Below are 116652 nucleotides of genomic sequence, written 5' to 3'. Positions count from 1 at the left end.
ATAGTTTTCACATATTTTCATCTTGTTTGATCCGTGCACACCATTGACACTTTTTACTATCCCTATATTTCTTTAAAGCATTACTCATACAAACATACATGTATATGAATAATAATATAATAATAGTAGGGGCCAAGCCTGAAGGGGAAGGCCCCTGTTGTTTTTCTAAAAAAAAATCTTCATCTGACACTATTTTTGCAGTTCTGGCAGTTCTGTGCTGTCGTTTTCCACGTAATTCGGCAAGGGTCATGGGAAACGAACAAGAACTGAAGCTCACAGTCACAGCCAATTATATGATTGTATGAATTCTATGATCCACTCTATCCACTCCTGGGATTTTCGTAGCCTGGTTAACCACTTCCTGGACCTTGCTAATGCATGGTTGGCTTCTGGAGTACAGCGTCAGCGACAACCCCTTCATCCAATCAGCGTAACAAAGAAAGTGACATCATCTCCAGTCTCCAACTTTATGGCTTGGCACTATATATGTATTATCGCTGCTTGCATCGCTGCTTGTTGATATTATGTCAATAACATATTTGAAATAACAATATCTGTTAGTGGTCTCTCTTTGCACTCCTCGTTAGATGGCCAGTATATCCACTTAAACCCCAGCATCTGCATTCTGAGGCGAAAACTCTTGCTGAAAATAGCAGATTGACAAGCTCACAGTGGCTCACAAGGCTATTTTCTGCTGAGATAATTTAATGTACAGGGTCAAAACAGAATTAAAATACACTGGAGTAGGGCCCTGGGGGACTCCGCTCAACAACGTATATGAGGTTTAAGTGGTTAAGGTGTCATTTTTGTTGTGCAATGGTTGATGTTGCATGGGGTTGTGGGTGGGTGGGTTGGCGTGGGAGAGGCTGAATGTATTTAATTGTGTACTTGTACTGTGTGTATGAAGTATGATTTGTAAAATTGTATCTGAGTCTATGGGACCCTCTTGGAAGAGAGATATATGCTACATCTCAAGGGAGCCTTATCAGCCTTTCAATCAATTTAAGTGATGCGCAAACCCATCTTTGATGTTTTCAAATTCAACATGTAGGCCTAGGCCTGTAATTTGACCCAGCTAATAACAATAACAATGGCATAAATGAGTGCATGCATTCCAGCCAGCCTGGGGTATCTCCCTCCTCTTTGCTACCAGTGTTGCCAGAGTTTGTAAGAGATAAGCAACCAGGTCGAGGAAAACAAGCCCAAAAGAAGTGATTAGCCCGGTGGTTCTCAAACATTTTTGGCTCGGGTCACCCCTGTAAATAACCTTTTCATCCATGGCACCCCGGAATTACATTGTTACTTTATTGCACCTTATTGTCATATTAACGGTACTTATTTTGTAAATCTTTACATTTAATCTCCCCCAAAGAAGATATGTCACGTCACGAGGAAAACTAGAGATTTGTTTCCATTAGGACTGACTGAAATTTCACACTATTCACAAACAAAAACGTCACAACGTGATGCGTTGTGAGCTTGTAGATCTGATATTTTTGGTGAAGAGACTTGGTGTACTGTAGGCTGGAAAATAATCCAGGGCGTTCCACATTTTGGCTGGCATAGGAGCAAAATTAATTTAGTCCCTTGTTTGTGCCGAATCTGGGTTGTACATGCATGGTTTGTTGAACTCCTTCTGGTGTAGAGGGGGAGAAATGGAATAGGTAGGGGTTTTTTGTATTTAATTTGTAAATGCTACAGATTAAATGTGCACAACACTCTTGAAAACAAAATATTGCATTGTGGATTTGAGCTGAACAGACCCTTGTTGAGGTCAATCAATCAAATTCACTTGCGTCAAGGCATCCTAGGCCGCCACTATACTAGTCTATACTGTAATGTATACAATTGAAAATAGCTGATCTATTAAAAATCTTATTATTTTCTAATAATAATAAAAACTTTCAACCCGCAACTACCAATCTGGGTGGGAACCATCCCACCCATCTTTTTTCTTCTTTGAATTTGCAGTTGCTTGATCGCTAGATTGATTGATTGATTTATTAACAGTTTACAGAATTACAGTACATTTCAAGTACAACTCAATACAAATCATCATAGGAGGTAAAAAGTGGGGGGGGGAAAGCGATTTTACGGGGGTCAGTTTCGAATTGCAGCCGTCCATAGGTGCCCTTTGAGAGCAGTTTTGAAGAATTAATAGCAGTATAAGTCAAGAAGCCCTTATGTCGCTTATAATAAGCGAACATGGCAACACTGTTTACCACCACAGGTGAGCTCTGTTACCACAGTAACGTTTGCAAGCCTTTCTCGCGAGACTCCCGTGCAGACACACACACACACACACACACACACACACACTGAGAGCGAGAGAGGGAGGGTGGCTGACATGATCTCATCCCTACAGCAGCAACTGCATAGCGCACCGAGGCAAAGCCCTCCAAGTCCAACTTTCTATCAAACTTCTTAAGTTGCCGTCCCTTTCCCTCCATGGACGAAGCAGCCACGCCGGCGGGGGGAAACGTAACACGAATAGATGTTTACCCGGGGAGCGAGTACCTTTTATTCCGCCAAGGATAGGAGCGGAGAGCGCTGCTAGGAGGAGCAGGTCGCGATTTGGACTTAAAGGACCTTCTTCTTCCACGAGTTAAACAAAAGGGAGAAAAACGTGTGTGTGTGTGTGTGTGTGTGTGTGAGAGAGAGAGAGAGAGAGAGGAGAGAGGAGAGAGAGAAGAGAGAGAGAGAGAGAGAGAGAGATTTTGTGTGTGTGTGTGTGTGTGTGTGTGTGTGTGTGCTGTGTATGAGAGAGAGAGTGTGTGTGTGTGTGTGTGTGTGTGTGTGTGTGTGTGTGTGCGAGGGGGGAGAGAGAGGGAGAGACATCCAGCGGTTCATGCAGAAACGAGAGAAGGTGAGTCGGATGATCAAACAACGCCAGTGCGATTGAAGCTGTGTTAATAATAGCCATGCATCATACGACTATCATAGACGGATAATGGATTTGATCGATTCTGTGACATTTGCATATGAGATACGAAAGTAAAAGTCAAGACTCGATCAAATACATCTATAGCCTTATGATTCTGATTCCTAGGCTAAGGCTGTGTACTGCTGTGTGATGTTATTATTACAATGCATTATTTTGTTACAAGGTGCCCAAAAATAACATGTGTCCACCGCTGCTGCTGCTGTGTGTGAGAGAGAAGAAGAACGCTGCTATGTATGTGTCATCTCTACACTGTTAGGATCATTCAGTGCACCGCAACGAATGCTAATGATGTTTGAATGAGTGCCGAGGACTGAGGAAGGAATTGTGGTGGTGGTGGGTAAGGGGGAAAATGGATTCAGAAGAAAATCGTTTTGGATGAGCGTGAATGGGGCTGTCATGAAGAAGTGTAGCCCATGCGTGATGTGTACTGTTCTTCGAATCGTTGTGGTTTTTATTTATTTATCACAGAACAGTCAAGGGCAAGGAAGGCATCGTCTTCCTTCTGAGAGTCTTGCCTTTTTAGGGGTGAGGGGGGGGGGGGGGGGGGGGGGGGGGGCACAGGTGGCATCGAACCCAGCAGATCAACCATAGTCTTCTTGAATATCGTTGCTGTAGTGTGGACCTGTAGACAGTCACAGTGTGGACTGGACACCCATCCATGCACGCAGAGCGATGTATGCATGTACAGTATGCCTGCTGTATGAGGGAGGAATAGTCCTTCTGCCTGGTCATAGCATGATGTGTGCTTTGTTTACAGCCCTGATATGTTGCCTGTCTGGAGTGAGTGGAATCATTCTGGTCAAATATACCATTAGGCCAGGATTTGGATCTCATCAATCTAGTGCTCAACCTACTGTAATAAATTCTACGCTAGAGAGAGCACATTATTTGTTGTCTGTGGTGTATGATTTGTTGTTGGTTTTTGGGAGGCCAGCATTTGACAAGTGTCTGTCCCCCCCCCATCATCAGCAGACAGTGACTACTAATCTACCACGATGGACATTGGACACTAACCTTATCCTTTTAGGGCAATATATTGACAGATACAGACATACAGATATAGCTTGGGCCTGTATTGATCCCCATGGAGAAATGTTGGTTTTGGGAAAATTGGCTAGTTTGATGATAGCCCTATGTGAGCAGCAGAATATAAAATACAATAGATCAGTGGTTCTCAAACCCTCTGGGTCTCTTGAGGGACCCTTACAGGTCCTAGAAATGAAAACGTTTGAGAACCACTGTAATATTAGTTTGGGGTTTTTTCACAAAGGAAAGCAAAGTGTGTGCATTGTGATGGAGTGAAGGAAACATGCGTGGGATTGTGAATGCCCAAGACAGTGCAGATTGATAGCAGTTGAACATGATAGTACAGGAACGATTAAGCAACGCAGGGGCCTGCAGTGACAAATCTGCATTCTGTTAGACAGAAAGGTAGGTACTTGTTAGTAGCTCTGGCACCATCTTATAGTTATACAAAATTGTCTCTGCCAGGTGGAAACCTCATATGTCCAAAACACTATACTTTCAGCTACAAAACGGCAAAAGTAGCAGATCTACAAGCTCAAGACTTTCGAGCTTGTGGATATGCAATCTTTGATGCTTCTGTGTGACTGATGCTGTAGTACGATGAAGTTTATGAAAAAACACAACAAGTTTGAATATGGAGATAAGAGGTTTCTGCCCGACATGGACAAAATAGTTGTTCGTTATGAGGCAACCATTCCCACCGGTCGGCTGGCCCATGAGGTTCTTGCAAGTGGGCTGGGCCCCCCAAATAGTTGGCGAAAACCAACATATTATACAGTTCCTTTGATAATATAACATTATCATAGGAACTTAAAGTATACTAAATTATTCAGTGGAGTCACGGTAGCTCTTAAGTGGTCAGATGGGTGCGTTGCGAACGCTTTCGAGGTTTTTTAAGTGGCCCCTTATCCAGAAAAGGTTGGGGTACCTCTGTGTGACACGGAAGGTAGATACATACTTGGAAGCTCTCTGGCACCATCTTTATAGTTACAATAGTTTGTTTCTGAGGTGTAAGCCATGACAATGATGGATAACAGCTCAGCTATATGTATATCATGTATGCAGATAAGCAGTTCAGTTGGATGTCCGTGCAAGCGTGCATGCTGTAGTGTCTCCTGGACAAGTATGTGAGGAGATAGGGGGGTAGATCACCTGGCATGAGTCAGGTGAGGAACTGAGGCTTTGGAGCTTAGCTTTGGGCAAGGAAGGATCAAGGACTTTTAGCATTCTTGATTGACTTAGCTGACCTGAGGCAGGCATGAAGGATCATTTAGCCCACACACACACACAGCTATTTTTTTACTATTCCGTTTAATCTCAGCTTTTTAGCCTTTTGATTTCCTCTATTCAGCCTGTTCTGAAGCGTAGCTCCACTGTTCATTTATTGGACTGGTTCCTGTCTCTTCTGATGGGATTTCTCACGCAGAATTAATCTAGTGCAGATGCAGCAGCTTTGTATCACTATTGGGAAAAGCATGCTAGTTCTATTTTAATCTCCCACAATGGGCCATCCAGCCTCTGCTTTGAGCTGCTGACAAAAGAATGACCCACTCGGGACATTACTGTGTGGGTTTCAATCATCTGATTTGGGGACTGGGGACAGGTTTGAAGTCATGTCATCCGTGTTAGACGGTTGGACTTGGACCCACAATCTGCATGTTCTATGTTGTATTTTTGTCATGTTTCCAGGTTCCGGGTTGTGCTTTATTGTATCTTGTGTACATGTACACTACAGTACATAGGAGTCAAACTTATTTTTTGTTCGGCTTCCTTTGATGTAGCAGTAGTGATACGTAACAATGGTAAAGAGAGTCGTTAGTCCAATATTAGTAAGATAATTAAATAGGTTGGTGTAAATGCATGGCATATTATACACCATCAGCATATATATATATATATATATATATATAATGACAGTTGAGTTGAGGTGGGAACAGTTTTCTCCTGTTGTAGTTGCATTTGTAAAACATTTTCTAAAAAAGCCATCCAAATGTAGCAGACTTGCTCATTAAAAGACATGACAGACGAGCTAAGCCAAGTGCCTTGGCTTGACCTTGCACCTAGTACGCCTAATTCGTAAGCTATAAAGTAAAAAGAAAGGGGCATTCCGCCCTCCCTTTTTAAGCTACACTGCAGGATTCCGTTTCTCCACTGTTTTTGCAACTTCTCAGGTGATAACAGTTGTTTCCTCTCTTGATTTGTTGTAGTGTCTTTTCCACTGGTTCTCAAAAGTGTGGGTCCAGGGAGGGAACCTCAGGGTTCTTTGAAGTGGTCCCAAATGGACCCTTACAGGTCTGTAACTCTGGAAGCATACTAATGGAACTAAATGGACCCCTACATGTCTGTAACTCGGAGAGTGTACAAATGGAACCAAATTGACCCACTCTCAGTTATGGGTGTCTTTGAAATAAAACGGTTCAAGAACTACTGGCTTCCGAGAAACATCCCATCATGCCCTGGTCTACAGTGTATATTTTGTTGTTGTTCTTCTTGTGCCATTTAGTTTGTGTTGGTTGTAAGGAATGTGTGTGGGAATTGATGTGTTACATGTCGTCTTCAGTCATGTCATTTCATTTCATCATTTCTGTGGAAATGGGTTGGAGTTTTGTTCGCTGTTTACCACAGTTAAAAGTGTCGCTATCATGAGAGCTTACCATGCAAGCCTTTATTGCAGAAGTTCTCAAAGTGGGGTCTAGGGACCCCCAGGGGTCCTTGAGGGTGTTTCAAGGTGGTTCCATTTTGGACGCTCTCACAGTTATGGGGGTCCTTCCTTGAAAAGAAAGAAAGAAAGAAAAAAGTTAGAGCCACAGGTTTTTTCTAACGTGCCGCCTACATGTTCGCAGAGGGCAAGCTTCCTGTTGCTAAGTTAGGATTATGTGTCTATTGTGTGCTGTGCACTGGTTGGAAGGGAATGGGCTGAGCAGCGGTGCAGTGTACTCAACCCACAGTACTTGAATCAAAGTATATTGTTGCTGTCGTGCAGAAACCGCGTATCACACAGAAGCATCAAGAGTAGCAGAGTAGCAGATCCACAAGCTCGAAACACGGCTCGAAGTGACGCACTTTGAGCTTGTAGATCTGCTACTTTTGCTCCTTTTTGAATTCGACTCCTGAAAAGTAACAGTTTTTCGGTTTCCAACCGACAGAGACGCAAGTGAAAGGTGCCCCTGTCAAATTTATACTTGAGTTAAAGTACTGGAGATACTTTTTTTTTTAAATGGCATGCTTTAAAAAAAAATATATATATACTGCTTTTTCAAAGTATTCAAAATGGCATGCTTTAAAAAAAGTTCAAATTACAAACTACATTTTAAAAGCAAAGCATTGCTCTATAACAATTTTGAAATGATCTCCCCCCTCCCAAAATGCTAAGATTCGTGAGCAAGTAGATGGGTTGCTTAATATGACTGAAGTACTAACAGTACTCAAGTAAATGTACTTACTTACTGTCCACCACTGGTTATTAGGACGATGTGTCTATTGTGTCCTGTGCACTGGTCGGAAGGGAATGGGGTGAGCAAAGATGTCACGCAGCAACAAGAAGAGCATTGTGCTGCGTTCTAATGTGCCCTTCTGGAATGTGTTGGCAGCAATTATGTTAAGTGGCCATCATGAAATACTTAAACTAACAATTTAGTTTATAACTTAAGATTATCCCGAGACACTGTTATCAATGCTCAACTTTTCAGGCTGAAGTAGGCCTATTCATTTATTGATTGAACGTACTTTGACCACTTCAGCCCTAGATTGACTTCGCTGACCGGAGTCTATACTACACCAAGCAGCCTCTTTGCCGATAATAGCCGATCTACAAGCTCGCATGTAGATTGCAGCTGGTACGGGACGTCAGGGTTCATGTGGTTAATGTTTAGGCTATTCAAAACACTCCAGTGTTTACATTCAGTTGAGGAGCAGGGTCATCTGTAGTGTAGGGTGACCGTGTAGTTCCAAACTCCCAAACCGAGACACTTAAATGAATGCACACGTTCATGCACGTACATGCATATGTATGCACTTCTAATGTGTATGTGTACTATACACAGTTTTGCACACCCATGGGGGAGGATTATTTTAGTTTTAACCTATTAAGACCTGAGGCCAATTCGACAATTGTCTTCTAAATCCTAAGAGTTTTCTGAAAAACGTATGTTGCTTTATCAGTGGTGCTCAAACTTTTTTTTAATGTAAAAGACCCCCAAAATGTATTTATTTGGCTGCAGACCCCCCTCTCTAAAATTATTGTGATGCTATGCTAACTACGTTTGCTGGGACCCCGCCACCACCAGCAGCCACCCCTCCCCCCCCCCAATGACCCCTGGAATCAATGCCTTTAAACCACAAGCACAACCTTCGCACTTTCCCTCAACTTCGGGGGGAAGCGGGTAGTGAGAATGTTTTCTCGAAATATTACTTGAAAACTGTTTTTGACCCTCGGGGTCGGGAAATGTTCAGTGCTGTGTGATTGGCAGCCATGGACCCTGGGGCCCGTCTGACTGTGCTGTGAGCCTGTGACTCTCTTGTAGGGGTTGATAGCGAGGAAGACAGACTAAACAGACCCTGAGACGTGTCCCTGGAATAATCCAGTACAACACCACACCACACACACCAACAAGTCTGCTGCCAAGTACCGTAGCGGTGCAACACTTGATAGAACTCATGCATACAAATAATAATAGATAATCAATATCTTTAAATAACTAAACAAAAAATAAAATACCAACAAGCTAAATAGCAGATATGCAAGCTCATGAAGCGTCGCAATGTCTGACACCGTTGCACGACAGCAGGCCTAATTCGCATGGTGTTGTTAACCACTGCAAGGACAAAGCCACTGATAAAGGCCTGAAATAATGTGATAAAAAGGGAAGTTCTTTCAGCTGTGTTGACTGACTGGCTGACGTGACAGAATGACTGGCTGGGCATGGCTTCACTTACTCAGCCTACTGTATAGTCACATCACATGTCAGATGACCTGGTGACAGACAGCATATAGAAAGCCCTATTTAAACCTGTGATTCTGAATACTTTTCATTTCAAGGACTCCCAGTTTCAGATAAATTAGGCCAAATTAACCCTTTCAGCTCCATTTGGTTCCATTTGTACACCCTCAGAGTTACGTACAGTACATTCCCTTAAATCATTTAGCCATTGGAACCTCCTCTAGGACCCCCCCCCGGGGGAGGGCCTCAGGCCCTACATTGAGAACCATTGATGTAAACCAATAGGGGTTGATGAGTTTCACTGTGATGAGGTGTGATTGTGTGTGCTCTGCTTCCTGTAAACTGTTGGAATGCTCGGCTCTTTGTCCAGCCTGTAGGCAGGCCGGGGCGCGAGCCAGGCCAACGGAACAAACTAGACTACAGAGAGAGAGAGAGAGAGAGAGGGCTCCGGAAGCTACAATAGCCATGATGTCATCGTTTTCAGTGCCGCCGCTGTCGCAAAGTAAGCGGCATCTAAACAAAGACAATCATCCCTCTGTATGCCAACCCCACCCACTGCCCCGCGTACCGGGAATTGTGACACACACACAAAAATGCCTGGTAATTCTGACTGTGTGCTTGTGTCAGGGTGGGAGGCCCTCTTGAACAGACAGAAGCGGTTTTGGTGCGCACATTGTGTCGGGTGGGTCGCCCTCCTCCGGATCTCAACCTGAGACTGGTCACAGTGTGTCTGGTGGGTCGCCCTCCTCCGGATCTCAACCTGAGACTGGTCACATTGTGTCGGGTGGGTCGCCCTCCTCCGGATCTCAACCTGAGACTGGTCACAGTGTGTCGGGTGGGTCGCCCTCCTCCGGATCTCAACCTGAGACTGGTCACAGTGTGTCGGGTGGGTCGCCCTCCTCCGGATCTCAACCTGAGACTGGTCACATTGTGTCTGGTGGGTCGCCCTCCTCCACATTGTGTCGGGTGGGTCTCCCTCCTGTTGGGTGGGTCGCTCTCCTCCACATTGTGTCGGGTGGGTCGCCCTCCTCCGGATCACATTGTGTCGGGTGGGTCTCCCTCCTGTTGGGTGGGTCGCCCTCCTCCACATTGTGTCGGGTGGGTCGCCCTCCTCCGGATCACATTGTGTCGGGTGGGTCTCCCTCCTGTTGGGTGGGTCGCTCTCCTCCACATTGTGTCGGGTGGGTCGCCCTCCTCTGGATCTCAACCTGAGACTGGTCGGTGGGCTTCTGCTGAATGAGTCGTCTATCGCAGTGGTTATTTTTTTTTTAAATAATTATTTTATTTTTCCACCCCTCTTCCCTTCCCTCCCTCCTGCCTCCAAGTGGCTCCATCTTCAATGTCTCTGTATAATCCTTGCTTTCTTCAGATGGACTACATATGGCATCAAGTGAACACTTAACAGGGGCAACATCGCTTCAGAGTGTTCGCATTGGTTCTCAAACCTTTTCAAGGAACTCCAAATTGGTTGTATTTTGCTGATCTGCAAGCTCTCAACGTGTCATATGTTACATGACACATTAACACCTTATAGATCAGCTATATTCACTATATTCATTGATATATTTTTATTTCCCCCCTTTTTTCCTTTTCTTAGTTTGCGTGTAGTTCTATCACCGATAGATTTATGAATCGATAATTTTATAAAATGATCGAATCATATATTTATTATTTTCTTCTAATCCAATGAAACGGATCAGTTTCATTTCCTACACCCCAGTGACCCCGCCCCCTTCTGTTTGTGTTTCCTGCCACTGGTCTCTTTGTGAAAGCCCGGCCGGCGTGAACTCAAGTAACCTCTCGGGGGTTGAATGGGACGCCTTTTCTTTCTGGCGTGGCTTCAAACCCTCAACCCTCTCAAAACCCACACAGTCAACCAGCACGGATCATCAGACAGGGTGTAATTCCCCTTCCCGCTCCCCTCAAGTCCCCAACAAGTGCTCAAAATAGTCATAATATGTTGTCGGGGGGCGGGGGGATCGGAAGATGGAGAAGAAAACAAAAACACAAACATCTATTTGACAAACACCCACTTAGATGAGAGAGGGGAAAAGATCCAAGATGGAAAAACAAAAACTTTCCGTAATGAAATGTTGGAGTTGGATGTGGATGTTGAAGCGTTGCTGTAGGCTATCTGCGCCGCTGACATAGCGATGACATGCGCGGTGTTGCCTCGACTTGTCTGTCACTCACATTGCGCCTACACTCTGTCTCTCTGTCTCTCTGTCTCTCTCTCTCTCTCTCTCTCTCTCTTCAGGGGTAGGAAGAAGTAAGAATGATGATCTGATTCTGCATAGTAACTGAAGTTCAACTTTTCATATAATTGTAGTAGAGTAAAAAGTGAAATGATTTTCCTGCTCTGAGACGTAGTGGAGTAGAAGTAGAGAGCAGTGGTTCTCAAAGTGGGGTCCGGGGGCCACCAGGGGGTCGGTCCCCAGCCCAATGTGTTACTGTTAATACAGCATCACAATCATTTGAAGTACTTAATCCATTTATTTGTTGGGCCCTTCAAAAATAGCAGATCTAAAGCTAATGCTTGGAAATTGTTGAATAATGTACTTTTTATTTATTTATACAAATCTTCTCTTCCGGGGGTCCTTGGCACAAACTATTTTCAGATGGGGATTGCCGGCCAAATACATTTACATACATACATCAATTTGGGCGTCTTTGACATGACATTTTTTCAGAACCACCGGTACTGTATATATAGCATAGAAAAATGGAAATACTCCACCGCACCACATTCTCTCTCTCTGGAACAGATTATAAGCAACACTGCTCCCAGACAGTAAAGTGAAAACACCGGGCAGCGCAGCCAGGCAGGGCCCGTCTGCCCCCATGCAGAGGCCTGTGTATATGTGGGCAGTAGTGGAAATATTTCCCCCCAACAAAACCACAGAGGCTTACAGTTTGTCCCCGCTGTGGACAGAAATGTGAGAAGCATGCAGGAATGCGCGAGGGCTTGGCCCGTGGCTTAGCGGAGTGTACGGCTCTGGATGGCTTGCTGCAGCAGGAGACAGGTCTGTTCAGCTCGTCCTCATTCCTAGCGTGCATTTCTGTTATTTCCAGGGAGGTGGGTGAACCCCTGGCTGCAAAACGAGGCACCGTGCGGGCAGGCGGGTGGTGGTGGTTTTCCCTCTTTTTTTTTTTTCTTCTTACTTTTTTCTTTCCAGGCACCTGATACTCAAACACATTAAAGCAAAGCATGCAGAACATTGTTCTGCTGCTACGGTGAAAGTGCTCTTGTCTTTTATTCCGTTTTGCTGCCCGGGCCGCGTTTCCTGCATTCCAGCTCAGAAATCCCTCTTCATATTTGCTCCAAGATTCCACATCCGTGTTTCTTTCTTTTTTTTTTTTAAACATGGGAATATATTTTGTCGCTGTCTGGCAGATACCTCGTATCTCTGTGTTTCAACTTTTTATGTTTTGTTCATGAATGAATGCCCTACTTTGTCATACTAACTACACAAAAAAGTTGCAAAACGTAGCCGATCTCCAAGCTCACAATGCCTTGAGAGGAGATGCATTGTGAGCTTGTAGATCTGCTATTTTTGATTTTGAATAAAATAGGCTGAGGCCTTTTGTGGCGGTTCTGGACAACCGTGAGTCTGACCGACTCGACACTGGGCACTGCACTCCCTGTGGGGGTGTGGAACGCGTGTGTCGAATTTGAAGTCGGTGGGGCGAACGGTTCTCGAGTTACGTGGATTGCAGACGCACACACATACGTATAGAGTATAGACAGAGACGTGGTGCATTTATAGATACGATATTGTTTAATGTTTATTTCATTTGAAAGAGAAATCTCCCTTTAAGTTAAGTTTAAGTCTGCTTGTTGTGCCAAAATTATAACTTCATTGGATCCATAATTGGACCAAAGGCCTGAAAAGTAACAGCTTTTGGGGTTACAAGGTTTCCACCCAACAGTGTATGACTTGGTGACCCTGGTTGTGAGTTCCTGCTCCAGCCCTTGGCAGTGCAGTGCATTGCTGGGAGGCTGGAATGAGACTGCTGGGAACCAAGCGCTTCCTCCTTATCCTGGATACAGATACATACAGCTGACGTTGGTTCTCTCTGAAATACAGGTGGACTGGCAGCTGTTTTATACTGTGTAATGTGTGTATATATTTATATTATACACACACACACACACACACACACACACACACACACACACGCACGCACACGCATGCCCTCATTCCACTCTGAATATTTATGTAATTATTATATAAAAGGCATTTCAGTGGTGCTGTTACCTAGACATTATTTCAGTGGTGCTGTTACCTAGACATTATTTCAGTGGTGCTGTTACCTAGACATTATTTCAGTGGTGCTGTTACCTCGATTCACTGTTAACCACTTGAGTCCCTAGAATGGGATGCTGATGCTTGTAGATCTGCTGTTTTCAATATAGAGTAATAGACCCCTGGGTTGGGGTACCCCTGGGGTACACCAGTCATGTTAGTATAGGGTTTCATTGGTTAGTTGATGAAGGATTGTTTCGTCCATATCGTCTCTAATCGGGTGGAAACCTCATACCTGTGTGTCCAAAGTCGTGTATGTCAGGACTCAAAAAGGGTTAAAAAATAGCAGATCAACAAGCTCAAAACAGTTTTTGATAGCTACTACTATTTTTTATAGTAGCTTTGCACTGTAAGTAGGGCACTCATTTACGAAAAAGGAAGTAAAAAATACCAAAAATGTGGAGATAAGAGGTTTCTGCCCGACAACAACGTTATAGACCGTGCCTCATGAATACAGCAGAGTCTGACCTGTGTGTATATTGGCTGTATGTTGTTTCGGTATTGGTGTCCTTGTTGACTGCCATCGGCAAATAAATAGATATTTATTGCCGACGGCACTAGCCGATGTTTGTCTACTGTTGTGACGCATCAGTTATGCACTGGCTGCACTTGCTGTGTTATCTTGGTTATCTTGCCAAGATAGAAAACCTACCAATTTGCAGATTCTGAACTTATTATTGTTTTATAATGAAGCATTGTTTTCCTGGCACAAAAAGGGGCAACAGATAACAACGACGACAAAAGACAACATCATTTATCGATATCAGTATCGCATTGGTTCTCAAAGTGGGCCTTTCGGGGCTACAAGGTCCCCATAAATGTGTTAATGGTAAATGGTAAATGGTGCATTTATATAGCGCCTTTATCCAAGGCGCTTTACATAGATTGTGCATTACATTCACCCATTCACACACCGATGGCAGCGGAAACCATGCAAGGCACCAACTAGCACATCGGGAGCAATTAGGGGTTCAGTGTCTTGCTCAAGGACACTTCGACAGTAACTCTGGGGGAGCCCGGGTTCGAACTGGCAACCTTGCGGTTCCCATCCAGGCACTCTACCCCTGAGCCACCACCGCCCCTCAATACCCCCCTTAATACAACGTCACAATTATTTTATTTTAACCACTTTCTCCATGTTGTATACTTTGGCTGTTAAAAAATAGCAGATATACAAGCACGTGCCGTGCTTAAAACAAATAATTATACAAATCTTCTCTTCTGGGGGTCCCTGTGGCACGAAACACTTTCTGATCCAATTCATATCATTTTAGGGGTCCTTGGCACAAAATAAATCACACTTGTGTGAAGTGAGGGACGTCCATATGGATATGTGTCCAGAACAGGGACGCGCGCACATAGACATCAAAGCCCCTGCCCTTTTACCCGTCTGTAAAACAACTGCCCTCTACAGACCATGAATGCAGCATTTACTATGTTGAAAGAAATGGAAATGCCACTCCTTTACATGCCCTGCCGGGGAGCAGCATTCAGGAGAATTCCTTTTTTCTCTCCGAAGTCTCCTGAACTCAGCATTTTGCATTGAACAAATGTGTTTAGAAATCCAGGTCGTACAACTAGCTAAAGAGTGCATGGGTTGAGCCTAGTAGTTTTCAAACTGTTTTGTGCCAAGGACCCCCAATTATATTTGGCTGCTGACCCCCCATTTGAAAATGTTTTGTGCCAGGGACCCCCAGAAGAGAAGGTTTGTGTTCTGCTATGTTTAAATTGCCATAGTAACACATTTTGCTGGGGACCCCCTTTGCTGTAACCTCTCCGCGGACCCCACTTTGAGAACTACTGGTGTAGCCCCGTCCCCCCGCGCCGATTGGGGCATCGACGTCAAGGATTGGCCCAGCTTTGCATCACATTTTGTGTGAATATAAGTGGTGGCGTGTATTGTATAATAGAACTCCATTCATGTGTGACCATGCATGTACCGACGGCTACTCTGACAACAGTATTGCATAATCGGTCATCATTCATGATTCCCAATTCACATTGTTACGGACCCGACGAAGTAGGCCAGTGTCTGAATGGCACCAGTCTAGTCATCGGTAAAGATGTATGACGCTATTTCACCAGATGCTAAACACTTGTGCGCGGCAGGCAGCCATATTGGCATCAAATTGGGCAACTTCTTCCTTCCTTCCCAGGTGTAAGGCTTTTACTGTAGCAGAGCCTGTCATCAAGTGAGCCAGCAATGATGCACAATATCAGCAGCACCCTTGCCCGAGTCCTGTTTGACCTGAACGTAACACAGCCTTAATTAGTGTCATTGGTTAAACCTGTGAAGGAAGTAAGACCTTGGAAGTGGCCCATTTCCTTGCCAATATGGCTGCTGTGTGTGCATGCTCGGGACACCCTCTTCCTTGCTGTGGCACATAAGCGCTAACCTTTAATTAACTTCACGAAAACTATGCGTAACCTTAACTCTAGCCCTAACCTCACAAAATATATGCCTAAACCGACGTCACCTCAAAACCATGTCGACCTCGGCGGAACACCGGGAAAATACAGTGTCCGGTGCGTGCATACAGTATGGCCTGTACTAGAGCAGCGGTATCAGATTATGTCATTATCATCATTGTAGAGCAGGGCGGGAACGGGAGGGATGGAGGGAGTCAGGGAGAGGCTTGTTGTGGTGTGTTGTCGGTCATGCTCTGCAGGACCACAAGTGTTTATGGGCTACTTTTCCCTTGACTGTCTTGCATGCTTATTAGAGGGAGGTCTGCTCTGCAGGGACCGTTCGCTGCATGAAAGAGAACACTCTTTCCTGCACCTGTAGTTTACAGCCTGCCCTGCATGGTGGCCTTCTGTTACTCTCCTCTAGCTATGCATGTTAGGGTAACCAGAAGTAACGGTCGGTACAATAACCTAGTCGGGTTGTGGATCTGCTACTTTTGATGCTTTTTTGTGACGCTGTAGTAAAAACACCACAAAAAGTTAGAATATGGAGATAAGAGGTTTCTGCCCAACATTGCTATACCACTGCTTGTCTCTCGACTGTGGTTCACCTGTTCTACTCTACTGTACGCTAATAAGCACTGCTTCATTAGTACCTGACTGTCTTGATTTATTACTTAAACAACTACACTGTTTACATTGACCGGAGGAGAGGAGCACACCAAAACTTCAACGTGTACTTATCTTCCTGTCAACTTATAATAGTACACCCCTAGTGTTTACATTTTGCTGAGTGTGTATTTGCTATTTGTGGAGAAGATGCGTGTGTGTTGTGTGTTTGCTGTGATTACCACACACACACACACACACACACACACACACACACACACACACACACACACACACACACACACACACACACACACTGTTACAGTAGATGCAAATGAAGGGGATCACACAGAGTTCCAGGATAAACTCGGCATGATTTCTCCGCTGTGACTTGTGTTGATGCAAAGCTGGGATTATTGCCAGCCGGGGGGATAAGGAGGCCATGTTAATTGCATTCCGCTTCGCTCTGCATCTCCACCGACCGAGACTAAAACACAAGAATCACTGGAACAACTGTCTGATGCTGTCCAGCTAATAAAATGTATTTTTAATCTGCATGCAGGGCCCTTTACGTTTGCTGTGGTTGACACTGTGAAGTGAATGCTCTCTTCGTTTCTTAACCCATTCTGACCGGGCACCCATTTTGGTGTTAGCGTCATGTTATGCTTTAGCTATTGAAAAATAGCAGATCTACAAGCTCATAGCGCGCCACCGAGTGGCGCGCTACGAGCTTGTAGGTCTGCTATTTTTGAAGAATCGAAGAACGACTGACATTTTTAGAATCTGATCTCAGGTCAGAATGGGTTAATCAGACCAGTGTGTGTCCAGTGGAAACCTCGTATGAATCTGATCTCAGGTCAGAATGGGTTAACCACTTAAACCCTATTATACTTCATCAACTGGGCTCTCCCAGGGTTCTATACAGCTCCCCCCCCCATGCTATCCTAGATCTCTTTGATGAAAATAGCCCATCTACAAGCTCACAAAAATGTGTCGTAACATGACGTAACATGAGCTTATATATAGATGGACGATTTGACTTATTTTCACTCAGTGTTTTTCTTATTGACAAGCTCAGAATAGGGACATTATTGTCCATGGGTGAATTGCAAGCGAAGGCTTACTGGTTTAGATGGGGTGTGAGAAATGGTTTGGGAGCAGGCGTCATCAACGTAACAAATGTGTAGTTTTATTATGTAAGGTTCCGGCCGCTATACTCTGCCCTCTCATATAGAGCTTCAGAAGTTCTGAAGTAGGTCAGTCCCGTATGCACATGAGCACCTTTTGTTTACCAACCCTATAAATAAAGCCAAACGGAAATGTCATTTTTAAAATGTCATAATGCTTTTCATGTTCAATGACCAAAAATAAATCACACCCGTGTGAAGTGAGGGGCAATCGTATCATCGTACAACATCGTACGTCTCATTCCGGTCAATCAGAGTTTGCGTCCTCACCTTCGTCTTCAATGTTTGTGTTACGCAATGTTTGTGTACAACTGTACATACATACACCAAAATGGGATTTAATGTTTGTGTAGGACAAGGTTTGTGCACATACACCAAAAGATCGACATACGAGAGGCTATCGGCCCTCAAAGAACACGGCAATCACAATTATTTGTGTGAAGTAATCATCACAAAATGTCATAATCATGACAGCCCTAAACATGTCACTGTGTGTGTGTGTGTGTGTGTGTGTGTGTGTGTGTGTGTGTGTGTGTGTGTGTGTGTGTGCATGCATGCTTACTAAAGTCTGCAGTGCAGGCTAGCAGAGAGCGAGAGAAGTGCACCATGCAGGCTTTTGGAGGGACTGTGATTTAGCAGCAGACAGGACAGGACAGGACAGGACAGAGGGCTGCCCTGTGTTACGCAACACCAGCTGAAATATGGCTGCCCACATGACTCTGTATGAATTGATTAACTTGGCAGCCCGACTGTTTATAATTGGACTCAAAGTGCAGCAGGCGATACATTGGCCACGTGCCAGAAGAATCGATGGCCCGGGGGTGTGTGTGTGTGTGTGTGTGCTGCTGCGTACCTTCCTTTCCCTACGATGTGCTGGATGCGTCCTGTCCTGCTCTGTGTGTATGTTTTCACTGTGTTCACAGGATTAGACGCAGTATGGCTTTTTGGCTGGCTGGCTGTGTGTGTGTGCACGTGCGCGCATGTATTACTATATTTGTGAGGGCCAAATGTCCCCACACAAGTATAGTAGCATATGATACATACACATTGTGAGGACTGTTTTCCTGGTCCTCACAAGTGAGTATTTTTATTCATTTTTTATAGTTAGGTTTACAATTTGGAAAAGATTCAGGTTAGGATTCAAGCCATTTTAGCGGTTAGATTCTGGGGTTTGAGTTATGCCTTGTTCATACTTGGGTTGCTTACAGTCACAGGTGTGCACCGAAAATAGCTGATCTACAAGCTCACAGAGCGTCACATTGCGAGCTTTTAGTTTGGCTAGTATTTTCCGCTTTAGGCTTAATTGGCAACCGAATTTATTTTTATGTCCTCACATGTATAGTTAATACAAACGTGCGTGCGTGCGTGCGTAAATTCAATTGTGACTTGTAAGCCTGCATGCAGGAGGATAATTTTGGCGGCGTGCCCGAGTGCAGCAGAATAGAATACGGACTGTGTGTCCACCCTGACACACAGGCTGCAGCATACAGAGTGACTGTGTGTCCACCCTGACACACAGGCTGCAGCATACAGAGTGACTGTGTGTCCACCCTGACACACAGGCTGCAGCATACAGAGTGACTGTGTGTCCACCCTGACACACAGGCTGCAGCATACAGAGTGACTGTGTGTCCACCCTGACACACAGGCTGCAGGATACAGAGTGACTGTGTGTCCACCCTGACACACAGGCTGCAGCATACAGAGTGACTGTGTGTCCACCCTGACACACAGGCTGCAGCATACAGAGTGACTGTGTGTCCACCCTGACACACAGGCTGCAGCATACAGAGTGACTGTGTGTCCACCCTGACACACAGGCTGCAGCATACAGAGTGACTGTGTGTCCACCCTGACACACAGGCTGCAGCATACAGAGTGACTGTGTGTCCACCCTGACACACAGGCTGCAGCATACAGAGTGACTGTGTGTCCACCCTGACACACAGGCTGCAGCATACAGAGGGACTGTGTGTCCACCCTGACACACAGGCTGCAGCATACAGAGTGACTGTGTGTCCACCCTGACACACAGGCTGCAGGATACAGAGTGACTGTGTGTCCACCCTGACACACAGGCTGCAGCATACAGAGTGACTGTGTGTCCACCCTGACACACAGGCTGCAGCATACAGAGGGACTGTGTGTCCACCCTGACACACAGGCTGCAGCATACAGAGTGACTGTGTGTCCACCCTGACACACAGGCTGCGGGATACACAGGGACTGTGTGCACCTGTGTTCTGTTCTCCACCGAGTCAGCAGTGAAGGACTCTTCTTCCCCCTCTACCAGGAGGAGGGGGCTCAAATGAAAGCCTAATTGATGCAGAGAATAGCAGAACTGCAAGCCACAACACGTCACACTTGTGAGCTTGCAGGTCGACGATGAAGTATGAATGTCAGAAATATTATATATTCGCCAAATTGCGATTATAATTATTTTTTGGGGGGCCTTTTGCCTATATAGATGACAGTAGATAGACAGGAAATGGGGAGAGAGATGGGGGGGGGGAGACACAGTAAAGTTCGTCGGGATCGGGACTCAAACCCGCGACACACTGTCATGCTGGATTTTCCAGCCATGGTGCCTGGACCGCTAGCCGGCCTAGGCCCTAATCGCAATCATTCGAGATGATTGCATATTCCTTTTGCATAATCGTCATGGACAACACAATTTATATATTTTTCATTTTATTTAACTGAACTACTCATTGTCGATAATTGCCTAATAAAAACAGTATTAAAAAAAACAAATAATAATAATAAAAAATAATATGTTCAATAACGACAAAAACAACAAATTAAATCCTTAATCGCAATTATCTGTGTGATGATAATTAATCGTCGAGGGGGAAAAGTCCCATCATGTCCCCATGGGGATGTCCTGGGCAGGAGAATAGGTCCCCTCCTCCTGTGTTGTCTCTCCCTTTCATCACAGCTCTAGTCTCTCCTGACAACCCACACCCAGCTACCACAGCGTGTACTACCCCAGCGTGTACTACCACAGCGTTTCCCCTGTACTCAGCATAGACTGTAGTACTCAGCACCTAGCAAGCCTCAAGGTTCTCATCCCGCTAAAGAAGTGCTTACCGTGGCTCTTTATCGCTTTTATATTTCTCCTGCGAGGAGTTTCGACACCCCCCGAAAAAAAGATCCACTTCCAAACCAGTGGTGGAAAGTAACAAAGTAACATTTACTCAAGTGCTGTACTGTACTTATAATAGTACTAACTAAATAATATTGTATAATACAATAATACAAGTATTTGACAGCTTCAGTTACTAGTTACTTAGATTGATATATACTTTGCAGATATAGATTGATAATACAAAAGAGGCATTTACCAATTCAGCCCTGTGATATACTTTTACTTGTGTATTTAGAATACAGGCATTGCTACTATACGTCTGAGAGAAAGAATATATGAGTTACTTCTTCCACCATTGCCTCCGACCCCCCTTCCCTGCCCTCTCTCCCCCTCCTCATGAAGGGATTAATTAAACGTGCGTGTCTTTTCCAGAGCACAGCACACATCTTGAGCATCGGGCAAAGCAATTAATGTGTGGCAGCAGCATTGCAGCAGCTATTTGGACACTGTGAGGGAGGGGACATTAATGAAGCTTTCATCTTGACTGTGGACTCACAGGAGCAGTGGGGTAAAGTGACTAAGTACATTTACTCAAGTACTTTACTTAAGTACAATTTTGAGGTATTTCTACTTTACTGGAGTACTTCCAATTTGCAATAATTCTAGTTTCTACCTCTACTACACTAGATCTCAAAGGCAAATATTGTACTTTTACTCTATTTGCTACTACCACTACAGATTTTGCCCAAAACTCACACAAATTGGTACACATTGTCTCCGGGGTCATGATGGACAAGACATACTGTATGCATTTGATTTTCCAGATCCCATTCCAAGTGGCTATACGACCGCCGGTTGCTGAACCCTGGCTCACCAACCGGGTTCTGGTGGAGACCTGTCCTGTGCTCTTTGGAGCACACTTTTCTAGTGGTTATGTTGACAAAAGAAAAGCCTAGAACCACCAGACACAAATATCGGTTTTGTTTTGTTTGGTTGACAGATCGACAAGCGTCGCTTTGAGCTTGCAGATCTGCTACTTTTGATGCTTGTGTTACGCTGTAGTTTTATCAAAAAGTATTAAAATGTGGACATGGCCCCGGCGGTGACTACGATGTTGCTTGATGATGTTGCTTGATACTTATTTTTTGAGTGCCTCCTTTACTGGGCTGGAGCTTTTATCACCAGACCAGCCTCCAGTGATGTCGTGTTCAGACAGCAGCACTATACTCCCACTGGCCCGCTGCTGTTCTGGTCAGAGAGGGTTCCTGTTTCTGACCCTTCCCACATGCGGCTGCTCAGCCTGTCACATCAGCTCCTGTCACCCCACCACCAAGGTGGTGGACATGGGGGACGGAGGCCCACAACATGTTATTGTCCTCCTGTGGGACGCAGGGGTTCACAAACATGGGGTCGGGCCCGCGACCCATTGCTGTCTTCATGGGTCACGCACGACTCAATATCTGTTGTTTTTTTATACCTCCCACGAGTCATTGCCGATATATATTCGCCTCGGTTCGTCCCGTTTGTGCTGCGCCAGGTCGCGGCGCGCCCGTTCGCGTAACTTCTCGTCTTTGCATTGACTGAACGCAGCTTAAGAGTTTGAACTTTGAAGTCGGTTGGTCCCATATATACACATGACCATATATGGCCATATTGGGCTTGTTTATGGTTGTGTGAGTCATAGTGACATTACATGCCTATATATGGTCATCGGGTTTGTTTAATTCAGAGTGACGTGGTCCTATCTGTATTCCATTCTGTGTGTGTGTGTGTGTGTGTGTGTGTGTGCCTTCCTTTCCCTACGTTGTGCTGAATGCGTCCTGTCCTGCTCTGTGTGTATGTTTTCACTGTGTTCACAGGATTAGACGCAGTATGTCTTTTTGGCTGGCTGTGTGTGTGTGTGTGTGTGCATAAACCTCATGGCTCTAAAACCAGACAGGGTAGTGTTTTTCTTTTTAAGTATCCCCCCTTGGCTGCTGTCCATTTCCTCAGTGCAGTCTACGGGAGCCACTGGACATTCCCATGTTTCTTTCATGAGTCACTGCAGTCTGTCAGTGGATCTGCACATTCTGTTGCTGCATCTGTGTTTTGGTTAACACTTGTAACATTTGCTGAGAGGGAGAGGGAGAGAGAGATGGAGGGAGAGAGAGAGATGACATGTTCTGTTCTCCCAGCACTCCCAGCGTGCTAGATGAGCTATTTGTCAGACATTTTATAAAGGTGGTATAAGTGATTTTTGCTATAGAGTGGGAGAGAGTGTACATATTCCAATTTTGTCTGCTCATTTCTTTGTCTTATCACTTACAATATCAATTGTTTATCCTCTATCTTATATGAGTTCGCTCTCCTGATTGGATAAACTTGTTACCTAGGCTACAAGTTGGTGAGCGTTTGGTGGCTATTTTGGGTGAAGAGGTTTGGTGTCAAGAAAAAAAAACAAAAAAACGCAGAGCCGATCCCGATCAACTAAGTATTACCGTAGTTTACTATAGAGCAGTGGTTCTCTGGATCAGGGGCCCACTTGAAAATATCGAAAGGCATGGATGTTTTTATTTGAATCAATCAATCAATCGATTGTGTTGTGGCTTGGATCAATGGACCAATGGGCCAAGGACAAGGACCCCCAAAATGACATGTATTTGGCTGAGGACCCCCGATATCAAAAAAATATTTTGTGCCAGGGCAGGGACCTCCTGCAGAAGCAAAGATTTGAGTTTAAAACATATATTCAAAGATTTGCACAAATGTATATAAAACATGGTTAATATGATTGTGATGCTATATCAGGGTCCCCACTCTGAGCTGCTACAGAGATTAGAGAATCAGAGTTTAAGTGTGTGTGTATGTGTGACTTGTGACAGAGGATGTTAGGGGACAGGCTAAATGGATGACTTCCAAACATTGCGGGGGTGTGCCATGTTGACACCCCCCCCCCCAGCACAGAGAATCTGTCAGGTCACTGTCAACTGACCTTCACTGCTGCTCCCCTTCTGCAGCATATTGTCATCCGTCGGGTGGAAACCTTCTATGTCCGAAAAAACAGAACAACTTCTTAGAAAATGGAAAAAAATTATCTGTGTTTCAATCGATTCAATGTATTACTGTAGTCAGTATTACTGTAATCACAGTATTACTGTGTATTACTCTAGTACATAAGCTCTTGTTAATACTTTTTTCATTGGTTCAAACCCAGACAGAATTAACGACTTTCACATCCCAAATTTGTTTGGAGAACTCGCCGCATCTCACTTCACAATGTGCTGCATCGCGACACTAGTAGATCGACTATTGTCGGTATAGTGTACCACACTGTTGTAGAACAATAATTTTACAAATAAACATATCGTCTCTGTCACGAGGAAACCTCATATGCCCAAAACTGTTACTTTTCACGGTTCAAATTCAAAAATAGCAGATCCAACTCGACTGTCCCAACAGTTTATTTCCCCAAACCATCAGGACACTGAACACTCGCCACATATTGCCCCCAAGGCCAACATCCTGAGAGATGAATAGCACTTTACACACATGCACTTTGAATGCATGAGCACTTTCTCCTGCCAATGTTGTCTGCTCCTTTTACCTTTTTAATGTTTTTTTAAAAGGCTTTGCCTCTTTTTAATGTGTCTATTGTTTTTATATGTGAAGCATCATGAGCCACGGAGAACGGTATTTTGCTCCCCTGTATGCCCAGTGTATATTGTGGAAGTGACAATGAATCTGATTGATTGATTGATTGATTGATTGATTGATTGATGCTGTGGTGTGGTAGTATGATGAAGTAGGCCGTTCATTTTAGAAAAAAACACAAAAAAAAACACAAAAAGTTAAAATATGGAGATAAGAGGTTTCCCGACAGCAACGATAATGAGTTTAAATATGAGAGTACAAGGTTTGTGCCCGACGGCATCCATATACTGTCTCTCCTCTGACTAGTGTGTCTGTTTTGTTTCAACGCCACAATAACTTTTATCTTTTATGTGGAATAATATTGAACCGTCATTGTTCTTTTTTAGGAACAACATGGTCATTGGTCACATCATTGGGTGTGAAGATAGTCAGGGTATGTTTGATTTGTTGTGTGGATGCCTGGAATGGAACGTGTGTGTGTGTGTGTGTGTGTGTGTGTGTGTGTGTGTGTGTGTCGTGGATTTTTAGGAAACATTGAGTGTCCCCATCGTATTTCCATTGCTGTGGGCTGTAGGGACTTAATGGGTGTTTTGGCCTGGGCCCAGCCTTGGACTGGCACTGGGGAAGTGACTCACACACACACACACACACACACACACACACACACACACACACACACACACACACACACACACACACACACACACACACACACACACACACACACACACACACACACACTAAATATAAATGTATAATCCTTCATACAACCTAACCCCAACCTGTATCTTTTCCTTATATTGTATAATAATCCTATAACTCGAACCATCTTCCTCTTGTGAACAAGAGGACCAGGAACACCCAAAATGTCATTTGGTCCCTGACAAGAATAGTAATACAAGTTAAGTGTACACAGTACACACACACACACACACACACACACACACACACATGCGCGCACACACGGAGCATCAGGACACTGAGGCACACGGCAGTGTGGTCACAGTGTTCCCAGCCTCGGGGTGTGTTTCAGCGCAGTGTGTAGCGGTGCATGCTAACGCAGCGACCCGTCTCATCTCCCAAACTCCAAATGTCATGATCTGCAGCAGTGGTTCGGGGACCACCGGTGGTCCTTGGCATGGTTCCATGTGGTCCCCGGCTTAAAGATGGAGTTGGTAACTGAATGGACCCTCGTAGATCTTTTTAACGATCTGAGAGCATAAAATTAACCCAAAATTTGGTTTCATTTTACACTCTCAAAAGTAAAATGTTGTTAAACATATGCATTACTTAATTTACAAGAAGTCTGCACTCTACACAATTAGAGAATGTAAACTAATTGTTATTTCGATCAACGTTTGCCTGTTATTTCTCCTATGGTACCACATTTTGTGGACAAATTCTTCTACGTTTTGAGTATGAGAAGCTAAATCTCGTCAAACGGTGGTCCGTGGCTCAAAGACCGAATAAATAATGAACCTTGGTATGAAAAAGGTTGAAAACCGCTGACATTTTCCCCAATGACCATCAATTAGCGATTGACGATTTAATTGTGGCTGCAGCAGTACTTTAGCCAAACATGCTGTGTTGCTTTTGCTTTATATACTGTGTAATGTATGTGAGGAGTGAGGAAACATTTTTGCACATCACCTGTAAATCTGCCATGCAATTTTGCCTTTTATAGATCTTTTTTTTTATCTTATTTTTTATCCCATGATTTTGTAACCCATTTTTCACCCCTGTGTCAATTATCTAATGTGATCCTGGGCTCTACACACCCTCCGCCAACCTGGGGAGAGCAACGGACTTGAACTCATGCTTCCTTCATGCATGAGTGTCCAAGTTGCTCCTTTACACCTGACAGGGGGGAGTTTCCCTGGTTGTACGTATAGATTGTTAATGGTGGCCATATGGATTTGGCCACTGTGGCGTCCCCGAAGGTGCCGGCTCGGGCGCCCTAGCTAATTCATTGGAGCATGCCCTGGGCTACATCTGTGCAAAATGTGCCGCTTTTAGACGAATTAGCGCAAAATCACCCTTATCTCTCCCTATGCTCCTCCACTACCAGACAACTAAGTACATTTATTCTCTGTAGTACAATTTTGAGATACTTTTACTTTAGTATTTCCATATTACAGTATTTCTTCAAATATTGTACTTTTTACTCTTATTATTATTGACCGCTTGAGTTACTGTAAATAGCAGATGCATCACGACACATTGTGAGCATGTATATGTAGATGGGAATATTTTAGAAAAAGTTTGACTACTTTTACTTCTGAAATGTAGTGGTATTTAGATTTTTGTACTTTTACTGAAGTACAGATTTGAATACAGGCCATTTACTTTAGTAACAGAGTATGCTTCTAGTCTACATTGCGGTATTGCTACTTTTGCTGAAGTAAAACATGGGCGTACTTCTCCCAGCATTGTGCGCTTGTTATTGTTAGCGTGTCTGACTCAGTCTCTTCTCAATCACCTACTCCGCTTCAGTCCATGAATCACAGGCTGTGGGATGACGAGAGACTCTCCCACTTCGCCAGCTTTGCATCTCCCATTTTTCACCTCCGGTGCTATTTCTGCTCTCTCTGAATGTTATTCTGAAACCCAATCACAGTTAACAATGCAGTAAGTGTTCGCAGGCCGTTCCACTAAGGTTTGCCTCGCTGGGTTACTTCCATTAGCGCCAGTGCAAGGAGGAGGAGAGAGGGGGTATTTGTCTTTCTCCTTCCCAGCAGTGTGCTGTGTTAAATGGGGCAACGCAGGACTGGGCACTGGGAGAGGGACATTTCTAGTGACTGTCACCTTTCCTCCATGCTCCCTGAAAAAGGTAAACAATCCCTTCTTAACATCTATCTAAAGGGCTATGAAGCCAGTGGACCCATTTGTTAGCAAACACCCCATCACTGGGTGTGTGTGTGTGTGTGTGTGTGTCAGGTTAGGGTTAGACATTTAAAGGTTAGGGTTGCAGTTATGCCTGAAACGATGTCCTCACAAGCATATCAATACAAATGTGTGTGTGTGTGTGTGTGTGTGTGTGTGTAGCGCCACAAACAGGGTGTAGCAGTTTCCATCAGTGATTAAAATAGAAGGGATAACAGCATAGTAATTAACATGGTGTTGACGCAGGGAGATGAAGAGAGGTTGAATAGTTTCTCTCTCTGTGTGTGTCTCTCTCTGCATCCTATAATTCAGTCTCTCCACATGCCTTGTGGGGGGAGGGGGAGGGGAGGAGGAGCTTGGCCTGAGGGGAGGTTGTATACACACCATGCCTAGTTTGTTGTAGCCCACTATGAGCACCCTCAGATCACTAGTCTAGTGCATGATTGTGTCGCTCCACAAAATATTGCAAAAACCAGCAGTAATGGCAACACAAATAGCAGAACTACGTTGTGAGCCTAGTGTAGATCTGTTGTTCTGCTAGCCGATATTGTATATCGTCTATTTTCAAATAGCCGTTATAGGTTTAAAGTGCTGGTGTGACGGCTGTGGCCTGCCCTATAGTCACTTCTTTTGGGCATGTTTTTCATAGACCTGGTTGCTCATGTCTCTCGCAAAATCTGTCTGACTCAGTCTCTTCTCTACGCTCTGCGTTGGCCCGAGGCCTGCAGCAGCCTTCTCACTTTCAGAGCTTACTCCCCGGGAACGTCACACAACAAACCCTCTTTTTTTACTCCTTTTCACCTTTTTATGAATGGTAGGTTGCAGAGAGGTTAGGTGTGTGTGTGTGTGTGTGTGTGTGTGTGTGTGTGTGTGTGTGTGTGTGTGTGTGTGTGTGTGTGTGTGTGTGTGTGTGCGTGTGTGTGTGTGTTCGCGCGCGCGGTAGTCTGTGTGTGTTTTCTACTACACTACTGGAGATCTGAATAAAGGAGTGTTAATTCTTTTTGCCCTCTTGAAACCTTAGCCTCACTCTTCTTGGGGGTGAACATTAGGAGGAAATAGCTGCTCCTACAAGTTTGCAACATGCTGTGAGCTTGTAGTACTGTAGCTTTTCACCGAAGATATTGAGCATAGAGCAGTAACAAAAAGCAGGGGTCCTAGTATTAGACCCCTGGGGGTCAATGAAGTATAGGGTTCAAGTGGTTAATATCTCCAGGTTCTAGCACAACACAAGGCTAATTGGGCTTTGTATTACGTTGGCAGCTGGAATTGTATACAAACAACACTCTAAATGTGTCTGCCAAGGCCAAGCATTGTGATGGTTCATTTATTGTAGCTCCACCACTAAGTAGCATGTACACCAATGAGACGTATTTCCCTTTCCAAAAACATTTGGGTCATTTTATCCTCTACTCAGGTTTTTGTGAACACCGTGGACAGTTCCAACTCCATTTTAACCATGAACCAGTAAATACCCGTCCTAATACGTGAGAGGGCCATGTTTTTTCTCTTACTGTTTTCATTTATTTAAAAAAAGAAATAAAGAGAAGAGGAGAAGATAAAAAAATAAAATAAAAGTAGCCTAATTGAATAAACTCTCACCAATAGCACAATGTAGGAATACTCTGTTACAAGTAAAAGTATAAGCATGAGGATATCAGTCACCAGAACCAAGAGCGGGTGTTTTCGATGGATCCATCATAGATCGTAGAGCTCAAAATGTGTCGCTAGACTCGCTACGTGTCGCGTTTCGACCATGTGGATCTGCTACTTTTTGCCCGAAGTATGGGCGTTAATTTACGAAAAAGACTGAATATAGAGATGGGTGGCTTCTGCCCGACAGCGACGATATAGTATATACCAGAGATGGAGCAATGGGCTCTATGCACAAACGCCATTTTGGAAAGAACTTGGGCCCCTTCCCTACTTCGTTCACAGGTGTTACCGCTGGTACTAAAGAAGGCTCTGTTCCATTCTGGTCAAACAGAGTCAGGGTGCTGCTATTGTGCATGTTGGCTCACTGGAAACACTCTGCTACACCACTGAAACACCAGTGGGTCTCAAAGTGTTCTTGAGTGAGTTCTAAATGACCCCGTACAGGTGTGTAACTCTGAGAGTGTACAAATTGTTGTTTAAGAACAACTTCACACTAACTGGAACAGAGCCTATAAGTCCACAATTATCCATAATGTATATATGATGGATAAGGGGTCAGGACAACGGCCAAAATAAAGGGCTAAAAATGTAATTTGGACTTAAACTGTTTTTCGTCTGTATAGTACTCAATTAGTATCATCGGTAACACCTTTGAAGGAAGTTGGGAAGCGGCCTGGAAGTAGGAAGTTATTCTGTGTGCATATAGCCCATTATCAAACCAGGGGCATGTGTGTCTCCACCTCATCACCACCATTGTTGTGTGAAAAGGCTCCAGACCGTTCACATTGTGTGCTAGCACAGTTCAGCGAGCAGAGCACAAGAGCAGAGCCAACCACACAGCTCTCTCCAACACAACACACCTCTGGAGTCTGGAGGCACGCCAAGCCACATTCATGGACAGCTCCTCTTCCAAAATATTCTCCCTTCCTCTCTCTCCGAAAGATGCCAAGGTTTTCGTGTTTTGCGTCCCTGGAGAGAGAAAGCCAGATAAAACTGCCACCTGAGATGCTTAAAGTTGTTTAAAAAGAAACAACCTGGTCATGGTAAACATCCCTCTTTTCAGATGACTGTTTTGTGGGTGGGTGGGCTGGTCGTGGGGGTTTTGACATAACTAGTGTCTGCGTCTCACTCCAACACAGCCACTCGACTCCTCTCTACAGAGCTAATTGTGCCGCTCAACAGCTTAGGTGGTCTTCCCTTGTCCATGCTTAGGTGGTCTTCCCTTGTCCATGCTTAGGTGGTCTTCCCTTGTCCAGGGGAAAACCAGACCGCAAGTCACTCTGCAGTGGAAGCTAATAACCAGTGTTGGAAAGTAACTGCTGTACATTTACTCAAGTACTGTACTTAAGTAAGATTTGGAGGTACTACTTTTACTTCACTTGAGTACTTGAGTTTTTCGATACTTTATACTTCTACTCCACTACATGTAAGTCAAGTATTGCACTTGTTACAATTATACTATCTACAAGCTCATGAATATCTTATTTTCGGCTAAGATTCTGACACATTTTAAAACCTTTGAACAAACTTATGAAATTGGAATCTGCATAATGAGTATTTTTCTTTTAGCACTTATATGTACATTTTGATGCCAATGCTTTTGAACACAGGCAGTTTTCTAACAGAGTAGTTCTACATTGTGATATTGCTACCAGAACAAGAACCTAATAGACAGATCTACTCCCTCATAACAAACTTGCAACCGAACCCACTATTGTGTACAGCGTGAGAATTTGCCTCTCGCCGATATGGTCTGCTCAATAATTCCACAACTTTATAAAGTCATGATTCAGTTGACGGCAGGCTTGAGGTGGTTTAGTGCCTTGTATTTTGAAACTTTCTATGTTTATACCCAGCTTGTCTTTTCTGCTGGGCGACTCGAGGCTTGCCCAACGTTTAGAAGCTGCGTGGTATAAAGTGCAGCAGAGAGGAAGAGAACTGCTGCTGGTGCCTGAAGAGAGGAATGTGAAACATTCTAATGAGGTGGCTGCCTGTCTGTAGCGGTCTGGAACGGCGGGTTAAAAGGGAATATGTCTGCCTGTACTTTCTCTCTCTCTCTCTCTCTCTCTCTCCTCGCCGATCACTCAGAAAACTATTTGACACCAAGTTCTTCTTCCCATCCTCTGGAAGTAGCTCTTTAACGCCATTTAAAGACATATTATGTGGTATACCAAATGTACACAACAACAAGGCTTAGTGAAAACGGAAACAAACCCTTTTTTACCCTTTGAGCCCCCCCACCCTTCTTTACATCTGAGACCCCCACAACCACCCTGTTGCTGTATCTGTGTGTGTGTGCGCGCACACACACACACACACACACACACACACACACACACACACACACACACACACACACACACACACTCTCTCACACTCACTTTAAGAACCACTGGTATATAGTATACTATATTGTAGGCTACAGTATCGTCACTAGTTGTATTGTATATTATAAGTACATTGTATGTATCTGCCTGGAACACGGGTACCTTTTCCCATTTCCTGAAAAGTCATAGTTATTTTTGGACATATATATATGCTGCAGTCTACATGTTGCGTTTGCCTCACATTGCGTGTGATCAAGCTGAGCATTTCTCCACCCAATCAGTGTCTATTGTGGTGCGCTTCTTCTTCCAAAGATTCTCATCCCCCTAAACTCACTCTCATGTGGTCGAGAAAACAAAGTCAGTGTTGTGGCGGCGAGGAAGGAAGATTCTTGGGAGGTTTTGTTCTCTTTGGTTTCTCTCAAACAGTCACACACAACAACCTCGCGCTCGCCTCTCCAGAATACGCCTCAACATGCCTTTATTTACTCGCATGTTGCTCAGAGGTTCCTCACATCCTCCGCTGATGAAATTCGTGAAATTCCAGAGTAGAGCCCGGCGCGGCGCACTGGCGGTGGAATGACACTGGCTCTATAGTTTGCCTGCCAGCAGATAATGTCTGTGTCTGACTCTGAAGATGTCAGATCTTCAGGTTTCCGGTCTCTAGTTCCCCATCCCAGCTGTGCAGGCAGGCACGCACGCACGGAAGACAGAGAAGAGGGATAGCGAGTGGTTGAGAGGCAAGTGCTTCTAAGTGTGAGAGATGTTTTGGGCAGTTGGAGTGGTGCTTCCACCATAGCAGTGGACTGGACGTGTTAAGAGAGACCTCACTTCAACCTCTCTCAAGCTCACTCACGTCACGTGCTTGCAATGCACGTAGATCGTCCATTTGCACTATTTTTCAACTGATTAATTCACACGGACGGATGCACGGGTCGGAAACTATTCTGGTGTTTATGCAGAAATAATTACAACAAATAATTGCACTGTATTAATGGAGCCCACAGGTCACAGCACAGAAAGAGGGGTGGTGGTGGTGGTGTAGTTTCCTGCACTTACACAATGTTTCTGCAGAGGTGTAATTCTGTCCCTGACCCGTGCGTGACCCATTGACCCAGCTAGCTCGCTCGCTGCGGGGGCGTTTATTTTACATTTTTGGCTACATACAGTCTGGTTCTTCATTTTAGCTGCTGCTGTTGATGCAAGGTCACCCCCCCCCCCCCCTTCACACACACACACACACACACACACACACACACACACACACACACACACACACACACACACACACAGTTTCCTGTTTCGCGGTGGCAGATCTCATTGTGCGCCAGTTATGTCATATTGCTTACCAGGTGCAGTCTAAGTGTGAGATAGACTGGGGGATTTCACAGCGGTGAGTCAGTGGATTACAACAGCAGTTTCACAACCTGCGGTTGGTCTTTTGCATCGTATCGTCAGATGTCGCGTCGGGTAGACGTGCCCTCGTCTCTGGCCCCAGGTCCAAGAGGCCAGCGGACATTATATCGTTGCTGCAAGGCAGAAACCTCTTATCTCCATATCTTAATGCCCTACTTGATCACGCCACAGCGTCACACAAAAGCAAGAAAGAAGAAATTCTTCAATTCTTATATTGTCTCTGTCGGGTGGAAACCACAGATGGTTACCACCTTGTCCTTGTCCTTGAGGATAATTGCTCAAAATGTACTAGTTGGTCCAGAGCTCAACTGAATCATCACTGGATGGCCGGCAGAGAAGCCTGTGCTGATTCACACGAATGAACACACTTATTCAGGGTGCAGAATATTTCCCCCGTCCTCCTCCTGGGTCAGTTATCACCACAGACAGCTTGATTCAAACTTGGTTACGTGCCTGTGTTGTGCTCAGCAAATAGAAGATCTACAAGCTCGCAAGCTTGTACTTCTGCTATTTACGGCATGCAACACCGGCGTGCGACGGAGAGTATAACTGAGCCTTGGGCCGTCCTTTATATTCTCACCCCATGATCCTCATCATATCACCCCCATTATAGTCCACGAACTCGCTTTCCTCACACTTTTATCTTTCTCTCCGGAGATGTTTTCTCTTTTGCTTTTCCTTCATCTCAATGTCTCCAACCTCCTTCCTCCTCCCTCCTCCCCCCTCCTCCCCCCTCCTCCCTCAGTGTGTCTTTGATTCATTAAGGTTCCTCTTGGCAGGTCTTACATACACAACAGGCCTATATAAGCCAGATTCCCGGGCCTGGGCAATTATCAAAGCCTTCTCTGTGCTACTGCTGCTGCTGCTGCAAAAGGGGGGCCCCAAGTCTTCCCCCGGCCAGGCAAGGCCAGGCCAGGCCAGGCCAGGACAGAGGGGACTTTGTGTCTGCCCTGCAGTGCAGAGTCAGCCCTTTATAGAGGCAGGGAGAGAGATGAGGAGATGGGGAGACCCGCCCGTCGGGACGGGAGAGATGGAATGATGCCTCTTTTTAAAAGCCTCTGAGTGTCTGTCCAAACAGCTCCTCAGCCGCCATTCAGGCCAGCAGTAATTACCAGCTTGTAGGCCCAGTGTCTCGGCTGTCTTTGTCCCGGACTCTGGGAACACTACTTGTCCTCAGCTACTGACAACATTCAGCCCCTCTTCTCCGTTTTGGAAACAAGACAGGGAGGGGGGGGGGGGTCTTTTACCTCAGACCCCTAGTGGACCTCAGCACTGGGAAGTAACTAAGTAGATTTACTCAAGTACTGTATTTGGGTATAGTTTTGAGGTACTTTGACTTTATTTTGTTACTCCGCTACAATTATTTGACAGCTTTAGTTACTACTGTACCTATTTTGGAGATTTAGATTATTATTACAAAACATGCATTAACCAATTAAGAGCTGTTTTTACTTCAGCTATCTACCGGTCTACAAGCGGTCTATGTGAGCTTGTAGATCGGCTATTGTCAGGTACTTTTACTTTGTAATTGATTGAATGGATTGAATGAATACGTTATTAGTCTGAAATGTAAACGGCACACGATACAGTAAGGCATTAAAAGCTAAAAGGATAACACAAAAGGGTCCTGGGGTCTCGTTTATTTTGATGGTAGACTTTTCTCTGAAGTTAAGCCAGTGCAATCATATCTTGAGTTCCCATTTAAATCTAGGTTCCACTTCCAACTTATTTTTAGCTCTTCATCAGTCTGAAAGGTCTTTGCAGGCCCACATTTACAGAGGAAACGAGACAACACCCCTGTGTGTGTCTGCAGACGCGCACACACACACACACACACACACACACACACACACACACACACACACACACACACACATACACATGGAAGAACCCCGAGGCGAGTTTTAGGAACAACCAAGACAGACCTATCAGGGGCAGCGATTCCAAACCTGTGTTGTGAAAGCGTCTGTTACTGAAAATCTTTCACAAGCTCTATAGGGAACCGTCGGATAGTATCGGGCTTGTGTCAAATGTGTCAAATATTTCATCAAGATCCTCTTGATGCAACAAGTAAGATACCATACTCTGGTACCAACAGGATCCACCAAAAAAGACAATTGGATGGATATTATTGGGGAACATTATTTTCATTATTCTCACACCTTCCAACTGACTTCATTGCACTGCCAGTCTGTAGGAATCCGTCGTAGTCTGTTTGGTGGAGGAGAGCTACCTTATATTAAGGCTGGGCCCCCATGGTCACATTCGTAAGCACAACTCATCCATCTTAGACTGAAGTCTGTCATCCACATAGTGGCTTGAATATCAGAGCGTGCTTCCTTCCGTCTGCAGGGTTGCTGGCCAGGCGCCCACAACGTGACTCATTCACCTGTAACACGGTTAGGCAAAACCTAACCATAGAGGAGTGACTGTGTGATACCTCTGGCTGAGCACACAGACTCGTCGTGGTTAAGCCTAATTGCCGCCACACACCACACAATAATGGATATTTTTGTCTGCTCTTGAGTGTGTAACATCACCGGCCCCGCCGGCCGTCTGTGCGGATGTGCCTCTCTTGACAGGCCCTCCGGGGCAGGGGGGTGGGGGGTGGGAGGGGTGCTGATAGACTCATTTTTCAGGAAGTGATTCTGTCTATTAGTCAACGTGCTGGAGCTGCCTCCACATGTCTGACACATACATGTGAAAAGAAGAAGGAAGCATAGAGAGATAAAGAAACACACTCTCCTGTCGGGGTTGGAGGAGTGGCTCACGTTGACCTAATCAAACACCCCCTCCCCCACACACTCCCTAAATTACATTGTTAGCAGATTGGTGTGCCATGAACGCGCACACATCCAGGGACTTCATGCGCCAAACGAGGAATTTAATGGAGACGATAAAAGCCCAGGGTCACCTTGTAAACTTGGATACTAGTTTACCCCATTCAGTGGTAGAAATGCCTCCCTTGGGCAGCTGTTCTTAATTGGAGCAACAGCTGCTTTTGAATAAAATGTGAATAGAATCCTACGTGTGCAAACGAGGGCCATACTTTGGTTAAATAAAAAATCTAACCCTGGTATAACATCTGCGGATAAGGGCGGATCCATTATGAATCCACAACGTGATTTTTACGTATGCTTTATTTTAACTTCATTGCTTCAGCACAAAGTTGTCCTCTTGGTGGGTTCAGTCATGCCATTACGTATTTTGATCTTGTAGATTAGCTATTTTTGTGGGTTAGGTTATTTTTGTGGGAACCCATGGGGGCTGTCGGACCCCCCCTTTTTGAGAACCATTTTCGCTTTTTTTGGTGTGTTTTTTACCCTCCTTTTTCTCCCCAATTTAGTCGTTATGCCAAGTGATTCCTCCCCACACACATTTCTGTGTGTCGTCAGTCACCGCTGTTGTATGCTACCGACTCACCTGCCAGTGAGGAGCCCCCACCGGGAGGACATAGACTCATAGAGCATTCGTCTCCTGCCGACCAGTGGACCTGTGCCGCCGTCCCAGCCTGACTCTCAACGCCCTCTCCCCGGCCAGGCTTCCCTCCCCACAGCACATGCCAGTTGTGTATGTGTAGAGTAGACGCTCGACAAAGCCGTATATGCACCACGGAAAATGAGTTCAGGGCAGTTGGATACACAGTGTAATCGCACATAATACGAATCACAGCAAGCATGTTTTGTTCTGCTTGTCTCACGACAGAGGACACTCAATCTATTGTAAAAGGTACGGAAGCTCAGCCACAACAACTGCAGGAGTACAAGCCTTTGTTCTAGCCTTGTCTGACATCTGCGTGTTAGTGATGTTGTGTGGTCAGTCATGGCACGCGGTACCATGAAGCACTGTATACTTCCTTACTCGTGATGTCTGATGTGGTCGGTCATGGCACGGTACCATGAACTACTATATTATAATGTACCGGGGCTTATGTTTCCTCTCATTCCATCTGTTCACGTCCGTTTGATTTCTCCGCTGGAGCTTGTAATCACTCTTGGCATGTGAAAAAGATTAAAAGCAAAGCTAGGGCTGAGCGTTGTGACTTCAGATGTACGTATCACATCATTATTTCAAACGTTTGATTGTGTAGAAAAAGGCTGACGCACACCTCGAAAGGTGCGTAGGATAATCAAAAGGGAGAACAAAGAAAGAATAGGACCCACACGCTGTCAGGAAAAACATGTTTTGACGTTTGGGTCGTTAGGACTCCTGAAGAAGGTCTAACGACCGAAACATCGAAATAAAGAGCAACATTTTATTTTAAAGTTCCTGACAGTGTGGGTGTCCTATACAGTCCTATTTAGGGTTAATATTCAGAGATACTTTTGATTATAAAACCAAAAAGTGAAAATAGCAGATCACAACGTGGGCGTGTTGTGAGCTTATAGATTGGCTATTTTTGGCACACCACCACTGTGTACAACAAAGTGGTTAATCAAACTACTTCCTTACAAGTAACAGGGCTTATGTTTCCTCTCAAAAAGAGTTAGGATAAAAGGCTCTCTGGTTAACTTAATATAGTTGCTGTTGGGTGGAAAGCTCATATGTCCAGTTTGTTTATTTTCAGCTTGTAGCTCGGCTATTATTGCTACTTTTGTGAGAAACTACTGTATGGTTATGAGGAATAATGGAGATGGAAGGTTTCTGCCCGACAGCAATGACTCAGCGGTGTAGTTTTTTTGCAGGTAAATGAATCTGCCTTCGGTGTGGATGGATGTCTGCTAATCCCCGCTCTGCGTGTGTGTGTGTGTGTGTCTGTCTGTGTGTGTGTGTGTGTGTGTGTGTGTGTGTGTGTGTGAGTGTGTGTGTGAGTGTGAAGCTGTCTAACTGTGCGACTGGTTGGTGGCTGACTGTGTGTGTGACTGTGCTGCCAGGGCTCCGTCACAGCGCTGACAGCCACTGGCTAATGTGATCACAGTCAGCCACGGCCTGGCAACGCTGAGAAAGTAACTAAGTATATTTATTCAAGTGAACGTACTTAGTTGAGTATGGACACTTTTATACATCACAGCCAGGGCCAGAACATGTTGCTTCTTACTCCACCACGCCACACGGTGGATTTAGTATCCCATTTGTAGATTTAGATTTGCAAAACACACATCATGCCCTATTTTTCATAGCAATTCGGAAACTACTTTTACAGTTTATTTTTACTTAACACATATCATTGCTGTCGGGCAGAAACCTCCTATCTCCATAGCTTTTAGTGTTTTTTTGTTGCTTGATAATAATAATGAATTTTATTTATAGTGCACTTATTAATCACACCATTATCAAAGAAACTGAAACATTTAAAACATGATGGCATAAAGCCTAGAGGTAAAAAGGCCAATCGATCAGGTGAGCATGGACGGCCTTCAACAGTTCAGGGGCGACTGAGAAGGCCCGGTCGCTCATGGTATGTAGGTTCTAGGTTGGACCGAGAAGGCCCGGTCGCTCATGGTATGTAGGTTCTAGGTTGGACCGAGAAGGCCCGGTCGCTCATGGTATGTAGGTTCTAGGTTGGACCGAGAAGGCCCGGTCGCTCATGGTATGTAGGTTCTAGGTTGGACCGAGAAGGCCCGGTCGCTCATGGTATGTAGGTTCTAGGTTGGACCGAGAAGGCCCGGTCGCTCATGGTATGTAGGTTCTAGGTTGGACCGAGAAGGCCCGGTCGCTCATGGTATGTAGGTTCTAGGTTGGACCGAGAAGGCCCGGTCGCTCATGGTATGTAGGTTCTAGGTTGGACCGAGAAGGCCCGGTCGCTCATGGTATGTAGGTTCTAGGTTGGACCGAGAAGGCCCGGTCGCTCATGGTATGTAGTAGGTTCTAGGTTGGACCGAGAAGGCCCGGTCGCTCATGGTATGTAGGTTCTAGGTTGGACCGAGAAGGCCCGGTCGCTCATGGTATGTAGGTTCTAGGTTGGACCGAGAAGGCCCGGTCGCTCATGGTATGTAGGTTCTAGGTTGGACCGAGAAGGCCCGGTCGCTCATGGTATGTAGGTTCTAGGTTGGACCGAGAAGGCCCGGTCGCTCATGGTATGTAGGTTCTAGGTTGGACCGAGAAGGCCCGGTCGCTCATGGTATGTTGGTTCTAGGTTGGACCGAGAAGGCCCGGTCGCTCATGGTATGTTGGTTCTAGGTTGGACCGAGAAGGCCCGGTCGCTCATGGTATGTAGGTTCTAGGTTGGACCGAGAAGGCCCGGTCGCTCATGGTATGTAGGTTCTAGGTTGGACCGAGAAGGCCCGGTCGCTCATGGTATGTAGTATAGGTTCTAGGTTGGACCGAGAAGGCCCGGTCGCTCATGGTATGTAGGTTCTAGGTTGGACCGAGAAGGCCCGGTCGCTCATGGTATGTAGGTTCTAGGTTGGACCGAGAAGGCCCGGTCGCTCATGGTATGTAGGTTCTAGGTTGGACCGAGAAGGCCCGGTCGCTCATGGTATGTAGGTTCTAGGTTGGACTTGTTCTTTTTTAGGAGGTTAGTGTTTGAAGAGCGGAGTTTTCGAGTCGAAACCCATCAAAGCTTTACTTCTGCTACTTTGGAATTTGAATCCCTAAAAGTTTTGGACATATAAGGTTTCCACACGACCCAAAATGTTTGTGCTTTCACTCAAGTCAAAGTTTGAATACAGGATTTTTTTTTAATTTTTTTTAACTTTTACGTTTAACAGAGTATTTCTACATTGTGTGGCATTGCTACTTTTACTTAAAAGTTAATGTACCAAAAATCTGAGTAGATCTTCCAGCGCTTGAGCTTTGACAGCCAGTGGCTAATGTGATCACAGCTACAGAGCCAAGGCTGACTGACTGAGAAAGAAGCCTTAATCTCCCACTGTGTCTCCTCTGCCAAATTGGCCCGATCTGCCAGGCAGAGACACATCACCCACTTCTCGGGCAACTTTCAAAGGCCTCCCCGGCTTTTTGATGTCCCCGCTGTCGGGTGGAAACCTTGCATGTCCAAAAACCTATATTTTTCAAATGTGTAAAGAAAAAAAGAAGGAAGGAAAAAAAAGAAACTGTCTTCCAATGGATCCAATATATCGTAGTTGCACAAACAATAAGCTAAAATGCGATGCACACACAGATCCGACACACCCAAGGTCCGACATGCGGAAATCACTTCCGACATTGCGTTGGTCCGACATGCGTGGCGCCGTGCTTGCGGTTAGGGTTAAGTTAGGGTTTCCCATCTACTTTTTTCTACACAAAAAGTAGATGGGAGTTTTCTGCCTGACAAAAACAATATATAAGAATATATGAAATATGAACATACAAGGTTTCAGCAACGATGCACTGTTTGCTCTCGTTCTTTTCCCCTCCCTTTGCTGACGTGCAGCTCGGGACGTTTGATCCAGTAAACCGCATCTTGGTGTTTGGATCCGTCCCTCCCTCCCCCTCGTCAGCGATCCAGTCGCGCGCGAGGCGACGTCTGATGGGTCACAAGCCCAGAGTTAGCTTGGCGATGGCACGAAACCCCAGAGCTCTCTGCCAACGAGAAGAGGACGGAGATTCATTGATAGATCCAAACCTCGTGATTTCCTCTCTTGTCATCCCCATTTGGGCTATTACGTCATGACACAACAAGTCCCCTGAATAGGTTCATTAAATTCACTTCATTCAGCAAAATCCACTTAGCAGATGTTTTGACTCAGTGGGGAATTGGCAGTGATTAGAGGCAAAGGTATCGTTGTTGTGAGGGTTAAGGGGGAAATTAAGTTTAAGCATCATGTTCCCCCTTGATGCTTATGCTGAAATTGGTTTGAAAAGCAGCAGGCAGCCTTATCTGAAATTGATCATGTCAGTGACATTTCACTGAGACGGAGGAAGTCATCAGGGAAAAACACCCACAGCCGTCACAGTTCTGTTCTGCAGGCAGGTTGGTGGGGATCCAGAACAGTGATTCTCAACCCATTTCCTTTCAAGAAACCAACGCACAGTTTGATAATAATTATGCATTAGGCCATGGACCACTTTTTGATAGCATTTTTCTCTGAGATCCCATTTCTACAATTTAGAATCCTCAGTGTTAATTTAACTGAGAGACTGACTACGAATCAAACCCGAGATGAACCAACTTGCCTCGAGTGTACAGACCAGTAAGGGACCCCTGATGGTCCCCTGGACCCAATATTGAGAAGCAGTGCTCAAAAAAGTCCTACTAATATATGTCACGCATATAGTGCAATCCTATATTAATGACTTGCCCAAAATAGGGGTTGATCATTAATACATTTTATGAAATGATTGAATATACAGTATTTATATATATATTTTTTTACAATTGATTAGTTGTATTAACTGTAGCACCCCTAGAGAGCAGACTTGATTGTTTACCTCTGGGAATGAAAGAGAGAGTTGTAAATTAGACTTGTGGAGATAGTAACAGGGCACTTACTTAAGCCTAATGTATACTTTGTTGCACTGTGGTGTTGCGTGCCGTAAATAGCAGACCTACAAGCTCACAATGCTGCCATGTGAGACACTGTGGTGCGACGGAGCATACATTAGGAGGCTGTAAGTGTCAGGTAGCCGGCTTGGAATGACACAAAGGCTTTTTTCTCTCCAACTGCTAGATTATTGAAGACTGTCTGTTTGTTCTGGGTTTACCGTCCGTTTCCACACTTTGTCTTATCTAATCAGGGAAAGTTGAGTACCTGTAGAACAGTGGTTCCCACACTTTCTTATGTCTCCCCCCCCCCCCCCCCCAATCATAGAAACCACAAAATTGTGATAATCACACCAACATTTTGGGGAACACTGCTTTATTTAGAACATTGTTGAGTTTGACTTTTCTAAGTCAAGAGTTTGTCTCTTTTGCTTTTCCAAGGTTTTTATCACGTTTCCACCAAACGTAGCGGCAGCAGCATCATGCAAGCTTGAAGACTGAAGAGGTGGTCTCTCACCGACCGACCGCGGCCCCCTCCTCCTCCTCCTCCGCACCCTGTTTCCCCTGACGGTCCGGCTGCTCATGAAACTCAGGGAACGGCGTCCCACCACCCCGGAGGCGGCCATGCTGCCCGCCTGCTGAGCGCCTGTAGCCGCTGGCAGTGGTGCCCTCCATGACCAGTCTGAAGCACCACCTGCCCATGGAGCGCACGGTCGGCGGGTCGGTCCCCGCCACCGACGAGTTCTACACCAGCCGCCACCTCCGCATCGTCAACGGCGGGGCAGGGGTTCCCGACAATGTCCATCCCTCTGGGACTCCAGGTTAGAGCACTGGGTCCCAAACACTGGGTCGGGACCCGTTTGTGGGTCACGGACACATTGTTATGGGTGCCCTTATTTTTTGTTTCCTAAATTTGGTTTATAATTATACATTTTTCAAAAAGCATTCCCAAAGAAGCTAATGTTTACATGATTTAAACCACAATCCAATGTTTTTTTTTCAGTAACTTCATAAAAGAAAAATCTAAGAAGTTAAGAATTAGAACAAATATTTAAGAAGTATAGTGAAAATAGCCGATCTACAAGCTCACAATGCGGCACGATGTGCAATTATTTTGCATGAACGTCATACTCGTTTACATGTTGAAAAATGCATGTTATAAGCGTGTAGCTCAGCTATTTCTGCTATTTTTGGAAAATATCAAATAAAAGATGTTAAATATGTAGATTTTGTTAAGTTATTTGTCATATATCTGACACACAGGAGTCCCTAAAATGGGGGTGCGGGCACGTGTGGCCGACTGGCCCCCGAGGAAGGACTTTGGAGGGGCCTTGTGGCATCCCAAGCTGGATCCCGAGGCCTCGGCGGGGCCCGCCGTTGGACCGGGCCACGTGAAGCTGGGCAACATGCTCAGTCCCCAGGACTCGTCCATGCTGCGCAACATCCACAACACGCTGAGGAACAGAACCCAGGCCCAGTTCAACAACTACAGCCCCGACAGCCGCTACCTGGCGCCCGGCTGCGGGGACTACCACCGGGGCCCCGCGCACAAGAACCCGCGGCAGCGCCGCATTCGCCAGCGGAGCAACAGCGACATGACCCTCTGCGAGCTGGAGGGCAGCGGCGGGGACAGCGGCGAGGACTGGCCGGGCTCCGCGTCGGGGGGGACCAAGTGGTCCCCGCTGCACCGCGAGTACGGCAGCACGTCCTCCATCGACCAGCACGGCGCCGGCGTGCACGGAGAGAGCTTCTTCGAGATGCTGAAGGGCTACCAGGGGGAGCAGGTGGACCAGAGGAGCCCGGCGCCCGAGAGGCTGGAGGAGCTGCTCAATGTCGCCGGGACCAAACAAGCCACCGTCGATGTGCAGGTACAGTTAGTACATACAGTACATCCATGTGCAGGTACATGTCACAGTTAGTACATACAGTACATCAATGTGCAGGTACATGTCACAGTTAGTACATACAGTACATCGATGTGCAGGTACATGTCACAGTTAGTACATACAGTACATCGATGTGCAGGTACATGTCACAGTTAGTACATACAGTACATCAATGTGCAGGTACATGTCACAGTTAGTACATACAGTACATCGATGTGCAGGTACATGTCACAGTTAGTACATACAGTACATCGATGTGCAGGTACATGTCACATTGTCACAGTTAGTACATACAGTACATCGATGTGCAGGTACATGTCACAGTTAGTACATACAGTACATCGATGTGCAGGTACATGTCACAGTTAGTACATACAGTACATCAATGTGCAGGTACATGTCACAGTTAGTACATACAGTACATGGATGTGCAGGTACATGTCACAGTTAGTACATACAGTACATCGATGTGCAGGTACATGTCACAGATAGTACATACAGTACATCGATGTGCAGGTACATGTCACAGTTAGTACATACAGTACATCGATGTGCAGGTACATGTCACAGTTAGTACATACAGTACATGGATGTGCAGGTACATGTCACAGTTAGTACATACAGTACATCGATGTGCAGGTACATGTCACAGTTAGTACATACAGTACATCGATGTGCAGGTACATGTCACAGTTAGTACATACAGTACATCAATGTGCAGGTACATGTCACAGTTAGTACATACAGTACACCGATGTGCAGGTACAGTTAGTACATACAGTACATCGATGTGCAGGTACCTGTCACAGTTAGTACATACAGTACATCGATGTGCAGGTACATGTCACAGTTAGTACATACAGTACATCAATGTGCAGGTACATGTCACAGTTAGTACATACAGTACATCGATGTGCAGGTACATGTCACAGTTAGTACATACAGTACATCGATGTGCAGGTACATGTCACAGTTAGTACATACAGTACATCGATGTGCAGGTACATGTCACAGTTAGTACATACAATACATCAATGTGCAGGTACATGTCACAGTTAGTACATACAGTACATCGATGTGCAGGTACAGTTAGTACATACAGTACATCGATGTGCAGGTACATGTCACAGTTAGTACATACAGTACATCGATGTGCAGGTACCTGTCACAGTTAGTACATACAGTACATCAATGTGCAGGTACATGTCACAGTTGGTACATACTAAGTACATAAGAAAGGATCCTCTGCCCCCCCCACCTCAACCCCCACCCTCCCTGACTCCTGTTGTTGTGTCTTCAGACTATGGGCCGTGTTCGTTTCCACTGAACCCGCCATGATAACGCAGGACTTTGAGGCAACGTGACCTTGGGGAGATATGCCAGGAACACACTTACACAAACACATGGGAAATTAACTAGCAGCTAGGTATCTTTTTTTCCTCCCCCCCGCGCAGCCCATCCCTTCGATGGCTTGTGTAGGAAGAGAGCTTTTTTTGTGCCTGGCCCAAGCCCCCGCCACCCCCACCCCAGAAACGTGCCGAGTATTATCATCTTGAAATGTGATGTGATGACTTCTTACCCCCCCCCCCCCCCCCCCCCCCCTCTATGTTTTCTTTTTCTTTTTATATATGCCATTAGTAAATTAATGGATCTTTTTTGGCCAGAAATTAGAGTACCTTATTTATTTTGATTATTGTCATTTGCTGAGGTTGTCATTATGTGCAACAGTGCAACAGTTGTCTACAAAGGCTGAAAGTCAAACGTTCAATGCCAAAAAAAGTATTTGTTTATAGCCCAATCATTTGTGGGACAATTTAATCTTCAACAACAAACCAATGTCGCCCTATTTATTGGCAGGAGGACGTACCCGACGGGCAGCCTCCCCCGAAGGCCAAAGAGCGGGAGAAGCCCAAGAGGCGGTCGAAATCGGAGACGGGGGGCGAGTCTATCTTCCGGAAGCTTCGGCACGTCCGCGGCGAGTCGGACTCTCCCAGGGCGGGGTCCGACGCCGAGGACGGCCGCTCGGAGGAGGCGTGCCCCCCGCTCAAGGCCTGGATATGCCAGAAAGGATTCTCGCACTACGACGTGCAGAGCATGGTATTCGACCTCAATGAGGTTGGTTTGTGTTTGTTTGTTTGGTCATACCGTTGCTGTCGTCGGGCAGAAACCTCTTATCTCCATGTCCCATTAAGACCAGTGGGAGTTGGGAAGTAATATTTTGAGTAAATTTTAACTTTTACCTAAATCAGCTCTTCATTACACTTGGCCACCTCTGGTAACATGCTGTTACATATAGGCCATCATTTAAGCAAGGTGAAGGTTTGTGAAATGTTCTAAAAGAATAGTATGGGAGATTTGAGAATTAGCTACAGACTGCCTGGACGCATTTTAGTTAAGCGGCCTAGATTGACCACAGGTATCCTGTGGTGTCTGAACTCGCTGTAATTAACCACAAGTCACACTGCAGATGGAGTGGGAGAAACATTCCATGCAATGTTCCCTGCCTGAAACTGACCCTAAATCGGAGTAAATGTTGTTGTAAAATACAATTGGTATTAAATGTAATTCGGAGTCGCATTTAAAAAGTATATTGTCTATATAAGTCCAAAATCTGTTACTCTTCAAGATTCAAATCCAAAAGCAGCCAAAGTAGCAGATCTACAAGCTCAGCTTGAGCTTGTAGATCTGCTACTTTTGAGGCAAGTAGTAGGATGTTAATTCATGAAAAAAAACACAATAAGTTAACATCGAGATGGGAGGTTTCTGGCCGACTTAACCCATTTAGACCTGAGGACGCGTTATAGCTTTAAGGTGATTAGAGCCGTGCTACGAACTTGTAGGTCTGCTATTTTTTTTTAATCTTGAAAACGTGTCGCACATCTTTAAATATATATTCTTTCAGACGTTAACTCAAATCTTTGCTTCTGGGGGGTCCCTGGAACAATATATTTTCAGATGGGGGTCGACGGCCAAATACAGATAATTTGTCTGGGCATGAAAAACTTGAGAACCACTGACATAGAAACATAGGGTTTTTCAGAAAGGCATTTGTAGAATCGTCCTCAGGTCTAAACCCTGGTTATATCCCATCCTTGCAGGTCATCCAGTCTAAACCCTGGTTATATCCCATCCCTGCAGGTCATCCAGTCTAAACCCTGGTTATATCCCATCCCTGCAGGTCATCCAGTCTAAACCCTGGTTATATCCCATCCCTGCAGGTCATCCAGTCTAAACCCTGGTTATATCCCATCCCTGCAGGTCATCCAGTCTAAACCCTGGTTATATCCCATCCCTGCAGGTCATCCAGTCGCGGCAGACGGCGGCCGGCAGGAAGAAGAACACCATCACGGGGGCGTCTGCCGCTGCCGAGGCCTCGGCCACGTCCACGCTCTCGTCCACCCACAGCCTGCCCTACAGCTCCCCCGGTGGCAGCCAGGAGGAGCTGAACGCCAGGGACAGCCCCGGGCCGGAGGGCGGCGGCGAGGAGCAGAGCAACGAGATCCTGCTCAGCTGCCCCTGCTTCCGCAACGAGATCGGCGCCGACGGCACCACGGGCAGGCAGCGCATCGGGGGAGGCGGGGCCGGGGGGCCCTCCAGGCTGGCGGCCTCTGGCGGTAGGCCCCATAGCCATTAATACGTGATTGGTTTTTTTTGCATGATCGTCAGAATAGTTTTTTTCCTTATGAATACATTATGTAAGATCAGCTTTTCAAAAATCTTACAAGCTCGTAGCTGTTTTTTTGGTATGAATCTTTTAAATGCATGGCCTGTTTTGGCCATAGTAAGAGTGGAAAAGCATTCATGTTAAAAATGTAAAAAGCCAGGTGCAGGGCACACTGGGTCAATGTGGGTCATGCTCCAAAGTCCAAAACATTGCTGCTAGGTGCTTATAAAGGCGGACTCTAGTTTTCACTGTTTTGGTCCTAGTACATTATTTAAGTTGGTTATTATTGGTACAGGTCATTGTCATTGTAAGTCATTTCTTTGTATTATGTTATTTGTCATGTCTGCCCTGTGCAGTTTTTGTTGACAAAGCTTAAATAAATAGAACATTTTTGATTCATTATCTTCCAAAGTTCTATCCTCTCTGTCGGGTGGAAACCTCATATGTCTGAAACTGTTACTTTTCACGATTCAAATTCCAAAGTATCAAAAGTAACAGATCTCGCGTGGCGTTTTGACCTTGTAAATCTGCTACTTTCGACGCTTATTTGTGAGGCTGTAGTATGATCAAGTAGGGCGTTAATTTAGGGAACAAAAAAAAAAAAAACACAAAGGGGCGCCCGCTAGCCTAGCGTTCCAGGCGCTTGCCACATATAGGCCAGCGCGTCGTGTGTTCGAGTCCCGTTCATGACGACCTTTGCTGCATGTCTCTCCCCGTCTCTCTCCGTTCCTCTTTCCTGTCTATCTTCACTTGAACCTATCAATAAAGGCAGAAAAGCCAAAAACAAATCTTAAAAAAAAATGCACAAAATAAACACACACAATCCAATCATTCATTGCGATGAATTTGTACTGCAATTGATTGTCAATACTAAAGTTTCATGACGGCGACTGTCTTGACAACCCTCTCCAGGGAGCGGGAGTTCGGGCAGCCTGAGTTCGATGGAAGGCGGGAGCACGTACGAGTCGACGTCGGCCGGCTCCCACTGCACCAACGCCGGGGTGGCGGTGCTGGAGGGCCCCAAGGAGGGCCCCAGCACGCTCAGCGACAAGGCCAAGCACTACATCGTGGAGCACGTGGACCTGGGGGCCTACTACTACCGCAAGTTCTTCTACCTGAGGGGTAAGAGCACCGTAGGCCTGTCACAATTATGTAGGCATATTGTCTGTATGTCTTGAGTACGCACAGCTGCAATACCGCTGGTTGACCAAAAGGGGCACTGTTGATGCAGTTTATGGCTGCTCCAACAGTAGTGGCAACATTAAAAAAACAAAACAACTGAATGTCAAAATATCTACCGCAGTGGCTGAGACCAGAGCCATATACAGTAGTAATGGTTGAGACAAAGCAGTGAAAGGTCCTGAAAGATACATAACGTCAGTCTTACCCAATACCCAATCTTTCTGTTTTAGGGACACAAGGCTGCTGTACTTTATACCTCATACTAAGCATTAAAGTATGAGGTATGAGCCACTTTTCCATTCACTGTAGTAGAAGGAGGTGTGGGGAAACCGCGAATATGTCGTCTCCGCCTACAGGAAATATGTTGCCTGCGATCATGAGACCCATTTCTGAATCAGTCTATAGGTCTATGTATGTCTGTCATTTCAGGCAGCACACACACGTTTGAGAAGAACCTCTGGCATTTGTGGAATCGACCTCATAGGTCTTTATCTTTAACCCATTGAGACCTGAGACCAGTCGAAAACTGTCATGATTTAGAAGACATTGAATGTCTTCTAATCTAAATCATGACAGTTTTCTGAAAAACCTATGTTTCTATGTCAGTGATTCTACTATTTCATATCAAGGACCCCAAAAATTATATGTAATTGGCCAGGGACACCCCAGAAGCAAACATATGAATTAAAAACGTTTGCTGTGAAATAATATATATTGAAAGATTTGCACATATATAGAAGATATATGAGCTTGTAGATACTGCTATATTTAAACAGCTAAAGTTTAAAATAATGGTTTAGGTGATTAAAAGCTAAAGGCGACACAGACGCGTTCCAGGCCTTAATGGGTTTTGAATGGGTCTTAATGACGTCTCCTCCGTCTCTCCCAGAACACTGGAACTACTTTGGGGTGGACGAGGCTCTGGGTCCGGTGGCGGTCAGCCTCCGCAGGGAGAAGCTGGAGGAGGACAAGGACCACGGACAGCAATACAACTACAGACTCATCTTCAGGACCAGTGAGGTGAGCCCCCCTGATCACCTACTAGTACAGTACCAGATGAACCCCCCTGATCACCTACTAGTACAGTACCAGATGAACCCCCCTGATCACCTACTAGTACAGTACCAGTGAACCCCCCTGATCACCTACTAGTACAGTACCAGATGAACCCCCTGATCACCTACTAGTACAGTACCAGGTGAACCCCCCTGATCACCTACTAGTACAGTACCAGTGAACCCCCCTGATCACCTACTAGTATAGTACCAGATGAACCCCCTGATCACCTACTAGTACAGTACCAGGTGAACCCCCTGATCACCTACTAGTACAGTACCAGGTGAGCCCCCCTGATCACCTACTAGTACAGTACCAGGTGAGCCCCCCTGATCACCTACTAGTACAGTACCAGGTGAACCCCCCTGATCACCTACTAGTACAGTACCAATGAGCCCCCCTGATCACCTACTAGTACAGTACCAGGTGAGCCCCCCTGATCACCTACTAGTACAGTACCAGATGAACCCCCTGATCACCTACTAGTACAGTACCAGGTGAGCCCCCCTGATCACCTACTAGTACAGTACCGTGTGAACCCCCCTGATCACCTAGTACAGTACCCACTACCCAGTGGTGGAAAGTAACTTGCGTACAATTGTGAGGTATTTGTACTTTACTTGAGTATTTTCAGTTTCCAAATACTTTTACGTCTACTCCACTACATCTCAGAGGCAAATATTTTACTTTTACTCCACTATATTTATTTGAGAACTTGAGTTACTAGTTTCGTGGTACATTTTGATGTACAATGCGTCAAAACAAATTTGTGTAAGTTGCTTACTCCATTAATAATTTGCCCTATGTCCGAACACAAATTGGTCTAAGTCACTTAATCCTCTTATGTTACATAAGTGACAGACAGAGTTATTTGTATGTCTATAGTCTTGCTATAAACCATTTCGGTGAAATGATTAAGAAATACCATATTGTTTGTTTTAGTTCTGTCTCCCCTTACGGAGCTATGCATGTGGCTGGGTGGGTGGCTGGGTGGGTGGGTATGAGCACGGAAATAGCATGGTTGTTTTTCACCACCTGTGCGCAACCTACAGTAACACACACACAAACACATAATGCACATATTAACTGTATACATAGTATATGATGATTTTGGGTGTGACAGTACAGTAGAGGGTACAGTAGAGGGACCCCCACACGGTAACTCTGTCATTTCTCAACCGTTTCGGACGTGGGGCGGCTCGCCGGAATCGGCCCGGCCCCCTGGGCGCATTTCTGGGGGTCTGGATGTTCCGGGGACCCCCCCAGGGACCCCCAGATGGTAACTCTCTCATGTATCTACCGTTTCGGATGTGGGGCGGCTCGCCGGAACCAAGCCGGCACCCTGGCTGTGGTCCTGTGGGTCTGGAACTTCCAGGGACCCCCACACGGAGTTGCACCACTCACTTCTGTAAAAAACCAAAAAGAAAGAAATTAAAGTGCTAATACCACAATGTCATGAAACTGAGAAAACAGCCAGCGAACAATAAATGTCCTTTTCACATAGTTTTATTTACTCTCTCCATGGACAGAACATGGTGAACTGTCCGTGGAGAGGTAAATAAAACTATACTAGGACATTTATTGTGTTCTTCTGGCTGTTTTCTCAGTTTCATGATATTGTTGAGCCGTGCACCTTGAGACTTTTATTGAATGTGAGTGTTGCGGGCGTTTTGCTTTGCGGTACTTTCTCTTAGTAATACCATGGTATAAATATACTCTCTGACGAGTAATACTGTAGACCTGTTTTTTTTACATGAGTGAAAGGGGAAAAAAAGCATATAATAGTAAAATATTACTGATGACGATGTGGCAGAGAAAATGATTTGCATACACAGCGCCCCCACCACATCAGGACATTGTGGTACTGCAGCTAAAAGTGGTTTAGAAGCCAGACAGAAATGACATGACTTATATGGACGGAGTGGTGATTTAGGCTCAAACCATTAGAAATATGTTTGAGGGACATAACCGATATAATAAAATCAGACCCGTCTGAAGTGGTACTGTACTGTACTGTACTGTACTGTACTGTACTGTACTGTACTGTACTGTACTGTACTGTACTGTACTGTACTGTACTGTACTGTACTGTACTGTACTGTACTGTACTGTACTGTACTGTACTGTACTGTACTGTACTGTACTGCACTGTACAGACACAGAGACATACACACATTGCTGCGTGTAGGAGTGGTTAGCACCACTCAAAAAAAGCCTAATGATGATGCCGCTGATAGGCGGGCTTCTGAAGTGTCCACAGCCCTCCTATGAGACACAGACCGCGTAGAAAAGAATTGTCCCAGTTTACCATGAGCATTAGTGAGGACCACGTAAATTATGTTGAAAATGGTCGAAGTTGTCCTTTAAGAACAATACTTGAGTAAATGTACTTAGTTACTTCCCACTGCTGTTCCTGCCCACACACACACACACCAGCTACAACAAACCTTCCCTATCCGCCCACAGCCATTTAAACGTGCAGTGGGATTAATTCTCTGCTCACAACCACGTCATTAGTCTGAAGAAGCCTGTGCCAGTGGGCCGATGTGGTGTTCATTATCGTTTCGTTTTGAATACGCGAGGACAGACAGAAATAGTGAGGTATAGCATTTGAGAAGAGATGTCTTATTTTCACTTTCACACCCCAGCATCCTTCCTTATTGTGGCCAGAAATAGCCGATCGTGGTGAGCTTGTAGATCGTCTATTTCTGGCAAAGAGAGAGACATGAGGTCTGTTTCAGTAATAAATAAATAATAGGTTAAAATGTCGTGTACTCTTGGAATACAGTGAATCCGTGGCTATTCTGAGGCAGGTTGTCTGGAGGTGTGTGTGTGTGTGTGTGTGTGTGTGTGTGTGTGTGTGTGTGTGTGTGTGTGTGTGTGTGTGTGCCGCTGAAGTATCATCAGTGATGATAAAAATTAACGTCGTACGTGATGATTCATCACGTACGTTAATTTTACGAACAAAACACCAAAAGAATATGGAGATAGGAGGTTTCTGCCCGCCAGCTGAAGTTATGCAAGCAGCCCCGAGGCTCCTGGGCTGTCTCACCACATCAGCACTGTGTGAATACACTTCATCCCTCAGCCTCCCAGGCAACCGTCACTGACACACACAACCTCACAGCTCACTTCTGCGTCCCTTTGGAAGTAGCTCGTCATCCTGATTCTGTTGCCATTTTGCCATGGCTGTTTATTAGGTCGTCAGGCAGAAACCTCTTATCTCCGTATTTTAACTTTGTGTTGTCACTCAGAAGCCTCAAAAGAAGCTGATCTGTAAGCTCGAAGCGAAGTGACATACGTTTTGAGTTTGCCGATCTGCTACTGTTGATGTTTTTTAATCCTGAAAAGTAACAGTTTTGGTCGTGGACATATGAGGCTTCCACACCGACACAGACGATTTGGTGTAGGTTTTGTGCGTCCTTGAGGTTTGTTTGTTCTAACAAATGTCAACCACATTAACCCCGTCGTCGTTATTTTTGGGCAAGATTTGATCTAGTCTCTAGTATGCTGCACTGAGCCAGTAGAGCTAGTGGAGCTGGCCGTTTGAAGTATTAAACACTGCTCTACTGTAGACCGTAGTGCCCCATATGTGTGCAATTTAGCTTCTCTGGTGTGACTATTGTCATGCCAAACCCCCCTGTGCCAAGTGTGGTGTGGATTGGAGCAACAGTGCGGTGCCTCCACAACGTGTGGCCCCGGGGGGCCCCCTGGCAGCAGTACACTGGGTTACACAATGTGGCCCCCGGTGCGACTATTGTCCTGCCAGACCCCTGAACAGTGTTTGTTCCCAGTTTGGTGTGGATTGAAGCCCCCGCGGCTGCCACGGGGTCTGGATGTTATATTTTGTCTCTTGTCGGGCAAAAAACGTATGTTTTTCCGTAAATTAACGCCAATGCCAGACTACAGCGTCACACAAAAGTATCAAAAGCGGCAGATCTACAAGCTTGAAACGCGACACGAACCGACATGAAGTCGATCTGCTTCTTTTGATGTTTTTGAATTTGAACTCTGCAAAGTAGCAGTTTTGGACATATGAGGTTTCCACCCCCTATACTTATAGAGACGAGTTGTGAAGTCGACACAACGTCAACCCACAATCTATGGAATTTTAATATAGGATACATTATTCTAACCCCGACCCCCAGAAATAGCAGAATTGTAAGTTCACATTCACAACAAGCAACGCATTGTGAGCTTGTAGTTGTAGATGTAGATCAGATATTTTTTGCTCTTTGTCGCTGTATGGCAAATTATACAGGGCTTAAGTGGTTAAGTTGGACTGTGTGTGTGTGTGTGTGTGTGTGTGTGTGTGTGTGTTTGTGTGTGTGTGTTTTAACCTCCGCACTTCAGACCAAAGTCCCCCATCAGCCCCCCAACACACACACACACACACACACACACACACACACACACACACACACACACCCCAGACCTGGAGAACACAGCTCCATTGTCAGAGGCTCGCCCACCCGGGGCCGGCAGGAGAGAAAGTGTGCGTCCGTTCCAGCTGCATATGATAGCCTAGTGATTGAGTTGACTCCCTGAAAGCATGCACAATGCACACCCTGTGTGTGTGTGTGTGTGTGTGTGTGTGTTTGTGTGTGTGTGCGTGTGCAACACCCCCACCTACCCTCAGTGGTGGAAAGTAACTAAGTACATTTACTTCTTTTGAGGTATATTTTCTGTACTTTAGTATTTTATTTTTATATTGTTTATACTTCATCTACTTATCAGAGGCAAATATTGTTCTTTTTACTACGCTACAATTATTAGAGAATTTTCTAAATCTATTAACCTAATAACTTTGCCGATTTAGATTGTAATTTGTTTTACAAAACACATACCTTAACCACTTACTATTAGAGAATAGTGGAGCTTGTAGATCTGCTATGTACGAAACATTGACACATTTTGGAAGGGAAAAAACTGAATGGAAATGGAACATTCTGCACACTGAGTTGTTATTACTTTTGGTCCTAATTTTGATGACAATACTTTTACGATTTTGAATACAAGCTTTTTACTTGCAACAGAGTATTTCTATATTGTGGTATTGCAACAGAGTATTTCTATATTGTGGTATTGCTGCAAAAGTAAAAATCTATATCTCTGCTGTCGGAAAGAAACGTTCCAAGTCCAAAACCTTTTTTCTTTCTGGAAATGAAAAAACAATACATTTTTCAGAAAATGAAGAAAACCTTATTTATTTATTTGTCAGTTTTGTCAGTTACTTGCATGTGTCATTATATTATTATTATTTATTTACATAAATCTTCTCTTCTGGGGGTCCCTGACGCAATACATTTTCAGATGAGTGTCCGGAGCCTAATACATACAGTACAGTATCAATTTGGGGCATCCTTGGCACAAAAAAGTTAGAAGGGTTATTTACTGGGTTGAGGGCAAAAACTAGAAGATGGAATTACTCTTTAAAAAAACCCACTTGTTTTTCTGTTTCTCGTCTAGTCCTGACATGTTTCACCCTCTCTTATCGGCGTGTTTCATCTCCAAGACAGTTCAAAGGCTAGCAGAGATTCCTGAGGCACATTCTTTCTCCTCTCACTTCTTTTTGTTGTTTTGTTGTTTTTTCTTTGTCTCCATGCGTGCAGCTGACCACGCTCCGAGGGTCCGTCCTGGAGGACTGTGTGCCCTCCACGGCTAAGCACGGGACCACCCGGGGACTGCCCGTCAAGGAGGTGTTGGAGTACCTGCTCCCAGAGCTGGATGTGTCCTGTCTCAGACTGGCCCTCAACACGCCCAAGGTCACAGAGCAGCTGATGAAACTGGATGAACAAGGGGTATAGAACATTTCAAATGCATTTCTGTCCAAATAAAATCAACTGTAGATTTAGTCTAAAACCAGACTAACACTAAAACATTTCATATGACTAAAATATGACTCAAACTAAATGAAATGTTATTCAAAAGACTGACTAAAACTAAATCAAAATTTTGCTGTCAAAATCAACACTTCTGTGCGTGTGCGTAGCTGAGCTTCCAGGTGAAGGTGGGGGTGATGTACTGCAGAGCGGGACAGAGCACCGAGGAGGAGATGTACAACAACGAGAATGCGGGCCCCGCCCTGGAGGACTTCCTCCAGCTGCTGGGGGACAAAGTGCGACTAAAGGGTTTCACCAAGTACCGCGCCCAGCTGGACACCAAGAGTAATTAGACACACACACAAACACACACACACACACACACACACACACACACACACACACACACGCACATACTGTATACACATATAGGAGAAGCTTCGTATTGTCAAATCTTTTGTGAAATGATTCCACATTGGAAAGGGGGATACCACTCATTTCCAACATTGAACTATATCATTAATATAACTTAGTTATGTGGAACTTAGTTGTGTGGAAATAATAAAAAAAATACGCGAGGCCCCCCCCCCCTTTCGGTTTAGCCTAGAACTGGAGGTCTAGAACTTGGGGTCATGTGATTATTATTTTTTTTAATTCCCAAGGGAGGACGTCTTAACGCCCGTGGCACCCATTGCAAAGACGTCCATAAGACGTCCCTGGTCCCTGGCACTTAAACAGTTAACTAATTTATCTGGGAATCCAAATGGGGACCCTGGCGACCCAGATTGTTATAATCTTTGCAGAAAATAGCCGATTTATTTTCTGTGAAAGCTTTCCCCACTATACGGATGCTCAGCTTTAAGTGGTTATAGGGTGACTTTACCATGGCACACTAAGAAGACAGTGAAACGTGACAGCCAGCTGAGCCTTTACATGTTACGTCATATTGATGCAGTCGGGCAGAAACCTCTTTTCTCCATATTTAAACTTGTTGTGTTTTCCCAGTAAATTAAAGCCCTATACTTGATCATTCTACAAATCTACAGCGTCACACAAAAGCATTGTAGCCTTAAAATATGACAGCCTTCAAGCTTGTAGATCTGCTACTTTTTTACCGTTTTTGAATTTGAATCCTGAGAAGTAACAGAGGTTTCCACCCGACAGAGAAGATGCATAATTTGCCCTTTACGCTACTTTCCTTAATCCCATAAAGCACTTGACTTAATTTGCAGCATTGGGCCCAGCCTGCCACGTTCACTTGGGCCTTGCAAGATTTCTGTCTAATATTTCCTTTAACCCATTCTGACCGGGAACCCCTTTTGGTGTTAGCATCATGTTATGCTTTAGCTATTGAAAAATAGCAGATCTACAAGCTCGTAGCGCGCCACCGAGTGGCGCGATACGAGCTTGTAGGTCTGCTATTTTTTGAAAAATCGAAGAACGACTGACATTTTTAGAATCTGATCTCAGGTCAGAATGGGTTCATCAGACCAGTGTGTGTGTCCAGTGGAAACCTCGTATGAATCTGATCTCAGGTCAGAATGGGTTAACCTCGTCCTGTATTGCTGCTGTCGGTGTCCAAAAGTGATACTTCTCACAAAATGGAGGGGAAAAAAAATCTATGATCCAATGAATCCAATTTAGGCACAAGCTCTTGTAAATAGTTTTCATTGCTACAATGTTGGCTTATAGAACTAGCCGATGTGCAGTAGCCTACGTCCCATCGTGGTGTGTTGTGAGCTATTTTCACTTCATTCTTTATTTTTTACAATTGTTCTTTAATCATAATCGAGGCAACCCTATGGAATAACTGCGATATTAATTTGAAGGCATGTCGCCCAGCCCTAGAAGCAAATACTTCTGGTTATTTTAGGCTGTGTTGGTTGTCCACACACAAGGTTCAAGGTTCAATGTTAGCTTTATTGTCCCTTGCGGGAAATTGGTTTGCAGCCAGATCATAGTAAAAAATACACACAACAACAACATTCAATACACAAACCCAAATGAAAGCTAACATATCAGTTTGCTTGGATGTTTTGCAAAGCGTGCCGTGGTATATAATTTGCGGTTCATGGTATTGTAGTCCAGCCGCCCGCATGGCCTGGAACTATAAGATGTAAATACTTTGGCTCAGACTAGTGACACAACGGGTTTCCACCCTGCACGGCTGCCATGTGGGCCAAAGGTCTCCGTTTACAGGCTGCGTGATGGAAATCAATGGCGTTGTCGTCGCGTGCGTTACTGCTTTAGCGCCATTTCATAAGGGCTGACATGGATCCACAGCACACTGTCTTTAGTCTTATGGTTGTTTGGGTTAGGAGGAAACTGCATCCTGTACCAAGAAAGATGAGGCGGTCTAATAATAAGCGCGTGGCCTCCCTGTCCAATCTTTAGCTATATGGATAGTAAATTACTATACACAGCGATGTGCAGTCTGCGAATGAAGCTGCACAAATCATAAGTGTTCTATTTCACTTGTCTACGGACATTTATGCGAGTAACATTTTGAGCAGCTCAAAAGCGTCCACGGCCATCTGACCACTTAATTAAGTGGTCAATGCTTGGTCAATGCTACATTTTAATGATCAATCAATTGAGTGTGTTCCGGCTGGGATCAATGTAAGGTAGTAACAGTAACATGGACAGTAACATTATGCCTGTCTGTATATATTGTCAGATACTTGCATGAGAGGGGGAGAGGGTGTGGAGTTGGCTGCTTTAGCAGACCATTTGCGGGTCCAACGGAGTTAGCTGGTTTTGTCAAAAGCACTTTTTAATACAATAATTCAATAGTACACTTGAAATGGCGCATTCTGTATAGTGAGTACGTTCTACTTTTGATACTTTAAGTACATTTTGATACCAAAAATGTACTTTTACTTGTAGCGGAGTAGTTCTGCATTGCAGTATTGGTACTTTTTACTTAAGTGAAACAATGGAGTCCTTTCTCCACCACTGGCGGCTATTCTAACGTTGTGTCGCTATATCTTACCTCCCCTCCCTGCAGCTGATTCGACAGGCACCCACTCCCTGTACACGGCATACAAGGACTACGAGATCATGTTCCACGTGTCCACACTTCTACCCTACACGCCCAACAACAAGCAGCAGGTAACCTGATTAATAGCTCTGTGTGGAATAACCAACATAGATATGTGTGGCATGCCAGGAATTGAAAGACTGATGTGTTTTGTTTTGGTTTCGGCCTGCGGTGTGCCAACAGCAACACGTGACTAAAGATTAAAAGCCTTTTAACCCGTTAAAAGTGGGAAAGCATCTGTGTAGTTTTTAGGTTTGAGCTATATTTATATCTCGTCTGTGTCGGCCAGAAACCTCATATAAACCTCATATATTCAAAGTAGCAAAAGTAGCAGATTGACAAGCTCGATTTCGAGCTTGCGGATCTGCTACTGTTGATGCTTTTGTGTGACGTCGTAGTACAGTATGATCAAGTAACGCATTCATTAACCCATTCTGACCTGAGATCAGATTCATACGAGGTTTCCACTGGGACACACACTGGTCTGATGAACCCATTCTGACCTGAGATCAGATTCTAAAAATGTCAGTCGTTCTTCGATTTTTCAAAAATAGCAGACCTACAAGCTCGTATCGCGCCACTCGGTGGCGCGATATGAGCTTGTAGATCTGCTATTTTTCAATAGGTAAAGCATAACATGATGCTAACACCAAAATGGGTGCCCGGTCAGAATGGGTTATAAAAGTTACAATAAGGAGATAAGAGGTTTCTGCCTAATGACAACATATGGCATGCCAGGAAATGAAATAGCGATGTGTTTGGTTTCGGGTGCCAGCCATGTGCCAACAGCAACACAAGACTATAGATTAAGTCATTTAAAGGAATCTCTGATATGAGATGTGGCCGACGGGGAAAATGTGTGACTGAATGCAACGTTCATGACACGTCATTTTGTGGCTTTAGCTGTCATATTTTATTGTCAGTGGCGTCCATTTGTCAGAACATTGTCAGTGGCGTCCATTTGGGTCCTAAGGGACCAGGGGTCCTAAGGGACGGTTTATGGGTCCGTAACTCTGGGAGTGTACACAATGTTTAACTCTGGGAGTGTACACAATGTTTAACTCTGGGAGTGTACACAATGTTTTGTACTTTCCTTGAGTTAAATCAACCCGTTAAAACCCGGGAAAGCATCTGTGTCATTTTAGATTTCTTTAGCTATTCAAAAATAGCAGATATACAAGCTCACAGCGCGTCACTTTGTGCCCCCGCTATTTCTGAAATGTTTTAGAAATCTTGAAAGTGTGAGAACTACCTATTTAGAAGGCATTTGTAGAATCAGCCTCGGGTCTTAAATCATCAGGGTTAAACCCTATCAAACTGGGGGTCCTTGAAGTGAAGAAGGTTAAGAATGACAACGTTAACACAAGCTTCCATTGCGTTGTCACCCATCCAGCTGCTGAGGAAGCGTCACATTGGGAACGACATCGTGACCATCGTGTTCCAGGAGCCCGGCGCTCACCCCTTCACCCCCAAGACCATCCGCTCCCACTTCCAGCACGTCTTCATCATCGTGCGCGTGCACAACCCCTGCTCCGACACCACGTGCTACAGGTCAGTCAGATAGAGGGAACTATTCATTTCGATGGAAGTTGCTCAGTGGCGTTTTGAAGCACCCGGAAGAACCGTCTACTTCCCCATTTGGACACCAACAGTTGGTGTCCAAATGGAAAGGAAAATGAAGGAAAAAAAACGACTGTACTATAGTATACTGTACTGTACAAGCCCTCCTCCCTGGCCTGTGTGTGTGTGTGTGTGTGTGTGTGTGTGTGTGTGTGTGAAGCTCAACAGCACTACTTTGTCATCTGTTGGTACCCTAAACATACATAGGGACACACATTGCTGTGCATTGGAGTGGCTGCACCACTCAAAAAAAAAAGAAAAAATCATCAAGAGCACCTCTTTTGGGCACGTCATTATAGGCAAAAAGGTGAAAATTTATACAAATAGCCGATCTGCAAGCTCACAACACAACTTCTTTAAATATAAAAAACATGATTGTCGATTATTTGATTAATCAAAAACATAATCGATACACTAATCAATGAGAAAATAATTGATAATTGCAGCACTATTGAGAAGCAGGCAAGTGTTGGAGGAAACAAATAACCAGCATGCTCAGATACACTTTGGGTAACTTTTTAACAAGCCAATGCAAAGAGATTTATCTAATATTTAGTAGTTTGAAAGTGCAAGAGTGACATGGAGGTTAACGTTCGTCTGCCAGTTATGAATACTTAAGAGCACCGTCTGACACCAAGGACACTCATTACAATATAAATGCAAAATGCACTTCAGCTGCTTCTGTGGGTTGCAGAACAATGGGTCTCTTCTTCTAAAGTGTATCTGCCCCGTCGCTGGCATGCTGCTCCGTTCAGCTGGTTCAACCACATGCAGGTAGAAAGCATTAACCACATGAACCCTATTTATAGCGTCCCTGTTCTTGGGCAAAACGAGTTGCTTTGTGACTTGTGGATCGGCAGCTTTTCGCAGAAGAGATTTGGAGTTGATCGAAAAGGTCTACAGTTTATAACATTCGAAGGATCAGACCCTTCTTTACCCGGGAGTATATGCCCAGATCTCTATCCATGTCTCAGTCATCTCAACGTTTGACTGCTGCAGTAACTTTAAAATGTGGTATTGCAGCGCTGGCCCAAACACATGAACGCGCTGGTCCGTTGACTATCATTGCGTACGTTCATGATGACACGCGAACGCTGTTTCATGCGTGAACGCGTGCAATGATAGTCAACAGCCAGCGAGCGTTGATGTGTTTGGGCCAATCAATCCCAGAATGCACTCTGTTCCTACCCGGAAGGAGGAGTGAAATCGCCTCATGCGCTTTAGAGCAACTTAACCCATTTTGGGCGGGAACCCCTTTTGGTGTTAGCATTATGTTATGCTTTAGCTATTGGAAAATAGCAGATCTACAAGCTCATAGCGCACCACCGAGTGGCACGCTACGAGCTTGTAGATCTGCTATTTTTGAAAAATCAAAGAACGACTGACATAGAAACGTAGCTTTTTCAGAAAACTGTCAGGATGTAGAAGACATTTTAAAAAATGGGTTAATGCAAGTGGATGGGAGGAGAAATCCGGTGCCGTCTCTATTAATATATATACTCTAAGCTTCAAACAGCCAATATATTGGTGTCTCCTGTCTTCTCCGCTCCCTTCCTTGGCTCCTGGCGGCTGCCCACACCGAGTACAAAACACTGATGTTGGCAACCAAAGGCATGGCACCACCCCATACCTTCAAGGCCTTATCCAACCCTACAACCACTCCCGTTTCACTCAGATCAGCTCACAGAGGAAAGCTGACTGAACCTAGCCTAATCCACCTCGAACAAGGACTCCATACTCTTCTCCCCCTTTGGCTCCCTGACAGTATAAACTTCCAATTGCAGTCAGAACTGAGCCTCCAGACTCCATCTCACCCGCTAGCTGTTACCTTTTCATGACACCTTTTCTTTCGATTGATGCTAGTAGTCACTAAACCAAGATATTACGGCTACAATGCAGACATGTCTTCGTTCTCGTGTTTTGGTTTCTTGATCTGTTTTCTCAACCACAAATGTTGTGAATTAGACATCATGTTATTTAGATAGATGCTAGGTTCGTTATTTAGTGCCACTGATTGATGAACCCATTTTGGGTGGGAAACCCCTTCTGGTGTTGGCATTATGTTATGCTTTAGCAAAAGAAATAGCAAAAGCTCGAAACGTGTCGCTTGTGGATCTGCTGCTTTGGATGCTTCTGTGTGGCGCTGTAATCTCGTAATATGACCAATTTATGGAAAAAGCTCAAAACGTTAGAATATGAGGATGTTTCTGCCTGACAACAGCGATTATAGTCTATAGATGCCTTGCATTTACTGCAAGGCGTCATGGGTCATTAGACTACATAAGAGCCTATTGAGAGTGTGTGTGTGTGTGTGTGTGTGTGTGTGTGTGTGTGTGTGTGTGTGTGTGTGTGTGTGCATGTGCGCGTGTGTGCACGTTTGAATGTGCATTTGTTTGATTATGGTGGACCAGTAGAGATCAGCCCTGCAGCGGCTGTCTTAACCCATTCTGACCTGATTCATACGAGGTTTCCACTGGACACACACTGGTCTGATGAACCCATTCTGACCTGAGATCAGATTTAAAAAAATGTCAGTCGTTCTTCGATTTTTCAAAAATAGCAGACCTACAAGCTCGTAGCGCGCCACTCGGTGGCGCGATATGAGCTTGTAGATCTGCTATTTTTCAATAGGTAAAGCATAACATGATGCTAACACCAAAATGGGTGCCCGGTCAGAATGGGTTAACTGATAGCAATTCATTGCATTCTAGACCTCACTTACCAACCAACCACACGCATTCGCTTCTAGTCATTTTTACTAGTTGACTAGTTGCCTAGTTTACTAGTCGACTAGTTGTTTAACTACCTATTATGTAAAATAAATATTTGTACATTCAAAAACTGTGTACATTGGTGACTATAACTATAATCTACCTGATCTTGAGGCCTACAAAATCGGCATTAGTTGCTTAATGCCCTACCGTCACACACACACACACACACACACACACGTTTGTATTCCTGTACTTGTCAGGACAGCAACATTTTAAGAAGAGCACATTTATGAATGGCATTTTCTAAAATTCATTGCCTTTCTTTTTTTTGCCCTAACACTTATGAAGCAAATCTACATGCAAATGGTCGTGAGCTTGTAGATGTAGACTGACTATTTTCGGTGTTCTAACCCAGTGGTTCCCAAAGTGGGTTCCGGGGACCCCCAGGGGTCCTTGGGGCAGTTCCAGGGGGTCCCCAGCTAAATGATAGTTTGAAACCAAATGGACCCTTAAGGGTCTATAACTCTGAGAGTGTACAAATGGAACTCTGAGAGTGTACAAATGGAACCAAATTAACCCATTAGGGTCCAGTTAAATTAACATGGATTTTAACATTATAAATTGTGGTCAACAAATGCCATTAAATAGGGGTATATGTAGACTATGTACAATGTACAAAATCTCCTCTTATGGGGGGATTCCTGTTATATCTCTTCAAATGGGAGTCTGTGGGCTAATTAGAGTCAATTTGGGGGTCCTTAACATGAACATGTTTGGGAACCACTGCTCTAACCTGGCATGCACCCGTCTAATCCTAACCCCAAACTGAATCTTTTCCTAATCCTAATCAAACAACCATTTTTCTTGTGAAGACCAGAAACATTGTCCGCACAATGTCCATTTCTCCAATTTCGCTGTTTTTGAGTCCACATTGTAATTGTGGGGACATTTGCTTTGGCACTCACAAGTATAGTAATACACAGACACACACAAACACACAGACACACGTGTCCAAGTGTACACCCACTTGCATGCCATGCGTACCACTTGTCTCTTACACACACATACTTGCTCTATTTTTTCTCTAGCTCTCTCCTTTATCTTCCTGCACAATGACTTTCTCTCTCACACACACGCACAAACATACACGCACATACCTTGCATGTGTACACTAATTCTTTTAAACGCACTCTTGCTTCTCTCACACACACACACACACACACACACTCCATGATACGGACTCCTCCCCCAGTGCCTCTTGCGTGGCCCCGGGGCAGTGAGAGCCGTAGTGGTCTGAAGAAGTTAGAGACATGCACATCAACGGGTTCGCTGCGCTACACCCTGGCCATGTGAGCCAGCCAGCCAGCCAGCAAGCGGGCAGGCAGGCGAGAGAGGCAGCGAGGGGGCAGGACTGGAGAGCAGGAGAGCAGGCGGGCGCCAGAGATCCTAGCATTCTTCCACGGGAGCGGCTGGGTCACAGCGTGCAGGGCTGCAGCTATCGATTATTTCCTTAATGGTTTTTTTCTATTGATTACGTTTTAAATTTTTATTAATTGACACGTTGTTGCGGCTATTTTGAAATATTTGGAAATTTATTTCACCTACAGTCCAAATCAGGAGTCGATTATTAATAAATGATTGTATTCAATTATCACTTATCCAAATTTTTTGTTATCGATTAAATCACTTTTTCCCCCTCCGATTAACTGTTGCACACCTACGCCACACAAAGTTGGACTTCATTCGTATATTTTGCGACCCTCTTCTCCCCAGACCATCTTTTGTGTTCGGCCCTACACTTCAACTTGACTTAATTGCCTGAAAGGGGGGGGGGGGAGGACCACCTTTTCATTCAGAGCCAGCGAATGCTCCTTCTTTAGTTTTAGTTTTTTCAAGGAAAGAATGGAACGGTGAGGAAAAATGAAGAAATGCCGGTTCTCCTGTTTTTTTTTCCTCTGGATGTAATGGAGAACTTACGGGATACAAGAACCATGAGCACGGACTCTGGGAACAACTCCGCCCCGTAGACACTGACACACAACACACACCCACTCACACACACACACACACACACACACACACACACACTTCTCTCAGCCTCTCGCATTGTGTTCAGATCCCGTGGGTCTGGTGGATGTAATTCAGGAGCTCCAGCCAGCGCTGCTGCTCTCGGGAGGTCCCGCTTGTTCTCTGCCCCCTGGATGCTTATTTCATGGACATACGATTGGGACGGACGAGGGGGGAGTCGGACAACTGTGGAAGAGAGGATTGGAAAATGTTTGATAGTTGATGCGGCTTTATTGAGCGAGTGGCGTGTGTCTGTCTGCCGTGTCGTGACTGCTGGCTCCAAACACCACTGAAACACACTCAGCAGGCGAACTGTTTACACTCCCACGAGTACCTCAGATGTTTTGGATATTCAGGGTACCATTTGAACTGTAAGGTGACTCTGTGGTGAAGTCAGCAGGTGGGTTTGTGTATGTGCGTGTGTCTGTCTGTGTGTCTGTCTGTGTGTCTGTGTGTCTGTCTGTCTGTCTGTCTGTCTGTCTGTCTGTCTGTCTGTCTGTCTGTCTGTCTGTCTGTCTGTCTGTCGTTGTGTTGTGTTGTGTTGTGTGTGGCTGGTGTGTGTGTGTGGCCGGTGCTTGTGTAGCTGGTGTGTGTGCATACGCGTGCAATTGGCTGGTTATTGTGTGACCTTTTGAACTGACGTCACTTTAACAATCAATGAATTCCTCGCCACCGGGCATTCAGCTGATGCACTAAGCACACATGGACATGCACAAGTGCACGTACAATCACACTTGCAAGCGGACGTGGAAATGCACATACTGTACCTACAGTCACATATGCAAATTCACATGGACACAATACACACAATGTGCAAATACAGTCACATTATGCTATTGATTGACCACCTAAGTCTAGTGAAAATGTGTGTGAACATTGACTGTTTTCACAATTTATGAGGTTTTCTTTACATATTATTGAAAGGTTTTGGCATAAGGGATCGATTATTTGAATAAATGATCAATTATTGGTATATGTTAAATCGATTGAATCGACACTGTGATTAACTGTCGCAGCCGTACATACATTGCGCAGCCTAATATATCGCTAGCGGGTTGCCTCGTATGCTTCTGAATACCACCAGTAGTGTTTCTTATCAAAGTATACAGTAGGTTATGATCCGTTGAGTCATCCAGTTATTAATAGGTTGTTGTTGCCTGCAGCTGAGAGAGAGGCAGAGAGCTTTTGGAAAATGCCCAGGTCAGATTGAGGCAGACGGGGAGAATTAGATGGCCTGGGGCCAGTCCGAAATAGATGGCCTGGGGCCAGTCAGATGCTAATCTGATCTGCTCTCGACCGGGACCTAAAAGTCACACAGGGTCACGTTGAATAACTAGACTTTTGATCAGCAACATTAGGCTGTTTTATAGCCGGTGGCTCTCAAAGTGTGATCCGAGGACCCCCAGGGGTCCCTGAGGGGGAATCCTTCCCCAATGGTCCCCAGCAACAATGAGTAGCAATGGAATTCATTTCACTATTGGAATTTAGAGAATGCATAAGAATGACGGGTTATGAGCTTGTGGGTCTGTATTTTTTTGTTGTTGAAAGAATTGTTAATCTAACCAAAACAATCTTCTCTTATGGGGGTTTCTTGGCACAAAATGTTTTCAGATGGGGCGTCTGCAGCCTAAAACACCTATTGCCATAACAAGCCATAATACACTTGGAGGTGCTTGACATGAAAATGTCAAGCACCTACCTCTTCCCTGCCATGTGATGTAGCAAAGAGTGCCATCGGGGCTGCAGCAGCGCAGTTGGAGTCAGCTGGTCGGCTGGTCAGCTGGGGTGGTTGGTCGGACATGTACATGTATTCATTCATACATACGCCTGGTTGAACCAGGCATGGGTCACGGTGTCACGGCTGCGTGCTCTAATGGCCCGGACTGGAGGCCTGTCATGGTGATCATCCAGCACGGGCCTGAGCCCTCCGTCTCCTATACATAGATCACTGGTTCACAAACCAATTTCTATGGGTCGCGAGTAAATATTCTCTTATTATTATTTTTTTTCTAATTTCCATAAATTAATCAAAAATGCGTAGCGCAGCGTAGTGAGCTTGTAGATCAGCTATTTTCACTATTTCGGGTCCCGGGTAAACGTCTAATCTCTCTTTTGGGTCTCGACCAAAATGGTTTGGGAACCACTGTTCTAGATGCTCAGGTGGCTGTCAGTGTGGAGGTGTTCCACACTGTTCTAGATGCTCAGGTGGCTGTCAGTGTGGAGGTGTTCCACACTGTTCTAGATGCTCAGGTGGCTGTCAGTGTGGAGGTGTTCCACACTGTTCTAGATGCTCAGGTGGCTGTCAGTGTGGAGGTGTTCCACATTGTTCTAGATGCTCAGGTGGCTGTCAGTGTGGAGGTGTTCCACACTGTTCTAGATGCTCAGGTGGCTGTCAGTGTGGAGGTGTTCCACACTGTTCTAGATGCTCAGGTGGCTGTCAGTGTGGAGGTGTTCCACACTGTTCTAGATGCTCAGGTGGCTGTCAGTGTGGAGGTGTTCCACATTGTTCTAGATGCTCAGGTGGCTGTCAGTGTGGAGGTGTTCCACACTGTTCTAGATGCTCAGGTGGCTGTCAGTGAGGAGGTGTTCCACACTGTTCTAGATGCTCAGGTGGCTGTCAGTGTGGAGGTGTTCCACATTGTTCTAGATGCTCAGGTGGCTGTCAGTGAGGAGGTGTTCCACATCAGCTTCAGCAGCATGAGTGTAGTGAGAATGAATGAATGGCGATCGAGAGAATGAATGTTGACGTTCAAGCCGGTCGGAAGAACAGATTAGAACGCTTTTGATTGCATGGATTAAAGTCGTCAGTCACTACGACGATTTCAGTCATTTGGATTTAATAGAAGTCTTCATTGAAAGCATGCCATGCACCGCACGCCAAGCTTACAGCACGTCGTGCTTCGAAGCATTGTAAGCTTGTAGAAACCGTGGCCTATTTTCGGTTATTTGTCATTTTAAGATTAAAGAGTATTTGAAGTGGTGGTCAACCTGGCAAGCTTCTAGAAAATCCTAATGATCTCAGATGTTTTATAAAAAACAATGGTTAACCTAAGCCTGCCATCTGACATTTTGTTTTAAAATGCAAAATGACTCCATGTTTGTTAGTGCTGTTATATGGCTGACTTTAGCATCAATTTCCTCAACTTGTTGACTGCATGTCTACCAAAACGGTGGTCAGCAGTCAATAATAATAATCATGATCATGAATTAAGTTAATCGCCAAAAATCCAGCTCTTGGACGTACACTGTGGACTGGAGCCTGAATAGAAGAGGTATGTGGGTAACCGGAGGAGAGCCCAGCCCATAGGAAGTCCTAACGCCCTCCTTTATGCTCACAAGTGAAACGGGTCACAGAACAATACCCGAGGGAACAGACTATTCTGTTACGAGCCCATATGTTTCACCATTCCCTCAGGCTCATCATATTCTGTTACGAGCCCATATGTTTCATCATTCCCTCAGGCTCATATTCTGATATTTACCCATCGTCAGGCTCATGATATTCTGATGAAGGTATTTACCCCCGTCAGGCTCATGATATTCTGATGAAGGTATTTACCCCCGTCAGGCTCATGATATTCTGATGAAGGTATTTACCCCGTCAGGCTCATGATATTCTGATGAAGGTATTAACCCCCGTCAGGCTCATGATATTCTGATGAAGGTATTTACCCCCGTCAGGCTCATGATATTCTGATGAAGGTATTTACCCCGTCAGGCTCATGATATTCTGATGAAGGTATTAACCCCCGTCAGGCTCATGATATTCTGATGAAGGTATTTACCCCCGTCAGGCTCATGATATTCTGATGAAGGTATTTACCCCGTCAGGCTCATGATATTCTGATGAAGGTATTTACCCCCGTCAGGCTCATGATATTCTGATGAAGCTATTTACCCCCGTCAGGCTCATGATATTCTGATGAAGGTATTTACCCCCGTCAGGCTCATGATATTCTGATGAAGGTATTTACCCCCGTCAGGCTCATGATATTCTGATGAAGGTATTTACCCATCGTCAGGCTCATGATATTCTGATGAAGGTATTTACCCCGTCAGTGCTCGAGTGTATTGACACAATGGCATATATGGTGTCTTATCTTACTACGTCTACGTGTATATATTTCTTTATATATTTATTTCTGTCTTCAACTAAAGACATTTTTAGTCAGTTGCTAGTAAGGAATTTGTCTAACTGTTTTAATCGACAAATCTGTAAAATTGTTTGCTGCGTGCAATTTTCAATTTAGGTATTTATCAGACGAGCGACTTATAATAAACAAAAGGTACATAAACAACATGCTATACAAATGACATTCTGTACTTTGAAACTATAGGATAACCTGCATGTAGCATCTGTCTAAATACATGCTATGGGAATTACACATTTAAACTATACACAAAAAGACATGAGAACGAGTGACCAAGACATGTCTGCATACTATTAGCCATATCTTGTTCAATCACCAGCATCAATGGGAAGAAGAGGTGGCGAGAAGGGTATAGTGGAAAAGAATAATCTTCCAAAGATGAACCATTCCCAAAGTTTTATTGAAAGATCATGATCAAAACAGAACAGACTGGTGTGCTGGAGCAGTCCTCTCTCCATGCCCTCACAGGAGCCCCCCTGGCCTCCTGAATTGTCATATGAGACCCCTCTTATACACCAAGATGCTCTCCCTAAATGGAGATACATATTAACAGGCTATACTCAGTCACAGACTACAGTAGGAAAATGCCTGACTAGTTAAGTTAAGAGTGACCATACTAAGACGTACAGGCTTGTTATACACTTATGGACATCAGTGGTATTTCTGAATCAGCCAAAAAGTGTATCAGAAATAGACCTTAGAACAGTTGTTGAAATGACTGCAAAAGGAGCTCTGAAAAGACCCGTGCTGTGAAATTAACACTCCATGGCCAACATACTATTAAATAGAACTTAAATGTTTTAGAATGGATTTGCATTGTAAAACATCCATTACAAGGGGTACAGGGAGAGTGGAGTTCTAGGGTTGACTGCAATGGGGAGTTAATTTCATAGTTTGGTAGCAGCATGGGTAGAGTAGAGTCTAGGAAGTGTGGAGCGTTGTCCAGCATGTTTTTTTATGGAAGGCTCGGACACTGCATTCCTGTGTTAACTCGGGGTCAAATTTGTTCTAGTGCTATGCCACCAGAATGTGGAATGTCCTACTAACAGACATAAAAAATGTGACTCCAGGCACCTTAGCCGGTAGCCCAAGTCTGGCAGTGTGCCGCGGGTTCGATTCCTGATCCCGACTGCCTTTACTGCATGTCACTCCCCCATCTCTCTCCCCCATTTCCTGTCAGCCTACTGTCTGTCCCTCTATAAAAAAAAATATTCGAAAGCCGCAAAAGAAATCATTAAAAAATGAAATGTGAATCCTTATCATTCTTCAAAAAACGCTCTTAAAGAGCACCTACAGGTGTCTGCGATTTGTAACTGGCCCCAGTTTAAAAAGGTCTCAGCTTATCACCGGAAATGATGACACGCCCAACTATTTACTGTTACATATCTTTCTTTTTGTTACTACTCACAAATTGGGTTATCCCCTTAGAATAATTTTGTACAAATCTGTGCCAAACTGCAAACTGTTAATGAAGTATTCATCAATTAAAAACTGAACAACGTGAGTGGTACGGGTCGTGGGGTTGGATGAGGCGTTGAAGCTTCGGGGGTGCCATGCCTTGGTGCCTGCATATCAATGACCTTAACATGACCCTCCTCTCTCTCTCTCTCTCTCTCTCTAGTGTGGCTGTCACGCGGTCCCAGGACGTGCCCTCCTTCGGCCCTCCCATCCCCAAGGGCGTGACCTTCCCCAAGTCCACCGTCTTCAGGGACTTCCTGCTGGCCAAGGTCATCAACGCCGAGAACGCCGCCCACAAGTCGGACAAGTTTGGTGCCATGGCCACGCGCACGCGCCAGGAGTACCTGCGGGACCTGGCGGAGCGCCACGTCACCACCACGCCCGTGGAGCCCACCGGCAAGTTTTACACACGGGAACAAGTTAGCGTCTGTTAGCGTCTATCACATTTAAGTTAAAGTGATTGTTAAAGGGATTGAGTTAAAGGGACAGTTAAAATGATGTGATGATGTGATGCTATTGTAACTACTTTTGCTGGAGACCTTCTGGGGGGCATCAAACTCAGTTGAACCACTTTAACCCAGATCTACAAGCTCACAATGCGTTGCATTGTGAAATAGTTGTATAGTGAAATAGTTTTCAATTTTCAAACTATTAAAACTATTGAAAATAAATATTGAATATCGGAAGCATATTTTCATTATCGCAATCATATGGTTAATTACAATTGTGTTTGGCCACAGTACTTGTGTTGTGACATTTTTCCCATGACCTCTAGGCAAGTTCCCCTTCATATCATTGGCCCACAAGCGGAGGGAGAGGGTGCGGCCCTACAGTGGGGCGGAGCTACGCAGCCTGGGTGCGGTCACATGGCAGGTCAGTGTCGGAAAGTACTGTACTCGAGTACCATTTTGAAAAGTACTGTACTTAATTATGTTGAGTTACTATTACTTCACTTGAGTATGTCAATTTGTTTTATACTTCCAAGAACTACTCCACTACATGTCAGAGCCAGAGGCAAATATTGTACTTTTCCAATAATAACACTATTATTAATAGACAGCCTTAGTTACAAATTAATTTGTAGATTTCAGGGCTGGATTGGGTAAAAAAATTATGTACAACATTTCAAAGAATTTGACAGAAATTGTGATAGTGGGTACTAATTTCAGCCTTATGGTGTGCAGGTGCATGCTTTAATCCATCAGTACTAATTGCAACCCTTTAGTGACCAGGTGCATGCTTTAATGATTAATCCATTAGTACTAATTGGAGCCCTTTAGTGACCAGGTGCATGCTTTAATGATTCATCCATTAGTACTAATTAGAGTCCTGTAGTGACCAGTTGCATGCTTTAATCCATGAGTACTAATTGGAGCCCTGTGGTGACCAGGTGCATGCTTTAATGATTAATCCATTAATACTAATTAGAGTCCTGTGGTGACCAGGTGCATGCTTTAATGATTAATCCATGAGTACTAATTAGAGTCCTGTGGTGACCAGGTGCATGCTTTAATCCATGAGTACTAATTGGAGCCCTGTGGTGACCAGGTGCATGCTTTAATCCATGAGTACTAATTGGAGCCCTGTGGTGACCAGGTGCACGCGGAGGACCAGGTGGCGGGGGCGGAGCGCGAGTGTCTGCTGGCGCTCAGTAACGACTTCATGGTGCTGCTGGACCAGGAGGCCAAGGCGGTGGTGTTCAACACGGCCACGCGCGACGTGATAGGCTGGTCGTCGGGGAGCCCCGCCTCCATGAAGATCTACTACGAGCGCGGCGAGAGCGTGTCGCTGCGCTCCATCAACAACAACACGGAGGACTTCGGCGAGGTGGTCAAAAGACTGGAGGTCAGTCGGTGTGTGTATGTCGAGTTCTGACGGTATATACGCTATGGGCGCTAGTGGTTCTCAAACGATTTCCTGCCAAGGACCCTCAAATTGATACATATTTGGCTGCAGACCCCCATCCACCTGAAAAGGTTTTGTGCCCCAGGGACCATCAGGGACCATCAGAACAACACTTTTTTGTGAGCTTGTGTGGCTCAAAACGTGGCTCAAATCAGCACGCTTCGAGTTCGTCAATCTGCTACTTTTTCTATGTTGAATGAATGAGTTAGAATCCTGAAAAGTAACCGTTTTGGACATCTGAGGTTTCCACCCGACATAGACGACATCCCAAATCCTTTAATTTTGGGTGTTCAGCTATACTTTCTGATAAAATGACTAACGGAGTTAAACCCCTTCCCTGCTCCACCACCAACTGTCTAGAAGACTGAGGCAGCAGTAAACAGCAGTTAGTTGTGTGTGTGTGTGTGTGTGTGTGTGTGTGTGTGTGTGTGTGTGTGTGTGTGTGTGTGTGTGTGTGTGTGTGTGTGTGTGTGTGTGTGTGTGTGTGTGTGTGTGTGTGTGTGTGTGTGTGTGTGTGTGTGTGTGTGTGTGTGTGTGTGTGTGTGTGTGTGTGTGTGTGTGTGTGTGTGTGTGTGTGTGTGTGTGTGTGTGTGTGTGTGTGTGTGTGGTGGGACTCAGGTTCTCCATATGGGGCTGACTGTGACGCATGCCTGCCTGCTAGTGTGACCACAATAAAGCCAGGGCACACACACACACATGGTACAGCACAAAAAACACACACACATGCCCCCACTAGTAGCAGGATATCGCTGTTGTCGGGCAGAAACCTCTTAACTTTCTGTGGTTTGTTTTCGTAAATTAACATCCTACTTCAATGGTTCTCAAAGTGGATTCTGTGGACTCTCTGGGTTCCTTTAGGGGTTCTAAATGGACCCTAACGAGTCCATTTGGTTCCATTTGTATCCTGTCAGATTTAAGGGGAGCCTTGAAATGAAAAGGTTGGAGAACCACTGCCCTACTTGATTATATTCCACACCACAGCATCACACAAGAGCATCAAAAGTAGCAGATCCACAAGTTCGAAACAAGATTGTAGATTTGATACTTTTGAATTGGAAATCCTGAAAAGTAACAGTTTTTTGGACATATGAGGTTTCCACCCGCCAGAGAGGGTACAGTATGCTCACCGTTTACCCTTGTTTACCGTCAACAAGATGAGGTGTTCTGTCAGAAGAATGATACCTACGCCATCCTCTGAGTAACATCTCCATGACCTGCACCACTTTGAAACCAAAGTAATGACATCATGTCTCACCAAATCACTATGTTTCGTGCTTAGCCGTGGCTTGTAATCACGCAGTTATCTCTGAAACAACGGTGGTTGGCTTTCCTTTGACGGTTATAATTTGAGGCTGGTAAGGCGACGCCCTTTAATGTCGCTGAGATCGCTGGGATCCGGTAGCAGGAATTCACAGAGCGGGTTGTCACGTTAAGTTGACAGCGGACGCGAGACGTCTATACAGAATCTGTGACAAAAGGAGCTGCTCAGCTCAACGGCATGGCTTATGACCTGATTATGACCTGATTCTAAAAATATCCTTTTCTATCAAGTTGTTCTCAAACCTTTTCATGTCAAGAACCCACAATGTAGGCTATTGGCCGCCGACCCCATCTCAAAATATTTTGTTATATAATGTTGAGATTAACTGACCGTATCTCTACCTCCGATTACGTTCTGTGGGAGCTGAAACGTGCAAGCCAGTAGAATGATTTTAAGATCAATATTTCTGGTCAAATGATTGATTTCTGCTCATGAGTAGTCGTGTAATGCATGGTGTAATCACATGTACAGAGAGGTGGTCATTAGAGGAACATATATCCCTTTCAGGATGAACAGGATGATGCCAAGTACACGTTTCTGTTCCATTTATGACCACTACATCTACATGTACAGTACAGTACGTGATCACTTAAAGCAGTGGTTCTCAAACCTTTTCTTGCCAAGGACCCCCAAATGGATGTGTATTTGGCTGTGGCCGTGTTAACAAATAGCAGATGTACAAGCTCAAGGTTCACTTTGTGCCACACTGAGGGCTTGTATCTGCTATTTTTGAATAGCCAACGCAAAGATATCAATTGCCACAGATGCTAATACATTTTTATAAATTTGTGCATTATGGTTTACATAAAAATCATTTCAGAAGTTCTCACTTCAGATTAATACTTCATAACGTGGGTCTGCAGCTGACCTGGTCTGAGGACCGCTAGGGGGGATCGTTATAGAATTGATATCAGGTATTTGGTGAAAGATATAGTGTTTTTTTGTTTAGTTTTTTGTCCATAATGGTCCAGCAATATGTGACCTGAGACACATCGGGGTCATGGTCATTTTTCAGCTTTTTACATAGTGTAGCGTTCCAAGGCGTAGGGTGCGCGTGGGTGTGTTGTTCAGAGACAGGCTTCAGGCATGAGTAATACATCCCTGAGCCTACAATATTATGAAACTACAGAATGTAAGCTTTTCATATGATGTATTGTTCATTGAAATTGGAAAATATTTGAAGATTGTGACCCTTTAAAAGTTGTTGAAGGAGAAAACCCTACCTAACTGGCCAAAATCCATTTGCTCTGTCTCTCCACCGTGTGGCAGCTGCTGACCAAAGGCAGCCTGACGACGGAGATGACGCTGCGGCGCAACGCGCTGGGCCAGCTGGGCTTCCACGTCAACTTCGAGGGCATCGTGGCGGAGGTGGAGCCCTACGGCTACGCGTGGCAGGCGGGCCTGCGGCAGGGCAGCCGGCTGGTGGAGATCTGCAAGGTGTCCGTGGCCTCGCTGTCCCACGAGCAGATGATCGACCTGCTCCGGACCTCCGTCACCGTCAAGGTGGTCATCATCCCGCCCCACGAGGACTCCACCCCGCGCAGGTACGGAACAGGCGGCTTGGACACGAATGTGCTGTACATGACGTTGATTTAAACCCATTAAGATCTGAGGCTGATTGTACAAACGCCTTCTAAACCAGTACTTCTTTCAAGATTCTTAAAAGAAACTAGGTGGTTTCTTCCGAACAGCAACTCACGCACATGTTAACGTTGCTGTGGTCTTTCTCTCCTAACAGAGGCTGCTCAGAGATCTACCACATGCCTCTGGTGGACTACAAGAACCACAAGGAGGGCATGCCCTACGAGCTCAAGTTCCCGTTCCGCACCGCCAACAGCAACAACGCCAAGTGGCCGCGGACCACCTCCAGCCCCCAGACGCGCCCCCCGGGCGGCATGGGGGGCACGCTGATCAAAGCGCCGCCCTCCGCCGACTTCGGTGAGCGGGCGGCGTCGGCCGCCCTGCCCCGCAGCGTGTCCAGCGACGGGCGACCAATCAACCCCAAAAGGTCCGACTTTTTCTTTTACATTTGAACTAGATTCGAATACATTCAAAATAAATCCGAATGTTATTCTTTAGTCACAAGCTCTTTACTCTTTACAAGTTTTACTGCGGGATAAAAACATCTCAATCCCCATTTGACTGCCTAGTTTTTCTCTAACCTTTTGAAGAACCAGATCTGCTATTTTTGCCATTTCGTGTGACACTAGCATGACGAAGGACATTCATACATAAAATGTAGAACTATGGAGATACAAGGTTTGTGCTCGACAGCGATGATGTCATGTTTTACTGTAAGTGGAACCCTGGTGCTTCAACCAGCAGGGAGCAGGTCAGACGGTGTGGGAGGAGTATTAACCATAATCTGTTCCAAAATAGATTGTGCACATCCATCCATCATCCATCCGTCCGTCTGCGTCCGTCCGTCCATCCATCCATCACCTTCACATGCCGCAGTCACTTTTAGAATGCCAGAACAAGGCTGAAATCCACTCCACTCAACCCCTCGATCCCCTAAACGCCCTAGGTCTGCGCAGGAAAACGCTACTTGTTGTACTCTACACCAAGGGTACTGAAAGTGGGGTACCGGCTGGTACCCCCAAGAGTGGGGTTCCAGGGTGTCCCCAGTTATCATAGCATCAAAATAATTTTAACCATATGTTTTTATATTATCCATTTGTATGTTCAAAAATGGCAGATGTACAAGCTTGTACTGTACATCTTTTTACAGTTTTGGAAACTTATATACCGGTATATATTATTTTTACATAAATCTTTTCTTCTGGGGTCCCTGGCACAAAACATTTTCAGATGGGGGTCCGTGGCCAAATATATAGTTGTGCTTGACGTGAAAAGATTTGAGAACACCTGCTTTAAGACAACCTTTAATACCTACCTTCCATTGTGTTGACCTCCCCCAGGTACTCCCCAGGGAATGAGAACTATGCTCTGTCCTGCAACATTGTGATGGGCCGCTCTCCGCTCAACGCCAACGCCTCCCCGGGGATGTCCTACACGGACAGTGCTACCGTAGCCTCGTCCAACCAGTGGAGGCAGAAATCCATGCCTGATGGGTGAGTTCAGCTCTGCCACGCTGCAACGCTCTGTCTTTGTGTGCCCTTTCAACATTTTCAAAATAGTGACCCAAAATAGTGACCACAGACGTCCTGGGCACCACATAGCGGTCTGTGGGCGTCTTGGGCACAAAATGTGTTAAGATGGCTTACACCAGCGGAGAGGTGCAATTATTATTTATTATTTTAAGCCTGGAACCAAGCCATCCAGACTCCTGGTGAAAATGTCCTTGGACACAGAATCAAATGTTTTATGTTCAAGATTCAGAAGGAGCCTGGGCGGCTTCGTTCCAGGCATAAGATTATTAATATAAATATTTTAGAATAGTCTAAATAGTCGATTTTGGGGGGATATTTTTATTATTCCAAACACAAACACAACCATGTTTTTGCCCACGTTGGGCATGCTGCATTCCTCTGCAGTGATGAGGTCACTCAGTGTCATTCTAGCCCTTGGTGACATTTCAACTTGTCATCGTGTGCTGATTGATCATCAGTCAAAGTTATCAGCCCTCTAGCTGATATGGCTTATCTCACACTCTCTGTATTTTTATCACTACCTTCAGCCAGGACAAATAAAGCCTGGATGTATGACTTGCACGTTGCTGTCTGAAAGAAACCACCTAACGTTTTGAGGTTTTGGATAGATATAAATTTTTAAAGTTCATAAATAAATGAACATCCTTTACGTCTGTGTGTTGGTTAAAACATATTGAACCAATGAAAAGCTCTACGACAAAAACCTTGAGCTGTATGTTGAAGGAATAAAAACATTACTTTTGTGTGACACTGTAGGTTTCTGCCCGACGATATACACAACCCCTTTTCCCTGAGTGCAGACAGTACTTTTCCCTTTTCCCTGAGTGCAGACAGTACCTTTCCCTGAGTGCAGAGTCTGCAGACAGTACTTGGTCCTTTTCCCTGAGTGCAGACAGTACTTTTCCCTGAGTGCAGAGTCTGCAGACAGTACTTGGTCCTTTTCCCTGAGTGCAGACAGTACTTTTCCCTGAGTGCAGACAGTACTTGGTCCTTTTCCCTGAGTGCAGACAGTACTTTTCCCTTTTCCCTGAGTGCAGACAGTACCTTTCCCTGAGTGCAGAGTCTGCAGACAGTACTTGGTCCTTTTCCCTGAGTGCAGACAGTACTTTTCCCTGAGTGCAGAGTCTGCAGACAGTACTTGGTCCTTTTCCCTGAGTGCAGACAGTACTTTTCCCTGAGTGCAGACAGTACTTGGTCCTTTTCCCTGAGTGCAGACAGTACTTTTGTCCCTTTCCCTGAGTGCAGACAGTACTTAGCAACACAAGCAGCACACTAATGGCCTCTTCCGTCTTCTCCTAACCGAACAGGTTCAATAACAACAACCGGCAGTCCCCGGTGTCGTCCGAGCGCCTGGCTCTCAGTGAGGCTCTCATCAACGGCACCAAGTCCATGTCCGGAGGAGGAGGAGCTGCCGTGGCTTGGAACAGACCTGGGGACGGGGAGGCGGCGAGCAGGGCGGCCGATCGAACAAACACAGGTACTGGCCAGTGTTTATTTACTGTATTTCGCAGACTAAAACTGTGACGAAAAATGTTCGTCGACTGCATTTTTTTTCAATGACGAAAGAAAACGAAATAAAAACGAAGCTATGATGACTAAAACTGAGACTAAATAATATTGGCAATTTCGTCAACAAATAAAAATAGACTAAAATGCTAGGGAAGGACTAGTGTAGATTAAAGAGATCCAGGAGAACTAAAAGACAAGTCATTTTATGTTTGGTTGTGCTCTGAAAATAGCAGATCTACAAGCTCACAACATGTCGCAGCGATCGGCTATTTTCAGCATGCAACCAAGTGTAAAATCTGCCATTGCTACGGCATCAAGGACCTACAAAATATATTTTAGTCGACATAATCAACTCTGGATTTAGTCGACTAAAACTAGACTAACACTAAAACATTTCAGATGTCTAAAATATGACTCAAACCAAATTAAATGTTACTCAAGAACTTTGACTAAATCAAAATCAACACTGGAGAACTGCAGCACTGCACACAAACAGTGAAATCCTCAGAGGTAATTCAACTCTGCGAGTGTACAAAATGTACAATGCACTTGTCCACTCACTCGCAGAGTTGAATTGAATCGACGCGTGGGACGTGGCTCTCAGTGGCGAAGGCAATTTGGAAATTTCACTTGACGATTAATTGTCAATTAATTGCGATTATAGTGATTTCATTGTCATTGAACATTGAAAATGCCTTTCAGAAAAGTAATCTGTAGAATAATGTAAATAATGGATAATGGATTTTAGTTTTTTTTATTATAATTTTAAATTGGATGCAATTTAACAATCAAATCAGACGATGTATCCGTTGGCCAATCATGCGGTTCACTGCAGCTCAACAGTCAGTGTGAGGGTTTGGTCAGGAGATGTCTATGAACTCTGCGTTTAAAATGCTTGAAGAACATCATCTGTGATGGAATGCAGCCGGGCTCCACACCTGGCTGCAGCTATCTGACTTCCTGTGTGTGTGTGTGTGTGTGTGTGTGTGTGTGTGTGTGTGTGTGTGTGTGTGCGTGTGCGTGTGCGTGTGCGTGTGCGTGTGCGTGTGCGTGTGCGTGTGCGCGTGCGCGTGTGCGTGTGTGTGTGTGCGCGTGCGTGCGTGCGTAGACTGTGCAGTGCTGTCCAAGGCAGCGATACCTCGCCTGCAGCAGCAGGAGCAGAGTGGCCACCTGTCTCCTAACAAGAACACCAAGGTGAGCAGCAGGAATACAAAGCACTTTAAACAGCTAACCTCTGTGTGTACTGCATGGCTGGCGGCTTGATTAGCGCTGGGCCCGTGGTCGTCTCAAGGGTCGGCCGCCGCTGTGATCTCCAGCAGTCACAACCAACCTGCTGCTCACTGATGTGTGAGTGCTTCTCGTATGCCCTCTGTCGGGTGGAAACCTCATGTTATGTCCAAAACTGGGGCACACAATGAACAGGGTTCAAATTCAAAAGTATAGCAGATCTGTAAGCTCACACTGTATCGTATGCATTGTGGCTTGTAGAAAAAGAAAACAACGTTTATAAGTGTTTAAGCTCTATACTAGGTCCACTCCTTAGACTCAGGGGTGTCTACTGATGATAGCTGAGCTTGTAGATCTGCTATTTTAGCTGAATGTTCTTCCGAGAATTAGGGATGGTTCCGATTAATCGTTATTAGGATCGAAATCGATTCTTAAAAATAAATCGAATATATATCTATAGTTTTTTTTTAATGAAAAGAAAATCTGTTGCAAAGGCTATATTGTCATCGTAACCCTGCCCATAGTAACCTTATTTTAGAGGATACCATTTATTTTGTTAGCTTAGTTAGGTCTACTGCAGGTGACTTGAATGCTCTATGTATGGTGCAATGTTGAGTACAGGGCTACACAGGCCTACCAAAGTGTGCCTGCATTATTGATATTAATGGTAATGATATCTGTTATCATTAGCCTGATTGAGGCAACATTTATGCTTTTTTATGGTTTATAAAATAAAATAAGATATACTTTTACACATCCCTACCAATCCGAGTGGGCCGTGGATGGGTGCTCTATTTTGAAGTTCACAGAATTTCCAACCCTGCGCTTTTATTTCTGAGACATTCAATGCAGCCTTTTTTCATGACAGATTGGTAACACCAATCACCAGTACAAATGTTGTACAAATGGAATCAACACATTTAATGTCAGCATCACAGCTAGCCAACGTCTCATTCAAGCTTTCCTCGCCGCGGCCTCAAAACATGACATTAAATGTGGTGGTTACGTTGAAGACAGAAGAAAGCGACATGGCCTTCAGTGTGCCGCAAAGTTAATACAGCTTCTTCCACTCGTTGGATTAGAAGCGTTTTTTATTTCAACGTTATGATGATTTGTTGTGTTTAGATTAGAAGGAGAAAAAAAAGGTTTTCAGGCCCAGTGGTGGAAAAACTTGAATAACTTTTCATGGCATCATTTGTTTTGCACTTTTATTTGTTTCTTCATCATCATCTGTTTACAGTCTGCTTTCCAGGCAGTGCTGGGTTGGACTGAAGTGTATGAAAGCATTGTAGATTATTGCACCATTCACTTTATGAAGTAAAAACCTTAATAACTACAAATATAACGAGAGCAAATCAAATGTTCATACAGTCAATCTCTTCCAATAGGTGGATGCGCCTTATTCGTCCAGCCAATCGAGCAGCAACACTCTGTCCAGCAACGCCTCCAGCTCCACCCACAGTGATGACAAGTGGTACGAGGTGGGCTCGCGGTCCCGGGTGCGACTCGACAATGAGATCAACGGATACTTGCAGGTAGGGCTGCTACTGTTTTTATCATCTTAACCCATTCTGACCTGAGATCAGATACACATCCATTTGGGGGTCCTTGGCAAGAAAAGGTTTGAGAACCACAGCTTTAATAGTGATTATTCTATCGGCTACTATTTCTACTAATGGAATATTCGAGGAGCACGTCTTTTGTGGGGCGGTGGCACTGGCTCCAGAGATAGAGTGGCTGTTTGGGAACCAGAAGGTTTGATCCCTGGTACCCCCTGTGTAAGTGTCCTTGAGCAAGACACTAAACCCCTAACTGCTCCCGATGAGCAGTTTGGTGCCTTGCGTGGTTTCCTCTGTCGTTGGTGTGTGAGTGGGTGTGTGAATAATCCTATACTATCGATTAACCACGTAATCATTTTTTGAGCTTGTAGATTTGCGTTGAATTTACTGCACACGTACAACGCATTTGAAAAGATCCAATGTATGGCAATAATACCGGCAACACCAGACACGCTGATAGCCCCAGGATAGCCCCAGGAGCCGGGAGCGTTTCTCACTCGCCCGCTCGGTGTAGCTCGGCCATATGGGTGTGCCGAAGTTCTTTCTTTTCATTAAAGAACTCCTCTACCCTGCAGGGCACGTCGGCCGACAGCGGCATCGATGCCAGCTCCTTCACCGCCACCCAGAGCAGCACGGCCTCCTCCACCGGCGGTGTCGCGTTCAGCCGGCCCAAAGACAACAAGACCCCGTCGCCCTGGCCCGACGACCCTGCGGGCGGGGACCACCACCACAGCAGGTCCTCGGACGCCTCCCCCCCTCCTCCGCAGCCGCCAGACTCCCTACTGGTCCCCCTGGGAGGCGGCGAAGGCCTGGCCAAGAGTCCCCCCTCCTCCTCCGCCTTCCCGCTGGCCTCAGACGGCTCCTACACGCTTAGCGACGCAGCCTCCCACTCCAGGTGAGTGTCCTGTCACAATGACATCAGCCTCCCACTCCAGGTGAGTGTCCTGTCACAATGACATCAGCCTCCCACTCCAGGTGAGTGTCCTGTCACAATGACATCAGCCTCCCACTCCAGGTGAGTGTCCTGTCACAATGACATCAGCCTCCCACTCCAGGTGAGTGTCCTGTCACAATGACATCAGCCTCCCACTCCAGGTGAGTGTCCTGTCACAATGACATCAGCCTCCTACTCCAGGTGAGTGTCCTGTCACAATGACATCAGCCTCCTACTCCAGGTGAGTGTCCTGTCACAATGACATCAGCCGTGGGGGAAAGTAACGAAGTACGTTTACTTAAGGGCTGTGTTAAGTACATTTTTGAGTGTATTATTTTGTACTTTACTTGAGTATCTCCAATTTCCACTACATCTCTGTGGCAAATATTGTACTTTTACTCCATTACAATTTTTTGAAAACTTGAGTTACTAGTTCGTAGATTTTGATTTGATTTAAAATAAACGATCTACAAGCTCGACACATTGTGAGCTTGTAGATCTGCTATTTTCAAATGATTATAGAAAACTTTAAAGAGTGCCACGATTTTTTCCACCCTAAAACTTGATCATCAGGTATTATTATAATATAAGGATGAAGAACTTTTTCCAAAAAGTGTACAGTATTTGTTAAAATCATGCTTTTATGTAGACACGCCCACCTGTTAATTAAGTATGCCTGGTTTGCCTGGTGGGAGGGGATGGGTGGTGATCCACCTGAACTGAAGCCACACCAACAGCTGTAGTATATGATAAAGGGGGAGTGGTTAGGGGAGTGGATGATAGTGTGATGTCACTATTACTGTTTATTTCATTGGCCCGTTTGACTGTCAAGGGTTCAGCCTCCAGGAAGAAACCCTAAATACAAAGTGTGACACAACCCAGGGCACGGAAGGACACGACACAGGCAGTTGTTCTCAAGTAGGCTGTTTATTCCTCTTAAGCCAGGGAATTGGTCAACAAACAAACTATCTCAGTCATCAGGAGCCAAAACTAAAATGTAACAAGTCACAGAGTGTCCTCAATGTGAATCCTATACATGAACTAAACAGTCACCATGTGACATTACACATACAACTATAACATGCAGGAATGTGGAGTTTGTGTGGCTCTGTCTGGACCCAGCCTCTCACTGCAACAGAGAACACAAGCACATTAGCTTCCTTATATAAACAGCAGCTGTCCTTCATTTAATTGACACAATATGCTGCAGGTGCGCCTGTGAGCTGGCAAAGCCAGCCCTGTCACCCCACTCACAGACACCTTGATCCTGCCCCCTGCCACACAAAGTTAATACACCATTGCATATAAAAACGACTCCAGGGTGTCTAATGAAGTACTGTCACCTCATGGACACATGAAAAACTGGAAAAATACTAAAATTGTGGCACTCCATCTTTAAATGGGACATTCTCTCCATTTAGTACTTACTTTAAGTACATTTTGAAGCCAATACTTTTGAATTCTGGACTTTCACTTGTAACAGAGAATTTCTACATTGCAATATTGATACTTTAACTTAAGTAAAAACCTTGAGTACATTTTTCCACGACTGGATTTTTTTTTTGCTGAACGCACCTGAGAGCTGACAGACAGACAGAGCTACTCTGCTGCTAAAACAGCCTAGTCGACCCTACAACTTGCGAGCCGACCCATTTTGTACACTTAAAGGACCACTTCACCACTTTTCATTTTCATATAATAGGTCCTCACTAATAATCATGATAAAATGGCACGATTTTTTTCTACTCAGTCTGTGTCTCATAGGAGGGCTGTGGGCAGTTTAGAAACCGTCCTCCAGTGTCATCATCATTAGGCAGATTCTTTTTTACAAAAATGTTTAGATTTTTATTATCGTGAGAACGATGGCTTCCATTTTCGCAATGTAACTTTTCAGGACTAGAAAGGCTGCATTTTTATTAGCTTGTATTCCCTATCGATGATGTCACTGGAAAACGGTTTCTGAACTGCCCACATCCCTCCTATGAGACACAGTAGTAGTAAAAAATTGCACCATTTTTTCAAGATTATTAGTGAGGACCTATTATATGAAGATAGGTTGAAAAGTGATGAAGTGGTCCTTTAGTAGTCCTATCAGATTCCAGGTGCTTATTGCAGCCAAGGACTTTGTGCTGGCGTGTCAATGTTTCATTAAGCAGACAGTGATGCATTGTGGTCCACATATATCCCGTACCGTTCCCCAGGTGGGAATTAAGCGTCCAAAGCACTGCGGTTTGGACTCTAGAAAAGGGGAGAGTGAGGTGTGTTGTGTGTGTGTGTGTGTGTGTTGTGTGTGTGTGTGTGTGTGTGTGTGTGTGTGTGTGTGTGTGTGTGTGTGTGTGTGTACTTAAGCAGCTCTTGAAGTCTGTAGGAATGCAGAATCAGCCCTTCCTCCCTCACCTCTTCACTGGGCCCGAAATAACCAGTGGTGGAAAAAGTGTATCAGTATCAATACTCCAATTTAAAATCATGCCGCTACAAGTAAAAGTACAGGATTCTAAATTTGCTTGGGTAAAAAGTACACGTGTATTTAGTTAAAGTACCAAAAGTATAACGTTTTCAAATGTATATTACTATTCTATACCGCTATCAAGCTGTGAGCTTGTAGATTGGCTATTTTCAAATGGCCGGCTGAAGTGGTTCATGAATGTTTTGTAATAATAATGATCAAAAGTTGTGAAATAATTGTAGTGGAGTAAAAAGTATAATATTTGCCTCTGGAATGTAGTAGTGGAGTATGAAGATAATACCTCATAATTCTACGTACAGTAAAGTACAGTAGTAAATGTACTTAGTTAATTTCCACCACTGGAAATAACTCGCCAGACCTGTATAGGCACGCACACACGTGTGTGTCAATACTTTCCCTATGAGAAAGTATTGTTTTGGAAGGGTTGAGGAAAGGAAAGTCCAAGGACAGACAAGTGGTCTTATCTTTCATTTATGAATTCATGTGTTGGAACTCATCTACGCAAACCTAGTTGATTCCATACAGTGTAAGTAAGTACTGTATGTAGTAGTAAGTAAAGTAAAGTAAATTAGTACGTTGGAGAGGCTGTATCAGCCAGAGTGCAGGGGTCTATCCCCGTTTTGCAGTGCACTAGACCCCTTGGAGATGGATTTTGAGGTAGAGTGCAACACCTACCATCAGCTCCCTGTACTTACTGCACAACTTGCTACAACCAAGCCGTGCTACTCATTTGCTGAGTTGGCGGTGCCCGGTATCAAACCCATGACTTTGTGGTCGAGAGGAGCCGTCTGAGCTACCCTGTGTGTGTGTGTGTGTGTGTGTGTGTGTGTGTGTGTGTGTGTGTGTGTGTGTGTGGCTCAGGGGTAGAGGTTGCCAGTTCGAACCCGGGCTCCCCCAGAGTTAGTGTCGAAGTGTCCTTGAGCAAGACACTGAACCCCTAATTGCTCCTGATATGCTCGTTGGTGCCTTGCATGGTTTCCGCCGCCATCGGTGTATGAATGTGTGTGTGTGTGAATGGGTGAATGTAATGCACAATCTATGTAAAGCACCTTGGATAAAGGAGCTATATAAATGCACCATTTACCATTTATACTATACACATACAGTATAAAGCGGTTTCTGCCCAATAGCAACGACATAATAACTTTCCTTCACCTCGTGTTCATCCATCCATATATATGGTGTATGCCTGTCCCCCATGCAGCACCCTGAGCTCCGGTCACTCCGACAGCCCCATGGGCCACCAGGAGTCCGGTTCCCCCCAAGAGGAGGTCACCATCACCGCAGGGGCGACGGCCACCTCCCCCACCATGTCCCGGGCGTCCCAGGGCTCGCTGTCGCCAGGTGCCGGACAGAAGAGCTTCTACCCGCGCCAGGGAGCTACGTCCAAGTTCCTGATCGGCTGGAGGAAGCCCGGCGGCACCGTCAACTCCGTGGACTTTGGCAACACGCGCAAGTAAATCACCACCTGGGGAGAGAATGGAGGGAGGGGTCTGGGAGGGTGGGGCGCTTGGAACCCCACAGGAGGCTGCAAGCATGCGGACAGCGCTTTTTACCTGCTCCCATGTTAACACCAATAAAGTTGGGATGCAATGGCTTTTTCAGTCATTTTATTTTGAAGTTTCAGTCTGAAACGGAAGCCTGTGTGTTTCTGAACCAATCAGAGCGTCACATCCCTTCAGGCTACGGGATGTTAGTGTCTATGCTACATCCGTGTGGAGTTTTGTTTGTTTACAACAAAACTTGGCAAGCTCAACATGTTTGCTACTACGTGGCTTATTTCTAACCTGTGATGTTTTCAGATACATATTTTAGCGTGCTGATTCAAATGAGTAATACACTGTCTGACTCTGGATGTCATCTTGAATGACATGTTGAATGAGATAAAAAATGTAGTGGGTAATCAAAATCAGCTGTGTTTGGAGGAACATGCAGGCAGCAATGGGAATCAAACAGGTGTATGAAATCAAGATTCATTTTTATTCATGCGGGACTTGACACGTCATCACGTATTACATTTTTGTTCAAAGAAAGTAATTCAAATTAGATTTTTTAATGGACTTTTGATATAAAAATACACAAACATGGAAATTGTCCCTTTGTTTTGGCATCTATTGATAGATATACAGTAGATAGATAAAGGGCTCCATCTTGTCCTTACTTATTTTTTACTATTTTAAAACATTAAAAATAGTTCAACTAGCCAATCTACATCGACACATTGTTAGCTTGTAGATCGGCTATTTGTAATATTTTTAAATGTTTTTAAATAGTAAAAAATGGCAAATAAGTTTAGGGATAAGGGGTAAGGGGTGGTGCAAGATATAGGGCAAAGTGTGAAAAGGCCGATTCTAAATCGGGAATCTCTTTTCGTGCTAAGGACCCCCAAAATGATATGTATTTGGCCGAAGACGCCATCTAAAAGGTTTTGTGACAGTGACACCCCCCCCCCCCCATACATAGCAGCTGTACAATCTTACAAAGTGCACAAAATGTCACAAAGTGAGGTGTTTTATTTATAGTGATGGAAGAAGTACTCGGATTGTTTGACTTACAGTAAGTTAAAGCAATACCATATATTTGAATAGACAAAGTATATAATAGAGCTTAATTGTATGTATTGTATGCATAGTTAGTATGTTTTTTTAATGCCTCAATCTATTGAAACTAACATTTTCAAATAGCTATAGAGGAGTAAAAATGAAGCCTACAAATGTACCTCATAGGCTAGGCAGCATTGTAAAAGTATTGAGGAAAAAGGTACCACAAAAGGTACAATTCAGTAAATGTACTTAGTTACTTTCCACCACTGAGTGTGAGGTGTTTTATTTAACATAAAGCATCTGTGAATGTTTAAACCATGCGTCCTGCTGTGCTGGGTGTTGTGAGAAGAGTTGTGACTGTGTAGAAATGCTCCCTGCTGGGTCAGGTGTTGTGAGAAAAGTTGTGGCTGTGTAGAAATGCTCCCTGCTGGGCTCAGGTGTTGTGAGAAGAGTTGCTGTAGAAATGCTCCCTGCTGGGTCAGGTGTTGAGGAAAGAGCCTGGATGAATATTGAGCAGCAGAGGCTTTTCCTATTTAAGTTGGACAACATTGCCACCCTGTGGTGTTGACGAGTATTGATAGCAATGCACATTGCTGCAGTGTTGCCATGTCGGTGTTGATTTCCTCGACTAAAACTATGACGAAAAGTGTTCGTCGACTACCTTTTTTTCACTGACGAACACCAAATAAAAACCAAGCTATGATGACTAAGACTAAATATGTTAACAATTTTGTCAACATATAAAAAATAGACTAACATTGTTCGGGAGGAGAGGACAAGAGAGAGGACAAGAGATCCGGTAGAACTGTTTGGTTGCGCTGTTACTCTGATACCAGATCTAGCACGAGGCGTTGTGAGCTTGTAGATCGATGCTATTGTCAGCGTTCAACCAAGTGTAAAATCAGGCACAGGCCAAAATAAAATTTCAATATAAATCTTATATAATTATTTAGTCTACTAAAAACTAAAACTTTTCAGATGGCAAAATTATGACTAAACCTAAATGGAATTTTATTCCAAAGACTACCAAACGACATCTAAGTGAAGTGTGCCGTCTCTTGTTGCCAGGCGTCACCAGAGCGATGGGCTGCTGGGCGGTCAGCCGCAGCTCCGAGCCAACCTGAGGGGCTCCCAGTCCCCCCAGCGCCAGGCCCCCAAATCCAGCCTGGAGGAGGACCTCAAGAAGCTCATTACACTGGACAGCCCTCCACCTACTGCCAAGGAGGACAAGGTAACTGGCTGGCTGCCTGTTTACTCCCAAGTCAGCAAGTCTTAGGCGTGATTCATACTCCTATTTTAGAGCCGAATAAATGTCGTACAATGTGACGTCATTTGAGGTTCGGAGGGGCGGGGACCGTCATAAAGTCGTCTCTTCGGTGCTATTGAACATTTCTGACGAGCCGAAATCATTTCGGCACTACAGCGGTAAAAGAGGAGTATGAATCGGCCCTTAGTCTTTGGATTCTTTATTTGTATTTCTTAATACAAACGGAAATTCCTCCTTGTATTCACTGTTTTAGTATATATTGCTGTCAGGAGGAAACCACCTAACGACATTTGTTTTGTTGCATAAATCAGGGCTATTGAACACCTTTTACGTCTGTGTGTTGGTTGAAACAATATTGAACCAATGAAAAGTAGTAAAAAGTGCTTTGGACAAAACATCTTAACAGTTCTTTTTTTTTTAACTTTGTTTTTATTTAGGGTTTTACAGACATTATGATCAAACAAATAGAAATAACAACAACAACATAGTACAAAGACAAACTTCCACATGGACATAGAAATCAAAAACAACAAAAGCAAATAAAATAGACGTAAAATAAAAAACAAAACAAACAGATTGCATAAATTAAATTTACAAAATAAATTAAATACAATTAAATACAATTAGAACCTTACTTTGGGAATATTTTTAACTCTTCTTTTCCATCATCCTATTATATTTCACCTCTTGTACATTTATATAACGACCATTTTTCCCATCTTTTTTCATAGAGGTCTACTCTTATTCTTATCTTGAATGTCAACTTTTCCATGTCTTCTATATTGTCCACGATTGCTCGCCATTGTTTATAGCCTGGTATGTCAGTCTTGAGCCAATTTTTTGTGATTGCTTTCTTTCCTGCAGCTAGAAGGATTTTGACCAGATATTGGTCTCTCGGATGGATAGATTCCTCAATAAGACCCAAGTACATTACAAGGCAAGAACGGGGGATGTCGTATCCTATTACCTCACAAATAGCTGTGTGAATTATCAACCAGAAAGGTTGTATCTTTGCACAATTCCAGAAAACATGTGTATGGTCAGGATTCATGTGGTTACACTCTCTCCAACATGGCTGTTGGCTCTTAAGCTGTTTGCTCTTAATTTGGGGTGTTATAAAATACCGTATTTGGTTTTTCCATACAAATTCCCTCCACTCCTTTGATTGGGTTGTTGTCTGGTGTTTTTCCCACATATCGTCCCACATCTTTTCTGGAATGTCCTCACCCAACTCCTTTTCCCATTTATTTTTTACATATATTGTGGAAAACTTTTTGGAATCCATCAAACACGAGTACAACACAGATATGGCTTTGGGTGTGACTCTACCATACGCCCGTTCAATGATTCGTATTATGGGGTGTATTTCTTCCGCCGGTCTTTTAATGTTTCTGTTATAATAGTCTCTCATCTGTAAATATCGGAAGAAGTCCTGATTAGTCAGGTCGTATGCATTTTTTATTTCTTCAAAGCTTTTTATTTCTCCATTTTTAGTTAATAGGCATATGGCTGTCACACCCAAATCCCTCCATTGCTTAAACCTTGAATCGGACCTTCCTGGTTCAAACTTCTTATCATATGAGATCCATTTTAACATACCCAATTCCTTTCCAACCTTCAATTGTTTCACTATTGAGTACCACGTAGTTAAAGTAAAAGATGTTATTGGGTCCAAGTCTAATTCACTCTTCACGCTCGTTTGGATCCCTCGTTCTCCTATATTTGTATGAATCGGGATTGTAAACCCTTTTACCTCGATGTCCTTCCACCTAGCTATATACGGTAGACTGCACCAGTTAAGGAGTGGTCCCAGTTGTGCTGCATGGAAGTATTCCTTTAAGTTTGGAAGTGCCATTCCCCCTTTATTCTTTGGTAATTGTAGAGTACTATATCTTATTCTAGGTCTTTTTCCATCCCATATAAACCTTGATATAAGTTTATCCCATTTCGTGAATTGGGCCGGTGGTATAGGGATAGGTAATGACTGGAATAAATATAACAGGCGTGGCAGGACGTTCATTTTAATCGCTTGTATCCTATCACTAAACCCCATTGGATATGTGGCCCATCTCTCTATATCTTTTTTTATGTTATCATCAATTTCTTGGTAGTTACTTGCATATAGTTTGGATAGGTCTTTGGTTATATTTATGCCTAAGTACCTAATTGATTTTGCCTCCCAATTTATATTTATTTCCTTTAGTTTTTGATTCGGCCTACAATTGAGCATGAGAATTTGAGTTTTAGACTTGTTTAATGTATAGCCTGAGTATAGACTAAACCGATCTAATGTTTGCAGTAGGTGTTCAAATGATTCCAATGGATTTTTTAAGTGGACCAATACATCATCTGCAAAAAGGCTCACAACATGTCTTTCACCATTCATTTCTATTCCCGCTATATTTTCGTTGTCTCTTATCATCTGGGCCAGTGGCTCTATAAAAAATGCGAAGAGGGAGGGGCTTAAATTACATCCTTGTCTACAACCTTGTTCTATTTCAAATCTATCTGTCAGAGAACCATTTACCTTTATTCTAGCTGTTGGATTAATATAAAGCGTTTTAATACACTGAATTGCCTTTTCATCAAACCCAAATCTTTCCAGTGTTAGGAATAAGAACCTGTGGGAAACTTTATCGAATGCTTGGGCGGCATCCAGACTAACCATTGCTGCGGGAGTGTTATTATTCTTTATTTTGTGCATAATGTGTAAAGTTCTCCTAATATTATCCTGCGTTTTTCTTCCGGGAATAAAGCCACATTGGTCCTCGTCTATCATATCTGCAATAAAAGATTGAATTCTCTCTGATAGGATTGAGGTATATAGTTTGTAGTCGACATTTAGTAGTGAAATTGGTCTGAAGTTCTGACAAAGTGTTTTGTCTTTCCCAGGTTTTGGTAAAACTGTAATTACCGCTTCCTTCCAGGAGGGGGGGGTAGAGCCATTCTTTTTAACCCAGTTAAAAGTGTTGTGCAATAAAGGGATTAATTCACTTGCAAATTTCTTGTACCATTCTGATGGGAACCCATCACTTCCAGGAGTCTTGCTAGCCTTTGATCTTCCTATTGCTGTGGTGATTTCATCAATGGTTATAGTTTTTGTTATCCTTTTATTTTCTAATTCACCAATACTAGGCAAGTCCAATTTATCAAGAAATGTTCTGGTTTCCTCTTCAGAGGAGGTGGGTGTTTGGGTATACAGTTCTTTATAGTATTTCTGGAAGATACTTTCTATTTCTCCTTGTTTGTATTTTATTTGATTTGTTTTGGGGTCCATCAGTTTGTGAACTGTAATATCGGCTTGCTGTTTCCTTAGGCGTCTAGCCAATAGCCTTGCTGCCCTAGGGCCAGCCTCATAGTAGCTCTGTTTAAAGTACCTTGCTTTAATTTCCACCTCCTGTTGGAGAATATTATTGATTTGTTTTCTTACCTCAGTCATTTGTGTGAATATTTGTCTGTCTGCTCTTATCTTATGTTTTTGTTCCAGTGTTTTAAGGTCAGATAATAGTTGCTTATAATTAGCCAGTTTTTCCTTTTTCATTCTGCTCGAGATTGCAATTAATTTCCCCCTGATAACTGCCTTTAGGGCATCCCATAGTATTGCTGGAGTAGTTTCACCATTGTTGTTATCAGTTAAGTAGTTCTCAATGTCGGTTCTGATTTGTTCTACCACCTGGTTATTATTTAACAGTCCAGCGTTTAACCTCCATATTGTATTCCTTTTTCTGTCAGATAAACAGACCTTCATATAAACGGCACTATGATCAGACACATCTGCTATTCCAATATTACACCCCTGGATCAATTCTCTATTTTCTTTTTGCGTATAGAAATAATCTAACCTGCTATAGACAGAGTGGGTCTGGGAATAATGGCTATAGTCCCTTTGGAGCGGGTGGAAGTCTCGCCAAACATCAACAAAACCCATTTCTTCCCATGTGTTTTTGACTAGTTTTGAAATGGGCTTTTTATTCCTGTTCAGGCTAGTGGTGTCTAAGTCATAGTCAATCACAACATTTAGGTCTCCCGCACACCAGCAAATTCCTTCTGATTCCAAAGTTATGATGTCAAATAATGTTTTAAAGAATTGTTTATCGCTCTCGGGTGGAGCATAAATATTAACCAACGTCACTTTTGTCTCCTGAATTGTTCCCTTAACAATAATATATCTGCCTTCTTTGTCCTTTATTTCTTTTTGGCATTCAAACTTGATTTGATTAGAGATCAGGATTGCCACTCCTCTTTTACGGGTATTGGTGTGTGAACTATAATATGTATGCTTATAGCCAAATTTCTTCAATTTTTCATGTTCTGATTTGGATAAGTGGGTTTCCTGAAGAAAGCTTATTTGTGCTTTTTCTTTTTTAAGCTTGGTCATAACTTTAGCTCTTTTGACCGGGTTTCCCAGACCGTTGACATTCAAAGACATAAGTTTAATCTCCTGTTTCGTGGTCATATTTGGTTATAGAGTATCCGAAAAAATAATTATGACGGTTCCCTCTTAGGTTCTTGGTGCATTCATATGCAAAGATCAAAATAAAACTGTAAACCCTTTTAACTATATACAAAAACAAAAACATAGATACATATACGAACGCAGACTTCCAAAAAGAGTTGTCAACCTCCTCTCCTTTTTGTTGACCCTCCTGTGGTTTTGTGGGGGAAATCCCTGCGTTAAGGAGGGGCCCCCATCCAGCATTAAAGTTTACCCCTAAAGGTTTACTCATACTAGAGTTAAAGTTGCATCACTTCCCTTTGAACCAACTTAAATTGTTCTATATTCCTTATTGGTAGAAAAATAAAATGAATGTTGAAGGATCTAATAATATGCTTATTTGCTTCCCATTGTATCAAACATGTTCTCATCCCTCCATCTATCCACACATGTACAAGTCAGTGTCCCTTTGATCTTATTTACATTAATTAATTATTCCCCAGTCCTCCATCCACAAAGTAGATGGACGACTGGGGAACAAACATAGTACCTGTAGATAAATGTTGTCAGAAAAAGAAAAAGAAAAAAAAACATGCTTTCCCCACAGTCAGTTACCCTATCCCTCCCTCCCCACACATACACACACACGCACACACACACACACACACACACACACACCGAGGGCCGTATATATAATCCACTTTAATATGTTAGATTGAAGCTTCAGTTCTCGTTCCTAATGGTCTCCTTTGTGAGACAAGTGAATCACATCAACCCCCCTCCTCACCCCGTGCACACACACACATGCGCGCGCATGTGCGCATGCACACATGGGCTGCATGTATAGCTCACCATAATGTTAGAATTAAACTTCAGTTGTTTACTTAAAAAGATTAGCGAACTACACCAACCCTCCTCCCTCCCCACATACACGCACGCACGCACGCACACACACACACACACACACACACACACACACACACACACACACACACACACACACACACACACACACACACGAGAATGCAAATATCACACGTTAGGTTTCAGTCCTTTCTTTCAATGATTTAACTCACGGCTCTATAGGTTCCTTCTCTCAGTTACTTAGCGTGACTGTATGTTTGCAGCCGTCCTCTCGCCCTTCTCCTCCATGCCGCATTCCGGTCGACTTGTGTCCAGCTGGCCAGTCTGGCATTTTGCAAGCTTTCGATGAGCGTGGGTTCTTTTCCGCCTTCTCTCATGTTGTTTCTGTTGCCGTCGCCTGTCCCCTCTCCTTCTCCGCCGGTCATCAGTCCTCTTTTCCGCATATCCTTCGCTGCTTCTTCTGCGCTGTGGTACACCACTTTCCCAGTGGCCCAGTGGATCCGCATCTTGTTGTAGGGTGTGTTGAACTTGATTTTCGGACTTTCCGCATTCAGGACCCTCTTGATTTCGGCGTAGGCTTTTCTCTGTTGTAGTACTCTGTCCGTGAAATCGTGGTCGAAGTAGATTCTGTTCTGCCCGTACATCACCGTCTTCTTCCCCCAAGCCGTTGATAGCACTGTCTCTTTTACAGCAAATTGCTGAAAGTTAATCACTATTGATCTCGGCGGCTGGTCCGGGTTCCTCTTCGGAGCTAGTGCTCGGTGGGCACGTTGTATAGACAGTTCAGTATCCACTATTTCTCTTCTCAGCCAATCGTTGATAAACTTTACCATCGATTCACTCTCTGATTCAGCGTCCTCTGGCAGATTGTATAAACGCAAATTACATCTTCTGGAGCGCGATTCAGCATCATCTAGCTTGTCAATCATCATTTGACGTTCTTCCAACATTTGTTGCAAAGTATGGTTTACTTCAGTGCTCCACTGCTCAATCTCTTCGGTGCGCAGCAGGGCGCCGTCCATCTTAGCGTGCTGCTCCTTCATCTCCGTGTCGATCTTGGTGAATTTTTGTGTGAGATCCCTGTTGAATTCAATCAGCTTATTATCCATCTGTGTCGCGATTTCTTCTTTGAATGTTCTCAAGTCCGTTTTCACCTCCTGTCGTAGGGCGCCGAGCTGGCTGTTGATAGCGTCCAAACTAGCCTGGAGGGAAGCCATGCTGATTTCGTTAGCTTCGGATGCTAGCGTGTCTTCTCTTGTGACTTCTTCTTGGTGTGTTTCTTCACTTTTCTCGTCTCTTTTTTTGTTTCCCCTTCTCGTGTGCATTTCTCGTTGACTGTGGTTTTTGTTTTCTACTTTACAAGTATCTAGCGTGGTATAAATAAGTTGGTTGTGGGAGCTCTCAACTTTATGCGACCGTCCTGTTCGTCGCCATACCGGAAGTCCATCTTAACAGTTCTACTGCGAAACACGCGTTACCTGCTATTTAATAAAATATTCTATGCTGCCGAGATTGTTTTCTTACCTTTAGAGCATACGCTGAAGTATTTTCAGCTTTCAACGACAAAAGTCTGGCGAAAAATAGTCCGTCGGCATGTTATGATCATCCACACCATTACAATGCGGTGCAGGATCCGCCTCTATGAGGCATTGTAGTCCACTTACATTGAGCTCAATTTCCCAGAAGCCCTAGCAGCCCAGATGATGACTTGATTTCCGGTTTCGTCATCATAACGCGACGGCCTCGTCATCAGGTCCCGGATAAACCTGCCGTTTATTTTTAATTATTTTAAAACAGCGAATTAAACGCATTAAACAAATAGCGGGAATGTCGTATTACGCGTGGTGGAACCCTGGATTAAACAATTAGCGGCCGTCAAACTGTTAACTCCATTAGACCCTCAAACTGTGTGCTAAAGCAACTAACTCCACCACCTCTCCCCACTATCCTGCAAGTAAATTGACATCACCATCTGTGATGAGGCAATATTGCTTTGTTTTCTTCTTTCATTTCCTGAAAAATGTATATATATATATTTTCTCCAAACATTTTGGAGTTAGGTGCTTTCTTCCCGACAGCAGAGATATGATAGTTTGTGTTCCGAACTTGCAGATAGACTACTTTTCATTCACCCATTCACACACACACACACACACACACACACACACACACACACACACACACACACACACACACACACACACACACACACACACACACATTCATACACCAATGGCGGAGGACACCCATGGAAGGCACCAACCTGCCCATCGGGAGCGATTAGGCGCTAAGCGTCTCGCTCAAGAACACTAAACGACACTAACTCGGGGAGAGCCCTGGTTCCCAAGCGGGCGCTCTACCTCTGACCACTGCTGGTATGGTGATTTTGTGGATTTTGTTTTTGCTTTTAAATAACCTGCCTAACACTCACGTCGTCTCTTGTCTCCCAAGCCTGTGTTCCCGACGTCCGCGACCAACCGGCGGTCCATCCAGAGAACGCTGTCCGACGAGAGCATCTACAGCGGCCAGAGGGAGCCGTCCTTCTGCAGTGCCACGCGGGACACTCCCGGTGACCTGCTGTTCAGCTGCTCCACCATGCCTCGCTCCCCCACCGCCCGCAAGGGGCCCAGCCGAAGACCCTCGCACAAATCCCTAGGTGAGAGACCCCCCACCCCCATACTGTGTGTCACACAAACTTTGTTTCTCTCTCTCTCTTTTCTCTCTTTTCTTTTGCGTTGTGAACTTGTAGATTTGCTCCTGTTTTTGTAAACATTTGAAAGATTTTTTGATTCATAATAATTATCTTTATCTTCAAAGTAAAACTAATAAAAGCCAATTGTTTGTTGGAGTTAAAAGTACAATATGTTCCCTCTGAGATGTAGTGGAGTAGAAGTAGCTGGACCTTGCAGAATGGGCTTTATGCGCACAAGCCATTTTGGAAAGAACTCGGGACCCTTCACAGGTGTTACCGCTGATACTAATGAAGGCTCTGTTCCATTCTGTTCAAACAGAGTCAGGGTGCTGCTATTGTGTTGTGTCGTGTTGGCCCCCTGGAAACTCTCGGCTACACCAGTCAAAGTGTCCTTGAGTGGGATCTAAATGGCCCCTTACGGCGTACGGGTGTGTAACTCGTGTTGTGTGCACCAGGGGACCTGTCGGCTCCAGACATTTCGGCGCTGGAACAGGAGAGGAGGAGACAGCAGCAGATGCAGGACCCCGGCCTCATGCCCCTCCCCGGCACTGGCTCTGACGGCCCGCTGGACTGGGCACATCTGGTGGACGCCGCCAAGGCCTTCGAAGGTAAAGTGCATGTATTGGGCTGTCAGCATTACAACATTTCAAGGGACACTTCACCCTTTTAAAAAAACAATATATGTTAATGACGTTTAGAAGATTTAGAACACTTTCCTGGGGTCTTTATGTGTGTAATATGTGGTTTCACCAGCTCAGTGGCCTTGTGGTTACAGTGTCCGCCCTGAGACTGGGAGGTTGGGGTTCAATCCCTGGCCGGGTCATACCAAAGACTCTAAAAATGGGACCCAATGCCTCCCTGCTTGACACTCGGCATCAAGGGTTGGATTGGGGGTAAGTCCCTGCGACATACTAGCGTCATGTCCAGGGGGTGTACTTGTACATCAAGCTGCCTCACGCTACAGAAACAGGAGATAGGCCTCCTGCCCTATGGGCCTCATGGCTCGGCAAGGCTACTTACTTACTTATGTGGTTTTAGATATTTTAGATTTTAGCAGTGTCCATGCATGTCACAGCCACTGGGCATACTTCCTTCCTGGACTACAATTCCCATAATGCTTTGGTGTGCTGCTCCTCCTTGTGGATAGGGGGAGGGCTGTCTTACTGAGACAACATGTAGTTGTCATGTAGATTTAAAGGGATATTTTCACGTTCAAAAAAACTTTTGGTCATTTTATCGTCTATTCAACACCCTGTTTTTAAGTTGCTTTCCTATGCAACCCCATTGTAACGTCAAACTCCATTTTAACCATGTTAGATTCATCGAAAAAACACCCGTCCTTTATTCTGGTGACTCACACCTGAAATAGCAGATCTACAAGCATCAGCAGCAAGTCCATGTGTAAATGCTGCTCTATGGTAACAGGGCTTGGTGCTTGTTAAGCAGTTATTTAGGTAACTTAAAGGAAGTCTGGCTTTATGGCTCCTGACCAGCCGATCTACAAGTTATTGCATCTGCTCTGTTCACTATTTCTATTTCCGCATTACACTGTTGTGTGGAAACCTCATACATGTACAGTACTGTATGTCACCAAAACAAAATAAAAATATTGCAAAAGTAACTGATCCACAAGCTCGAAATGTTACTACTTTTTTGTTTGCTACTTTTGATTATTTCGTGTGACGCTGTAGTTTAAGTGAACTGAGTGGTGCAACTCCGTGCGGGGGTCCCCGGAACTTCCAGACACACAGAAAAGCGCCCAGGGTGCCAGCTCGGTTCCGGCGAGCCACCCCGTGTCCGAAACGGTCGAGAAATGACAGAGTTACTGTGTGGGGGAATTAGCAGACACCTCTCCTTCTCCCTCTCTCCCTCTCTCTCTCTCTCTCTCTCTCTCTGTAATTAGCAGGCAACAGTGCAACACTATCTCTCTCTCTCTGTTTCTAGCACAACAGCGCCACTTTTGCCCCTACTGGTACTCTAAACATAGGGACATAGGTAGGGACATAGGTTGTGACATAGGGACATTGGTGTTTCTTGGAGTGGTTACACCACTCAAAAAAACACAAATATAGAATAAGCAGATAAGGTTTCTGCTTTCTGTTCTAACGAGCAACAAAATAATGTGTTGATTGTCTTTGATGATGCTGACGTGTTTCTCATGCATTTCCTGGAGGGAGGGAAGCTCACCTCCTACGATGCACTGAGCTGTGCAAGTGCTTTGTACTTCATATACATTTTCCTGAACTTTATCCAATATTCATGTGCTGTGCCAGCAGGCAAACGCTCACATGGAGTATGAGACATGTTTAATGACAATTGACTCCCCAACTCTCTCTCTCTCTCTCTCTCTCTGTCACACGCACACTCACACAGAGGGAAGGATGGGGTGTCTCTCTCCCTCTCTCTGTGCTATGATAAAAATAGTCTATAAAGAAAATAGATAATTAATGACCCAAACACACTGCAGAATATGATCACACGACAACACAACAATGCAACACAACACAATCACACTATCACACAACACAATGGCAGCGCACAACGATAAACTACAATCACACTGCACTTCGTAGTAGCACAGCACAATAACAACACAATCAAATTGCCCAGAATATAATAAAGTATACAAAACAATCGTTCTAAAGCTGCTAGCACAAGGGACTAACAGCTTGTTATCTGTCCAGAAGAACTGGAGTGAGCTGGACTTTATAATCCCTCAGCAGCTCACGCTGTTTTATTGATTGATTGATTGATCCTGTTTGTCTGTGTTTGTTGTTCCCAGTGTTTCTTGGTTTTCTTGCGTATCGTCTCTGTCGGGCGGAAACGTCATACTGTATGTCAAAAAATTCAAATTAAAAAACAGTAGATGTAGCAGATCTGCAAGCTCGAAACGCATTGCTTCATGCTTGCGGATCTGCTACTTTTGTGTGGAGTCAAGTAAGGCGTTAATTTCACCCCCAAATATGGAGGGGGAATTAAAAAAAGAATATGGAGATCAGAGGTTTCTGCCACGACAGCAGCGATGCACCGTTGTTGACAGCAGCAGAAGAGGGCACTGCTGCATTATTTCACTCCACCTACTGTATGGCGCTTGGTCTTACTGTAGTGTGTGTGTGTGTGTGTGTGTGTGTGTGTGTGTGTGTGTGTGTGACTGTGTGTGTGTGTGTGTGTGTGTGTGTGTTTTCATTGATTGATTGAAATATTTATTAACAGTTTGCAGAATTACAGTACATTTCAAGCACAAACTCAATACAAAGACTGTTAACTGTGAGTGGACGACCCAATTAAGCATTACACTTGTTTACAACATGGTCCACCATGTTCAATTCATCAAAAACATTTAGAGACGTACAAATAGACACTTCTATATAGTTAAAGAACAGAACAGGAATTCTTCATAAAGGAAGCAAAAAGGGAAAAGAAACATATACAGTGAGGGGAAAAGGGGTGTGTGTGTGTGTGTGTGTGTGTGTGTGTGTGTGTGTGTGTGTGTGTGTGTGTGTGTGTGTGTGTGTGTGTGTGTGTGTGTGTGTGTGTGTTCATATGACTGAAACTCTATTTTATTTTAGTTGCTGTCATGCAAATAGTCAACCAATATACAAGCTCATAACACGTTGCATCACAACACATTTAATGACAAAATAAGGATTAAATATTAATCCATGACAATTATATTTTTCTATATTCAATTAAATTGCAGTTTGAATAACTGTTCTCCCCATGTAGTCTTAAATGTAAGTCTTTGTTTCCTATGTCTATGTGTTCAGAGCAGAGACTGGTGATCCTAGCAGCCCAGGAGGAGGAGAACTCCAGGGCTGACAGCGTGGCGACCACCTCCAACACCCAGCAGGCCGAGCCCCAGACAGCCCCCCACAGACAGCCCTCACCTGGGTAGGTCACACGTACAGCATGAGGGCCCTACCTGGGCCCTCATCAAACCCTGCTGTACACTCACGATACTGCCCCTGCTTCCATATATATGGAGCTGACCTGTTCTGACATTCCATATGTTGATCTGACCCCCCATTCCAAAGCGCCAGTGCTCGCCCATAGTCTGCTGTCACCCAGGCGGATGCATGCACGCTTCTTGCCCTCAGGCACACACACACACACACACACACACACACACACACACACACACACACCTCAGTAAATGCAATTACCGGTAGTTACTTTACACCCGTGCCTTGGTTCAGGTTTTTAAATGGTTTTAGTTGCTGATGTGATGTGGTGTGTTCCTCTACAGTCTGACTCTCCACAGTGAGAGTCCAGCCTGTGTCACGGGGAAGGTTTACTTATGATGTGATGTGCTGTGTTCCTCTCCACAGTGAGAGTCCAGCCTGTCTCAAGGGGAAGGTTTACTTATGATGTGATGTGCTGTGTTCCTCTCCACAGTGAGAGTCCAGCCTGTCTCAAGGGGAAGGTTTACTTATGATGTGATGTGCTGTGTTCCTCTCCACACAGGGAGTCCAGCCTGTCTCAAGGGGAAGGTTTACTTATGATGTGATGTGCTGTGTTCCTCTCCACACTGAGAGTCCAGCCTGTCTCAAGGGGAAGGTTTACTTATGATGTGATGTGCTGTGTTCCTCTCCACACTGAGAGTCCAGCCTGTCTCAAGAGGAAGGTTTACTTATGATGTGATGTGCTGTGTTCCTCTCCACAGTGAAAGTCCAGCCTGTCTCATGGGGAAGGTGAACCAGCTGGAGTCCATGGTGAAGCTGCTGCAAGATGACTTGAAGAAGGTGAGAGCTGTTTCCAAGCTTTGTACTTTCATTCCCTTGTTGTTGTTGTTGTTGTTGTTGTAGTACTAGAACCATGACTTATAATGCAGACTGTAGATGGCTGTGTTGACTCAGGAAGATGAGAGACACCAGGACAGTGTAGACAGTGTATACAGATGAGCTTAAAACACTGCCGTAGATGTGCAGCAATTGGTCTTTTACAGTGTTTATGATCGATCGAGTCGTGATGCTACTTACATTAGCACTGGGTTGCTAGGTGATGTTGTCAACAGCAATGGAGCGCGCCATCTTGAACTGCGCACACACCCGCACCCATTGTATCCGTTTCTTTCGATCTCCAATTCCTTGTCCCAGATGGCATTTCTGGTCAAAACAAGGTTTATTTGATTACCAACGCTGTGTGTGTGTGCGTGCGTGCGTGTGCGTGTTGTTGGGTTATTTTTTTCGCCACCAGGAGATGGATGCAAAGACCTCGCTGGCGGTCCAGGTGCAGAGTCTGCGGGAGGACAACCAGCGTCTGCAGGAGGAGTCCTACAGCGCCTCGGCCAAACTCAAGAAGTTCACAGAGTGGGTCTTCAACACCATAGACATGAACTGAGTGGGTCTTCAACTCCATAGACATGAACTGAGTGGGTTTTCAACTCCATAGACATGAACTGAGTGGGTATTCAACTCCATAGACATGAATTGAGAAGAGACTCAACCCGACACAACGCCTCTGACATAGAACACAGACAACGCGGCCCGACTCAATGTTGGACTCATCAGTAGACACTGCCTGACAACATAATGCCACTGCATCCTCCAAAACCATCGCGAATAAAACTGCCTCGGCGCAGACGACGAGCTGCGGGGAAAAAAGACGACGTATTATCGACGCAGCCCACATGACTTTGGATCTTCTACGCCGACGCTAAGACAAACTCGCCATCCTTATGGCGACAAGAAGGGATTGTTGTTATGTACAGTCGATATTTCGTGGGAAACTTAAAAAGATGTTGCAAGGAACCCGAGGAATCAAGAGAAAGGAGTTTGGACATATGTGGTTCTGACAGATGTAATGAGCATGACGTCACTTCCCTTGGGATTTTGCTGAGAATTGATGCTCCTTTGTGTCCAATTTGATGGATAGTAAGGTGTCCTTGCATGACAGAAAGAAAGATTTATGTTTAAAGTTTTAAGTTTTTATTAAACCTAAAAATCTAAGTGGTTCTCAAACTTTTTACATTTCCAGGATTCCCAGTTTCGTATGCATTAGGGCCATGGACCCCCATAACCCTGAGAGTGTACACAACGGTTCCATTTGGTTCCATCTTTACAGACCTCTGGTTCATAACTATCAATAACTTGGCTGGGGACCCCCTGGAACCCCCTCAAGGACCCCTGGGGGTCCCCGGATCCTCCCTTTTAGAGACTTAAGTATGTCAATGATGTACGTATAATCCCTGTGGTTAGGTCTCTGTCAAATGCAAATTCTTTAATCAACAAGAAAGTCAAATTACTAAATTAAAGCACTGCATCTTTAATGCAGGTCTGGGTTGTGTGGTGAATCTGGTGATGTAACTCCAAATATCGCACCAATAGTTGGTGCCCCGCAGAAACAAAAATGTATTATGCAAAATATTCTCCCTATTGACATACTGTACATTGCATACCATTGCGTGAAACAGGTCTCGAAGTCACAATCTTAGCACACAAATGAATGTGAACGAAAATGGATTCTGCCAGTGTACTGTATAAAGTTCCAAAACCGGACCAGTGTTGTTTTTTGTTCTTTTTTATCAATTTAAAATGATTAAAAGGTACAATCGCAGCTTCTTACAACGTGCAGGAACTAACATGGTGATTTAGTCACCATGTTTAGTCAAAAATAAATGCAGTTTGCAATTAATTTTGGCAGAATCCACTTTGTTGACATTCGTTTGTGGGCTAAAAGTGTGACTGAGACCAGTTAAACCATACAAAGTCAATATGGAGAATATTTTGAATTATCCATTTTTAATCTACCAAATAACGATTGTAGATATCCCCTAAATTTCGTGAGTGAAGTCGTAGCAATGTCACTAAACAACCCAAACATCTACAAAGGTTTAATTGTCCAAAGGACTGGAACCCCTTTTGGGGTTTTATCTTCCAAGACGGAAACCCATTTTTGTGTTGTTGCTATGTACAGGATATAGCAACATCATTTCTTTGTAATTTTGGGTTAAATTGGTGGTGCTCATTTGCGCAACCCTTTGGGTTCTTTAAGGGTGTCCCAAATGGACCTTTACAGGTCTGTAACTCTTGAGTGTACGAATGGAACCAAAAGGAACCCTTACAGATCTGTAACTGAGTTACAAATGGAACCAAATGGACCTTTACAGGTTTGTAACTCTGCAAGTGTATAAATGCAACCAGATGAACACTTACAGGCCTGTAACTCTGAGAGTATTCAAATGGAACCAAAAGGACCCTTTCGGTTCCTTTTGGTTCAATTTGTAGCTTTTCAGAGTTATAGGGATCCTTGAAATTAAAAGGTTTGAGGAACCACTGCTTTAAATAAATAACAGAATACCTTGGTACTGCACCTGGCTGTAGCAGATCAGATAAAGTTTTGAGTTGTTTGTATAGGAACAAAGTTAAGAATATGTAGTATGCTCCCATGTGCTTCCTTTTGCACCTTCAATCAGAAAAAACATCCTATTTTGGAACAAATGAAAACATTGGAGACAATATCTGCTCCAGGGTCCAAATGGGACCCTTCTGGGTCTGAGGATGACTGAGAGTGTACAGTCGGAACCATTGTTAATCTTTGGGGCCCCCCAATCGACACTGTACAATTCTCAGGAGAGATGTTACTTTACAGACCCGCTTAGGGTGGTCCCCGTCGGGGCCCTATACGTTGAGAACCAGTGTGGGTAGAGTATGGGTACAGTACAGAAGATGTTCATTTGAACCCTGGAGAAGACGGGTGAACACAGGCGGCCTCGTATGGGCCTTGAAAAAGATGATATAAAAAAGAATATATTAGTAATAACTGTGAGGTGAAAGTGCCTGTGTGTTGTTCAAATTATAAAAAGAGTTGTACTTTGTGTATCAAAAGTGTATAATGTCTAGAGGATTCATGCAAATACTGTAAAATTCACAAAGGACTACTGGTCACGAGACTCACGACGAGCCTACGAGAAATATATAATTATGAAAACAAATACTATGTGGGTGCCATGATAATGATAAAAGACCATGAATGGTCCGTCATCAAAATATTGACATTTATTTTGTAAATAATACATATAATTAAGGTGTATTTTGTTACCTATGACCTGGACACTCTATTGCAGAGTATTTTTTTGAAAAATAATGATGAGAGAGCAAACTAAATGCCATTATGCCAAATACATAATGTCAAATACAGTCTTCTGTATCAGGGGATGGCTGTGTGTGGAGAGACACTGTAACTGGAAACCGATTTGACTGGAAAGAAAATGAAAGAAATCTTCTAAATTAATGTAATCATTCTAATGATGTATTCTTGTCCTGAGAGTAAACAATTTGTGGTCCCAGCCATGGCTATAACAGTGCCACCAAAATGATACATGGAACCATTGTCCCTCCTTCATCCGTAGCAGTAGTTCTCAAACCTTTTTTTATTTTATTTCAAGGACCCTCATAACTCTGAGAGCGTACAAATTCCATTCCATGTGTAGGCTCTCAGAGTTACAGCCCTTTAAGGGTCCATTTGGAACCCCTCAAGGAACCCAGAGGGTCCCTGAATTCCACTAAGGCCCCTTTTCCACCGGGGCTGAACCGGTTCGGTTCCTTTTTCCCGCCTAATATTGAACCAGTTCAGAGTGTTTCCACTGAAAATGAATTGGTTCATAACCCTGAAGTTGGTTCGGAACTGAAACCAAAAAATGGCTGCCAGTTCCATGAAAGCACCAAGGTTCCAACAATCTAGAACGGAACCAGTTCTAGAACCAACCAAACTTTTGGTGGAAAAGGGTCCTTTGAGAACCGCTGCTCCATAGCATGGTAAACGATTTGTCACCAGAGATTGAATCGGTACTATTGTAGATTGAATCGGTACTATTATTTATTATACAATAATGCGAGGACGCGTAAAGACATTTTTGACAAAATTCCCTGATATTCCAGCTCTTGAGAGTTGTACATAGTAGGCTTAACCTAATAGCCGTCATAGAACGGCATCTCGTGCCGTATATAGCAGATCTACAAGCTCATGCGAATCTGTGATAAATTGTGAGCTTGTAGATCGACTTTATTGGCATCGGGCTTAAGTCTGCTCCTAAGCCCAAGCCTTTTCCACTTTTCTTTTTAATAGATCAGAGACCGCGGGAATATTATGAGATATGATCCATATTTAAACCCTCAATACTGTTTCCTTTTATACCCTGATGATTCTGTACAACCTGTGTATATATAAGAGAGAGACGTCTGATGATGATGCTCATCTGAGTTTGCACCTTCTTTTATTTTTATTTTTTTATTTAGTTTTTAAGACTTGGCTATTCTTCGTACGCAGTTCTGCTTTTAGGCCTGATTTGTGCTTCGTCACGTGAACGGTGCGGCGAACATACAAGCCTATAGGCTACAGCAACGTGCCGTATCCGCAACGCCCTCGTAGGCTTGTAGATCGGCTAAGTTCAAGACGCGACACAAATCGCACGACAAAGTACATGAGGACGTGTCCACAGAGAGCCTGTCCGCCATGCATTTCCATGGTAAGGACCCGCTGGAGTGCTCCTCGAGCACTATCAGCACTCTCAGGGCCTTATGCCCTTTGACCTTAAAACGGTTTTGTCCCAAGGAGTCCCTACCGGTGTGGTTTGGACTTAAGGCTTACTAGCCTGGCCATGCCAGTCTAGGGCCTTAACTCCCATTATGCCGTAAACGTTTTTGGTCTTATATTTCACTACTTTCAAAAATATTTAAGCTCACAACATGTTGATGTAGAACCGGGCCATTTTAGCTATTCTTTAAATGTTTTTCAAAATAGTAAAAAAGAGAAAACGTTTAGGCATAAGGGTTAAGTGCAAGATAGGGGTCTCTGGACATGATATTGTCGCTGTCGGGTAGAAACCTCATACTGTATGTACAAAACTGCACATTTTCAAGATTTAAATTAAGAATTTGCGAGAGTAGCAGATCTACGAGCTCAAAACGCGGCGTGAAGCGTTTTGAGCTTGCGGATCTGCTACTTTTGATGCTTTTGTGTGACCCTGTTGTACGATACTAATGTATATGTATAGCATAGTCAATATATACGAAAAAAGTAAACACAAAAGGTTAAAATATGGGAGGTTTCTGCCCGACGACATCGCTCCTCCAACATGATTTCGGTGGACACGGAGCATAAATCGGGGCTTATTGTTTTTACACCATCAGACATCAACAGGGGACAGAAAAAAAGAGGCAGGGGGATCACGACATGCAGTAAAAGTGAGTCGCAGGCTCTCAAACTGAAACTCGAGACAAAATATGAGCACATGGCATGCCACAGCCCCCCTTTCCCCTAGCCTGTTAATGCCTACTTTATACTCTGTAGTACTAAGGTGTCGCTTGCCAAATAAATTACTGATCTACACGCTATACTACCCTTGTACGATGGAGCGTAAGATACGCCTTACACAAAACAGAGTGCCCTTGTTGCACCTTTATTTCTTGACATGTGTGAGCGTGACGGCATGTGTTTCTGTTTCCTTTGAGATGTAATGTGTAAAAAAACAATGTTTATATCTATTAAAGATATTTTGTTCAATTTGACTTTTGGTCTTTGGAGATAGGTTGTATTGTCTTGGTGAGAGACGAATACTGTTTGTCTGATGTCAGCAGTGGTGGAAAGTAACTACGGTAAGTACATTAGCTGTACTGTACTAATTAGTACAATTTTGAGCTACTTTTATTTTTACTTGAGTATGTCAAATTTTCTATACTTTTACTTCTACTTTTCCACTACAATTATTTCAAAAACTTTAGTTACTATTGACTTTGAATAGTATTACAAAACATACATTAAACATGTATATATACTAGAATTTCGCCCGGCTTCGCCGGGCTCATCCCAGTGTCGTTGCAATAACAGAAAGTGTTTTTTATTTCTCATAAATACGCAAACATGGTGAAACAACTACAGTCACAGAGAGCAGTGGCAAGGTAGCTGCTGCCTGCTAACGATGCAAACAACAGCCTTGCCTGTCGTGTGTGTGTGTGTGTGTGGGGGGGGGGGATAGCACTAATTTTCGACATTTTACTGTGTCATAAATATGTACATCTGTAGCCTATATTGTGATTACATTTGACCGTACATTTGACTCTTGTGTTATATTCTTGTGAAATATTCAGTAAAGTATTGTGGTGAAATATTCACCCCAAGTTGATAAGATATGCAGAGAATATAATAGCAAGAAGCCCCAGTTTGAAATGCATTAGGCCACAGACCCCCATTTGATACCATTTGCTCTCTGGGAAAATCAGGGTCCATTTGGTTCCATTTGTATGCTCTTGGAGTATGATGACTGTGCTAACAGTATTATCATCAAATATGTCTCAGTTTGAAGATTAAAAAAAACATATTTCATATGTGTGAGCTTGTAAAGTCGAACGTTCAACCTAGAGACAGTGTTGCCAAGTCTGATCATTATAAGCTACTTTGGACTTGTTTATCTATTGGTAGTCCTTGACATGGAAATGTTTGAGTTCCACTGCTCTGAAACAACATTAGACAACAAAGTGTGACAGTCAACACTATAATTGATTATTTTAAGACTAATTTCCGGACCATTTCTGATTTACCTACTTTGAACTGGCCTATTAACATTTTTATAGACCTGGTTGCTTGTTTCACTCTCACATCCACGATATGTGGCAACCCTGGTCCCTGGTTTGTTTTGCGTGTGGATGTTGTTTTGTGTTGCTTTAGCATCTTTAGCACAGTATCTATCACAGGGTGCAGCAGCTGCTGCTGTCATGAAAACGCAAGTTTCTGTCCCAGAAGCTCACGTTAGGTCTGCGCACACTGTACGTTGCTATGGCAAGCTGTCATCAAATGCTGCTAACGTTGTGGTCAGCACTGTTAGCATGTGTGCTATCAGGCAAAAGCTGAGATAGATATAAAACTACTGGCCAAAATGTCATACAAAACACAACCCCTCAAATCGGAATGTGATTGTGACCTACAGACCATCATGATTTGCTTGCTGGACCTATAAATAATTTATTTGCATTAAATTGCCACTCGCCTTAGCCTGCATGCCTATTCTGTGTCTCTGTGTGTGTGTGTGTGTGTGTGTATGTGTGTGTGTGTGCGCGTGTGCGCAAGACAGACGTGCGTGTGTGTGCAGGCTGAGAGCTGCTGACTGTGATTGACGTGTGAGCTGGATAAATCAGTGAGAGTTGGAAAAAGCGCACGCAGAGCCAACTCGCAGGCAGTGCCTCAGGCCAGATGCCTGAGAATCGGCACAGGATTCTCTGGGTCACCAGTGTTGGTGTGACACACACGGCTTCCACATTTAGCTTCATACTGGGTGAAAGTGGCGTTCCAAAAATTATTTTTCCCCTCGGAATTCTTATTCACAATGAGATGGAGTTGAGGTGTTTGTGTTTGCTTGCTGGAGCTATAATTAATGTATTTGCATTAAATGTCCACTCGCGCATCGAAGTAAAAAGCAAGATGGCCGATTGTGAGACTGAAAAGTAGCTGTGGGGGCGGGCCTGGAGGGCCTATGAGAACACGGAACAGTGTTGCCAGGTTTGCGAATTGTAAGCGAGTTGTAGTGTGTGTAAGTAGCCTGGTTAAAAGGCCTTGTTTCTGCCCGTGTTGGGGCAACAGAACATGTCGACCAGTTTTGTTAACCGCTTTTGGTCAGGTGACCAACTCCACAAATGTTAAATTAGATTCTGGCCATTTTCAAAAGATTTGTATAGGCTACATTTGAAAACTTGTGAAAAGGGACATTCTGCAGAATGAGTATACTTTTGGTATATTATGATACCAATACTTCTGTACTTTTACTCAAGTACATTTAGAATTCTGTGCTTAAAATTACTTGTAAGACAAGAGAGTATTTCTACATTGCAGTAGATACTGTAAAAAACTTGAGTACTTTTTTTCACCACTGGATGTCAGTATAGTTCTCAACCTTTTTGTGTACTGTAAAGCATCACCACGGTGCGCCACCTTGACAGTCCACAGACGTTTTGTCAGTCTGGAACGTGGAACCCTTCTATACTACCGCACGGGCCCTGCCAGTACATTCAGAGTTACAGTCAGACTGGTAAGTATGGTAACTTGGATATCAGAAGCCGGTTTGGGGTGAGCCGTGAGAGAGAGAGAGATTTTTACCTGTACTATATGTTTACCTGTACTTTTACATTTTTCCTGTACTTTTAAACAGAGAGAGAGGGAGAGGGAGAGGGGGTGTAAAGTGTCTAGTTATAGTGAGAGTTGAGGGGGGCTCTTTTGTTTGAGTGTGCTGGGTCGTTGACTCGTTACTACAACAACAACAGATCCACCTGTTGGTGGCGCTGTATACCTTACCACTGGTAAGGTATACATTTGGGTAACTTACTAACTATCAATTATTTAGCTGGGGTCTGGGGACCCCCTGGAACCCTCAAGGACCCTGGGGAGGCGGGGACTCGAGTAGATCATCTGCATATCCCAAAGTGCTGCACCAATCACAGACCTCACAAAATAAGCGATCGCACAGCGAGCTACACAGCTGTTTCTTCTACGCCAATCACAGCAGCTCACTCAGCAGCTTGACAGCATTAGCGGACAAAACACATGTTAGCATCTTAGCTTTCTGGTGGTGTGTAAGCATTGTCTACTACAGAGCCATATCTAAGGCTCTGCCTTGTATACTAATGACTATACTACTGCATATCATCACCACTGTAGCCCAGTGTAAAAGAATGAAGCAAAGCAATTACCAGTAAGCTGACAAACGTTTTCAATTTATATTTAGAGACGTAATCTAAAACTCATATTAGCATGAGCGCAGGGGTCTTCAACAGTGGGGCTGCCGAATTTGAATGTGATATAGGAACATTTAGAAAATACACATTCACATGAATCCAAGATAGGCCCAAAGATAATTTGTAAACAAACAAAATTGAGGATGGATGATGGTGCTGTCGAACAAATCTACGAATCTACTACACTTAAAAGAAAACAGGTAAAAACCTAACACTCAACACTAGCAGGTGTACAAGCTCGCACTTGCAGTATAGCACGGTCGACTGACACGCTGTGTATACATAACTTTTTTTTGGACAACCTCTGTTCTAAACCAATGTTCTAAAATGTAAGTCCTCATAGTTCTCTGAAAAACATAGCTAGATGCTTTCTCAGTTTTAATGGGTTAATAGGCAACACAATTTCATACAACAACACCGGCAGGGTCCCTAATTCATCTCTCTCTCACTCAAGGTGTCCTAGGCCTGAAAAACATCCAAGACCCCTGCTATTAGAGTCTATACCTCTCTTCCACATAATTGTAAATGCCAAGGACCGCCTTTAACTCTGACAGTATAGCCTACAAATGGAACCAAATGGACCCTTAAAGAATCCATTGCTTCCATTTGTATACTGTCAGAGTTACACACTTGCAAGGGTCAATGTAGCACTTCACTCCCCCCCAAGGAGTCCTGTGGACCCCACTTTGAGAACCATGGGGTGTAGACAGACGGACAGTTAGAACATTTTAAGAAAAGGACTTTTTATATATATGGTAAATTGTAATTCTGTTTGTCAATATACCAGTTAATGTAATCTAGAGTGAATGCACTAACCGTGGTTGTTATGCTTTAATGTATTTCTTTTGTGATATCTGTAAAGTTGTTTTTATTTCAATTTTTGTATGTATATTATTCTGTGAGGACCCCAGGAAGAATAGCTGTTGCCAGGTGTAACAGCTAATGGGGATCCTAAATAAACTAAACTAAACGGAACAGCAGAAGGACTTTGTGTCAATTTAAGCCATTTCGGGCGGGAACCCCTTTTGGTGTTGGCATTATGTTATGCTTTAGCTATTGAAAAATAGCAGATCTACAATCTCATAGCGCGCCACAGAGTGGCGAGCTTGTAGGTCTGCTATTTTTGAAAAATCTTAAAAATGTGGCGCAAATCTTTGAATATATATTCTTTCAAAGTTAATGTTTTTAAATCAGGTCTAAATTGGTTAAGCTTCATCCGCCGCCTACAACCTGAGGCCTGATCTTGACATTTACCGAATGAGATTAAAAAATGTACTGTATATTATGTGTGCCACCATTTCATGTGCTTATCGTGTCTTCCTCTGACAGATACTTTGGATTAAAGTGGGATGATCGTTCCCAGACGTGACTGAAGTGGCTGAGGTCGTTTCGCCCTCTCTTAATGCAGCTCGCCGCCCCCATCATCATGGTTCCTACAGTAAGTACACTGATTCTCTCAATGTGGGGTCCGGGTCCGGACCACCATGAGAATCCAATTGGACCCTGACACCAGTGGTTCTCAAACCTTTTTCAACTAAAAGGACCTATGTATGTATTTAGCCATGGGGCCTCATCTGGAAATGTTTTGTGCCAAGGATTTTCAGAAGAGAAGATTTGTAAATCAAATCAAAATGATAAAAAAAAAAAAAATCCAATCTAATTCTCTCCCCAAAAGATGTAACGGATGTACAAGCTTGCGGCACGAAGTGACACACTGTGAGCTGTGAGCCTCCCCCCCCCCCCCCCCCAAGGACCCCTGAGGGTCCCCACTGTGAGAACCACCACCTTACAGGTCTGTACAACTTTGAGAGTCTACAAAATGGAATCAAATGGGATAAAATGAATTATATATATTATGAAATTGCCAAATTGTCAATAAGAGAGGCAGACATTGTGAAAACAGATGAACTACAAGCTCACCACACCTCGCTATTTAATGCCTCAACTCTTACAATTTCAAGTGCTTGTCAGGGCGGGCCGGTGAGGAATACTGCAAGTGCAGGGCAGCCCCCATATAACTGGCAAAACACTAAGATTGTAATTATGATAATATAATGTCAACAATAAAATGTTCATGTATAAAGGGTTTCTTTACATTAGTACCGATGAGTAGGAACTTATAGGAAAGTATACTACGGAAAACACGATTGATTGATTGATCATTAAAATAGACATCCTACATACTGCACAGTAGGACCACAATGGAAACGAGTCCCTAGGACTTTTTCATATTATCCTTTTAATGTCTGACTATCACATGCCGATTACATTTCTGACTAATAAAGTATTCAATCAAATGCTCTGAAAATGCACGCGGCCCACCCATCTGACCACGTTTTCAAGATTTTCAAGGGGGTGCAAAAGACCCTGTCTGTAACAGAGAGTACCAAGGGACACAGTTAACCACATGTATACCCCTTTAATATAATATTAAAGGGCTCTCAAATTTAAATTGTAACTTTAGAAATGTGCAGAATGCAGATACTATGTTGTTTTGTTTACTGTTGAGTGAGAAACCAAAAATACCACACCAAGTGGTTGAGAACCACTTTGTTTGACCTTACCACCCGAGCAGGCTTGATGTGCCCCTGCCAGTTGTGGCAGTTTTTAGGCCAGTTAATAGTTCTCAATCTCGTTGACATCAAGGACCCCAAAATTGAAAATGTTTTGTGCCGGCGACCCCCAGAAGAAAAGGTTTTCCCGGGACCCTACTGTACGTTGAGAACCACCGGTGTACGGCTGCGCGACTATAGTGTACAATGCTCATCCTCATGATCATCATACATGCTGCTGTGTGGCTGGCTGTGAACAGGCTGCTTAATAATTCAGTCTGTAATGCAGATTACAGCGCAGTTGACCCCCTTAAAGCAGCTTAGAGATCTCTGTCTGTTTGTCTGCATGCCTTTCTGTCTGTCTGTCTCGTGCCAGTGTGTCCATGTCACCATGTCGATGGCATGTAGGATATAATATGACATGTCGGCCCCCTTCGGAGCCCGCCACGAGACCGGGGACACACTGCTGGTTGCAGGTCAGTGAGTAGCAGTGTGTAGTGTAGCGTTTCCAGTCGTGCATGCAATGCAATGTGTGCATGGGGGGATGGGCAGATACATGCATCCTACTACTGTATCTACCTACCTACATGCCGCTGTGTTGGTGAGCATGCAGAGCAGAGAGCCAGTGGTTGCTAATATCACAATTGTCTTCTCTTCGCAGGGTTAGTGTAAAGGAGGCTTTTATTTTTAAAAAGAGAGAAAACGTGCGCACGTTCCCGTCATTTTGTCGTTTTTCGCGAGAAGGGAGAGGATAGAGATGGAGGAAGAGCAGGAGAGGGGTCAAATTGTCAAATGATAACCAACATGTATATTGACACTGTCGGGGCACTGTTTCAACTTTTTAATGTTTTTTTCAGAGTTCACTACGTTTTTAATCATTTTTTAAATAATAAAAAGTAATGGTTTTTGACTTACAAGGTTTCCACACGACAGCATCGAACATACCGATGGTGTACTCTATGTAGTAGCAGATGTGTACATCATGTGTGTGTTTAGAACATTGGCATCATATCGCTGCTGTTGGGCATAAACCTCTTATCTCCATATTTTAACTGCATGTGTTTTTTTCCTAAACGGAAAATGACAGAAGTTACCGTGTGGGGGTCCCCAGGGGGTGCCTGTACTGTACTGTCACACCCGAAATCCCTTAATGGCCGCTAAAAACTCAGCTTCCCATCATGCACCTGTGCACAGTGTGAAGCTCAACAGTGCCACTTTGTCACCTGTCTAAACAGACACAGACACACATTGCTGTTCCTTGGAGTGGCTGCACCACTCTAACATCTTTATAGCAGATCTCACAGCTTGTAGATCGGCCATTTTCAAATGACCAAAATGTATATAGGATTGACGTGGTTAATGTATGGTTTGTAATAATAATCATCTATAATCTACAAAATAACTAACTAAAGTGTACAAATAAATCATCATCTGTGAGAGTGAGGTCTAGCCAGCACCAACTCGGGATTCCTGGATCGCTGCCCTCCACGATTTCCTATCCAACATCAGGTTCTTGAGCTCTGCAGTGTTGTCAGCCAAACTGTCACGCTGCAGCATGTCTACATAGGTGGTACGCTTCTTTCCCCTCCTGGCTTTGCCCTGGGTTGGTTCCCATCGGGTCAATTTACTTGCCTCAAGTTCTGGGTGCCTGACGCAGTGCCCTGTGTCCTTCTCTCTCTGACTTTGTCTGTGACCCGTGGTAGGTCCCCATAGAGGTCCACATTTCTGATGTGGTCCGTCTATGTGACACCTAGTGCCATTTGTAGCATTCTTGTGTAGACTTGTGTAGTCAGTACTGACTCCAAGTAAAGCAAAAGTATTGGACATTGGAAGTACCATTACTTATTTTACTTAAACTTAATGGTTTACTTTATGGTTACTTTCCACCACTGTCTGTCTGAGATGGCTGCACTTTTTGGGGGGTGGGTGGGGAGGGGGGGGGGGGGTGAGTTGTTGATGTTTTGGTTTTCCCCCTGAAGATAACACTCCTACACGAATTGCAGTGAGAACGGCTTATATCTCTGACTCGAGGGCCTGTCTGTAGCGCTGCATCTGCAGGAAAAGGATTCGATGAAATGGTGCTCTCAAAGTGGGGGCGGCCCACGGGGGTCCTTCAGGGGGTTCTCACTTCCCAGCTAAAACATTGATCGTTTGGAACCTTATCTGTAACCCAAGAGAGTTAACAGATCCCATACGGGTCCATTTTGGTTGTTACACTCTCAGAGTTATGGGTGGTCTGTGGTCCTAATGTATACTGTGGTCCTAATGTGTCATGCCAGGTCATTATTGATCTATATTGATTCTATAGTTTGGATGTACAGATATTCTACTGTGAGACGGATGATACGTCCTATACTTTACTCATGATCCTAGATGACTATTTCTGTGCATTTGATGTATTATTATTACCCTGGCTGTGTTGTTATCGCTTACTGATATATATTACCCTGGCTGTGTTCTTATCGCTTACTGCAAATCGCTCTGGATTAAGAGCGTCTGCTAAATGCCTTAAATTGTAAAAAGGACAGGGTGGAGACAAGACCTCGGCTAGAAATGCTGTCCATGGCACTGAAATTGAGGGACAACATCATGCATTAAATGCGAGGGTGAGCATTTGGCTAAAACATAGCAGATCCACAAGCTCGCAACACGTCACATTTTGATGCATTGTAAGCTTGTAGATCTGCTATTTATTTCTTTTTTGCCATTTATACATGACGTCTTCCGTTCAGCACAATGGACTTCGCTTCTAGCTGCAGGTGTTTGCTGATTAGGTGTAGGTGAAAAAACAACTGTTTACATAAGTGGTTAACTCCTTGAACCCCAGCATCCTTATTGTGGGGAAAGCCTTTTGCAGACCCTCAAATAAAGTCAAAGTAAGTCAAACTTCTACTTAACCACATAAACCCAAAGCACCCGTATAGAGGGTATGTGTGTGACGTCATCATAATCAAACCCGGAAGTTATAATAATAATAATAATAAACTTTATTTATAGAGCACCTTTCATGACACGAGTGCAGCGCAAAGTGCTTTACAAGACAACAAAGTATAAAAAATATCAAACATGGGATAATCAGTACAAAAAATGCAAAAAAACACCAAACGACATAAAACATGCATATAAAGACAAAGAAATAGGTAAAAACAGTGAGATTAAAATCAAAGGATTCAGCCAAATGCTAAAATAAAAACTGGGTCTTAAGCTGAGTTTTAAAAACATCTAGGGAGGGTGCCAGTCTGAGGTGGATTGGAAGTTTATTCCAAACCGTCGGCCCGTAGAAAGAAAATGCTATCTAAACGTGAAAAGACAATGTAGGAACACCTGCAATTTGATTGCATTAAACGACGATAAACAACATTAAACTCATTTTGCCACTCGATTTTGCCATTCACTTTATGCATGTGCATACCCTCTATTGCTCCGACGCGTTGTTGTGAGCTTATCGAGCAAGCGGCTATTTTCAGAGGAAGCTTTTTCCACAATAACAGAAAACTCACTAGTATAGAGCCCTGAGGGACTCCGGTCAACCATAAGTGCTCAATGACAACTGGTTAGCTGGTTCTGTAAAAAAAGAATAAAAGCATGTGCGTGCGACGTGCATACTTGCGTGCGTGCCTGTGTTCACGCTACAGTACATGCATGCACTCCTATTGGTCATGCCACGTAGAGCATTTGTGGAGTGTATTCCTCTGGGGGAGCATTTGGGATCTCATTTATCACGGGAAGGGGGAGGCTCCATTCATTGGGCTTTGCCATTTAAGCTTGAATGACTCCAGAGTTTCCTTACAGGGTGAGAAGAAAGAGCCCGATACAGAGCAAAATGACAAAAGGGAGAAACATTTTATTGCAACAGTGAGTTGAACTCCTCGGGGCTACAAAATGGAACCACGTCGCGGACCCTGTACGGTCCATTTGGTTCCATTTCAACGAGCGCTGATGATGTGACTGTGCATGTTTGCCACGCTCGAGCACCAGAAGGAAATGGAATAATAAATCATCATAATGGGACATAATGGAGCCGGACGGTTAATACTGATTGAATAATATCTTAACCCATTCTGACCTGAGATCAGATTCATACGAGGTTTCCACTGGACACACACTGGTCTGATGAACCCATTATGACCTGAGATCAGATTCTAAAAATGTCAGTCGTTCTTCGAATTTTTCAAAAATAGCAGACCTACAAGCTCGTATCGCGCCACTCGGTGGCGCGATACGAGCTTGTAGATCTGCTATTTTTCAATAGCTAAAGCATAACATGATGCTAACACCAAAATGGGTGCCCGGTCAGAATGGGTTAACACCGTGCCGCATGACTGCATTAACCACTTAGGCGCTGCAGACTTTATTAAAGATTTCCACGTGTATGTACAGATGAAAATCTGAATCTGTCTTAGTAAAACAGACCTGCGCTCTACTTGGTGTGCTCTCTTTTCTCCCCTTTACACCAAATCTGTTCCCATGCAATCAATGTCGTACCTCCAGCAGCTTTTCAGTATTCTTGAGCCCCTCCTAGGCCCAGCTTTGTGTGTGCGTGTGTACCCCATAAACCCATAGCTATGATTTGATTGGCTGAGCACGGAATTGAGGATAAAAAACATCACACCCGTGTGAAGTGAGGGGCGCTTACATCATCATACATCATCTTACACACTTTTGTCTTCAATGTTAGTGTGCCCCTCAAAAAGTGAGGACAGAAAATTGAGGACGCCAATTGTGATTGGCCGGAATGTGATGATGTATGATGATCGATGTATGATGATAAGAGCGGGTGTGATTTTTATTTCTTCAAATAGATCTATAAGACTGCTCGCATCGGAGCTGTGAAAATGGAAAATAAGCCTCGTAATTCACGTGGCTTGATTCAGTATCCCTGCTCGTGCTTGGTGTTTGCATTAGCATTTCAATACACATCCTCCTAATGAAACCGTTCTTATTTTCAGCATCAGTACTCTCTGCTGTGTGGTGTGCATCCCTCTTTCTGTTCTCTGTACATCCAAAGCCTGCTTTCTCTCTCTCTCTCTCTCTCTCTTTCTCTCATATCTGTTCTTGCACCCCCTGCCTCACTTGCAATGTTCCCCTCTCTATTTCTACGTCTA

General features: G+C 44.3%; 1 protein-coding gene across 2 annotated transcripts; it reads left to right on the top strand.

Annotated features, from left to right (window-relative positions):
* The first annotated feature begins 2338 nt into the window (after positions 1-2338).
* LOC308329572 (signal-induced proliferation-associated 1-like protein 1) lies at positions 2339-105777 on the top strand. 2 transcript variants are annotated; one of them, XM_080783948.1, is made up of 29 exons: positions 2339-2866; positions 41220-41599; positions 42042-42646; positions 44522-44779; positions 45963-46278; positions 47241-47450; positions 48400-48530; positions 54179-54367; positions 54559-54733; positions 57396-57499; positions 58822-58979; positions 69602-69834; positions 70214-70311; positions 71035-71283; positions 73934-74208; positions 74403-74672; positions 75586-75738; positions 77085-77254; positions 78395-78480; positions 79902-80048; positions 80648-80967; positions 84678-84929; positions 87085-87247; positions 95034-95238; positions 95730-95882; positions 99042-99165; positions 99670-99697; positions 99966-100016; positions 100471-105777. In XM_080783948.1, the coding sequence occupies exons 2-29, from the start codon at positions 41452-41454 to the stop codon at positions 100612-100614; spliced, it is 5415 nt and encodes a 1804-aa protein (XP_080640074.1). In that variant the 5' UTR covers positions 2339-2866; positions 41220-41451; the 3' UTR covers positions 100615-105777. The 2 variants fall into 2 exon arrangements, with proteins under 2 accessions (XP_080640074.1, XP_080640073.1); XM_080783947.1 differs by lacking the exon at positions 99670-99697 and having other exon boundaries at positions 99938-100016.
* The last annotated feature ends 10875 nt before the right edge of the window (positions 105778-116652 follow it).

The sequence above is a fragment of the Protomyctophum bolini genome (assembly GCF_963924005.1).
Source record: "Protomyctophum bolini genome assembly, chromosome: 15".
NCBI lineage: Eukaryota > Metazoa > Chordata > Actinopteri > Myctophiformes > Myctophidae > Protomyctophum > Protomyctophum bolini.
Note: the sequence above shows the minus strand (reverse complement) of the source record. Positions and strands in the feature narration are given on the sequence as shown.

Excerpts from the sequence above, each read along its gene's own strand:
- LOC308329572 (XM_080783947.1), top strand. The coding sequence starts at position 41,452 with ATGACCAGTCTGAAGCACCACCTGCCCATGGAGCGCACGGTCGGCGGG. Across the intron at positions 57,500-58,821 it reads CGCCCAACAACAAGCAGCAG|CTGCTGAGGAAGCGTCACAT; the intron begins GTAACCTGATTA and ends TCACCCATCCAG. Across the intron at positions 70,312-71,034 it reads TGGGTGCGGTCACATGGCAG|GTGCACGCGGAGGACCAGGT; the intron begins GTCAGTGTCGGA and ends TGTGGTGACCAG.